Below are 125,976 nucleotides of genomic sequence, written 5' to 3' on the forward strand. Positions count from 1 at the left end.
ATGCAGCTAGCATTTTTACTGCAAACTCAGGATGCTGTTTGTCACGTTTGCAGACGTCCCATTAAATCCAGTTAACCAGCAGCACTACTGCATGTTCTGAAAAATATCGGCTTAACGTTGTTTGACAAACTGAAGAAATGTGATTTAACATTGAATTATATGATGGATAAATAGTAGGGGTGTGACGAGACAAGTATCCCAAAAGATGAGATTGGGTTCCCAACTGGGGCGTGCGGCAACGCCGAGGGATAGTGTACAGTCCGCAGATTACTTTGCAAAAGTAATCTCTGCATGTTGATAAAGGCTACACTGTGTAATTTTCATGCTTATCATGCGGCAGCTTGCCTGAAAAGTATTAATTGAATGCAAAATATTAATTTGAGATTTTAATTATCTCAAAATGCCTCTCAGTACCTGCTTTTAGTGCTTCATTATCAGTTGTAGTAGTTGTGGTTTTATCGATAACACACACCTAGATGGTGCAATTGAAGAATCATAGTTGTATTGCATCGAGCCATGTAGAAATCTAAATGAACGATGCATGGTTCTGCTCGAAACATGTAAGTTACAAGGTTGTGAAAGTACTGCCATTGCCATTACCAAAATGACTCGTCTCTTGCATATGCTGTTTTTGTATGCATACAGAAATGGTCAGAATTCGCACATGAGTACCACACTGAAATTTATCGTGCTGTCTCATGCTTGAATGGCTTAAAGCACTTTAATGTTTAAACTGACAAGGCTTAAAAAAATGTGAGAACGATAAATGTTCTTGTGGAAGCAGCACTTGCCTGATCATTCAGATAGGTTTTTAGTTAAACACTGGAGCATCCTGTTAACTACAGGTAACGTTTAAGCATATTGCAGGTGAACATAAAATATCTTGCATACCACTGCTGGTGAGCGAGCCAGTGTGATGCAAACATGTCTGAAAGGTCTTACATATGCCAATATGATATCGTCACATTCACGCGAGATCAGTTGGATCTCGTCACACCCCTACTGAATAGTAAAAATTCATAATTGCAAACTAACTTTTTTAAAAAAAAATCTGAAATCACAATCTCTTTGAAATGTAAAAGTGACCATTAACACATTTTAAAATGCAATATGTATCAAATTTAAGTAAAACCCCTCATGAATACAAACGTTGAGAAATTGGTTTTAGGAAACAAAATAACCATTCTTATTAAAACTAATTTGTGTTCCTAATGTAGACGTTGGTAGTTGCCCACATGGCTCAGAGGCTTTTTGTGTAAAAGTGCAAAACTCTTGGCCATAATTATAAGTTTGGGGCATCCGACGAATTTCTGCTTTAAAATCTCCCATGCAAATGAGGCTAGTAAATGTTTCCTGTAGCACTTATAACAGCAGCGCTATTGGAATGCATTGTAATGGGATTTGACTAATAAATACATTACCCTCTCTTCCTTTTCCTATGTCACCTCTGGCACCTGTGGATCTGCGTGTTGGAACTGTTTCACCGATTGTTTTCCTTGGATACCACTTTTATAATGCTTTGCTCAAAATACTCTGGGAACTCATGGAACTTGTTACCCATTTGTTGCTTTTTCTCCCCCACCCATGGATGTGAACTCCATAATTTCTACAAAACTAAATACACAACTGATAAATAACTGAAAATGGTCCATGTAGCGCAATGAGCGTTTCCCGCAAGGTGGCCAAGGGGGTCCAAGGGGCATGGGTGCTGGAAACCCAGGATTTGGCAGGGTCCGTGAGGAATATGAAGGAGCTGCCAAGAAGCCACGCTTCTGATCTGGCACTATAAAATCAAAGTTTGTGTGTGGAAATCCAGAGGCTCGGTTCTGGAATCACAATTGATGTATTTAAGTTTAAAGAAGTTTTAGCCTGAAAACTCATCCCATTTGTGGCAATATTTTTTTTTTTTCGTCCTGTTTTTATTTTGTATTCTTAATAGGTAATATAGTGAAACCATTGAAGCCAGCAGTGGCTCAGTGCTACCAACATGTAATCCTCTTTCTTACTAGTCTATCTTGTCATGTTACTTGTGTTATACTGGTGAATATTGTAAATTGTTCTGATCTCACTATGGCTGTGTTCTGTGCCATTCACATCTAAAATAATACATGTACATTTTCAATAAAGAGTGCAGTTGGTTCTCCAAAACCCCAATCAGGTGTTCTTGGCACAATGATTAAATTTGTGAAGTGTCAGACATCTGACATCTGATACATTTTATAGGCATTTAGGTTTATTTATTTTTTAGTTGTTGCATATGGATCCCTTTTATATTACAGTTTAAAGGTCAGATTTATTGGTAAATTTGAACAACTTGGCTATTGAGGTAAATATGGTTCGATGGTCTGTTATCAGTTTTCATTTTGATTATGAAATTGGCTATAGCTTAAACTGTTAGCTTGACTTATTTTCTTATTATTTTGACTATTTGACTTGGTTTCATTGGTTAACCAGTTGTGCCCATCTCACACATACACCGATTGCAGTGCGTATGCCGCCCATGTGTGGTTCTTACGCAATGCAGAAGAGGCACTGGCACATTCTGCTTTCACAAATGACGTGCTTGTCGTCTGCTACTGATCAGTAGCTGTATACCACAAACAAATTTAATCCATTGACTTAAGTTCAAAATCCAAACAGTTTTACTGATATGCTTTTTCAGTATTGTGATTTTCTATTGTACAGTAATACAATCTTTCATAGATGTAATCACAATATAAACAATGTATTAATTAAGTTGCTAGAGTGGCAAAACCTTTAAACATAGCCTACAAGCTTTAAGCATTTTAAATGAAAAGTTACCATTGACAGACGCAGTCAAATCTTATGATAGCTTTTGCATTTAAAACTTTATAAGTCATCTTGCTGGTTGTAAAGAATTTAGTTTCTGCTACGTCCATGAGTGCCATCCATTGTCACCTCGTTGGGCACGTTTTCTTGCTGTAAACCTAGCCAAAAAGCCATGTGTTGACTGAATCATGCAGTTGAATTATGCATTTGTGGTGTAATTTCAAAAGTATTGTAAAAATCCATGTACATTTTTACTGCAAATAATGCCCTGTCACTTTCATCCAGCGCATAGGAATGATTTGTATGAGAATGAGCGCTGCAGATGACCGCTCCAAAAACATTGTCGGACCACATCATTGTGCAGTGTGAATGCTCTCACCTGCTAGCATGAGTAAAAATACACACCGCAAACAAAGTGTGTGTAAAATAGGCTTTAACCCCAGTCGGCTCTAGAACTTTCCCTCTAACACACATAGTTATAACATATACATAATAGTAATACATTTTTATAAAAAGAAAAAAACAGGCTTTAAGCTGCAGAAGAAGAGATAACTGGATTGAAATTTTAGAAAACTCTTAGCTACCTGTTGGATTTTGGATACACTGAACAAAAAAACAGTACACTCCTTTCAGAAGCATATTTTGAGGTGTATGCAGCATTTTATTTCCACAGAATTGTGTGAAAATGTCTGTGCTCGGTTTAAATCTTATTCTTCTAATCCATTTTAGAATGTTGATTTTTATTTTGTACAGTTTATACTGGACAAAGCTGCAGTTTTAGTCTGTTTTGTGACTTTAAGTTTTCTTTTTGCTGCAAATCTATGAATTTGCTGATTTTTAAATTCATTTACATCAACTTTATGTAGTCTTGTGGGGTTTCTTTTGTAATTGCTACCAAAAACCATATTTAATATCACTGTCGTTTTTATAGTGGATGGCAGTACACATGCATTTGTTGCAGCCATAAAGCAGTCTGCCCTTATCACTGACTTTTGTACCAGCTCACCAAACTTGCATGCACCCAGAACAGACATTTGGACAAGACAAGCCATTTGCCTAATTAGAAGTCACAGGGTTCCCACAGGTCCATAAAGTCTTAAATTTACTTGTGCAGTTTAAGACATGTTATGACTTTAAATTTGAAATAAGAAAGTCTTAATTATGATTTCAAGAGGTCTTAAATTTGGGACCAGAATTGCGATTACAGCTAAATATGACAATTAAACTTCAAAAGACTTTTTGATTTCATTTAAAATAAGTGCTGTACATTCAAAGTCATTTGCTGCCTGCTTTGTGTAGTGCAGTTACCAGGGAAACATTTAAAGGTCTGCAGTTCCATAAGCGCCTCCTGCAGGCAGAGAATGAATGTGAATTTTCAATATGCCTGTTTCTCTGAAGTTCCTTCCTGCAATACCAGCGTGGTTTCAGGACTGCATTTCGAGGATCCCATAGGTTATTTTTTTAATTTTTTTTTTTTTTGTTTTTGTTTTTTTGTTTGTATCAGCAGCTCATACTATTTTATCGCACTTGCTATTTAATTCTTTATTATTATTTTTAAGGAATTGTGTAGTTTAATTGTATACAATTAATTATTTTCCTTAGCAACTCCTAACCCTAAACATACCCTCTTGAAACATTTTACCTAATTTATATCATTATGTTCTATATATGTTTTGGTTTTACATTGTTTTCTTGTAAGGAAATAATTGAATGTGAATCTACAGTTTATTAGCAACAGCGCAACTTCATGTCTGATGAGTGACCCACTTAAAGTGCAGTAAATGTTATAACAATTGCAATAAAAATAGTTTTTTTTTTGTTTGTTTTTTACTTTAATGTAAAATCATTTGAATACAAATACTAATTTACAACATCCAGCAGCACAGTGAAAGGTTTTGCACAGCTGCAAAAGTGGACATTGCTGACACACCCCCTCTATTCGAACACTCAAGTTCACGCCTGCTCTTACATTGAAAAGAAGTTGGACAGATGGAAAAAAATGAATCGTTTCCATGGACCTGGTCTTTGCATCTTTTGAATCCAGTATCCTCTGTCGGAATAGAATTGGCTAGATAAGAGCTGTCCCAAAAAGTAGGGTCCTAGAACGCAGGAACATAGGGTTGTTTTTTCTGGTTACAATAACCTGGGATTACTCAAAATGTGTATTTTAAAGTTAACCAGTTCACAGGAAGTATAATTTGCTTTTTGGTTTAAAAGAACTTCTTAATAGGAAATTTGAAATGGAATGGAAATTAGAGATTATACCGTACAGAAACTAAAATATACTCGCTAATACACACTATATACACAGTCACACAATACTGATGTTGTTAACATTTTAAGAACAAAGTATAACAATAATAATATGCTCTGTTTGAAGTGATTTATTGAACTGATTTTTACATTTAATCACCATTGTAGCACGATTTATTGTAATGCTTTTCCCCTCAGTTGGTCAGTACAAACATGGCTGACATTTTACTTGTTTAGATGACAATATCAGGTGAAAATTCTTATTTGGGTCTTGAATCAGTGTTTCCAAAGTACAGTATCCACACCGTGGATCACATGGTGACAGACGACCACATTCATAACTGCAGTTGCAGGTTTTCAAACCGAGATTGCAACAAAGAGGAAAAACATGCGGACTGCAGCTTTGATGAGGTTGAGGAAGCTCATTCAGATCCTGTTAACCCTGGAAAAAAATACACCATTTGCCTTTAACTCAGGTGTTAAAAAGCAAATCTGTGATTCACATGTTCACTGAATTGGCATACAGCACTTTGGCTCTTGAGAGACACATTGGAAACTTGAAACTTTAATAGTTATCCTGATTAATGTTTTAGAGATGATTTTGGTGCATATTGCCCTGCCTTAGTTCTTATGCAACAAGTGAAAGTTAATAACCTGTGTAGAATTCACAACACATACAGACACTTTTTTTATCAAGTAGCATGTTATTTAATTTAAAAAAAATTTATAAAAAAAATTAAGTGTTACGATTTTTGTTTGTTTTTCGTTTTTTATATATAAATAGTTAAGATGGTTGTCTCCAATTTAAAAAAAAAAAAAAAAAAATTATAATAATAATGTGTAGTATCCACAGTAATCCAATTTATGGATTGTTATTTGTATTGTCTTATGGATTCATTGTTCTGCAGTTGAAACAAAATGCTAAATACTTTGCTAATTTATTTTTCATTATGCCCAGACAGTGAAATTGAGTTCTTTGCTTTACTCTCTTGGTCTTTGTGATTGAGAGGTGCACCATAGATTAATATTTCTGTAAATAACTTAATCACAACCATAATTTTGCTACTATTATTATATAACTTTTATATAACACTATTGTTATTCTAATATAAAAACATTTTCAGATAATTAACTTAATGTAACATATTTTTGATTTATCTTTTTAATTACATTCTATGTCCGTTACCAATAACAGCCAATTATGGTTCTCCAACGTACCCTTTATACTTTTGGGTTAGTATAATTATAACACATTGCATTTTTATATTAAAGCTTGACTTCTGTATTATATTTGTATTTGACAATTATCCAATACTTGGATTAACAATGCATTTATACCTAGTCATTTATTATTATTATTATTATTAATAACTAAATTAATTTTTTCACCTTGCATGATGTGAAACCTACATTTTGGATTTTACACTTCACTTGTGTTTAAAAGAAATCTTACTACTCCTGCATTGGGTAATTTACAGGTAACTTTACTTTTAGTATTGCCTTGAAGACTACTAATAAAATTGTCTTCTGCATCGTTTTCTTACAACATTTTACGATTTTTGAAAACTTGGTAGCATGATTAAATCAAATTTGTCTTAATTTGAAAGCCATGTGTAATTTTTGAGTATCTTAATTCTTAGAGTACAGTGTTCTTTTTTTCTTATTTAAATCACATGGCTTATTTAAGATAATTTCAACATCAAGTATGGAGCTGGAAAAAAGGTAATTTCACATGCAGATTTTCTCAGATACATTGTGGAAGAAATGTTATTGTTTATTGTGTTGGTTTTCTATGCAATTTTTTTTTTTTCTTAACAGGTTTGGTCGTGACTTCCGAAGTATCGTCAAGTTTGGAACTTTTTTGATTTTAGCCATTTATCCACTGTTCTATTTAGCTTTATATGGCATGCACCAGCTGTCTGATGCATAATGGTCTCAAAATGGCAAAAAAAATTGCTTTTTCAGAATACAAGGCTTTAGTCTGATTGGCTGTCTTTCAATTACCTGGAGTCAGGGGGTTTAGGTTTTGAACAGTCCACCTGAGAAATATTTACAAGTTCTCAATCTTCCGTGAGAACTATAAAGGAAGAATAAGTCCCTGGATTTGCCATAATTTTTAAAGCTTTAATACACTTGGTAGCAAGTAGACGATGCATTAATGATCCTGCCAGTATTACCCCTTTTCCATCAGCATGAACCAGGTGCTAATTCAGAGCCAGTGCAATTGCCAGTTCGGAGTTGGTTTGAATGACAAGCCTTCTAAGAACCGATTTGCCTTTTCATCGGCTAGAGAGCCACCACAGAGCCAGGTCTTATGTCACTGAATCATCATCTGAATAGGTCTCATTTCCCTTAGTAATGCTATTGTGGCAGAGCCAAACACAATGTTTCTTCATTCTGGATGCAACGGCACCAGGCGGACTGATCCGTGTACCACACAGAGTTGCTGCCAGACCATTCCAAAAGCGTAAAGAGCTATCTGCTTTGATGCACCCCGAGCAAGCCTTAACACACTATCAACAGTGGTGGATGTTTTGTTGCTATTGATGTTAATGGTTTTGCGAACCTACATCTGCATTCAGACATCTGCATTCAGACATGGTGAATCTAACAAGCTTATGTATAACTGTTAATATAATAATGTTATAACTGTAAAATATACCATGGTGGGCCACTTCTTGTCACAAACACGTGTAAAGCAACACAGTTTCATCAAGGCACGGTGGCTCTTTCAGCACAGAAGCAAAAGAGAAAAACCATGTACTTTTGTACAATTATGAAACATTGCTGGGTCACAAATTCCCCTTGAATCTCGAACTTCAACAAAAAAAAAAGTGTTTCTCTCGGTGCTGCTACTACTTGCATGGATGCTGAGTATACTTTGGGTCAGTCTTGACAGTACCCGGAAAACTCTGCTGCTGTTTTTCCACCAACCCAAGAGATCCCACTCCTCTTCCATGTCGTGGTTGCGGCTGATGTATTTGTGAACTTCATCAACACTTACTGAGGGGCATGTTGACACCCTCCTCAAACTCTGCTACTACAGTCTTGCTTCTTTTAGTTGCCGGTTCAACAGCTGGCTCACCACCACTGGATAAAGCTAACTATCCGACCCCTGGCATCTTGGTGGATATCCTTTCATTCAGATTGAGACAGCATGCAAAGTTGACAAAAAAATTTTTTTGCAGCCTCTCAATTTAGATTTTGCGATTCAGCCATTCAAGGAGTCTGTCCCCTGGTGTGGAATGGTGTGGTGTGGAATGTCTGAAGTCACAGGCCTGCAGTGGCACTTAAGCAACATATGCCACAAAACTGTTCTTGCGGTGATCACCAGTCCAGATGACCGTGATCATCCCAATATTAATGTCTCCCATAACAACCAATATTTTTTTGACCACTGTCTGATGTTTTGATGGGTATAAATAGGTAGGTAATCCCCCATGTTTATTAGGTCTTGCTCTGGGTCGATAAAACCTTTTACCGCAACAGTATGAAATGGACTGATATTGCGCCAACAAAACTTCAAATTTTTCTGTGAAATTGGATTTTACTGAAGCTGACACAGACTTAGCTGGTGGAGCTGAAAACTGATGTCTTGTTTGTAGCTACTAGTGGACAGACCTGCTGTTGAGCGAGTGCATCCAAGGTCAGTGTATCACTGTAAAGATGAACCTGTCTTCTTACTGTCGTAAGCCAAATCACTTTTGCAAGCCCTACACTGCACTGCACAGAGCCGCTGAGCTCTTTATTGCTTGTAAGGACAAGTTTATATTTCCCCTATAGTGCAGCTTTTCCTGCATCGTTTGGCATCATCATAAGTTTCCCCTCAATAAATTTTTGTTTTATTGCACTCATCTTGTCTGCTGTGTTGTGAGAGGAAAAAGCATGTCAAAGCAGATCGGGAACATTTGTGCTAAAGGTATATAAAAGTAAAAAAAAAAAAAACATTATTATATATATATATATATATATATATATATATATATATATATATATATATATATATATATATATATATATATATATATAATAATCAGATGGCTATTTACTTCTGAACACAGAACTGTACTTAACTGAAAGATATGCGTGATAATCGCAGATTCTGCCTAATCGCAATTTATCGACTTTGAAATTTAATTTCGATTAATCGTGCAGCCTAACTATCAGTTAAACATTACCTTGAACACAACCCGAAGCCCGAGAGTTTTTCTGGACTCTTCAGGCTCATGTCAGGTAGCAGAGTTTTAAAGCCAAGCCGACGGACGGCCCGATTCAGAATGTTGATTGGCTGTTAATCTGCTGATCAGTTATTGAATGAGAGCATGAGGAGAAACACTAGGTGTTCACATTGACACTTTTTGCTTCCATTGGATTGAATACATTCTGCTGACGAATCAGAACGTAGTGTTTACATGAACGCTGAATAAAGTGATCGGGTTGATGTGCGCGTTTAAATGTTACAAGCTTCTGGTCGGATTTACTCTTGACATAAGCACACTGCATGAATACACAGAGTTTCCCGCTGCTGTTGAATACTGTTTTAAAAAGCACACGTGATATTTATCTACTTTAGGACCTAATAAGGCGATGACCAGCACATGAACTGTTGTGCTGCTTAACTTTACTTAAAATAAAATAAAAAAAGGTGTAAAAGTGCCCTTTCTTGCACACAAAACTAGTCGTCTGTTGATGAGTCTTAAACAAGGACTGGGGGGACGTGATCCTGTTCCACTTCACATACGTTGAGTGAAAGGGGAGTTTTATAATGACAGGACACTTCTTTATGACACTTTAGTCACCAGGAAGAACAACTTGTTGCGCACGTCATACGTCATTACGCTATGTCTACATCACTTTCCCGTGTCCGTTTTCAATCCGATCAAGTGTTTACATGTCCTCTCGCTCAGATTATAAAAGGGATTATCCACCCCTTACAATCTGATCAAAATTTTAGTCGGATCTGGCCAATTCAATCCGATTGACGTGTTTACATGTGACTTTTTTTATTCTGATTGTGCTTCTAGTCTTTGGATTGGATTACTAGTGTCCGTGTAAACGCACCTACTGAATTGCTGAAACCAAGCAAATGACGAAGTCAAGAGGGACCACAAAGAAATGGGATGTCATATTAAAAAATAAAAATGTTATTGTAATTAATCACTTACCTTTATGTCATTCCAAACCCTTAAATGCTTCATTCATCTTCGGAACACAATTTAAGATATTTTGGATGTAAACCGTTAGCTTTGTTACTGTCCCATTAACTGCCAAGTAAATTACACTGTCAAGGTCTCAAAGTATCATCAGAATAGTCCATCTGCCATCAGTGGTTCAACCATTGTTATGAAGCGACAAAAATGCTTTTTATACACAAAGAAAACAAAACTAACAACTTTATTCAACAATTTGTCTCTTCTGTCTCAGCCATGCCATGAGGATATGTCTTCGATGTGTATTTATGCTTTGATTTTAAAGAAAACTGCTAAATATCATATAATTTTGATGCTATATCGCCCACCCCTACTAGCTTTACGAAAGTATTGTAATTTCTCAACTGTGGTATAAAGCTAAAATAATACACCTTTAAATTATTCATTATCATTTATTTTACAGTGACATTTTTACAATGCCGTTGTAATTATAATTATATTCTAATTTGTTTAGCTTCCTGAAACACCAGTATCAATGTTATTTAGACTGAGACAGTATATCACAAATAAAAAGAGGGTTGAATCCCCTTTAACATGTTAACCAACACCAGGATGCCAGCGCACTGAAACAGATTGTTTGCACATCAACAGTTACGAATAGATTAAATGAAAAGGGCATTTTTGACAAACTATATATAATTCTCAAGGTCTAGGCCTCAAGCATCGATGATAGATCACTGTTTTTACAATGAAAAACGTATCTGCTAAATTTATGTAAGCCGTGCACATCAAAACATCCAAAATAAAAACGCAGTAGATACCAGTTTCATCGTATTAAGTCACAAACGTATCCACTGCTGTGTGCAGTTAAACAGGTTTAAGTTCCGGTACGTCTTTTTTCTTATGTTTTCTTGGTTAAGAAACATGGGTTGTAGTTCTTAATTGTGAACGCTCAAAATGCAGCACAATAATGCAAAATGTAATCACCAACTAGCCACCCCCAATTTTTTATTTATATAGATGTATATCACAATAATATTGTATCGTGAGATTTTGACATTGTTATATCTTTAGTGTTTAGACAAAGATAGGGGGCCTGTTTACAATTAACAGGAGGCTAGGAAGTAAATGGGAATTATAATCTGATTATTTGTATATTTTTCCTGTCTTAACACCTTTTTCAAGTTTTTCAAGCTTTGAATGAATGCATGGGATAAGTGTTCTCATTCCCACCTAAAGCTCTTGTAGCTAGTTGCCTGGATATTAGCAGGAAGGAAGAGAAAGATAAATTATCAGACTCAATTTTCAAGAACACCACACCAACTCCAGGCTTGGTAAGTGCACATCGCATGATTACTTTACAGTTTGCCAAGTCCTGCAAGAAAACCATTTTAATTGTGTCTGTTTGATAGTGTTGGGGGAATGGGGGTTTGTCTTTTTTCTTTTTTTTTCTCTACAGCTTACTGCCATAGTTATAAACATTTCAATCCAGATCCACATTTGGAAAAGAGGAATCATGAAAAAAAAAAAAGAAATATATATATAGGTCACTCAATGAAAATTGCTTGCTCTCATGTCATTCCAAACCTGCATATTTTTTAATCTATACAAAAATAAAGTTGTTGGCTTTTTTTTTTAAGCAAAGTAAAAAAGCTTCATACGAATCTGTGTGAAATAAAAATTTCAGTTCAAAACAAGTGGCCCATTGTCTATTGTGACTATAGCCAAGGCCAAAGGTTTTGAGAATGACAAATTTTAATTTTCACAAAGTCTGCTGCTTCAGTGTTTTTATATCAGTTTGTCAGATGTTACTATGTTATGCTTGAGTATAATTGCAAGAATTTTGTAAGTGTTTAAGGCTCTTATTGACAATCACGTTAAGTTTATGTAAAGACTCATTATTTGCAGTGTTGACCCTTCTTTTTCAAGACCTCTGCAGTTCATCCTGACATGCTGTCAATCAACTTGTGGGCCACATCCTGACTGATGGCAGCCCATTCTTAAATAATCAATTCTCTGAGTTTGTCTGAATTTGTGGGTTTTTGTTTGTCCACCCGTCTCTTGAGGATTGACCACAAGTTCACAATGGAATTAAGGTCTTGGGAGCTGCCTGTCCATGAACCCACAATTTTGAAGTTTTTTGTTTTGTTTGTCCCCGAGCCGCTTAGTTATCACTTAGTTATCACCTAATGGCAAGGTGATCCAACATGCTGGAAAAGGCATTAATAATCACCTAACTGTTCTTGGGTGGTTGGCAAAAGTTCCTCTCCAAGGATGTTTTTATACCATTCTTTATTCATGGCTGTGTTCTCATTTTGAGAGAGCCCCACTCCCTTGGCTAAGAACCATAGTTAACAGAGGAAAAACAATGATTTCAAGCACCATCCTCCTTTTAAAGCATCCAGTCTGTTAATCTAACTCAATCAGCATGACAGCCTTGCCCTCGTCAACACACTCACCTGTTAACGAGAGAATCACTGACATGATGTCAGCTGGTCCATTTGTGGCAGAGCAGTGGAAATGATTTGGGATTAAGTTGTAACAGTCTTCATCCTGCTACTAGTTGAGTTCAGCTGCAGTTTTTGCTTTTTTTTTTCAGAAATCATTGTAATATGTTGATTTGGTGCTCAGTACTAAATAATTAAATAAACCTTTTCCAAAGTAAAATAAATCACTTTTTGAAAACTTGCCTAATGGAGATCGTAATGTTTTTTTTCTTCTCAGGCTTCTTTGAAAAACCAAAAGTTAAAAATAACCTTTATTTGAAATACAAAACTTTGGTAACATTGTTTTTGTAACATCTTCAGTTTGATTAATTTATTGCATCCATTAATAAATGTTCATTTATTTATTTCTTTAAAAAAAAAACAATCTTTTGAATGGTAGTGTATCTAAAGTAGTCAAATTCAATGAGAGATGACGAAGTTGACATAGAAATGAAGTTTCGATAGTCCGTTCAGAGTTTCCTAAAAATGGTCACATTCAGGTGGCTCAAAAAAAAGTGTGAAATTTCAAATAGCAATGGGAAATGTGACTGCACCTTTAGTCACATGGGTTTGGAGCAACACAAGGGTTAGTAAATGTCATACATTTTTTGGTAAATATTTTTATTAATTCCCTGCTTAGAGCCATTGGAATAATTTTTATACAGTGAAAAATTTAAGTCACAAAGTTAATAAAGTAAAGGTGCTGTAGGAGATCTTGGAAAATGCTAACTTTAGTCTGATAGCACTGAAAGTCCCACCCTCCCTCCAATCGCCGTCCAAAGCCACGCCCCCTGAAGGCATATACACACACAGATTAGATGACCAGAGACAAAATTACTACAATGCATCATGTTATACACTGGTGAGAAAACTTCATTATACAGTTAGTAAGAGTACTACAATACCAGGTAGGAAGATCAGGTTGTTGATGCTTACCTGCCTTTTTCACTCTGTCTGCATAGCGTATGTGATTGTGCTGATGACGTATCCTGTCTGCGTGAACCGAGTATGCAAATACATGTTTACCGGCAGGTAGGAAAGTCAATTGAAAAACTTGGAATGAGAATTTTGATTGGACGAACATTTCTTGGTCTTACACCTTCCACCAAATATATAAATACTTTTAAACCACTTAACCACTTAGAAAGTCTTTTTTTTTTTTTTTTTTTACTGCACCTTTAATAAAGTTCAGTTAAATTAAGTTAAAAAAATAATAATAATAACATTCCTTTTAATTAGAACATCTTAATTCATTTCTGGAATTTGTATAGACTAGTATGAATTTATACAGAATATATCACATAACATTTGCCAAATTGTTGACATCACCCTGCATGTAGTTAGCACTGTATACACTGGGACCATACATTTCCATATGCTATTGACCGTGTGACCATATGGTAAAGAGTGTTTTTCCTCTTGGCAGAATACAGTGGAAACTTGCCTTTTCAGGCTCCTGAGATTTAGCAAGTGTGACAAGAGCTTGTCTCTGTCTGTACTGTGTATTGAGTGAATGGTGGTGCTATAGCTGAGCATTAGGGCCCAGTGTCCAGCTTACCCACAGACTCCAGCAGTTGATAACATTGAGGATTAGTTCTACAGATCAGTGGACAGTTGAGCCTGGACTTAATTGCATCAAGAGGTATGCTTGCATAACACCGGAAAAGGTAAGTGATCTTGTCTTTTGTTCCATGCAAATAAAGTACTACTTTCATCAGCCGTGTTGAAATACTACCAGGGTTCTGGCGTTACACTCCTGAAAATGGATTCACGGTGCAGAAATTGTTTTTGTAAGCAGTATTTCAAATGTATTTGGTACTTTGGCTCCCTCTGTGTATTTCAGCTGCTCTGTAATGTGTTCCACTCAGCAGCAGCATCACTTCTTCATGTATTTAAGCAGTGTGCAGTAATAGAATTTAAGGACCTCATTAAGTGGGGTGGTGGCGTTCTATTGACTTCATGTACTGCTTGGGCAGGAAAAAATTGGTTTGTTTATGGGGAAGGCTATGGTTCTAAGAACTTAAATCTGGATAGAAATATTCAGAAAATGCTTTTATTTTTAGTCCACTTTTGATTCAAGTTAAACAGCACTTGGATTTCATGGTTACAGTGTGGGGCTTGCTACATTTTTTTTTTGTTTCCAAAATATCCCTTTTGCCTAATTTAAGCTGAAGCAGCTACATTTTTGACAATTGCTGCTCCAGTTTCTTATACATACAAAAACTACAAAAAGTTTGGTGTGGTAAAGATGTGTTTTTGAAACGTCATGTGCTTACCGAAGAGAGTGATGATTCTATGAAAATGGTATTACTGTGAAATTAGTCCAATTACATTTTTTTCAGTTTTACTATACTTTAAAATGTATTTCACTGCTGAATTGTCAGCAGTCATTTCTCCAGGCTTCAGGGTCACGTGATCCTTCAGAAATCATTCTATGATGTTGATTTGATGCTCAATAAATATTTCTTAATCTTATACTTTTTTGTTTTTGAAAGTCCGCTCAAATAACGCTGAGGATATTTCTATGCAGTATACTTGCTCTTATTAGAGTAGCGCTACTGTGATGTAGCATGGTGTACAGCTGTACTGGGCAACACTGGTTAAATGATGCTACCTTCACTGATGCTCTGCTCATATGCTCTAATAATAATAGTTTTGTAGGACTATACATTTATTTGTATAATTGGTCCAAAAAAACTATTTATATCTGATTATTTTACATAGAACTGAATATATTTAATATTAATAGTATTATATTTAAAAGTTTGGATATTTAATATTAAGGTAACATTTTTCAGTAAGGCTCCATTAGTTCATGTAAGATAATGTTTTAATTAACATGAACCATGAACAATACATTAATTACAGTATTCTTAATGTTAATAAATTTAGAACAGAATACAGTAGTAGAATACAGTTGTTCACTGTTAGTTCATGTTTATTCAGACTGCATTAACTGTGAACAAGTTGAAATTAACATAAACTAAGATTAATAAATGCTGAAGTACTATTGTTCATTCTTAGTTTAAGAGTAGTTAACTTATTAACCTTATTGTAAAATTACCAATATTAATATATATTCTGTCCAGTTTTGTTACTTTCAGTAAAGTCATTTTTTTTTCAATATGATTTAAAATGTAGTTTTAATTTAAATGTAATTTAAAAAGTCTTACAAAATTACTTTATATTATTTAATAAATTATAATCATTGCAAAGCATTTTCGTTTTTAGCCAAGCAATCCAGAATTTTCATTTTTGTGCATCCCTGTAAGACTATATGTTATTATTTCATTTAATTTAAATTGAACAATAATTTGCTTTCAAATGTTCCAATTGCTGAAGGGCCTGCACAACTTTTAAGTACAAGTTCAAGTAGCATTGTTCAAAATACCTGGAGTAGCACAGCACTGAATACCTGTTTACATTTAAGGTGGACTACAATAGACTATAATACAAATAGTTGAGTTTTCCAGGAGCATACAACATATTGACAGGTTTTCATGAAAGTGTTGGTCAGTTTGTCTGCTGGACAATCACTTTTTTCACTGCAGCAATAAAACTGAAGTGAGATAAACTGAGAAATGTTTATTTTTAGTTGAAACAGTTGTTGCCAAAGTTTTCCTCCGGGGACATTAACTTGAAGTTGGAAAAGGGTAATAAATTGCAATATCGCAGAACATCGCAATATATTTAAAATCACAATAATATCGTATTGTGAGGCCTCTGGTGATTCCCACCTCTACTGTACTGTAAGGTTAGGTTTAGTGTTTGTTGCTTCTAATTATTCATAATTTACTGTAATATAGTTAAGTACATTGCAACCAGGTCACCTTTAAATAGTTCTCTTTTTTCTTTTTTTTTTCTGAGAATTAAGTTCAAAAGAACAGCATTTATTTAAATAATGTTTTTTATAGCAATCTAAAAATGTTATCTTTTTATCATATTTATTTGTCAGCATTTGCCAGTTACCCCAGTGGTGCTCTCTGAGTAGGGCTGCACAAACAATCGCATGTTGTTTGTCTGTGATAATGAATGATAGATAGCGTAGCTTGTCAGTAAACTACAGCTTTGTGTAGTAAATGCTGCTCCATCTGAAAGCACGTCATGGAGATTTACTACTAATCACATGTGAGAAGCACATGACAGTTGCATGTGATTTATCTTGCAGCCCTAATTTTGAGTTATGTTCATATTACACACAATTTCCATTCATTCCATTCAAAAAAGTGCTTTTTGCAAATGTCAAGCATATAAGACCCTCAAGACTCTTGAGTGCTTGTCTATCAACTGTTGTAGTCTTTTAGCAAACTCCTATATTGGATAGCCTTTACTTTTTGTTGTCTTGATGTTGAAAAATGTGTTTAAGGCAGTGTAAATAGTTCTTTCTCTCTCCTTTTCTCAATTCTCAACCCTGGCAGTCTTAAATAGTCTGTTTGCTTCATAACTACATGGATATCACAGTTATACTGCCTCCAGACTTTACAAACCTCCCTATGTGGACTGGGTGGAAAATACTCGGGGTAATGAAACGGTGCTTTTAAAGTTTTCTCCCCAATCTGCTTTGATCCTTTATTCTTCACAAATATTGCACTCATGACAGTGACCTGTTCTCTAGCACTGTATCGCAGCCATGTTACTGAACAGCCTGTAGTAAGGGTGCCCTAAATTCACTGTGTATTCCTGCTCCTCCTGTGGATGATCGGGGTGCTTCTGTAAAACATGTTTATAGTGCTGGATCAGCATTCTGTGGGGGTGTGTGTTTGTTTATCTGCACTGTGATCCATTCACCTTGGCCCCAGTCTGTCACTTTGATAATCCTAGTATGGGCCTTGAGTTTCTACCTCTATGGAGTGTGATGCCAGAACTAACTTTGTGACCTAGTGGCTGCCTCAGAGAGGCAGATCTTTAACACATCTGTAAGAAATTTGGGATTGTGTTTGAGGTGTTGTCTGTATGGAGTTCACATGTCATTGACTTTGTCAGTTAGTGAGCTGTACAGCAACTGTAAACATGTTCTTGCATGAGATGAAGAAATATTTGCTCTTCACCTGTATATTCAAAAACAAAGTGACTTAGTTTTAACTTCAATATGCCTAACCATTTATTTCACCATTATGTGCTTGAGTAGTTGCCATAATAGGGTTTTTATTTTTTGAAAGAACTTTATTTATTTTCAAAAAGTACTGCTGAAACTTTTACCCAATATTTTCAGATCTTATATGCAGTATTAAGTATTATTAATGATAACAGTCTGCTGTAAGTCAGTCATATAAAGCAGTTAACATAGGACTGTGTATAATGGATTATTTCTGTATCCTCATTGCCTTTCTCTTACTGCAGGGGCCTCGGGTGATTGATGGAGGTTAAGCAGCATCATCAACTTTGAAATATGGGTAAGCATGCACCAACCACTTTACAATGAAAAGCAAATGATGATACTGTATGTGTATGTGTGATGGAGTAGAACTTTTTGTTTTGTTTTGTTTTTTTTTAGATCAACCGAGAAACCTGTTCTCAGCAACTGAGCAATATGGGCACGGAATTTTCCTGTGCTCTGGACAATAATGTGGAGGTCTGTGTCATTCTTCTATAATAAATTATGACACTGAATTATTATTTCAGTGTGAGACTATGTATATTATAGTATAGTCTGAACTTGCATAAAACTCCAAAGAGAGAGAAAATGTTTTATCACATCATATGACCCCTTTAATAATGCATGCATGCTGATTAACTTTTATCATAGTTTATAGTTATATTAAAATGAAAGTGGTTAACTTTCAACCCATTCGTTTTCATCAGTAGTACTATTTGTGATCTGAACGGGAGATCCACTTTTACAATGTTATAAGCTGGGCTTCGGATGCTTTCACTTTAGAAGTCGCAATCTTTCACATTTTACAAGAAAAGATCATTGTCTGTTTTGCTTGCATATGTCTAGACACCTTTCACTTTTTAAGACTAAAACAAAATATGGTTCATTGTTAATTCTTAATTAAATAAGACAACAACAATAAAGCAATAGGATACAATAACAGACTAGCTTACAAAACGTTTATTAACAAAAATGAGTGAGATGAAGCATGGCAAACACCACATGCTATATTATATACCGACTAATAAATTACAGAAAGTTTAGCAAACACTGAGAAATCAAATCAAAAAATGAATAAAAGAGAGCCTCCATACCGTAACTTGAGGTAAACGGCAAACATACACTTTTCAAAATAAAAACAAAAAGAAAAGTAAAAACTAAACTTGCTGACATTGCTTGTATTTTTTTTATTTTTTTATAAGAAAAACAATATGTTCACCGTCTCTGGTTTAAGAAGCGTTCTTTTACTTTACTTTAGCTTGAAAACAATCCATCGTTTCCTCAGTATTCATGTCATTTTTACTTCATGCACCTCTGTGCTCCTGCTGACATGCCAAGTATAAACTAAGCTCTAAGGGCTGGCTAGTCAAATGAGTAGCGTTTCGTTATGTTATCAATTTTGTTTGCCATTTGATGTTTCTCATATGCAACAGAATAGGCAGAGCTTATGTAGCTTTGTTGAACAACGCGGTGGTTACACCAGTGCAACCGCACACAAAATGTAGTCGCACAGGCAGAAAAAATTATCATAGTCTGGATATGTATATTATTAGGGCTGGGCAAGTTAACGCGTTAACGCATTAATTAACGGCGACATTTATTGTATCGCGTATTGACATTATTATTAATATTATTTTGAAAGTCTGTTGCTCACTGGCTCTGAATTCATAAACAGACAAACCATGGTTCACAGGAAGGGTGGGATGTTGATCAGTACTGGAATGAGCGTCATCGCGCATCTCAACCAATGAGAGCATTTGGGGAGTTATGCAAGAAACGACATCAAAGATGCAAGATGAGAAACATCAGATGCAAGTTTTTCAAACCTATGAAAAGAATGAAAGGAAATAGTAAAGATAAAAGGAAGCAAGTACCAAATACATGTTTAAAATACAGCTGCTGCCGATGTTGTGAATTTAAAAGGTACCCAATAAATGAAATACCACAGGAACATAACAATAGAAAACCTTGTCTTTATCCAATCATGACACCAAATAAAATAATCCAAAAGTGTAATTTATCCAGATTAATAAAATAAATGAGCACTTATAAAATAAAGTAACAAACTGACTCCAATATTTTTTTTTCCACATCATGCTAAAGTTTTCAGACTATGAGCCATTCACACTTAAAGGACTGATTATAGAAATGGTAAGGTTCTTTTGAATTGCAAACTAGACTGAACTGCTTCTAATCATTATTCTTTTGTCTATAATCTGACCATCAGTACCTGTCTCACACCTAGAAACACCACCATTTCATCATTGTGTTTGGGGCAGGGGTGGAGAACGTTGATCCTGGAGGGCCTGTGTCCCTGCAGAGTTTAGCTCCAACCCTGAAAAAAAAGCCTACCTGTATCAGGTGTGTTTGATTAGGGTTGGAGCTAAACTCTGCAGGGACACAGTCCCGCCGGGATCAACGTTCCCCAACCCTGATTTAGGGGATACACCCAAGTGTTGTGAGTCATGTTTACATTCATCTACACCCCTCCTCTAGCAGCACAGGAGTGTTGGAAAGTTTATCAGTATACCATCACTCAGCCTTTTCACTTTTCACATTAACTTTGTTTGAAGTGTATCGGGGCCTTAAGACCGCAGCATCACTCATGAGCAGCAAGATGCATGAGTTCAGGGCGATTCTAGCCGAACATGCACGCCTGTGCTGGCATTTGTGTGAAACAGAAGCAGTTTAATGTTTAGAAAGCACCCGATAAGAGTTTGATGGAAAACAATGCATCGTTTTTTTTTTTTGTTGTTGTTGTTGTTTTTGCAGTTTTTCCAAGGCTTTTTATTTGAAGTACTTTTTTTTTTATATAAAAATATAATTCAAATTCTAGAATTCTATAGAATTATACACTATTTGCTTAAAGTTGTCTTGTGTTTGATGTGAAATAAATAGTTTAAGATTGTTTTAAGTTTGTACATAAAAAAATGATTGATTCATCAACTCGTTCATCACAAGACTTGGCACAGCAAGGGACTTCTCACCGGTAATTCCTAATGGTTTTAGAGGACAATTACTCCTCATCCCCCCCTTTCGTTTCAAAGAATAGTACAACGATGAATGCGATAAGTATAAAAACCTTGTCCGTTCCGGAAGGTGCGCGTGCAGTCACCGGAGGCTTGCTAATGTTAATTTCTACTAATTGAAAAGATTGTGTGATTTGTTATGCAACCAGATTACTCATTTTGACCTTTTTTTTTTTTCCTCCTTCCTTCTCTTCTTCCTTTCCACTCTCTCTGTTTGTCCCATATAGTCCTGTTGGAGTGTGCCGTGGCAGCTTGGGAAATCACGCTGGATGCAACATGTTTATATCCAGTTTTTAAATAAACTACATAAAGATCCCTATGTCTGGTTTTGGGGAAAAAAAATTAGATGAAACCATTGTATTTTACTTGGTACTGCAAAACCTTGACCATGTAGCTGACTTTGTTTTAGAGTTTCTAAATAATAATTTAATCACTTGGAATGGCACAGTATTTAATGTCTATTCATTAAACTTGCTGGAAAAACTTGATAGAGGTTTAAGAGTTTGTTCTGTAGGTTTACAAACGCAGACAGACCTCTGTAACCCAGTAGCACCCAGGCTGCTGTCCAGTATCAATTAAGGTCAAGGTGCTATGTTTCTCTTGTTTTATCACTGTTGTGTCCTATTGGCTGACAGCTACTTCTGGAAATCGTTCAAAAAGGAAAATAAACCTGCAGTCTGAGAAGTGTGGTGCAGTAAATGTGGGTTAGGGTTTTCTTGGCCAGTGTTTTTAATAAATGCACTTAAAGAGGATTTTCACAGGGATTGTTAAGTGTTATTGACAATGAAATATTACACTTGTGTAATTTACGACTGATAAATTTGATGATTTGCAAACATGTCTGTTTCCAGAAAAAGTTAGAAGTTTCATGTGATTTTCTCATTGAATTAAGAGATTCTGAAGAAGAAAAAATGTATCCTATAATCTTTATTAATAAATTTTAGTGTTTTATAGTTTATTTTAAATTGTTCTTTAGAAATTACATATTTCACACAACACACAATTTGTTTGCCAGCATTGGGATTTATTGAGTTGATGGTGATTTAATGATGACCCTGGCATCAGATAAACCCATGTTCCAAGACATCTCAGAAATGCTCAAGTCTTTCTGTTTGCTGTAAACTGACAACAGAATCAGGGAAAGGGAGACAGGGAGGGAGAATTTGGTGGTGTGCGACCAATGGGCTTGCCTGATGTATTTTTAATGCACATGAATGATTGATCAGTGTATATGGACACATGCTCTCCTGAGGGGCAGCTGCAGTCTGTCTGGGGCTGTCGGGCAGATATGAGTGCGACCAGGGGACCATCTGGACTGAGCATGAACACCGTGGAGTTAAAGCATCAGTGGGCAATGCAGAGAAATCGCACTCTGGTCCGGACGTACCTGCTCTCCAGTTCTGTGCTTCCACTGCCTTCCTCGTGGGGGAGAGATGATTTCAGACTTCCATCACTGTCCAGGTCAACACATTGTCGGACCACCACAGTGCCTCTCAAGTAAGCTCATATCTGGTGCCTTGAAACCTGGGGTTTAGCATCAGCTATAGCTACAGAACTGGCGACTGTACTTGGTATTAAAATAAAAAAATCTTTGTAATATTTATACTATTATACATTTATAATATTTAAATGTTTTAATAAACTATACTTTAAAAGAACTTTACATCTTATTTTAATTATTTTACATTTAAATTGGTTTTATATTTTAAAACAAGTGAAATACTTAGCAGGGCAATCCCTAAAATGTTTTAAATTTGTTGGGATTTGCATTCAACTTGAACCTGTACAAATGTGAGTTTAGTTACAGCTCCATGCACAACGGAGAATGCTTTAGAAACCTGAGAAACATTCCTCTTACATGGCAACACACCCAAACAGCTCATTGGAAAAAACAACAACAGCTACATTAGCAGCCAGTGCTTCTTAAGATGTACAATATGTGCTGTGCTGGCCATGAAATTAAATGAGCAGAGGTGGGAAAAATATATATATATATATTAAAAAAAGTGTATATATATATATATATATATATATATATATATAGAATCATTCCTGCATATTTAATGTTGGATTGGTATTGATTGACTGATATATAAGAATTTAATGTCCCATCTTGTGCCATCTAGACTGGCAGCTCAATTAATTTTTCAAAGTTGTCAAAAATTTATTACAGCCAGGATTTAACATATTAAAGTTTGGGAGGAAAAAAAGGCAGAAAAGTTCTTTTTGAAAGTCTCCTATGCTCATTAAAGCTACATTTATTTGATCAGAAATGCAGTGGAAACAGTAATACAACAAAATAGCCTACTATTCCAATTTTAAATTGCTGTTTTCTATTATTAATATATATATGTGTGTGTGTGTATTCCTGTGATGGCAATGCTGAATTTTCAGCAGTCATTACTCTAGTCTTCAGTGTCACAAGATCCTTCAGAAATCATTCTAAGCTGATTTGCTGCTCAAGAAACATTTATTTTTATTATCAATGTTGAAAACGTCTCAGGTTACGAATGTAACCATGGTTCCCTGAGAGGGAACGAGACACTGCGTCCTCTGAAGGGACACTATGGGGAACACCTCGTCGTGACCCGTGTCTGAAGCATACTTTGAAAAACGCCAATGTGTTGGCCGGCGACAGCCTCTGACGTCGCTACCGGCGCGACTATAAATACGCGCCCGTAGGACCCGTCACTTATCTTCTTCGTGAAGCTTGCGTCCGAAGCATGGCAGGGAGCTAGAGGACGCAGTGTCTCGTTCCCTCTCAGGGAACCATGGTTACATTCGTAACCTGAGACGTTCCCTGTCAAGGGAACTTCGAACTGCGTCCTCTGAAGGGACACTATGGGGAACAGTATACCCACGCCGCCATGCTGAGGGGAGTGCAGGCCAGAATCATGGCAAACACTAAGTACCAACTCTACCATTTCACCGGGAGTCGCCCCTGGGACGGTTCGACGGCTGTCCATGACATTATCCCTTATGGCCAAAGGCCTAAGCTACATACCCAACTTACCTGAAGGGCCTCGGCCCGGGGTAGAGCTGAAGGCTTGGAATCACGAAAGATTCCTTTAAAGGGATACGGCTAAGAACTTAGCACTGTTTATTACCAAGTCTTGCCTGTCACAAAGGAGGGGCTCTCGTGGCACTCTGATAGAGCAGCTCGTAGATGGAATGGCCCGGGAGCAGAGCAATTGGAGGACCGAATGTACAGATGAAGCCTCGGCCACGCCTGTACCATGGCGTCCAGCCCCAATGGAGCTGGATGAGTCAGAGGAAGCCAGAGGGGATAGTGCGACGCTCTCTTGAGCCGCAAAGCCGATCCACCCAGGTCTGGCCAACCTCTCTAACTCTACTTCAACACCTTGGTGCGAAGGCGCCATTCCCCGAGCCTCAGCCCCTGCCTCAGCAGGATGTCTGCTCTCACAGTGCGTCTCAAAACAGTATGTAGTACTGGAGCGCTCTGATGAAAAAACCGAGAATTCAGTCTCCCATGAGAGGAGGACTCCGAGCTCCGAGCAGCATGCTCATAGGCGACCCTTTTAGAAAAGGGGAGCGCTGCCAAACTACCGCGAGAATTGCCCACACAGCCCCCCATGTTAAGGGGCGGTGCTTGAGGTGTATAACAAATACACACTGGTTGGATGAAGCCCAAGGAACCCCGGGGCTAATCATCTTAAGAAAGGGAACGAAGCGGAGCGCGTAACCCTTACCGCACAGGATTTTAGAAAGTGCGCAGAGCCTTGCGTGCACACTTACCACTTACGTGGATTTGAGACAGTGCGCAAAGTGTTCACGTGCACACTGACCACCATGTGGTTTTGAGAAAGTACACAGGCTTAGCGTGTGTACAGGAAAGTTACCTGACAACCACTGTATGTGGGAGCTCACCTTCAGAGAGACCTGTGAAGCCTACTATCTGATAACCACACTATGTGGGAGTTCACCTACAGAGAGGCCTAGAGAGGCCTACTACCTTGTTACCAGATAACCACCTCAGTGGAAGGTAATATGGAACTCGACTCCAGGGAGGCCTGGTGAGGCCTACTACCTGACAACCACAAACCGTGGGAGCTTGTTTTTTTTTTGTTTTTTTTTTTGTGGAAACGCACAGCATGTGGGAGCTAAATCTCCAGGGAGGCCTGGTGAAGCCTACTACCTGACAACCACAGTATGTCGGAGCTCGCCTTCAGAGAGATCTGGTGAAGCCTACTATCTGAAAACCACAATATGCTATTTAGTGGAAACGCACAGTATGTGGGAGCTAAATCTCCAGGGAGGCCTGGTTAGGCCTACTACCTGGCAACCACAGTATGTGGGAGCTCACCATTAGAGAGGCCTGGTGAAGCCTACTATCTGAAAAAACCACAATATGCGGGAGTCCACACAGCCCCTCATGTTGAGGGAAGCGATGCTTGGGGTGTATAACAAATACACACTGGTTGAATGAAGCCCAAGAAACCTCGGGGCTAATCATCTTAAGAAAGGGAACGAAGCGGAGCGCGTAACCCTTACCGTACAGGATTTTAGAAAGTGCGCAGAGCCTTGCGTGCACACTTACCACTTACGTGGATTTGAGACAGTGCGCAAAGTGTTCACGTGCACACTGACCACCATGTGGTTTTGAGACAGTACACAGGCTTAGCGTGTGTACAGAAAGGTTCCTAAGCATCGCAGAGGCGCTGGATCGCACGGGAGAGGCGAGCTCCAACCCTCAAGCGAGGGGAGCATCACCTGAGGCAGTACATGCAGAAGGACTCCGTAACTACCACCTCCCCGGATGCGCCAAGCGGCCAGGCGGCCCCTCAGGGTGACCTGGCCGGATATCCATGAAATTCCCTGCAGTGCTGTGCCAGCTCTGACCATCAGCCAGGCTCCTCGGGAGGGGTGTGGGACGAGCAACCGCAGAGCGCTTGCTTCCCGCACGTGGAACTCGCTCCGCGGTGGGTGTCGCGCCCTGGGGGGCGAACCCACGCGGCACGGCCGCCTGCCGAAAGCGTGTGATCGTGGCCAGAGCACAAGGCTGGAACTGAGCACTGTAAAAGAAACTCACAGAGTCTGTTAGAAGACATAACCACCAGCAACATAACACCCATAAGCAGAAAGGGTTACATACTCACCCACCCTCCTGTACTGGAGTCCCGCTTTACGGGGCGCCCCCTTTTGGTCCGGACCGTCAGTAAGGTGGTCACTATGAAAATAGGACCAACCAAAAACATAACAGGTCCAGGATAGGAGACCGTTATGTGAGAAACTTTCCACCTAACCACGATCAGGTGGAGCGCTGGTGGCTACAGGGGAATTAGGCAGGGGAGAAATGAAACAGAATTTAAAAACATCCAAAAAGGAAGTGATGAACTCCTAGGTATCGCTCTGATCCGGACGAGAACGCTGCCCCGTCTGAATCACATCCCTCAGACCCTGCTTACCTCTTTGTGACACGCGATTCCTTTTGCCCCTGCCCTCAGGCGGGGGAGGAGCGCGAGCCGCGACACTAGCCTTCTGCGCCCGTCTTCGATCCTCAGATCGAGATGGGCCAGGACCCCTTTGTTGTTCGGGCTCTGCTACTGCGTATGATTTACCATTTAAGCGGGATGTATCCTGGAAGGGCTTAGATGGCAAAGAGGGAGATTTTAGAGAGGATGTTCCCCCCTGAGAGATAGCAAGCCAGCATCTCTTCTACAGGGGGCATCCTCTCATAGCCGTCCTCGTGCATGCCATCGATATCAGCATAACTCGTATGCTGAAACCGATGGATGCGAGAGAAAAACGGCCTCTTCCATTCCTTTTCGACTTCTGCATGTAAGTCAGGCAAGAATGGGAGGCTCACCTGGGCTGGCAGCTATGGTCAGAAAAATAACACTCTTCGAGGCTACCTCGCGACGTTACCTTTCTGGCACACGTCCATGGCAAGTTTATTTATTTTAATTTTAATTCAATTTAATTTAATTTAATTTAATTATTTATTTATTTATTTAATTATTTATTTTTATTTTGCCGCGGCGTGATCCATAACCTCTAACAGCTCCCCATACGCAGAGCAGGAGAAATGAGCGGCTCAGCCTCAGCTTCTTCACCACTCTCAAATATCTCCTGCTCTTTCTGGGTAGAACCCAGCAGAGCACTAACTTCAGTGTCAGAAAGGGTTAATGACAACGCATCTTCCTCTCGAAGTTCGCTCTCGTTTGCCGCCGGAGAGTGTGAGAGGAAAAGTCCCTCTCTAAACTCCTCAGCGAGATCCACCTGTGATCCCCACGAGCTCATTCTCCTCCGTGCCTCGGCAACGGCGGGTCCTGAGCCGCGAGATCCAGATGACAAACGAGAGCGGAGCTTTTCCACAGAAAAACGCTCGCAGTGCGCGCAGATTGCCCCCTCAAGGACATCGCGCGCGTGCTCTTCGCCCAAACAAGAGACGCAAAGACTGTGTGTGTCATCAGGTGTCAAATAACGCTGACATGGATGCACACACTGTTTAAACGCCTTGCTAGTGGATGCCATGATAACGATAATAGATCGCTCTTACCATTCTGGTCGTTTCTCAGATGCACGCTTCAAACAAAACAGTCAATGAAGACGAAGAAGATAAGTGACGGGTCCTACGGGCGCGTATTTATAGTCGCGCCGGTAGCGACGTCAGAGGCTGTCGCCGGCCAACACATTGGCGTTTTTCAAAGTATGCTTCAGACACGGGTCACGACGAGGTGTTCCCCATAGTGTCCCTTCAGAGGACGCAGTTCGAAGTTCCCTTGACAGGGAACCGCTAATTTCAAATAGAAGTCTTTTGCAATAATTTTTGTGTTTTATTGTCAGCTTAATTTGATCAGCTTGATTTAATGTGTCCTTATGTATTATGAATTCCTTTGACAAATAAATCTTACCGACTCCAAACTTTTGAATGGTAGTATTTTATTTTTTTTTTATTTTTTTTTTACATTATGCTTTCATTCCATCAGCTTTAGAATTGAATATATTATATTGAACCTCACGTGTCTGCTTTGGTCTCCTCTGATCTCACAGTATCAGTGAGCCCTGCTTGTTCACGCCAGGACAGGGAGCTGCTTTGGAGGGGTTTTCCAAAAAATGCAGACCCCTTCTACACAAACGTGGCCCATCTTCTCCCTCCTGCAAGACACTTGAGAACACAAAGACGCCTCAGCAGAGCTATCATCAAGTATACATGCATTTCTCTCAGCCTCTGAAGCCGGTTCCAAAGGTTCGACAGGCCTTTAATCACAGTCAGCTGCGGTCCACAGAGAGCAGAGGACTGCAGGCCTTAATAAGGCAGCCCATAAACCTAGAGACTTTATCTGTCAGAGGAAAGACTTGCTTTCCCACCCAGCATTTAGCTACCTCTTCATCTAGCGCCCCTCGAACACAGCTGCATGTGTTCCTGCCTGCAGAGGGCTCCAGACAGGAAGAAGACCGGGACAGTGAGTCTGTGGATGAGGGTTTCATGGATGAGCTAGATAACAAAGTCAACACTCTGAGACTTCAACAAGATCCAAAGATCCCCAAACAGATAGAAAAATCCCAGAGGGGTCAAATGGTGCAATTAACTTCCTAGTGATATGCCTTTATTGTAGCATTTCATAATTTGATGAGTGTCATATGATAAATGACAAGTTCTGTATTTACCAATTTGAACACTAGTTTAAATATTTGCTCTCAAGCAATGCATGTGAATCATAATTTATGTTGTTACAATAAATCTCAATGAAGACATAAGGTGTTGTGTGCTGATATATAAAAGGAAGGAAATGTTCCTGACATTACAGAGCATTCTAAAGTGTTCATATAAAGGTTATAAAACGAACAGAGTCTCAATAGAATCTCTCCAAGTCGCTTAAATGTCCCAGAAAAAAAGTCATTATGTCCTCTATGTTTGTACCAATCATTTCACGCCAGACTGCCTCACAAGTGCTACCAGAATGATCATAGGAATGCTGTGTTTAATTGCATATTAAATATAAGATTGAACACCACTACAGAGCAGAACCCCTCCCTCAGAAAATCTCAAGAATAACCCTCAAAAATGTTCACAAAAAAGTCACCAAATATGAAAACAAAGTAAATACAGGTAAATATGGTAAAGTGTATGTGTGTGTCCATCCATCCATCCATCCCTCCCTCCCTCCCTCCCTCCCTCTCTCTCTCTCTCTCTACATATATATATATATATATATATATATATATATATATATATATATATATATAATTTACAAATATTGACAGTTTAAAAATATAACAAAATGAAAAAGATGAAAAGACAAGTAATGTTGGGATTTTTTTTTTTTTAATGTGTCACCAAAATGCATCCCTATCCTGTTCATAAGAGATATCAATTACCAAAAACAAAAATTTTATTCATACAAACTTATTTCAGTCAACACACTCAAAATACTGCATCCCAGCACACAACACGATGATGCAGTCTCTCTCAGTATCTGGTTGACATGACTGTGCATTAATTTTGGTATGACTTTTGTGTGTTAAAACAGGATGTTCATGCACTGAGTAGTTTGGTAAAATTTGGTGACAAAATCCCCAAACAGCAACAGTGAGAGTTAAATGAGATGAGCTCTTGAAGCTCCGCCCTCTTCTGAAAAGGGAGCAGGGATAATCAGCGCATTTGCATTTAAAGGGACAAAAACTGTACATTTTAGCTTACACCCCTAAAAGTAGCATTTTTAGCAAGCTAACAATCTGTGGGGTATTTTGTGCAAAAAATTCACATACACTCTTTGGACATCATAGACTAATTTTGCATCTTGTAAAAAGGGACAGTTTTTAGTGGAAACTTGTTTATATTTTTACAGTTAGTATAGCCTACGACGTTTATTTTTACTGTTAGTATAGCCTACGACGTGATACAAAAGAAGTTAGAATGAAGGATAAATTAAAATTCATAGCATTTAAACAAGTTCTGCTCTCGTCTTTGAAGGTTTCTATTGGATGATTTAGGGTAAATGTCATATTATACGACTACGCATTATTTTACGGCGAGCTTACAAACTACTACCTATGTCATGCCTTAAGAAAAACTGGTGCAACCGAATAAAATATAGATTTAGTTACAAACTAGAAAGTAGTTACTAAGCCTCTAGAGTAGTTTCTAATTTGAATAAGAACTTACAAATGACCAGAGCCATATAGAGAGAGAGTTGCGACAACGGAAGGTCGAAATGTTTGGTTGTCACGTGATTCGTGTAGACTTCAAATAGTTCCAGGAAGTGCTTTGGCGGCCATTCAAACTGATAGAGTAGAGTGACAGAGCTGCGATTTCTGGTAATAACGAGTCAATAAATGCATTTATTTTATATGTTTATACAACACTGACATATGTACGTAGCACGAGTATGTAGTTACAGCGATGTTGTTTTTAAAATATCAAATCGGGTAATATTTGAGGATTAGTGTTCAATTACCGTTATTTTAAAAACGTATTTCAGGCTAACGTTAAGTTTTATAAACACGGGTTCCTGTTGCCTTTTTACGTTACATATTGTCCATTTTTTCACTGATCTAATGTTAACTCATGTCATATTGATGACTTTCAGGTAGTACAGAGACAGGCTGGTGACAGGTGATTTTCAGCTGGCACCGCACTATGGGTCAATTAACTGTTAGCAGCAGTAATTAGCATGTTAAATAAATGTAAAATGAAGCTTACTGTTTATAATTCTTACAATTACATATAGTAATATAAATATATATTATAAATAATATACCTATTATATCTAGTATAATTCTTATAACAATACTTATTCATGTACAAAATATATTCAGGTTTAAAACAACTTAAGCATACTCGTATATAAACATGTACACTGCCATTCAAAAGTAATGATGCTGAAAATTCAGGTTGGCATCACAGGAGTATATTCCATTTTAAAATAGAAAACAGTTATTTTAAATTGTAATTATACAATTAACTATTTACAGCAATTCATGAATACATTTCTAATAAATGTAATAGCATGACAAGCATTTTGTATGTGTCCTTTCTTTCATGTTGTCCTTGCATAGTCTCCACCGTGGTTTACTGTGCTGCATGGGGATGCTCCACTCAGTCAGAGAAAGGTGTGCGAATGTATGGCTTCCCCGCTGACATAGAGAGGAGAAAATAATGGTTGGCTCAAGTCAGCAGGAGCAATCTAAATACAAATAAAAATTACAACAACAAAAAATTGTTAGGCAATTTTACTTAAATTTATTTGCACTTTTTTACATTGACAATGTTTTACTAGAAATAAGGAACAAGCAAAGCTTTGCAAAACCCAGGGAGCTGAGACTCATGGTGAGACATTGCAGGGAGTCATCAGTGTTACCTATAACTGTGCATTTAACCACCATGTGATATGTACTGTAAGTGGGTAGACAAAAAAAAAGGTTTGTGTGGAAACTAAACTGAAGTCAGTATGCAGACAAATTGAGGCAAAGCAATTTGTCATGACCAAAAAATTCAAGAGTAGGCTGAGACCAGATGCTATTCCCACAATCTTTGTACATCGTCCTGTGGTCAAAAAGAGGAGGGCCCTGCTCCACGATGCACCCCTAGACCTGTGAACATACAAGAAATGGCTACTGATTACAGCTGTTATTTCAGGTGATTCATATATAATAAGTACAAACTCGTACTAGTAAAGTGATGTGATATTTTCAATATTTAAAATTAGCAAAACCATGTATTCTACCTCTATCAGTTTCAAAGGTTGAGGAAAAAAGAACAAGGACACTCAGAGAAGGGAAAGTGAGAGTGAAGAAAAAGGACATGGCTAGAGAGGAGAGACAGGGACAGGTGACACTGCCCAGTCAACCAGCAGCAAGTCAATCAGCAGTCAGTCAGCATTCCAGTGAACCATCAGCCAGTTACCTGGGTCTATTAAAAAAAATGTAAGAGACCAGAAAAAAAAAAAAATCAAACAATGCAAAGGCAGCACTAAGAAAAATAATGAAAATTCAGCTATCAAAAAAAAAAGGTCCCCTCAGCTCTCCTGACCTGCATCATCACTGATGCTCCATCACAGAACACTTCAATGGCACCACTAATCCTCCACCCACAGAATGTTACAGTATGTTACTTTTATACACTAACAAGTTTAAGTATATAATACAGTATTATTATATAATATAGACAGGTAATTCACTCTAAATGTATATCAATAGGGTGCATTTTATTATTAAGTAATTTAATACGTGTAATAAGGAACAAACTTTATATCCTCATTTTTACCACTTCCACTCACCGCTGTCACACGTTATATTGAACTAACGTAATAGGCTGTGTAACGTTAAGTAACTTTCCCCACCCTGCCAAAAAATATGTTTATACTACTTTTTTTCTAATTGCAAACACGATGGATGAAACTGAATTATGAGAACAGATTTTACAATTATTAGGGTGTTCGTTACTAACTTTATTCAGCTCCAATCCTAGCCTAATCTGTTAGTTATCTGATAACAAACCTTAAATCTACTCATTTAATGAGTGATAATCTACTAGAAGGTTTTAATTTGCAATTTATTGTTATTAAGATGTACTGATAATATTCAATCTTATTATTTAAACGTCTTACCTGTTAAAAGTGCGTCGCGAAAGGTTTGTTCTGCTGCATCTCTACGGCGCGGCATCAGTTTGCTGCTACTTCCGGGAACTATTTAGAGGCTCCACGAGCCGCCATTGCTGTAAAAAAAAGCGTTCCATTGGAGTCAATGGAGTTGTCGCAACTCTCACTCTATATGGCTCTGCAAATGACTAGAGCAAGCGTCGATGCAGCTGCCATTTTGGAACGGTCAACCTGATGTCATTCACCATACTGTAGGTTCTCACAGAGCCGTTGAGCCATTCTGTGCAGGCTCGTGGCATCTTTTGAATATTCATTGATTACTTTGGTGAATGACGACAAGTTGAACATTACATTGGCAAGCAACTTATGTATAGCGGCCCAACAGTCTTTAATGAGGCATCTACATATATAAATATATCTGTGAACAGCCCCATTGAAGAGGGGCGGGGTGAGCAGTAGCTTATTATCATTTAAAAAAACATGCATCGAAATGGTCACTGTGAACAGAGCTGTTTGATGAGGTAATAGGGTGTGGTTTTACATGACCATTGAGGAATTTTAATCAGTACTTTGCAGACATTTCATTAAGACCCTAAAGAATACCAACTTGTGGAAAAAGGACATCTGATGTCCCTTTTAATAATTAATGAGTTGAATACTTTTTATGAAAGTTACATTTATTTTAGAATTTGTTATTTTTCCTGATATTAACCCTTCACACAATATGTAAGTAGTGTTCTATTTTCGTCGTCTCTGAAGAATTTTGTTAACAATAATCCGTACGTAGCCCTTTGGTTACTTTTAACCTTGATCAACCTCAAATGCTTTTATTTTGTGCAGTTTGTTTTTGGAAAATTTCTTACTTTGCTTGTATGTTTTACATATTCTCACCAGACATTACTTATCGTTTTATAGTCGTAAAGACACAAGGATACAAACAGACCTGGAAAACCAGAAAACTGCGGACATGGTGCTATCGTTTGGAACTACAAAGTCATTTCAGAAGCAAAGGTTTTGACATTTTTCTTGTATATATGTATCTGTTGGTGATGTTACTGATGACATTGAAGTTTAGAGGCATGCATCTAGCATGCAGCACAAAGTAGTACATGAACCAATTAATTTTCTCCATGGGGGACTTGATTTTAAACATCAACTTGTAAACCTTATAAGAACTATTGTGAGCTCCTATGTTTGTATTCAGTGGCAAAAACTTACTCATGATGCAGTACACAAACTGCTTTTTTTTTATGTGTCATCTGTAGTAGTTTTTTTTTTTTAATGAAAATGTAATGGAATAATGGTTGAAATTTTTATTTTTAAACACTTAAATGTTTCTAATACAACTAATTGTGGTGCATTTCTAATTTGTGGAAGACTGAACAACTTATGACAACAAGAGCAAAAAATGGTTGTCAATCTGTTTTTCTCAAATGTTTTCCTTGAGATAAAACATCCTCTCAACCAATCTCGGCTCAAACAAACTGACTGATTAGAGGCACTCTGATGGCTTTCCTTTATGATGACTGTCTTCACTGTAACTTCAGAAGAAATAAAACCCTGCCTGAAACCTGTTTTCAGTGTAAGCAAGTGGTAGCTCTGATCAAATCACACAGGGAATCTGGTATCTTTTATCCAAAGTGACTTAAGGCTGAAATACACTGACTTTTAAAACACACTCACAGACTTTGTAATAGTCAAACAGTAAAAAAAAACAGACATTATACACTAAATGACAGAGGATAATACATAGATACCAGATTTTGAAGTTATTCTGATCACAAAAAACGGCTCAAAATATCAAACGTCTTTAATATCCTCTGACTGGATGGATGTATCATCCAGCATGTGTACCATCATACAAGATTTTCCATGAAATCTATCAACTCTTCAAAAAAAGAGAGACTTTCACCAGCATTAACTTTGTGTATTATGGGCTTTGCAGTGCATTCAATTTGTTTCAGGTTTAAATTTTTTCTTTCCCCATGACTTTGGTGTTTCCTGAAGTATTTGGAGGCACCCTGCACCGCAACTGCCCTGGAAGTGGCTTGCAGCAGCCCCTTAAAAAACAAACTGACACACCCCCCCACACACATGTTGGTACTGGTGGTTTATTGGGGACTCTCCATATAGACGTAGTGGTTTTCATACTGTACTTTTTTGCCCTTCATCAACCCTACACCTAAATCTACCATTTACAGAAAACATTTAGATTTTCAAAAAAAACAAAAAAAAAAACATTTAGTATGTTTAGAATTATAGGGAAGCTGTGTCCATAAACCACCTTCACACTGTAACACCTCTGTCATACCCATGTCATTATATAATGTGTGTCCCTGTAAACCACCCGAACCAACGCACTCACACAGACACTTATGAAATACAGTCAAAATTTAAAGTGGATCAGATCTACTAATTAGAACTACTAATTCTGAGTTCAGCAAAAGAGAGGCATTTCTACACGTTTAGGACAACTTGAGGGTAAGTAAATGGCGACTATTCTGGTGTAACCATCGTCTTAAAGAGCCTTTTTTTTTCAAAATTAATATATTACCTTGTATGAAAATATCATATGAAAAGTTAATGCAGGATTTTAATTTTTTTTACAAGACATGACTCATGTCAAACTTTGTAGAAAAAGTGACACTCTCTGACAGTAAAAAAATAAACACTTTGTGAACGTCAGAAAGGGGGGGGGGGGTTGTTTGCCGGGCTCTGTCTGTGTTGCCAACTTATCAACTTTGTCGCTAGATTAAGCGACTTAAAAAAAGCGACTAGCGACAAATCTATCAACTTTCTTGGATAAACCAATTATTTAGAGATCAAGTCTCCGGTTCTGCAGCACGAGCGCGAGGTCTCTCTTTCCCAGCGCGCCTCTCTCTATCCATCTGCAGTGTTCAATGAGCGCAGAGAGAAGCAGCACTTTAATTAAAATATATATGTATTTTCTGTTGCTTCTAACTCTCTTTTACATTTTCTTAATCGTATGTGCATTTGATTTCGTTACACAATGTTGTGAATAGGATTTTAGTGCAGATTATTATAATTGCAACAGAAACATTCAAATATATTAATAAAAACAGTTTTATTGAGAATTTGGCTGCATTAAAATGCAGTATGTGAGCGCAATACAATTCGACGCACTTACGTCATGAATATGCTAATTACCACGTGACGTCATTTAGAGACTTTTCAGGCGGGGTTTAGCTATTTTCAATTGAAAGAAGTTGGCAACACAACTGCTCAGTTCAGATTAGGTCGGTATACAGTAGGAGCGCTTGTGAGTCATCAGTGTGTTTTCGGTAGTTTTCTATTTCAGGTTATCATCGTCATGGTAAATTATTGTGTTTATGGAGGTTGCACAAACTGCAGTCAGTCAGGACATCGAGTCCACAGATTTCCAGACAAGAAAAAGCACGGTGATATCTTCAGTGCCTGGGTGCGTTTTGTGCAGGCGAAGAGACGGAACTTCACCAGTGCATCTGCTACGAAAAACGCAGTGGTGTGTAGCGTTCACTTCACACCGGAAGATTATCGTCCAGAAGACATAATGGAGGTCAACATGGGATGCAAAAGCAAAAACCAAGTGAGACTCAGAGTCGATGCGGTTCCCTCGGTGCACATAGCCTCTTCATCGGGTCACCCGTCCGCCGCACGGAGACATGTTGGTCATAAGTGGCCTAACTTCGTTTTAAAAAGTGGGTGGTACTGGGATTGTGTGAGAGTGAGTGTGTGTGTGTGTGTGTGTGTGTGTGTGGGGGGGGGGGGGGGGGGGGGGGGTTAATGTATGGACATAGAACTTTTAAAGTGATATTTTCATTCTTACATGTACCATACAAAATGTATTATAACTTATAACCCTTTAATACATTATTCATTTATAAGGGCACATTGATAATGGATAATGTACTGACGGGAACAAGATTGAGCCATTTGAGGCTCCCACAACCTGTTTGTATGTGAAACAATCTCTTGGAGAAATCAAAACAAAGGAGTGCATCTGCACACTCAAGAAACATACTCCGGTCAAAAGATAGCCTTTTATATTTATAACATGACATGACCAAGAGAGAGCAGTTTTCCCTGAAAACCAAAATTGCAAATTTGACATTGATTTTATATAAGTTGTTCTCAAACCTGTCCTTGACCTGGAGTACCGACAGCCCTGCACAATTTGTATGTCTCTCTCATCTATCATGCATGATTCCGCTCATTAGTGGAGACTGCAATACTTGGAAGTTGGTGTGTCTGAAACAGGGAGACATACAAACCTGTCCTGGAGTACCCCTAGCCCTGCACATTGTGTTCCAATTCATGTCTTGCAGTCTCTGCCAACGAGCTGATGAGTTGAATAAGGTTTTTTAGATAAGGGAGACACACACAGTATACAGGGCTAGGGTTCCTCCAGGACATGTTTGAGAACCACTGATTTAAAGGGGGGGTGAAATGCTAGTTTTCACTCAATATCCTGTTAATCTTGAGTACCTATAGAGTAGTACTGCATCCTTCATAACTCCAAAAAGTCTTTAGTTTTATTATATTCATATGAGAAAGATAGTCTGTACCGATTTTTGCCGGAAAAACACGACCGACTGGAGGCGTGACATGTGGGCGGAGCTAAAGAATCACGAGCGCGAATAGGCTTTTGCGTTGAGAGCATGTGGAAGCTGTGACATTACCGTGAGGGAAAACCCATCATCCAAAACAAACCATGGCTTACAGTCAGATTCAGCCGTTTATTTATGATCCAGAATCAGATCCAGAGGCTGAAACTGAACGAAAGCAGCAGCAGCAAAGACTCGCTCCGAGCGGGGCTCGTACCCGGGTCTCTGGCATGGGAGGTGGACGCACTAACAAGGAAGCAGAGATATTTGAAGCAGTTTTACTCACCGCCTCCGGTTCCAACACACGATCGTGACCCTTTTTCCTTGGGATTGCATCATCCTTAAGAAATAAACGATGTGCAAATCCGTCGTCAAACTGGGCCTTGTGAACAAGCATCTTCGAAATGCAGGGAACAAACAAAAACACTTGCACAACTCCGTTGATGCTCTGTAAAAATAAACTCCATCCACTGGTCCCTTAATGCTGTTTTTTCTTTGGTAATCTGTGCAGGGTTGTCTTGCCCTGGCAACCAAAAACACACTTCTTTTGTGACTTTTCGCGACGCTCTCGCTCTGATCAGTAAATCGCTCTGATCAGTGAAATGTCTGTGCTGCTCAGCCTCGCTATACGGGAGCGCGCGCTCTTCCGGCAGAAGTGCGTCAGGACCCATATAAGGAAATTCCACTCCATCTAACGTCACACAGAGCCATACTCGAAAAAAACTTTCCGAAACTTGTGACAAACCGGAAGGAGTATTTTTGGAACAGAAATACTCCTTCAAATGTACAACTTAATTTTTGAAACTTTGTCCATGTTTAGCATGGGAATCCAACTCTTTAACAGTGTAAAAATCTCAGTATGCATGAAATAGCATTTCACCCCCCCCTTTAAAGTGAATGTTCTGTCATTAATTACTCCCCCCCCCTCCTGTTGTCCAAACCCTGGAAGACCTTCGTTCATCTTTGGAACACAAATTAAGATATTTTTGGTGCATCCCGTGAGCTCTCAAGGCGGGAAGGCATCAGGGCACGACTGAATCCAAATTCTGCTTTACTTCTAGGCAACTGTCTTGCTGCCTCACTGTCTTATGAGGCAATGACTTTGTTGGCAGCATTTTTGCACGAAGGCACCTCATGAAAGTTATTTTGGACAGGCTTCTGGGGCAGTAAAATGGTTTTATGATCTACAACAAAAATACAACAAGTTTTGGTGATCTAACTAATATTTAATTACTATAATACAAATTTCTCACTCGAAATAACATCAAAAGTGCAAAACGATTATTCATAAATATAGATTTAAGCAAAAACTGACCACCAAACACAACTTTTTAAAGCTCTCTTTATTTTTAACTCAAGCGTCATTGAATGGAAGGCACAGGATTGTGGGATATCATTACATGTGGGATTACTTCCTTTCTCCCGAGGTACCACCTTCTGAAGAAATTTTGAAGGCAGCATTGATGTATCCTTCACTGCTTTTGATATCCCACAATCCTCCTGTGCGTTTCATTCCGTGATGGTTGAGCTAATAAAATAAAGATGGCATCTGAAAGTTGCATTTGGTGGTCAGTTTACGTATAAATTTATATTTCAGACTAGCTTTTTTATGTTATTTCTAGGAGGAAACCAGTATAATAGTAATTAATATAGTAATTTAATATATTTAAAATATTTGTTTAGTTATCACCAAAACTTGTTCTATTTTGTTGTAGATCATTAAACCATTACGCTACGTCAAGAGGCCTGTACAAAATCAGTTTCAAGACTTATTGTTCATCACATATCTGTGAAATCTGTTCAGATGTGATTCATTTTGTGTTCATGCAAATATTGAAACATGTTGAGAAATATGATGGATGGCAAATAAATCAGTTTTGAAACTGAGAGGACTTTTTTGCTATATAATATACAGTGATAATAATCTCTGCGAAAAAGGCAGGTTTTAGCTGTTTTTTTGCGTCGGTTTGTTTTTCTCGGACATGTTTAATAAACCAATAAACCGTATCGACTCGATACGAAAAATCAGTAGAGTTGCTGTATTGTAACTGATTCATTGAAACGAACTGCTCGAAGGAGCCGATTCGCGGCAATGAATCGATAGCCTACGTCCCTCCCAAGTGCGCCTCACCCACAATGCACTGCAGCACGCAGAGGGGAAGAGCTTTCGCGGGAGAGCCAGCGAGCCCATCCAGCTAGTTTATTCTGTTCCAGCAACTTTTGCAGTATTTCGATGTTTTAATGCAGAAGTAATCAACCGTGCATCTCGCAGGGGTTGCTTATCGACTGTCTTTTGAGAGGGACTGTTGAAAGAATACGCCAATCGTTTTAAGGTGAGTGTTTGAACTGTTGAAAAGGTTGGCCCGCGTGTTGTTTATCATCTCTGCAGAGATTCGCTGCAAAATATGCATGCCCTGCAGCGTGGTTCACCTTTATACGCTTGGTCTGGCTACAGCTAACTATGATTTCATAGTTTAAAGCCTTTTATGTTGGACAGTATTCTGTTGTTGTTTTTCATTTACATTGAGTAATTTATCGAGCTAACGACAATAGAACGATGTGTTTATAACACAAAACAGACAATTTAGGCAGTTTTGAGATTTGGGAGTATTCTTTGGTATGGTATGTATTAGCCTGTGACGATATTAGCCAAAGATGCATGTTTGTAGTCCTGAGACTTGATGCCTTGTGTAGCAGTTGCAAAAGTACAAACGCGTTTGCTGCAGACAGTAGACTGAAGTCCATCGTAGAGGTTTATATGGTTTGTAATGGGAGTGTTACGTTAGCATTTGAAAAATAACTAATTTATCGCAGTTAACGTATATAAAATGTTGCAGCAATTGGCAATGGTTTCGTTATGAATATTGAGGAAGATAATTTAATTGAATTCCTGTCGTAAATATGATTAAAAGTTAATTGCAACATTTTATATATATATATATATATATATATATATATATATATAACTTATGACATTTTTTGTTAGTTTTATATTATTTTCCGTGAATAAACAATGGTAACGTTATATGTCGCAAAACATTCAATAGTTTCATATTCTGCCTATGCTTCAAGAAAGTAATTCATTTCATATTTGAACTTGCAGAATTTCTCAAATATTGAGTACACAATGATAAGGCATTTTTATGGAAGAAAGAAATTGTATGTTCAGGTTACATTTGCAAAATCCGAAAAACTGAATGAAAGCTTTAAAACATTCATAATGACTTGAAAACTTTCTTCTCTTGTATCAGAGTCAATCTTAAAGTCTCTGTCCCCATTTTAGACGGTATCAGTGATATCCTGCACATGATGAGACAGTCTTTCGTGGCTGGTGACATTCTAAAAGGGGAGGGGGACCTGATTAGTTTTCAGTCTTTAATCCCAATCATACACGTTTTAAAGGATTCACCCATTCACACATCCCAGAATTCACACAAATACTGTGTGATACCTCATTGTGTCCTTTACTTATCATGCTAACAGCACTGATACCCACAGAACATTATCACTTTTCCCTCATGCATCAAGCAGATAATTGTGCAAACAAGCAAAACCTAGAAAAATAATAGGACATTTTATAAATAACATGCAGATAGTATTAAATATATCTGCACAAATGGTTTAAAATTGTCAAAGAAAAAAAATATTCTTCAACTTTAACTCATTTAGTAATCATAAAATCTTGCTTGAATCTCAAAATGGTAACAAAACAGACTTTTAAAGCTTGTAAATGATCAAAAACAGTACATTTCTATTAGTTTTTCTCACATTGAACAAGTGAGAAGCACAATTCATCAATGTAATGTGAAAGGTGCACAAGCAAATTTAGCTAAACCTTTTACCCAATGTTGTAAAATTACAATACTGACATGACAAGCTTAAAATCTAAAATAATCAATGCATTCAATGATGCCTCAATATCTGATTGATCTAGACATTACTAATCACAGAAAAACAATATTTTAGGCATTTTGCTTTCTTGAATTAAAATTGATCCAATCCAGTAAAACAAAATGTGCTTCATGTGAAGTTCGCAGGATGTATGAGTTTATGGCCAGGTAAACAGGACCGTTTAAAAACTAGCATCCAATAGCATTTCAAGGCTAGACAATATGACATATTAGTTGTGAAAATGAGGTCTTGGAGAACAAAAAACATGAGCGGCTTTATTTTAGTCAAGTTAAACCTTATGTTGTAATATTGCAACAGTGGGCCTTACAGGGTTAAGCAAGTTCGGCTGTATAATGCACTGATAATACTGTACAGACTTGATAGAGAGCCCCAGGTCATTCTTATCACTGAACTCTACTCTGAACAAATGTCTTCATTTCTCACTTTCAGGAGTGACGTCAGGCCCTTCACAGTCTACAGAGACAGTTTCACCGCTGGGCTCTACGTCTGTCGCAGTGGCTAGGCTAGTTATTATGGCTAGTGAAGATTCAATAGAACAACTTCCAGGAGTTGCAGCTGGTTCAGATGTGAAGCCAGATGCAGTGGAGTCATGCCTGCTGGCTGCCACTGAAGCTGGTGAAAATGAACCAAGCCTTCAAAACAGCATAATGGAAACCCAAAAGGTGGAGCAGGAGGAAGTAGAGAAGCTTCCAGAGGAGATGAAGGAAGATCCTGATGTAATACAACAGTCAGGGGTGGACCAACAAAAAGGACCAGAAAAGAACAGTGTAACTGAAAAAAAGGTGGTAGAAGAAAATTGTGCACAGGACCACTCTGAGCAGAAGAATGCTGGAGAAGTAAAGAAAAAGGAAGTGAGGAACAACGCAGAAGATGCAGCACATTGTTCAGAAGAGCTTGTGATCGCTAAAGTCGAAGACTTTACCAGTGAAATGGCTATAGATGTGGACCAGGCTGAGGATTGCGATGGAAAGATGGAGGTAGATGCATCAGATGATGCAGGTTAGTGTGAACATTTTGCTTGTTACTTACAAGATATGTCCTGCTGAGATGACTTGTAAACACATTTTGGTAGTTACTGATATTGATTTATGACTCTGCGTATTGTGTTCACAGCAATGGAAAAGCATTCCATGAAATTCAAAATGTAGTTGAATTCCTATATATTTGTTTTAAGAATGTTTTAGTATATTGAAAATGAAATGCATATATTAGATGTACAATGTTGCTTTATCGTTAATATTTGTAAAAAAAAATACTTATTAATTTGACTAAATAGAACTGAGGAAAACATTTGACTTTTTTCCTACATCATTTTTACATATAACAGGAAAATCTCTCCCTGAACCCATAAAAAGAGAAAAAACGGAACCACCTGTCGTGGTAAGCACAATCACTATTTTATGTTTAACACAGAAGTTGCTTGTTAATCCATGGAGGAAACTCCTAAAACTAAAATTCTCTCCATCTGATTCCAGCAAACCCTGTCAGTGTTAAAAACTGAGGTGAATCCTCAAGTGGCCCGGCTCTCTGATGCCCTGTCAGTGAAGGTGAAGGATGAGCCAATGGATGAGGAATATGAGAAAGCATCGGTGTCACTGCGCCCAGTGGGAAACATTAAAGATGAGCCTGACCCAGCAGCTGTGAGTTTCTCCACTGATTTATTAAATAAGTGTTAAGCTACCAAAGGATTTGAGGATTGTATTTAGGGCTGAGCGAAAAAGAAAAAAAATGATTTCAATTGTTTTTTTTTTTTCCTACTTAAAATAAATATTCAAGTGACAAAGAAATTGTTCAAAAGTTTTACTATCAATCTTTATTATTTACTAGTCAAAATTATGACAAAGACAAGATGATTAAAAAAAAAACTATTACCATAATGCTGGAAAGACCTTAAGTTTTTTTTGTTTTTGTTTATTTGTTTTGTCTTATACTAGCCCATCTACATCTAACCATCCGATTTCACACTCTGTGTTAAGAGCTGTTAAGATTAAAACTGGCAACTCCCCAGTGAGCCAGTGTCATGGATGCAGGCATGGCCATAGCCAGGCTTTGAAAATTGGCGGGGTCCAGGGGGTTTCTATGATAACCCCCTTATTATAGAATTGTGCTATAATAACCCCTTTAATGACAACTAATTATATACACTAACACTTGTAAAGAGACATATGTAGATGTTTTTGGAGGGATGCTCATTCTTAAATCACCCTGTTTATTGCATCAAAGTTGGTTGGTACTATATTTATGGGGTGGATAATTTTATCAGTTGTTTATTATTCATGCAAACATATATATTGCCCACCAAACGTGATATTTTCGGTTCGTCAAGATTACATAAGACAACACTTGACAGTCAGCTCCAGTGCTGCGGAATGCAAAACGTGTGCCATACATATTTTGACGGATCGACCCGGGATCGAATCCGCCTTTTGCCGAAATTTTTTTCTCCCTTTTCAAATTTCAAATCATATCAGAAAAGCATTTCTTTTCAATGAAAATTTTGTAAATCACCTGTGTGTGTAAATTTTCTAATATTTTGGAAATTAGATAGTTAACGCATTTCGCGATCTCGCTGACAACACTCTGAAGACTCGTTCACTTCGGAAGCGTCTCGCAGCAATCATTTTCATACCACGGACACTAAATATTCTAAATTATACATGCATACATTCATATGAGGAGTTTAGCAGCAAATAAGTAAATCAGAGAACACATTTTATTTTACAGTGGGCCCTGTTTGAATGGGTTTAATTTGCGTTTGTTCAATTTATTTGTCTATTATTTTTCAAATATCGGTATAGGTCAATACGTTTTTCTGCTTGACTTTTTTGATGGTGCTGAGAGCGTAAGCACCTAAGCGCTCACAGTGCTCGTACTCTCTCTTGTTCGTCATCATCATTAACAGTTCTGTCTAACACGGATAGAAGTCTGTCTAATAATCGGATAGAAAGGTTAAACAAAGAAACTAATGTATACAGAAAGTATTACAACGGTTGCTTTTATATTAGGCCTGTTAGTAATAGAAACCCAAATATTATAAAACTTTCTTGTTTGCTGTCTGCATTAAGCAAATATGCATTCATATAATTGAAACAAATCTTTGACTAATTTAATAAAAAAAAAAACTTGCAAACATAGTCATAGCTAACATGATCACATGTGCTCTGTGTGACAGTCAGTATGTGTGAATTGAATGCTTAAAACCATAAAAGCAAATTATACTCCACTTTATGCATTTGCCTAATGTCATGACAAATGACAAATATTCATGTAATTTTCACTGTGCTGTATGTAAAATGCGGGTTACCCCGGCTTTAGGGGGGTAACAATCTCAAACCGAACCGAAAGATGGCGTTACACCACCCATGATATGAATCACTGAACTCACGCCTCCTGCTGCCCATTGTTTAGGTTAAGGTCACTTATCTCTAACTAACTAATCTATTAATTTAAACAAAGTTCTTTGCATACATTTGATTAAATTGTATTTGTAATGAATAACAATGGCTTTTTTAATGCTGTTCTAAATATTATATTCCAAACTTACCGTTTCCCAAGTGCACGTCATATCACGTGACTTGGGAGTGAGCAACACACTCGGTTACTACTGTATATGCAGGATGGCAGATTCACGCATTTGCTAAGTGTGTTGGAGCCCAGATACCAATTACCGAGCTGACCGCATGTGTCAGAATGTGCTGCCTCACCTTTACAGCGAAGATAAAGCCAAACTAGTGTAGGACCTGAGCAATGCTAAATTCATTGCTTTAACTACGGATGGGTGGACCTCCCGTGCAACTTTCATTGTCTTTCATTATGAACACGGCGCACTACATTACGTTTTACATTTTTAAAATTTTTTATTTAAAAATATGATTCCCTGTGCACACAAACTTTCCAAGATATTGGCATCGGCTGTCAAAAAACACGTATCGGTTGACCACTAATCAAATTTAAAATAGCACCGCATAGTCTTCAATGTAAAATAAAATACACAGTCAAACTAAAATTTATTCAGACACCTTCAACATGTCTTCAGCATTATCATAGTTTATTTGCTATAGTTTAGAAAATGTTAATAAAATATTATTTTTCAGACTATGTCGCACCTGAGTACAAGTCGCATCATTCCAAAAATACGTCATGACGAGGAAAAAAAAAAAAAGTCGCACTGGACTATGTCACATTTATTTAGAACCAAGAGAAAACATTACCGTCTACAGCCGCAAGAGGGCGCTCTATGCTGCACAGTTGTAGACTACAGGAGCACTGAGCAGCATAGAGCGCCCTCTCGTGGCTGTAAACGGTAATGTTTTCTCTTGGTTCATTTCTCTTAGTTCATTTCTATTGGTTCATGTCAAATTAATTTTGATAAATAAGTTGCACCTGACTAAGTCGCAGGACCAGCCAAACTATGAAAAAAAGTGACTTATAGTCCGGAAAATACGGTACTAACAAGTGCCCAATGACATGGGCCCCGTCTGCCAAGAAGAAGTGTGTGTGGCCTGCAGTGGAGGAGCTTTCGGACGAGGATGATGACAATGAAGAGGACGACGAAGACAAGCCAGCACCACAAGCCAAGGGCCCCACAAAGAAGAGGAGGCAAACCACCTGGAAGAATGTTGATCTGGACAACCAAGACCTGCCTGAGTACCAGCACATTCCCCCCGACTTCTTTGAGACTCCATATAATTACTTCAGTAACTACTTCAGCCCCCATGTCATCAAGCATATAACATACCAAACCAACTTGTATGCAACCCAGAAGGACGTCAACACCTCTTTCACCACTGCTGAAGGTGAGGTGAGGAGCTTTGCGGCCATCCTGTTCTACATGGGGATTTCTGAGCTGCCCTCCATTGATGATTTCTGGGCAATGGAGACCAAGATCCCTCAAGTTGCAAACCTCATGTCATCTAAGAGGTTCAGGCTAATGAGAAGGCTTGTCCACTTTAATGACAACACCCAGATTCCTGGCACCAGCGACAGATTCTTCAAAGTCACTGTTCAACCTCCTGGTTACTGCTTTCAGGAGTGAGCCACAGAACCCCAAGCAGTCAGGGACACCAGAAAATGCAAGCCTCCACTGAAGTCCATTATGGATATGGAGAAAAAGGCTGTCCCTTGTGGTGTGCATGACTACGTCACTAGTGATGATTGGATCCTGGCCTTCAGGTAGAAGGACAACAGGGTCGTCACTCTGCTGTCAACCGCTGGGAGTGAAGCCCATATCCTCAGTCTACCGGTACTGCAGTGACACCAAAAAAAAAAAAAACTGATAAGCTGTCCTGCTGTCATCAAAAGCTACAATTCCAACATATGAGGGGCATGGACAAAAGTGACATGCTGGTCCTCCTCTACCGTACCCCCATAAAATCCAAGAGGTGGTACATGCGGATGTCTGCATATGCAATAGATGTCAGCCTCACAAATGCCTGGATCATGTACAGGCAGGAAATCAAAACTCTTGCTGTGTATGGCCTGTCGTTAAAGAATTTCCGGATCCAGGTGTTTAGGAGTTGCAGCAGCTAGAGGCCAGTTATGTCTTGCCCACGAAGGAGCTCATCATTTCCATGTGCCCCTAGCACCCCTGTTGATGTCCCCATGCCTGTCCGGGCACACCGCAGCCACACCCCAGATTTATTTTTGCAGTTTGACATGTCCCTCTTCCATGCCCCTTTCTACACCAACCGCCAGACCAGAAAATACTGCAGCAGGAAGGGAAACATTTTGAGGTCCAATGTTGTCTGCAGGGTTTGCAAGATCCACCTGTGCCTCAATGCTGTGCTGAACGCAACTGCTTTGTCAAGTACCACAAAGCTGTTGCCTGGACTAGACTGGACTAGAGTTATGACATATGAACAAAAGTTCCTTAAGTCAAATTTATGTTTCATGTATTTATATTTAATGTTTCATATATTTTAAATGTATATGCTTCATGGGAGAATAAACAGTGTTGCTGTCTGTGATTTGCGGCTCTCTGCATGTACTCCGAACACTGCGTGCGAGTAGCTTACTCGGTTTAGGTTTCCTGCGTCTTGTGTTTGAATGCTTTAAACTCTGTTAAATGTTTAAATTGGCAAGATTTAAAAACACGTCAAATTAAGCGATAAGCGAAAATAAACGAGTCGCGCAACGCGTAACCCTTCTTCAGGTTGCTTTTTTGGTGGGTATGCTTGTGCTGCTGCAGTCTTGTGCATTTCGTAGTGTGAAACATCTCACTCACTGAGCAGCATGTCTCTATGGCAAACGCGCAGGGAGAGGGTTGAGCCCAAAAGGAACTATGGGAGCCCTAAGTGGAGTGTCGGCGTATGGTAAAAAGCAAACCAATTTTCATTCAAAGAAATCGATGTAAACTACACATTCAAGTTAATCGATAAAATCTATTTATTGCCCAGCCCAAATTGTTAATTTTTTTTAGACATACTTCTCGTTCACAGTGTCTTTTTTGAATATGTGCATGTTTGTAATTCTACCAGTTCTCTGAAAAATCAGCACAGGAGAATGGATATTTTTTGCAGTTTCTAACAACAGAATGCTTGTAATGATGGTTTAGCTACTTCAAAACTATCAAATGTTACTTATATATATATATATATATATGTATATATGTATGTGTATGTATATATATATATATGTGTATGTATATATGAATATATACATATACACATATATATATATATATATATATATATATATATATATATATATATATATATATAAAAAAATATAGACGTCTCTTATGCTCTCTAGTACTGCATGTATTTTCAGCAACTATTACTCCAGTCTTCAACGTCACATGCTGATATACTGCTTATGTGACATTTCTTATCAGTATTGAATTATCTGTATTGAATTAACCATCAAACATTTTTTACAGGGTTCTTTGAGTATGATGGTCAAATGAATTTAATTAATTTTAAACAATGTTTTGTTATGCCTATACCGTCACTTTTGGTCAATAATGCAATCTTGCAAAATAGTTTTTCTTTCCTCTACTACTGAATTGGAAAATAAATGCAAAAAGTCAATTAGATGAATGGAACTTTTTTTTTATTTTTTTTATTGTGTTCATGTTTTCAGGAGGTCAACCAGACACCTGATTCGATCAAGATCAGCGCAGTTTTTTCTGTAGGAGGAAATGCCACATCCATTGGTACGAACCCTGCATATATTATGTTCTTTTACCATTTACTATATGAGTGAATAGATGTGGTGATAAATGGTTCAATTTAATTTTAAATTCTTTTTTATTTCTTCCAAATTTTTCTTCATGTGACTGCAGTTCCACCAGCTGCTCCAGCAAAGGTCCCTACACTAGTCCCTACACTATCCCTTCCTTCTCTGACCCCTGCCAATCCAATTGGTGTGGTCTGCACAGGATGTAACAAAGTCCTCTTAAAGGGACAGACGGCTTTCCAGCGCAAAGGCTGTCCTAAACTCTACTGTTCACCTCAGTGTCTCTGCACCACCTCTAATGTTGTGGTCAAGTTACCTCAGAAGAAACAATGTCACCACTGCCACAAGTATGCCTACAAGTCTTGCTTTCTGAAATTTGACTTTTAAAATGATCATACTAGGTGCATTACATTGTATTTAACTAACTTTTTGTAAATATGAACTTAACTTACCTCCCTTATACCTAACCCTATCATAATAACATACTCATTTATTTAAAAAATGCAAAGAATAATGTATAATACAAATTTAAATACAGAAATGATTTTTAACATACCATTTATAGATGCAAATGCCTCTTTCCCTGCAGAGATATTCTTGACCTGAAGGATGTGATCAATGCTCCGGTGGATATGTCAGGGACTGTGAAGGAGTTCTGCAGTCAGAAATGCCTCAGCGCTTTAAGCTTCAAGTGCAGTGTTTGTCATAAGACAGGAATGGTAAGTAGTCATCTCTATCTGTGCAGTTGTGTCCTGTACTGGATCACAGCTACTGAGAATGTGGCCTGTAAAATTAAATCGTTTTGCCGTTAAAGGCCTGTTAACAAGGCACATGTAAACATTTTAATTTGGATGAACGGGCCTTTTTCATAAAACAAGTTTACCAAATAAGCATGGTTTAATTCATTTAGTCCAACTTACTGACAATTGATTTGGTTCAAAATAAGTCAGACTAATTGAAATAAGCCTGGCTTGTTTGTTAAACTTGTTTTATGAAACCGCACCCAGGTGTTTTGTTCAAAGTGATCCAGATATTTTCATGCCCTTTTAATATATCTTCCTTTTTCATTAGCTTTTCTGGATTTACTCAAAAACAAACATATAACTCAAATAAGTATTTTACGTTCCCATAATTGCACAAAAACCATTTGATCCAGTCAAGATTTCTGTTATAGTGGTTACACATCCGGTAACCTCTTTCTCCGCAGGTCTTAAATTAGTTACTTTTGACTTGAAATGAAGCAAGCACCGTTTAGTATTTAACCACCTTGAGGCTTCGGCATGGTAACTACCTTTTTAAATTTAGTTATTCGGTAGACACTTTTATCCAAAGCAACTTACAAGTGAGTACAACAGAAGCAATAAAATCCAACTAAAAAGCAATATCTAGGTTGCAACAAGCCTTTTTTTTATTTTTTTTACTTAAGGTACACTTTGTATTTATGGTTATTTATAATAAGTCTGCTTTTCATTTGTTCCCACTCAAAATAACAATTAGGCAGAACACAGTCTATATACAAAATAATATATATATATACACATACACACACACACACACACACACACACACGTGCACACATACATACATACATGCATACAGGTGCATATTAAAAATGTGAATATCATCAAAAAGTTGTAGATGTAAAAAATGTCTTTCTTTTTTTTTATGATTAGAGCTTACAGCTCATTAAAGTAAAAAATCCAGTATCTCAAAATATTTGCATTGAGTTTAATTTAATGACAATCCCTACAGTATAAATTCTGGGAATATCTTGTTCTTTGAAACCACAATCATGGGGAAGACTGCTGACTTGGCAGTGGTCCAGAAGACAATCATTGACACTCCACAAAGAGGGTAATTCACGGAAGGCCATTACTTAAACAGAGTGCTGAATCAAAGCATATTAAATGCAAAGTTGACTGGAATGAAGAAATTGGATAGGAAAATGTGCATAAGCAAAGCAACAGGGATGACCACAAGCTTGAGAGTAGTCAAGCAAAGTCGATTCAAACACTTTGGAGAGCTTCACCAGGAGTGGACTGATGCTGGAGTCTGTGCATCAAGAGTCGCCATGCTCCGACATCTTCAAGAAAAGGGCACCAATTCACTTCTGAAACGGATAGAAACAACGTCAGAAGCATCTTATCTGGGTTAAGGAGTAAAAGAACTGGACAACTGCTCGGTGGTCTAAAGTCCTCTTTCCAGATAAAAGTACATTTTGCATTTAATTTTGGAAATCAAGGTCTGGGGGAAGACTGGAGAGGCACAGAATCCAAAGTCCAAAGTCAATGCAGCCTTCTACCAGGAGATTTTGGAGCACTTTATGCTTTCATCTGCTGACAAGCTTTATGGATATGCTGATTTCCTTTTCCGGCAGGACTTAGCACCTGCCCACAGTGCCAAAACCACTTCCAAGTGGTTTGCTGACAATGATATTTCTGTGGTTGATTGGCCAGCCAACATGTCTGACCTGAACCTCATATGCAATCTATGGGATATTTTCAAGAGAAAGATGAGACCGTCGATCCAACAACAGACTAGCTGAAGGCTCAATAGTGCCTCAGCAGTGGCACAGGCTGATCGCTTCCATGCCACACATCACTGATGTTGGAGTTTGTGATAGAGGAGACCCAACCAAGTATAGAGTGCATAAATGAACATAAAGAACTTGAGCTTTTCTGTCTTGCAAATTCCTTTTTTTTTATCTTAGGAAATATTCTAATATTTTGAGATACTGAGTTTTTTTTTTTTTTTTGTTTACTTTTATGAACTGTAAGCTCTAACAATCAAAACTAAAAACATTAAAAGTAAAAAACATTTTAATGTTTACTTTGCATTTAATGAATCTAGAATATATGAGTTGAAATGCTATAAATACTTTTTCTAGATATTCTATTTTTTAGAGGCACCTGTGTGTGTATTAATAACTTTTGCATCGTGAAGAATACATTTTGTTGTTACTTATCCAAACCAAGCTTTGAACGCATTTTTTATTTTCATGTGTTTAACCAATTTACTTGCACAAAACGACTTTTGCTCGCATCTTTCCTCAGGTGGGTTGTGTGTTGTAGCTCATTGTCTATCGCTCTGAGGTCTGGCTCATGATTATTAATCACATTGTCTACGTTCGCCAGAGCTGGTTGGCAAGAGCCGGAGAGGTGAGCGCTAGCTAATGGTGTTACCGCTTGCTGCTTCTCCATCTGCTGACGGATGTAAACTACCGAAATAATAAAAAATTAAAAGATCTCCATTATTTTTATAGGGGGAAAAAATTAAGAGTACCATTAACATCTAGAGCGGCAGTACTACATGGTTTATAAGACTCTCTCTCTCTCTCTCTGCGTGTGAGGAGAGCGCTGCCGCTGTCAGTCAAACGACGATGAATTGGGCGCCTACACAATAGATTAGGCTGCGAATCTGTATTGATATCTAACAATAAGAACAGCGCGCTGTAGAGACATGACGATAACGAAACTCTCAATTCGCAGTTTTCCCCTTTATTTATAAATGCGAATGATTTGCTCGAACGATTAATGTTTGGTTAGGTAATGTTTTTGTGCCTCAACCGAACCCGCAGAGCGCGCTATTCATACGGTTGCATACAAGCATGGTTAAAGCTTCCCTGTCAGTGTATTAAAATTAGCTTCAAGCTTCATCCGATTCATTCACTTTTCATCGCTTTTGGAAGATGGCACACTGCACGTGTAAGGAAACTCTTGGGACGGTCCTGGACAGTGAGGAAGAATTCACCTTTTCCTCAGAAGAGGAGCAGGATGAAGATGAAGAATGGTCGCATTTTGAAGAGCGCCTCGATCCAGTAGAGGACGCCCTCTCTGAGTAAGTCAGACATACTTTCTTAGACATGGTGTTATTTTTAAATAGATGTGTACATATTTTAATAGTTTAAATTGAGTAAAATGTGTCCTGGATATAGAATAGGTCCTAACACATTGTCATTGCATCTAAATGTTTATTTTATTATGCTGTATAATATACTACTTTTCAAAGGTTTGGGATCCATTTAGATTTATATATTTGATGATATTTTTTTTTAGCTGGATACTTTTATAAATGATGCATTAAATTGATCCAAATCAACAGTGAGGAAATGTCACAAAACATGTACCTTTCAAATAAATGCTGTTCTTTTGAACTTTGCATTTATCAATCATAATTTTTTCACTTTTTGAAGCGACAATCTGCAGATCTGATCATAAATGTTTTCTGAGTACTAAAGTATTATAATGATTTCTGAAGGATCAAGTGACATTGAAAACTTGAGTTTAGTTTGAATAAAATGCAGCACTGTGGAGCATAATAAACCCCAACTTTTTGAAATGTAGTGTATATTGATATAATTGTGATATTTACATTAGTTGGCTTATAACTTTAGCTTGTTTGCAAATATCTGCTCCGGCGTAAGTGATTGTAGTGTGCTATAAACGTGCATGTCTTTTTGCTATGAGTGTGCAGGATTAGCAATTAGTAACATAAAAAAAAAATAATAACTTTGATCCTGTTGTCATCATGCTCAGGTTTTTTTTTTTTTTCCTCTCTCTCATCATAACAGAAATGAGGAGAATGACCAGATGCCTGTTGCAAAGAGGTCCAGGAAAAGCAAACAGCCTACTCAGGCGTGGAAAAAAGAGACTGAAGTTGACGTGGCTCCACAGACGCTGAGATTCTTGCCCGCACGAGAACCCGGACCGCAGCTGTGGCCATCTGACTCGTACACTCCCCTCAGTCTCTTCAAGCTCTTTTTCACTGAAAATGCTGTCTCAACTCTATGCTACAACACAAATGCCCAGGCAGCCAGGTCACTTGCAAGGGGTCGCAAATACAAGTGGACAGATGTCAGCGTCAGTGAAATGTACCGCTACTTTGGACTCATATTCTACATGGGCATGGTAAAGTTGATCTCCATCAAAGACTACTGGCGGCAAGGCAGTCTTTTCTCTGTGCCTTTTCCCGCCACAATCATGTCAAGGGACAGATACCGCACCATTTCATGGAATATGCACATGAGTCACCCAGCTGAGGACAAGGAGAATGACAAAAAGAAGGGCACCAATGAATATGACCGGCTTATCAGGGTCAAACCCCTCATGGACACGATCCGTCTTGCGTGCAAAACCATTTATCATCCTAGACGAAATTTATCTGTAAATGAAAGAATGGTGGCATGCAAAGCCAGCACCGGCATGACACAGTACATGAAAACTAAGCCAACCAAGTGGGGCTTCAAGCTGTTTGTCCTCGCAGACTCTTCGAACGGATACACCGTTGACTTTTCTGTGTACACGGGAAAGAACAAAGATGCCTCAGGCAACGGACTGCCATATGATACTGTGATGTCTCTCTTGGACAAAAAAGTTTTGGGAACTGGGTACCACGTGTACATGGACAATTTCTACACAAGTCCAAAGCTCCTATCAGACTTGTTAGAGATGAAGTTTGGCGCTTGTGGGACTTACAGAGACTACAGGAAGAACATCCCACAAAAAGCAACTAATTCACTGACAAAAAATTCCCCCAGGGGATCCATTAGATGGATTCGAAATGGTCCGCTTTTGTTCGTGAAGTGGATGGACACGCGAGAGATGTCGGTGTGTTCCACTATCCATGCTGCCTACACAGGAGACACCGTGCAGAGGAGAGTGAAAACGTGGGACACATGGAGCTTCAAGACATACCCCTGTCCCTCACCTGTTACTGCATACAACCAATACATGGGGGGTGTTGACCTGTCCGATCAGCTGCTGCAGTACTACACCGCACAGCACAAAACCTTGAAGTGGTACAGAAAGATCTTCTTGCACTTCTTGGACATTGCTGCCACCAACTCTTACATGATTCACAAGGAGTTATACGGCAACATGACCCACAAGGAGTTTATGGAGCAGCTCATTGCAGAACTCTGTGGCGTGTCAACGAAAATCCCACAGAAACGGGCCTGCAGTGACCATGTGCCCGTTCCAGGAGCTCCGCTGAGCACCAATACCAGGAAAATTGCCTCAAGTGGTCGTCGAATCTGTGTGCACTGCAAGGCAGCTCATGGAATGAAGAAGCAAACTCCTTGGAAATGCCAGGCGTGCGACGTACACTTGTGTCTTCAGCTGACGAGAAACTGTTTCCAGGAATGGCACAAATCTCTGTGACTGTGTGCTCAGAAATGTGGTTTTGACCTTCTGTCTTTTATTTGATCTGTCCTTACATCTGTATTATATTGTACACTGTTGTAAATAAACTGCAAACAAAAACATTCTTATATAATCTCTTTTGGTTCCCTCACATTCGCATCCCACATTGATAGGTCTTTACCCACCTGATGTGAAATACTTCGAAACAGTGTGGGGGGGGGGGGGGACATGTTGCAAATAAGTTTACTTTTTTTTTTTTTTTTTTGATTGAACGGACAAAATGTTTTCCACAACATGTTTTAACAAAGACTCTGGTCTATGAAATCCAGTCATCGAAACTTGTGAACAAGGTTTGCTGTGTTTTATTACTCCATGTCTTGTTTCATTATATATATTATTAAAAGAGCTGATTTGGTGCTCAAGAAACAAATCTGATCAACGCTGCTTAAGTTCTTACAAATCTCTTGTGTAGTGTATATTTGGAAAAAATATCCAGTTTCATAACTGAATGGATGTTCTTGTGACTCCTTTACATTTTTCCTTTTATATTTCTGTAGAAAACACTATTGTTCTGAACATTTATATCTTTTTTTTTTTTTTTTTTAGATGCTTTATTTGTCTGTGAAAGTTCTTCCTGCCTGTAAGGTCTATATAGAAATAAAATCTTCAAAAGATCTAAAATGTTGCATGTTGCAATTGTCTTTCTCATAGACTTACACTCACGAAGTGAACTTAATGGGCTCCGTCCATAAGCTGTGCAGCAATAGCTGCTTCAACCAGTTCCGCTCCTCCAATAAGCTGAACATGAACAGCTGTATAAACTGTGGAGGATATTGCTCTGGCACAGACAGTCAGTGTCCGTCTCTGCTGATAGAGAGCAGTGTTATGAAGTTCTGCAAACAGAACTGCCTCGTAGCCTTCAAAAAGGTAAATGCAAAGGAACAACTAAATAAGTCCAATCATTTGTTGAAAGCCATTATCAAATAAATGAATCTTTCTTTGTAGAAAAGTTTGAAACCTGTCAGCTGCAAAATTTGTCATACCATGCGACCAGTTGCAGAAATGGTGGAGAGTCCAAACATGCAGGGTGTCAAGGAACTTTTCTGTTCAAGTTCCTGTGTCACAGCGAATAAAGTTCAGACTGTCAGTTCTTCAGGTAACATAACCAGCTGTTTACTAAGATTCTGCATTCTTAATGATATTCTCTTTTTGAAGTATACTCAAATGTTCTTTTCATTCGCATGCAAACAAGGTGTTCCAGTGGAATGCAACAGCTGCAAGCTTAAACTAACGCCTCAGTACCATCTAGCCATGTCTGACGGAACCATCCAAAACTTCTGCTCCTTTTCATGTGTAGTATCATATCAGGTAGAGTTTATTGTCAAGTTTACTGACCTCTATATTTTGAAGGGGACATCGGATGCAAAATTCACTTTTACGTAATGTTGTCATAAATGTATTAGCAGTGTGTGGACACAACCACAGTATAAATGATGATAATTATATTTTTTTGAATCACCAAAAACCTTAAATAGTCTTAATGAACAAGCTGTTTTGAATTTCTGAGCATTGCAAAAAAAACAAAAACTCCTGTATATCGCAAAACAAGTTTTATGACTTTCCCTGCCATAATGCTTAGACAATTTACACTGCACACATCTGTGGCTCTGGCCACTGGAGTTGACCACGATCACTTTCTAATCAGCGATTGTGTTTATATGAGCTGTGCACATTTCTGTATAGATACACTCATATGCCTCCCTCGATTAAAGCTGCAGTCCGTAACTTTTTTTTTTGGTTAAAAATGATCAGAGATCAATATTTGAGCAAGTACATAACCAGCCAGTTTTCCAAACTTACTTTAGCACAATTTCACTGTTATCTTATAACAGTGTTTTCTAATTTGAGAGGTATGAATACTAGGCTATCGCATGTGAGGATCCTGCACAGGTGGCGGATAGATAATAGCCTTTTCTCACAGCAGCTAGAATAATTAAATGTAGCATTTTGATTGTGGATTGTAAACTAGAAAGCATTATGTGCTCATGAAACACATGTGAATACAATTAAATTATATTGCCATTTTAAATGCGCTTCTGATTACAGATAGCCTGGGATTGCACAATATTTGTATTTTAAAGACAACCAGTTTGAAGGGAGCATAATTAGCTTTTTAGGTTAAAATAATTTTTTAATATGACGTTTGAATGGTATGACGATTAGAGATTAGACTGTGCAGAAATTGAAATCTACATGCGAATACACACTATATAGACAGTCACACATTTTTCGAACTATAAGTCGCACCTGAGTATGTCGCATCAGTTCAAAAATACGTCCTGAGGAAAAAACATAAGTCGCACTGGAGTATAAGTCGCATTTATTTAAAACAAAGAGAAAACATTACCGTCTACAGCTGTGAGAGGGCGCTCTGGGGTAGGCTACAGGAGCACTGAGCAGCATAGAGCGCCCTCTCACGGCTGGAGATGGTAATGTTTTCTATTGATTCATTTTTAGTTAATTTCTCTTGGTTCATGTCAGATTAATTTTGATAAGTCGCACCTGACTATAAGTCGCAGGACCCGCCAAACTATGAAAAAAAATGTGACTTATAGTCCTGAAAATAAAGTATAATAATAATAATATGCTCAGTTAATGGAAATGCTAACTGATCTTTAGATTAAATCACCATATAGTGCGATTTATTGCAATGCTTTTCCCCTCAGTTGGTCAGAACAAACATAGCAGACTTGTTACTTGTTTAGATGAAAAAATCCGGTGAAAATTCATATTTGTGTCATGAATTCCAATACGTAGGCTAGAATCTGTGAGTGTGAAGTACAGTGAATATCCACACTGGTGTGGTGACTGACTGCCTCATATTCCTCAAAACATTAGATTCATCCGCGATGTAGCCGTGCTGCACACAACCCGATAATTCCAAGAACAGCTGCAATTAGAGGTTTCCAAACAGACATGGCAACAAAGGGAAAACTTGTGGACTGCAGCTTTAAATATAGGCAAAATCTGTCAAAATCCGTTGCCATGACTTATTGCAAAAGAAAAAAACTGACAAATTAACTATGGTCGCAGGTTCTGTCTTTAAAAGAACAATCCATTATTCATGTAAATAGCCTAATTTTCCAACTCCCTTGAGTTTTACCATTTTTGAATCCTTTCAGTCTGGTGGTAGAACTTTAGCTGTAGCTTAGCATAAATCATTGAATCTAATTAGACTGTTAGCATCTCGCTCAAAAATGACCAAATAGTTTCTATATTTTTTATATTTAAAACTTGATTCTTCTGTATTCATATCGTGTACTAAGACCGACGGACAATGAAAAGTTACGATTTAGGTCGATATGGATAGGAACTACACTCTTATTCCGGCGTAATAATCAAGGAACTTTGCTGCTGTACAATGGGTGCAGCAGGTGCAATTATATTACTATGCACCTGAAAATAGTCCACAGCTAACTTCCAACAGTAGCCTATTTTTAGGCACTGCGTAATATTGTTGTGCCTGCTGCACCCATGGTACAGCAGCAAAGTTCATTGATTATAAGTTGCTACATTTCATGAAGACCCTAAAGAATCATACCAACTTGTGAAAAATGGGCATCCGATGTCCCCTTTCAAGATATGCCATTCACAGAACTAGAGCTATTTGAATATTTGTTTTTTTTCAATTTTTACTTCAGGAGTCTTTCAGTAAGATAAAGCCTGTCATGGCAATAAATACTGCTACTTCTACAAGCAACAACACACCTACCACAAAACCTCATGCCCCCAAACGTCCTGCAGAGTCCAGCTCACCAGCAAAGACCAGTACTTCCAGTGGTCCACCGCAAACAGCCACCAAGATCCCCTGCTCTCAGTGTTTGAAGTCATTCTACCACAGACCAGAGCTCCTGGAGTTCAAGGTACTCTGATCAATAATCAGATACCGACAATCATTATTTTAAAGCCAGTATACTGATATATCGTCTGTTTATTAGATAGCACTCTACATTTTGTGAACCTGGTTACCAAATTAAAAGGATAATTCTGTAACGTTTAAAAAAATAATAATAATCCGTATTTATTTTCGCTTAACCACTAGAAATAAAGTGAGATGTCATTTATTAATTATGAGCATTAAATATATACTATATTTGACTAATTAGACCAGTATCAACAACTTTAAACGGATAGGACTTCTGATATATAACACAATTTATATTTGTATTGTAAATTTCATAACTAACATTCTTAGTTTACTAATCTAAACTGTAGTTTGTATTTGTCAGCGATGAGTAGTTGATGTTGACCATGTCGCATGTTTTCTTGACCTTTCAGAGGAAAATGTACGCTTTCTGTGATAATAGTTGTGTTGAGGAGTTTAAACAGATCAACAATATCATGGCTCGCTGTGAGTACTGTAAGATTGATAAAGTTGTCAAGGAGGTGAAAAGGATAAACAAGATTGACCGCTCTTTCTGCAGTGAGGGTAAGTACTGCGAGCAAATTGAAGATACTGTTAGTTGGTAGTTTTTCCTTTTGCTTCAGACATGTCTTGATCAAGTTATGGGTTGTGACATCGCAATTACTTTTGTTCATCCCTGTACAGGATGCAAGTTACTGTATAAGCATGACCTGGTCAAGCGCTGGGGGAAGAAGCACTGTCGCAACTGCTATTACTGTAGCGGATCCGCTCAGGCTCTAGTGACTGAAGTTATTGATATGGTAGAGCAGGAGTTCTGTGGAAACATATGCTTATCACAACACCGCTTACTGATGCGTAAGGTAATATTTGATCTCTTGGTTCATTCTGAGAAACCATTATGAGTCTGTTTTTTGCTGCATTGTTACTTTTAAGACATGCCATGGATTTGGTTTTCAACTCACAGCAAGTATGTTTTTGGCAGGAAATAAAGTGCTCCATGTGCAGACAGGCCAAGAAGATGACGGAGACTGTGAAATGGCTGGGTGAGATCAAGCATTTCTGCAGCTTGCAATGCTTGATGTTCTTCTGCAGTCTGCAGGGAACCACTGGGCCAGTCAGACCCGCAAACAAGACTTTGTCCACACAAGGTATTTCTTCCTGTAGATTTGAGGATATTTATCCCTTTTTTCTCTGTATCTTATGTCTTTTAATCTTTCGGTGATTGTTTTCCTCAGGGACAAGCCCAGAACCATCTCCAGGCCCTCAAACTACAGTTAATCACACACAACTGGTAACTAAAGAGGCCGCACCGGTCATCGCCAGTGTTCTATCACTCTCAAGTGCATCCAATGGACAGCCAGGTGTTTTGGGGAGCAGAGTTCTGCAAGGTGACTAACCTCTTTTTACTTCTTAATCATCTCTGTATATTGAGGGATGCACAGTGTATAATGCTGCGTTTCCACCGAAATTACCCGGAACATTTGTACTAGGAACTTTTCTCCAGGAACTTTTCCCCCCAGACCTGTTGCTTTCTGCATTTCCACCGCGGTGTAAAGTACCGGGAAGATTAGGCAAATAGACTGGTGACGTAGGTCTGCGCGCATTTCTTAATGCAAAGTGCACAGATTTTGGACGTGCATCCTCGGTAGTTCAGACTTCGTGCTTTCGACTCGGGAGTGTGATCTCCGCAATGATGCAAGTCCGGTAAATCTGCAAACCGCAGCGTACTTGATGACATCAGTCAGCTGACCATGGCTACTGCAATTTTACTCTCTGAACATTTACAATAAATCGAAATAGGATATCAAATACCACTGCCTCCTTTCATTTTCATTTAAACATAAAAACAGCTGCAGAAATGTACTGAGTTCAGGGATATGTGTATATATACAGCCATTACAATGAAACGAAATAAATATAAATTTGTCTTTTTGATTTTCATTTTAACATATGGATAAATTGAATACGGACCAAAGATTTACCCCAAATGAGTTATTTTATGTTTAACCACTAAAGAGACATCAGAGCCAGGGGCACATATCAGAAGGTGGTGGTGAGGCTGCTTCTCTGCGGATACATGAGGACTGAGCTCTCGCTGATCGAGTGGAGCTCACTGTCTCCGAGATCGGCAAAAAACATTTTTAAATAGGCGTTGTATTTATAAATAAACCACAGATTTGAATTTTAACTACATTCTTGCCTGAAATACTTTTAAAATTACATTTCATGACACAATAACAGTAATATTTTGAAAATGATCCGAATAAATTGTGGTTGAACTCAACCAATGCTGCGTGAACTCAACCAATCAGGATGTTTTGCCCCCAAGCCCCCCGAAAGTTCTGAATCTTTGAAAAAGTACTACATCACCAGCAGGGACTTTCTGAGGGGCATTTTTTTACCCGGAACTTTTAGTTCCTGGCACCTGTGGTGGAAACACACCAAGTACCAGGCCAAAGTCCCTAGTTCCTGAGTAAAGTTCCTGCGGTGGAAACGCAGCATAAGTGTTGGCCGATGCTCAGTTGTCATGTCGTCTTATCGTCAACCTGTCAGGTCGCTGATACACAGTATTTTCATGCATTTATTTAATTTGTTGGTTTAATTACAGGTAGTGAACCAACACCAGCATAAGGGTAAAAGAGCCAGTTTACTTCCCTCAGTCATTCAAAAAGCAGCTACAGAAAGCGAGCAAAGAACATTTATATTACTAAAGAGCATCATCTAGCGCAGAATGCTTCTTTAAAAACGCTCCCTTATAATCAGTGATCACTGTCTACACAGTATGATGAATAAATCTCTTGCACTGAACACATCTGTGGCTTGTTATGGCTCTGACATGGCCACCGGAGCTGATCGGGGCCTAACAGCGCTGCATCACTAAAGATAGGTGCTTAGTCCATTTTTGATGGATAATAATAACGATGATAATAGTAATCATCTTATCGTCAAGGGCATAAGAAACAGGCTCATCATAACACAAAACCATCGTCTATCATCACAACCCTACAGTATATACCATATTTTATAAGATTATTATATTATTAAAGTATGAATGTATATTATTTGTATAAATTTTTTGTAATTATTTTAGAAATTGATTTTATTGGATATATCTACTATCATGTTATAATGGATTTTTCTCATGCTCATTTCTCTTTTTACATTGCATTACTTTTGCCATTTTTTAGCAGTCATTACATAATTTGAAATAAACTAGAACCTATAAATAAATGGAATCTTTGGCAAATCTCAAAATTAGTATTTTGTTCATACTATAATATTGTGATTACTTCAATTTTGTGTGTGTATTTGGATAACATCTTGTTGAATTTTACCAGCAATAAAATAATTATAGGCTAATCAGATCTGTCAGATTTTTTTTATATCAATGCCTAAACATGTTGCTAGTTATATAATTATGACTGTAATTGTCTGTTGTCAACGTTTTTTTCATGAAATGTTTTTGTGCAACCTGAGGAATGAATCAGCAGTTTTCTGTGGCACATCTCTCACATTTACCTTTTTGTTTCCTCAGCCTCTGTTCCAGCTGCTACAGCAAAAGGTTCAGGAAATGTGAGTTTTTCACAATATCAGTAATCCAGCTGAAGTTCCTTTTGAAATGTGAATGAAAATCAACCACTTATCAATCGTTCTGTGTTGTCAGACTGCCAGCACACAGACAGATGGTGCGAAGTTTTTTGCGCCAGCACCTCGAATCCTAAAGAACAAAGCCCTGCTGTGTAAACCATTAAGTCAGAACAAAGGCACATCTTGCAAACCCAATGTCTGCGACATGAATACACAAACAGGTACTAGCAAGCAATGTTGCAGACCTGTTTCTTTTGTGCATTGTTTGCTGACACTCCCATGTATTTTACTGTTTTCCAAAAAGTGAGTGTTATATAGTGGACCGTAAAAATGAGAGGAGGCACTTGTTATGAATGTAATGGTTGCTTTTTGTCCTCTAGATGGACCTTCCGTGATAGTGCTGCCTGTGCCAGTTCCAATCTATGTTCCGCTTCCCATGAATCTCTACACCCAATACACGCCGAAGTCTGTGGGGCTTCCGCTTCCGGTGTGTATCTCTACCTCTTTTGTCCTTATAAAACAATTAAAGCTCTATACTCTATAAAAAAAAGTTAATTTATTTCAGTAATTCAACTCAAATTGTGAAACTTTTGTATTAAATTCAATGCACACAGACTTAAGTAGTTTAAGTCTTTGGTTCTTTTAATTGTGATGATTTTGGCTCACATTAAACAAAAATTCAAAAATTCACTATCTCAACCTATTAGAATATGGTGACATGCCAATCCAGCTTTTCAACTCAAAACACCTGCAAAGGTTTCCTGGTTCACTAGACTACACAATCATGGGGAAGACTTCTGATCTGACAGTTGTCCAGAAGAAAATCAATCAAGCCACAAACATTCATTGCCAAAGAAGCTGGCTGTTCACAGAGTGCTGTATCCAAGTAGGGCTGTGCGATTTTATCAATTCTGCGATATAAATCGATATTTTTTTCCAAAGAAAGTATTGAGTTGTTTTTTTTTAGCCGCGAGTGTCGATACATACGTCCCATTCAAATCCCCTGTGTTTACCCCTGTTCACGTTGCAGGAAGAAGGATTTGGTCAGCCAGCCGCTAGTGTTGCTGTAGAGCAAGTTACCCGTACTAACTTTACACAGACGCAGACATCTACCTCTTCCTGTATACCAAGTCAGAGCGAGGATATTCAGAGAATGGCGGCGGATATAAATCCTGCACCCATCTGATTAAAAGCAGATGTGTGGGAGCACTTTGGTTAAAAAAAAAAAAGAAAAGGAAAGCAACGACTTGGATAAAAGCGTCGCAGTTTGTTAGCTATGTGGCACTAACATTAAATATTCCATCAATACCACAAATTTTTTCGAGCGCACCTAAAACGTCATCACCTGGACAAGTTTATGCTTACAGAGGGCACAAAGCAGAAGTGGCCGCGTGACCCAAAACAAACTACGCTGGACATCGATGGCGGTTTTTCCCACACGTTTCCATCTGCTTCACCAAGGGCGCAGAAAATTACAGAGTCCATTGCCTTTATTTGTCAGGATTTGAGAATGTATTCAGTGGTGGAAAACCTCGGCTTTAGGCGCATGGTGAACGCGATGGAGCCCTGCTATCCTATTCCTATTATTTTTTTCTGCTGGGTTGACTGGCTACCTCACATAGGTTTAGGCTTACAGGTTACAAGTTTTAAGTTAAATATTCTTAGTGACTTGAATTATTTGATGCTTTGGAGAAGCCATGGTACTACTATGTTTACTTACCTGGCGGCTAGACTGGCTACCTCATGTTCAGTGTCAAGCTAAAAAGCTGTCAAAGAAACTGTTCAGAACAGGCCAATTGCACTTTAACTCTCCATTGTTAATTGCAAATTGCAATGTTGCATTTTAATTTTCAAAGGCTTTCAATAAATGGAAATAATTTTCTCAACTAATTGTGTTTTCATTACAATTAATTCAATCTTAGTAAATGAAACACTCACAAGATGTCACCAAAATCACTCTGTCCCCTTTAAATCTATCAGAAAATGATGTAAGTGCATCGAATTCTATCAGATCGTATCGTTGGCTGAATATCGTGATATATCGTATTGTGAGCAGAATATCGTGTATCGTGAGATAAGTGTATCGCTGCAGCCCTATATCCAAGCTATGTTAATAGAAAGTTGAGAAGGAAAAAGTGTGGAAGAAAAAGATGCACAACCAACCGAGAGAACCACAGCCTTTTGAGGATTGTCAAGCAAAATTGATTCAAGAATTTGAGTGAACTGGGGTCAAGGCATCAAGAACCACCATACACAGACGTGTCAAGGAATTTGCTGAACCACAGAAAGAGGCCTCAGAGGCTAAGGAGAAGAACTGGACTGTTGCCCAGTGGTCCTCTTTTCAGATAAGAGGAAGTTTCGTATTTAATTTGGAAACCAAGGACCTAGTGACTGGCGGAAGGGTGGAGAAGCTAATAGCCCAAGTTGCTTGAAGTCCAGTGTTAAGTTTCCATAGTCTGTGATGATTTGGGGTGCAGTGTCATCTGCTGGTGTTGGTCCATTGTGGTTTTTGGAAAGTCACCGCACCCGTTTACCAAGAAATTTAGGAGCACACCATGCTTCATTCTGCTGACCAGCTTTTTGAAGATGCTGATTTCATTTTCCAGCAGGATTTGGCACCTGTCCACACTGCCAAAAGTACCAAAAGTTGTTTGAATGACCATGGTGTTGGTGTGCTTGACTGGCCAGCAAACCTATTGGGTATTGTCAAGAGGAAAATGAGAAACAAAAGACCAAAAAATGCAAAAGAGCTGAAGGCCACTATCAAAAATCGCTGGGCTGCCATACCACCTCAGCAGTGCCACAAACTGATCACCTCCATGCCAGGCCAAATTGAGACAGTAATTAAAGCAAAAGGAGCCTTTACCATGTATTGAGTACATGTACAGTAAATGAACATTCTTTGCAGAAGGCCAACAAATTTTTTTTTTTTTTTTAAACGGTCTCATGAAGTATCCTAAGTTGTGAATTGGTGGAGTTTTTTTTTTAAATGTGAGCCAAAATCATTACAATTAAAAGAGCCAAAGACATACATTACATTAGTCTGTGTGCATTAAATTTATTTAATACACGAGTTTTGCAATTTGAGTTGAATTACTGAAATTAACTTTTCAACAACATTCTAATTTGAGATGCACCTGTACATATTTGCTACCAGAATGTTAATGAGTGTTACAATATTTTTATTGTTAATGGAAACTAAATAAAAAATTTGTTAACTGATAAATAAAAAGCTAACATGGAACTATATAGATTGAGAAATGTAACTTTTTTTAATTTAAAATTTTACATTATTAAATGAAGGCTCATTAAAACGAAAACTGAAATCTCAAACTAGAAAAGTTAAGGAAATGGTAGAGAAATGTAAAGAAAACAAAAGACAAAATTAATAAATTAAAAAAACACTACATGTACAAGGATAAAGTATTATAATCATTTCAAATGAATTGCAGATTATAAATTAGATTCATAGGCATCCCAAACTTTTTATTTATTACACCATTAGTATGTACTTGTCAACATGTGTCTCTTGGCTGTTTATGCAGGTTCCAGTGCCCTTGTTCTTCCCTACAACTCTGGACAGTGCTGAGCGCATTGTGAAGACCATTCAGGAAATCAAAGAGAAGATCCCTGATGACCCACTGGAGGCCGACCTCATCATGATGGCAGAGATGGTGGCTGAGGATGCAGAGAAGGAGAAAAGCATCATTATTACTGGTAAATTAGGGACAGTTGGAAGGTTTTTAATGTTCCTGCAACTTTGGATATATTTAGTTAACACACTGATCGACCTGATTAGTTGATTAACTGGTTCTTGCCATGAATATATAGGCATAGATGCTGGACTGCCGTTAAGAAAAAAAACGAACTATTTGAACAAATCTTGGGTTGTTTGGACACTGCACAGTGTTTAAACTTTGAGAAATGTAATAAGATATTGCAGGTGCACACATGCACACACATTTATTTTTGTTCACTAGCCTCCTGTTTTGTTATTCAGATCAGACAAGTAACATAATGGACGACCTTGATCTGGAAGCCTTATCAAGCAATCTGAGTTGGGAGGAGGACTCTGTGTCTTCTGCCCAGACATGGGATCAAACCCCTGAACCTGAGAGGCCTCCTCCACCCGGATCTGCCACACTGACCCCCGTCTCCACCGCCGCGGAAGAGCCACAGATGGACCTGGAGGCCGATTTCCCAATCGGTAAGAGCTTGTGCGGTGATTAAGGTCAAAACACAACAAGAAGTTTTTTTATATATAATCTTAAATGCATCTTTATCCTTTCACATTTCAGAGCGCATTGAACTTTTCAGAGAGCCAACACAAACAGAGACAACAGATTCTGTCAAACGGAGATCTCGCAAGAGAAAACATGATGGCTTCCCTCAGAAGAAAAGGGTAAGAACAGCTAAAGCTGAATTGACTTGAGTTGCCACCATACTTTCCACTATACAACACTTTCAGTTTTGGAAACAGGATATATCATACAAGGGTTTTGTGATGTTTACCCCTTTTTTTTTTTTTTCTATGCCTTTATTTTGAAAGAGTTTCAATCATTATGCAAAATGTCATAAATGTTTGCATTTAGCCATAATTATAATTTTCCTAAGCCAAGTGGAGAATGAAGGTGGAGCAGCAATAAGTGTCTGCCAATTATCACGAAGGAGAAAATAAGATGAGGCACTTGTCACAAATAAGTTGTGTAGAACTGACACTCTTCTAAGCCCCAACCCCTCAATAAAGCCTACATTATGGCACTTGTACAGCTGCTGTCAAAAGATGCATGGAAAGGGAAGCAAACTGAGCAAATTATCTCCGATGTTAATAATGAATCCATGGATGACCCACAGTCACTGATGAGATTTTGGAGTGGTGAGGAAGGTTACATCAAAGTCTCTTTAAGACAAGTCATGTCACTCGGCAGCCATCTTTGATATGCCTCTCATGGATGCAAGTGCAGGTCCTATCTCTTTGAATGGGGAAATATCAAATTCTCCAAACCTGTTCACTAAGCTTAAATTAAATTTCACATTTGATAACACCAAAGAAGTCTGTTAACAACTGTCATAAATGTTGTTTCTTTTGCTCAAACAGTGTTATTAAAAGCTTATTTTTCAGGCTAAGATCAGCCAGTGAACATGCGCAGTCCTAAGCGCACATCTCAGAGTGCGAACCGTTAATATAGCAACTGGGATGCTTCTAATGGCAGCTGCAGTGATGCGCTGACTTTACAGATTAATGCTTGGCTCTTTCATTCAGAAGGTGGGGCTTTCTGTGATTGAGCAGCCATATTGAGCGTTGCATTTTTCCCCATTCAAACCTATACAAGCGACACATCCTAGGTATTCTGTAGTCTTTGGTTACATTCAAAATTATACCTGGTGAGGTTGTTCTACACTGACGTGCAAAGGCAAAAGACTGTAACTTCGATTTTGGTTAAAAATTAGTTATTGATATTTTTGGGACAATCAAGACATCCTTTATCATGTCAATCTTGAGTCAAATTCGTTGTTTTTCCGAGAAAATAATGGGTCCTTTGAACTGTAACTTCTAAAAGCCAAGGTAGAATGCCGTTTAACACCAGTTACCACTCTTTCGCTTTGTTAGGAATGCCCAAATTGAGTTACGGTGTTCTCCCTTTAAGCCGCATGTCAATATGAAGTTACGGTGCCAGTTTGGAGTTATAAAGTGTTCTTTGTTTTACTGTCCATTAAAGTCAGCCACATTTTAATTATGGTGTAGACAAAGTAGATCGCGATCTTCCAAACAGCTCCATATAACAAAGCACTGTAAAGACTAGATATCCTGGCAGCAATGCCTAATTGTGAATAACCTTTAAAGATTTTTTTTTCTTCTTTTTATAATGCAGATTATTCATCAGGCTGTCACTTCTAGTTGGACTCGAATGCCATAGCTAGCATGATCAATCATAAAATCAGTAGCCTTTTGAAAGTTCGCAATTAAATCCATATCCTATCTTTTCTTGTAACCCAATAAAATCAATCCATGGCAATGAACGTCATCTGAGATGTTTAATCCACAAGCATTCTGAGCATTATTCCTGCTTGCTGGCATTTACATCAATCCACAAATCGTTCTTTTAGGTTAGACTATTTCATAAAAGTCAATATAAAAGCAATTATGCTATGTCTAGCATTCTTTTACGTTACCAAGCATTGCAAATAAATTGGTATCCATGGTATCCACTCATGTTTAACTATAAGTCTGCTGCTACGAGCAAAAAAAAAAAATATCTAAAAATCTTTGAAAGCTTTGCATTTTTGTTGGTGTTTGTTCACGCAGCTGCAATAAAATAACTAATTTATTTTTTTAATGCAGTTAAATTGACTTCTACTTTAAATGTCGTTAAGTCCATAAAGAGGTGCATTATTTATCGCAGAGAATTTTGTCATTCCTTTAAAACTGAACGGATTACCTAATTGTGTTCAACACACAAAAAAGTTAATTAATCGCGATTGACAGCCCTATTTTTCCTGCCCCACCAAGGCTGTTTCGCCCACATGCACATTCTTATCTGTGGAGTTGTCAAGTCTTCAAGTTTCAAGCTCCGGACAACAGGGACAAAATGTGGTGGAGGACTTAAATCCTGAGCTGGCGAAAAGGGATGCCATGATTGAAGGGCTAAAGATGGAGCTGCGACACTGCAAGGAAGTTTATGACATCACCAAGTCTGCTCTAGGAGATTTGAAAGGGAGTCACAAGGGGCTTGTCGAGGCCCACAGGGCTGTCGTGTTGCAGCTGAGAGAGTCACAGGTGACAACCGAGACGTTGAGGAGCAAGCTTGACTCTGCACAAAGCCCAATGGTGGACTCTAAGAGCGAGGATGCTGTTGCCCAGTGTAGCGATGCAGACAGTCAGCAAATAGAGCCATGTTGCCATCCTGATCTGGAGATTCGTCTTCCCTCGGAGAAGCAGCTGGAGCTTCTGTTCACGCAGAGTCGGAGGCGGCCGGATCGCTTTGGTTGCTTGTTGTTCCGTGCTGTTTTACCCCAGAGGAAGTATAAGGAATGGGCGTCTAATACCAACTGGGATGGTGCAAGGGGCAAATTTGCATTGCCTGTGAACCTACGGCGCTTTATCATTAAGAGTGTTTCCCAGAGGTTCCCCTGCTTAACCAGCAGTGATCGAAAATGCATCAAAGACAGAGTCAATGAGTTCTTGCGCTCGCCAAGAAACAATGTTGGCCACAAGCTTTTACATAAGACTGCTGGAGACAACATCTAAATATTTTGATTTAATAGATTGTGGTTATTTCGGAAACCTGATTTTGTCTTTCGTTAGAAACCCTTTAGACACTAAATTTTTCAAACTGTTAATATCATGATACATAGCTTAACCAATAGTGTATTATATTTTCACTGAAAATTGAATGTAACTGTGATTAAATCAGCCTAAATCAGTACTGTCACGTGATTTGCTTTTAAAACCATTTTCATCTTGTCATGATAGTAGCATGTGCAAACCAGACCACTTTACTTTGGTTTATAAGCTGTGGCTTCCATGTCTAATGTTGTTCTGATGATTTGTACTTGATTCTTCAACATGTTGCACATGAAAAGGGATTATTTGTAAGTGCATTATACAGATTACATGTACAATACTGTTCAAAAGTAAGATATTTTTGGAAAGTCTCATCCACCAAGGCTTTGATTGATCAAAAATATAGTAATATTATAAAATTACATTTTGAAATAACTATTTTGGGTTTGAATATATTCTTAAAATTTCATTCTGTGATGGCATTGTCATGTTCTATGAGAAGTTATTGTAATATGCTGATTTGTTGCTGCTTAAACAGCTTTATTATCATGATGTTGAAAACAGTTGTGCTGCTTTATATTTTTGATTTTTTTTGTTGTTGTTGGTGTGTAGGGCCGCAAGAGTGCAACTGTTGTTCCAGTCAAATCAGCACTAGACAACCTCTCTAACCTCTCAAAACTGCAACACGAGTATGCTGTAAATGCTTGGAAGGAATGGGTACGCTGGAGGAATGCCCAACCCAACATGGAGACCCCCAAATTTGGCTGTAGGTCTTTTTTTATCCAGCATTTTGTCACAAAAGAAAGTTCCTCAATTTCAAATGAAAAACTGTTAAAAATTATCATTTTCTCATTGAAACAAATTTGGAAAAATGTACTATTACACTCGCCCACCAGTGGATGCTCTGCAGTGAATGGGTGCCGTCAGAATTAGTCCAAACATCTGATTAAAAACATCACAATAATCCAATAATAAAAGTCCATAATCCATAATAATAGTTCGTCTACTGAAAAAGTCCTTTCCGTTTTCCTTCACAAATATATTCAAGACCATTTTCACTTGTAAACGGTGCATATATTTCTCTCCTGATTCAGACAAAGACTTTTTTTACTACAAAAAGAAATATTATGAATAATTACAAACAAATAGCTTGTGAATTACTGTAATGTTTATTATCAGCTGTTCTCATTCTCCCTACAGAGGATCCATTAATGATCAAGTGAAACAATACAAAATTTTTCCAAATATGTTCTGATGAAGAAACAAACTAATCTACATAATGAATGACCAAGGTTGAGTAAATTCTTAGCAAATTTTCAGTTTGGGGTAAACTATTCCTTTAATGTGTATTTCAAGGTGTATATTTTTTGAGTATATGTATTCAGAGGGAATGGAGCCTCCGCATCATGCTGTACTAATTAAACTACAGAATCTTCAACCTGGCAGTAAAGCACTAAACACTATCTTCATCCGTAGCACGCAGTATGACACTAAAAGAGGATTTGTTGAAGTGCTGCACTGCTGAAATAAGCTATGGCCTCTGCAAGTTCATTTCTGAAGTTCGTCGACCCAACGGAGAGAAATACAGCCCTGACAGCATCTTTTATCTCTGTTTGGGAATCCAGCAGGTAAATCATGAGAAAAAAAACACATTCAGTCATGTTATATATAATTGATTAGATTTAAGCTTTTTTCATTCATGTTTGCAGTACCTGTTTGACAACAATCGGATGGAAAACATCTTTGCAGACGTTTTCTACACCAAATTCTGCCAAGAACTGACAAACATACTCAGAGGGTGGAAGCCAACTATTTTGCCCAGTGGTGAGTAATTTAAGACTACTATTTTAATGACTAGCTTGTTTTGCTGCTGCTCTACTTGTGTGTGTGTGTGTGTGTGTGTGTGTTCAGGTTATGTTCATTCTCGTGTGGAGGAGGAGTATCTATGGGACTGTAAGCAGCTCGGGGCGTTTTCACCCGGTGTGCTGCTTAACACCCTGCTTTACTTCTTCACCAAGTACTTCAACTACAAGACCGTGGAGCAGCACCGCCGCCTCTCTTTTGGCCACATTGTACGCTGCTCTCGGACCAAGGGCAACACAAAAGTGGCCTGTTTGCGTTTCTATCCCCCCAAAGAGGAAGCAAGCACAGGTCAGTGGTCAGTTATACAGTCCTAGCTTGACTGTCTGTTTGAGTTCTTGTTGTATCACTTATTTGTTTTAATTCAGATGGCGTCCCTGCAAAGAAAAGAAAGGAAGAGGAGGATGAAAATGATACTGTATATGAGATCAAAGAGAATGCAGACAATCCTCTCCGCTGTCCTGTCAGGCTGTATGAGTTCTATCTTTCAAAATGGTACGTTGTTTGAACTTCCATTTGAACAGCATTTATTTGAAACTAAAATGTAAACTTTATTAATACTGTCACTATTAGTGTATTTTTATGCATTCTTACTGATTTCTATTCTTCTATTTGATCAAGTTTGTCATAATTATGCAGCCCTAATAAATACCGTCTTACATTCCATCCAGCTCACCCAGCGTGAGGCAACGCACAACCGAATTTTATCTGAGCCCCGAGCGCTCCTGTGTACCCAACAGTCCCATGTGGTTCTCGACCACCTCCTTGAGCGACGATGTTCTGGACAGCATGCTCACACGTATCCTTACTGTCAGAGAGCTGCACCTAGAGAGAGAAACATCACCCAACGAGTCTGATTCAGAAAGTGACTCAGACATCAGGCCCTGATTTTGAAATCAGACACATGGCATAAGCGGAAACCAAATTTTTATTGCTACAAAGCTGACAAAATCTGGATGCCATTAAATGGGCCTTTAGGATATGGATAGATTCCAATGGATGGAAAGCAAGTGTTTTGTCATTGTATTTTCCACGTATAATTGGATAGTAGTTATGAGGCTGTACAGTGTTTTTGTGATCAAGTGTATGAAAAACTATATTTGACAAAAGCAGTTGATGTAAAAAAAAAAAAAAATTCAAAAGGTGCATATGGTGTTATGGATTTCATTTAGAGGGCAATGCTGAGTTTTTTTGCAATACCACATTACACATAAGTAGTATTTAATGGGGTTTCTGCCCATTCTTTGTATCATATTGAAACACTAAAGACACTGACAGCATCTTTGTACAACAGGCATTAATAAAAACAGTTGCTGGTATATCTAGCCCTAAAATGAATACTTAGGGTTTTCTTTTTGCAACCTAACCAATCCCGGATTTCTTAATTCTTGTATGGACAAGGCTGCATTTCTTTGCATAAAAAAAGAAAATGAATCTTTTGGAGTCTTTTTTTTTTCTCTCTCCAACATATACTGCGAAGTCATAGATTTAAAGTTGGCATCAAATAAACAATCATGCATTAAATTACATGCATTTTGCACAAAATTATTTACAATGCTTTACAATGGCAGTGAATGGTGGTTGATATTCAGTAGCCCAAGAGAAGTGCTATTAAGTACGGAAGTTCTAAGCGGCCATGCATTATATTTTTTTTCCTTTTTGTTTTCTCGTTATCTCGACATAACGAAGTTCGTTTTCTCGTTATAACGACTTATTTTTCTCGTTATCTCGACATAACGAAAGTTTGTTTTCTCGTTATAAAGACATGACAGTTTTAATGTTGCTATAGTAACGAACTCAACTTTGACAGGCATCTGATGGACAACCATGCAGACGCTCTTACTGTAGCCTATATTTCAGCAAATTTAACTTCGCCTAGGTAATAACGTCTACAATACTGTATATAAATAAAGGCTGATCAATCACTGTTGATTTTTCCAGAGACCGTACAACGAACGTTTTGTTTTTGTAATTAACTTTAAATGGCAACACCGCGAAATTAGAGTTGCTTGGATTAAACTCACTTTTCATTTTCCCTATATTTGAAATAAAATTATATATAATTTGTAATTTGTAGTAGTCATTATATGATGTGGCAGATATCATGTGTGTTACAAGCTTCTATTTGAAAAGAGCGTCCATGTGTAGGACTACGTGTAGTGTGTGCGTGTGTGTGTGTGTGTGTAGAAAAAAAACGATTACAACATTATAGAACAAAACTGAATTAAATTAGCCTATGGATTTTACATATACATCACATTTCTCATCAATATGGTTAACAATAAAGAGTAGTAATAAGGAAAAGAAGCACATCAGCCTACATCGTTAAATCCCGTCCTACGTAGATAAACAGAATACAGTGATGTCAACCTTGGTTTTGATAAGCAGTTATTTTATGACACAGAACGCGTTGGTGAAACTCATGCATCTAGCAGGAACTTAATACACAAAATATTCATATTGATTCAAGCATTTAACATTTATGAATTAATTAAATGTCAGTAATGAAGACTGCACAAATTATAGCGATCATGAGGAAGGTCCGCGTACAGTAAAGTGGATAGTGTACAACGCCCCATTAGTTATATTCAGGTCTATAGTGCCACCTGCTGGCGCAGTTTTGTAACTTCTTAGAGAAAATTAATTCGTTATAACGAGAAAACGAACTTCGTTATGTCGAGATGACGAGAAAATTAAGTCGTTATAACGAGATAACAAGAAGAAAAAATATTATAATGCATGGCCGCTTAGAACTTCCGTAATTAAGTCCATCCATCCATCATAAAAATGTACTCTGTGAGGGAATAATAAAGGCCTTCTGAAGCTAGAGATTATGGTTTATAAAATTTTAAATGTATATTTTTCTTACAAAAATGCACAGATTCACTTCAGGAGGCCTTTATTAAGCCCCCGGAGCCATGTGGAGCACTTTTTATGGATGAACATTATAAAATTAATTTTAAAATAACAAAAAAAATATGTATGAATAAGTATACACAAGTTGCTTCAGTCAGTATGTTAATATTACATTAACTTTATAAAAATAAGAATAAAGAAAAAATAATTTACTTGATGGAAAAAAAAAAAGTATAAAATTTGGCTTTGTAAAATTGCGGTTGAACCACTCTCTTGAACCAGACTGAAGGTCTGGAATTCATGGCAGCTTTCATTGGCCAAGACCCGCCCATGAGGCAGTTTAACCGACATGTCCAACAACCAATTAGTTTGTTTCGTTCATCGAAACTCTGACATTTTACAGATAATATGGTGCAAACTTTAAATATTTCACATACTTTTGAAAATCCAGTGTATAGTTAATCCTGATAAGCACTCGTTGTCACACTTGTAAGCACGATGGATTTCTTCTTTCGTGAGGGAGTTCGGCGCCATGCAATCTTTGTTTCCAGGCGGAATGTTAAAGAACGTGACACACACGTCTTGCGGGAATCCTGTAGAATTCAACCAATCTGATGACGACTTAGACACTCCTGAAGTGTTTTCACTTTTGTGTCCCATATGCATCAGACGTTTAGCCAATGGCCTGTGGGCGTGACATCTGAGGCTGAGACTACGGTTGAACCCCTGATGTCACATGGACTATTAATATTAATACCCTTACTATGTTTCTGGACCTGGGAACATTGCAGTTGTGTTGCTGTCTATGGGGGTTCTGAGAGCTCTCAGATTTAATCAAAAGTATCTCAATTTGTTTTCCAAAGATGAACCATGGACTTACGGGTTTGGAACGACGTGAGGGTGAGTAATTAATAGAGTTTTCATTTTTGGGTGAACTATTCCTTTAAGAGGATACCGTATGAGCAATAGGCCTGTATGGTAACCTAAACAGTGGTTTCCTCTGTAATGGCTTAACACAAAGCAGCACTGTATGCTCATAAATGCTACCTTATCAGGCATTGTACATAGGCAAGACTACTGTGCTAGGTACCCCAACAGAAGGTTCCCCCAAAAAAGTGGTATGTTACAGTCAGTTTGCTGTTTGGTAACATTCACAACTTCTGACCCACCCAATGAGAAGTTGGTAATTTTCCAAATGGATGCAATTTATTAAACAGCAATAATACAACTATAGAATTATATATTTATTTTAAAATATATTGACGTTTTTTTTTCATGGTCAATTACGGGCAGTTTCTTAATTTTCCCTCTATTTTGTGGGGAAGTCGTGGCCTAGTGGTTAGAGAGTTTGAGGGTAAAATTGATGATTAGTCTATTTCTGTTATTCCCACCCCAATGTTATATGTCTGACCAGGGCATGAGTATTTAAAAATAGTGTTGAATTTTTAAATAGTGAAACAAACATCAGTCAGTCTTTAAAAAGCACATTATAAACTAACTAAAGCTGGGAAAGCATAAGCATATAACCTTTTTTAAGATATCGTTGAACAAAATCCTAGAACTCTCTCATCCTCCATAGACCGTAAACGTTTTATCTACCACGTTCAATGCCCAGAAAGGTACCAAAAGCATCGATAAGTTTCAATATGAATTTTATTTAGCTACTAGAGTAATTTTTGTGTAAAAAAAAAAAAAAAAAAAAAAAGGCGCGTTCACGAATCACGAGAGCACCACAGCGCGTGCGTGTGGTACTGCTGACCATAGACATATAAATAGCTAGACGCCTCATTGGCCGCTCGACCGCACGTCAACGTCGCCGCCATATTGGAGCGGGCAACTCTCATAACTCTCACATCAGGACAGAAGAAAACATACCTGACTCATCGACAGATTGGACACCTACAAACCGTCACACGATAATAAAAACAGATCTCGGGGTGTTATCTTTCACAGGTAAGACTCAGCTGTTCTTCCTCCGATGTTTTTTGGTCATTTTTAACTTTATGTTGACAGCTTAATTAACCACCAGTGTCAGACGATTAATAATATCGCTAGCGTAGTTAGCAGTGAAAGCTGAGACTTTAAGAATTCAAAGTTTAAATGAATTCTTATTACGTTTTAACTTATATTGCCGTTTATATAATAAACTAAATGGTGTTATGAGCACAATATACAGAGTGAGCCCTTTGACTGTCTAGATTAATGATGGAGCTAAAGCTTCTCTCTTTAATTTCACTACTGTTACTTATTTACAAAGATTAAGTGGTTACACTTTAGAATACTAGTCCTTTAGTTAATGTTAGTTAATTCATTAATTAACATGAACAATACATTTATTACTGTATTTATTCATCTTTGTTCATGTTAGTTAATGAAAATACAGTTTTTCATCGTTAGTTCATGCTAATTCAGAGTGCATTAACTAATGTTAACAAGCACAACTTTTGTTTTAAATAATGCATTAGTAAATGTTGAAATGAACATCAACTAAGATGAATAAATGCTGTAGAAGGACTGTTCTTGCTTAGATCATGTTAACTAAAGTAGTTAACTAATATTAACTAATGGACCATTATTCAAAAGTGTTGCAGATTAAGTTTATCATCACTTGATTATAAGGATTTCATTGCTTTTCATAAAACTGTGAACTGATTCTATGTATTCTTTTTTTTCTTCCCTTTTAGTCATTTGCAAACAGGACAAGGACAGCCTTAAGGAAAGCTGAGGAAAGCTGTTCTCAGAGACGAGACTATACCTCCTCAGACTAGTGTTGTGTTTGTACTAAACCCAGAGCAGCCCTGAATGAATCGACAGAATGACCAGCTCATATTATAATACTATAGACTGCATTTAAAAAGCTTTGCACAGGCTGTTTAATGCTGATCATGTACTGCGTGTGTCTTTACACAAAAACTACATGATTTAAATAGCCTAGAAATGAAAAACACAGGAACTCATAGTGAGTCCAGCTGCAATATCATGATAAACTCATTGTGATGTTGTTATAATTATTATTAATTTTGATTAATATCAAGTTTTTGAGGGGAGCATCTCATATTCTGGTCTGTGATAAAAATAACTATACTTTGAGATTTTGTGTGACATTTATATGTGTTAACATACATGGAAAAATAAATCACTGTTTCAAAATGTGTGTTTTTTCTGCATGAGTGTGTGTAATGTGCATTATAGAACATATATATATATGTGTGTGTGTGTGTGTTGTACATGTATATATTATACATGTATATATTATACTTAAGGAGCTCATTAATTAAACACAATTTGGAACTCATGTCCACAATTTTTTTGTATTGTGTCTGAATTTGATTAATAATTATTACACAAATAGTATTTTAAAATTACATTTATTTTTATTTTTATTTTACTCTTTAATTTACTATTAATTTATTCTTCATTTTTGTCTATTCTGTATTATTCCACCATTGATATTACATATTCTTCTTTTGTTAACCTATTGTTGTTCAGTTATTTATTATGGTATTATTCATATTATACAAATAATTTTATACTATTATAAATCTATATCGAATATGTTATTGTAGCGTTGTACTCGCTTTTCATATTATTTACTTTACTTTAAGTTGAACTACATGTACTTTTTAATATAACATATCACTTTTCTACTGTGCACTGTATCAGTTCATATTTTCATTTTCACTGGATCCATAGCCTCATCAGTTACATGTGTTATTATTTGTTGTGGAGTTCATCTGTAGGCTATAGTGTCACTTTTTGATTTGTATTCACTTGTTTTATTAAATTTTCTCAACAATAGTAAATTATTAGTGATTAAAGATGTATTACTTAGATTTTATCACAGAATTTCAAAGGGAATGAGCTGTGTTCTGATCTGAGACATGAAAGAGAGAAAAAAAGAAATAAAAATGTTGGGATTGAACACAGAGAAAGCAATAAAACAACTACATTTAATTTAATGTATATTCAAATTAAATTACATGCATATGTCACAGTTATACTAAATTAACATTAGAATTGTAAAACGAAAATAATCAACGAAATCAAGAAGTGAGACAAATGTGAGCTTTCACAATTCCTTAAGAAAATTAATAATTTTCCAAACCTAACTAAATAACTGGAGGCAAAGTTTTTAACTGCACGTAGATCACAAACCTGAAATCGATTGATAAATGTGAACGTTATCGTGTTTTTATTCAGAAAAAAACCACAGCTCCCCGTTTACGTCCATGTATTTTTAAGGCAGGCCTGCCCTCACTAACATGGCGGCGGCGTTGACGTATCGCAGCAACGGCTCAGAGCGGCCAATGAGGCGTCTAGTTCCCTATCATAGGTCACTTCGATGCTGCGGTGACGTCACCACGTATGGGAACACCTCCGGTGTGACGAATGTCTGAAGCCCTATACCATCCCGCCAATCCTATTGGCCAAATGGCGCAAGCACCACCCTACGCATGCGCACGCATGATATACCTGGGTGCAGCGCGCCATTTCGCTCAGATTTCATTCCTTCAGGAATAGCGAATCATCTGTGCCCTATCATCTCGCGTTCTCCAGCGATCTCTTCGAGCAGTGTTAACTACTCTTCACGGACGCGATGAGTTTTCGCAAATGCAAGGAGCCATGTACCAGGTACATTACGGCGGGGGACTCTCATGACAGGTGCGTAGTATGTCTTGGTCTACATCACGCACAGGCGGCGCTTAGCGGCCTTTCTTCCTGTCCCCATTGTGATGGCCTGCGGCTCAGAGTACTGCGCTCTAGGGTGGAAGTATTCTCAAATGTCGCCCTCGTGTCTAACCCCCGTCAGGTCACCTCTGCGACTGCCGAGGCACCGCACGAGGCGAGGGCCTGGGGTGACACGTGCGACATGGATTTCGTGGACAGCGCAGCGCTGGAATATTCTCCACATCGCTCGCTCTCCCCTACCCTGCTGCAGAATAAAAATTATACTGAGCCTGTCGTCTTCTCTAATGAGGATTTACTTCCCACACCGGAGGCATGCGCCGCCATCTCCTTCGGTTGTGGACGCTATGACGACGACGTTTTATCCACCGCGGCCTCGGGGTCTGAGGACTTCGCGACCGACACTAGCCCTCTTCCTCCTAGCGGACAGGAGAGGCGTGTTTCCCCCTCCTACAGTGAGCTGTTGGACGTGGTTTCTCGTGCGGTGGGTAAATTGGGGCTGGACTGGGAGGTTGACAAGGCCGAGGCCCAACCTTCTTCTAAGCTGGACGACCGTTTTCTAACTAGTCGGACACCTACACAGCCCCGGAGGCCTTTACCTTTTTTCCCGGACCTCCACCAGGAGGTTTCGAGGTCCTGGAAACAGCCGTTTCTGGCGCGGATCACTAATGCTGCGGCCGCGGATTTCGCCACCGTTTCTGATATGGCGAACCATGGCTACACAATGATGCCCCCGGTGGAAGAGACTCTCGCCGAACACCTTGCGCCTAGTTCGGCCGCGGCATGGAAGTCTCGCCCCCTTCTTCCTTCGAAGGCGTGTCGAGTCACGTCTAGTTTGGTGGGTAAATCCTACATGGCGGCTGGTCAAGCGGCTGCTTCACTCCACTCTATGGCGGTCCTTCAGGCCTACCAAGCGGAGTTATTAAAGGAATTGGATGAAGGTGAGGGCATCACACCGGAGGCAGTGAAAGAACTGCGTAGAGCAACGGATTTGGCGCTACGTGCTACCAAACATACCGCTCGTGCAGTGGGCCGTACTATGGCCGGTTTGATTTCGGTTGAGCGCCACCTCTGGCTTAATCTCACCGATATTAAGGAGAAGGATAAATCTTTCCTTATGGATGCCCCTGTCTCCAGGGATGGGTTGTTCGGTGAGGCTGTCACGTCGGTAGTGGAGAAGTTCAGGGCAGCGAAACAGCAATCAGCCGCTTTCCGCCAGCTGATTCCCCGCAGACCCAGGGAGGTTGAAAGCCGGCAAGCGCCCGCGCGTTCTCGCTCAACCTCCTCTCACCGTCAGCGAGCAGCCTCTCGAGAGGAGCCCACACCTATGGCGCCTCCTCGTAAGGATTGGGGCCCTAGGGTTTTTCCTCCGGCTCACCAGCGTCAACGGAAAAGATTGAACCTGACCTCGACGGCAAAGGCCTCTCGTTCTCAGGTACCGAATAGCAGCTCCTGGTCATTTTGCTGCTTGTCAGGGACTGTGCCCTCCGCTAGAGAGCGCTGTCGGACCGCTTTCGCGCATCCTACACTCTCATTGCAGTCCCCATGCTCAAACATTGACTGTCTCGCCGCAAACAGCGCCTCGAGCAGCATTGGATCGAGCTGTAATGTCAGACGCTTTCTCGCTAGCGGCAGAGCCCGATGTTCCATCTGTTGGCCTAATTCCTGCCGTGGACACGTTTCAGGATTATACTCAACGGGACGCAACGACTCTTGCGCATACGCTTCCCCGGTGCACGAACACCACAGGTTTTTCGTGTCCGGCCGTTTTAACGCGTATGACAGCGTTGCAGGGAGCGGAAGTTTTGAAACCGCTAATACTGTTTCGGGCCGCGTGGGAACGCTTGCCCGGCATTTCTCAATGGGTGTTACGCACGATTTGTCACGGATACACCATTCAGTTTCGAAAAGGCCCGCCTCCTTTCCGCGGAATTCTTTCCACTACGGTGAAATCTACGGAAATGGCGGTGCTGCGACAGGAAATGTCAGCTCTGCTGAGCAAAGGGGCTATAGAAGAAGTACACCCCTCTCAGATGGAGACAGGTTTTTACAGCCGTTATTTCGTGGTACCGAAAAAAGACGGCGGATTACAGCCCATTCTGGATTTACGCCATCTGAATCTTGCACTCAGGCCGAGCAAATTCAAGATGTTGACGGTGAAATCTATTCTGTCTCAGATCCGACCAAACGATTGGTTTATTACGATCGATCTGAAGGATGCGTATTTCCATATTCAGATCGTCAAGAGACACAGGAAGTTCCTCAGATTCGCTTTAGAGGGCAAAGCGTATCAGTACCGCGTTCTTCCCTTTGGCTTGGCTTTAGCGCCCCGTACTTTCTCCAAATGCATGGACGCAGCTCTGGCCCCGTTGCGGCTCCAGGGCGTTCGTGTGTTGAATTATTTGGACGATTGGCTGGTGCTAGTGCAATCGCAGACTCAGGCACACTCTCACCGAGATCTTGTGCTGAATCATTTAAACAACCTGGGCTTACGCACAAATTACAAGAAAAGTGTTTTAACTCCCTCTCAACGGATAACTTTTCTGGGAATAGATCTGGACTCTCGCGCGATGACAGCGAAGCTTTCTCTCCCGCGCGCTCAGTCGATTGCGTCATGCGTGCGGCACTTCAAAGCGGGTCGCACGGTGACAGTGAGATTGTGCCTCAGGCTCTTAGGTCTAATGGCAGCAGCATCCCCCGTGATTCGTCTGGGATTGCTTCAAATGCGCCCTTTTCAGTGGTGGACGAAAAGGCGGAATATTTCACCCCGTTGTCTTCCGCATCGAACGATTTCGGTGACACAGCGGTGTGTGATGTCGCTAAAATTATGGATGTCAACCGAATTTCTCCTGTCAGGAGTTCGACTGGGAATTTATGCTTTCCGAGAGACTGTCACGACGGACGCGTCTTTGACTGGTTGGGGAGCTGTGTGTCGAGGGCGTCCAGCCCACGGAGTATGGACAGCGGCTCAGCGCGGCTGGCACATAAACAGACTGGAATTACTGGCTCTCCAGTATTTCACGGATCTGCTGATCGGCCGTCATGTGCTGCTCAGATCAGACAACACAGCGGTTGTGTCTTATCTGAACCATCAAGGAGGATTGCACTCTCGCCCCCTGTGCAGGCTGGCGAGGTATGTTCTTCTGTGGTCTCGGGACAAATTTCTGTCGATCCGGGCCGTTCATGTCCCCGGACGATTGAATTTCGGAGCGGACTTGCTATCCAGACAGGCTCTGGAACAGGGAGAATGGCGATTACACCCCCAGACGGTGAATCTTTTATGGCGGATATTCGGCAAAGCGAAAGTGGATTTATTCGCGTCGAACATGACTACGCATTGCCCGCTATGGTTCTCCCTACGCTCCCCATCGCCCCTGGGCGTGAATGCGTTAGCTCACAGCTGGCCCAGGACCAGTCTGTATGCTTTTCCTCCGATTCGTTTGATCCCAGCGGTATTATGCAGAATACGGCGGGACAGAGTGGAACAGCTGCTGCTGGTGGCTCCGCGATGGCACACGCAGCTGTGGTTTGCGGATCTGATCAGTCTGCTAGCGGGCTCTCCGTGGGAGATTCCCCTCAGACAGGATTTGTTATCACAAGCAAAGGGGCTGATTTGGCACCCGAGGCCAGATCTGTGGAAACTGTGGGCGTGGCCACTGAGCGGAGTGCATTAGTATGTCCCGGTCTTTCTGTTGAAACCACTGAGACTATATTGAATTCTAGAGCAGCTTCTACGAGACGCTTATATGCTTTCAAGTGGAGACTGTTTACAGCCTGGTGTGGCAATCATAATGTGGATCCAGTTTACTGCCCAGTGGCTTCAGTGCTGGAGTTCCTCCAGGAGCGTTTTTCGGATGGCGTTACACCAGCCACTTTAAAGGTTTACGTGGCGGCCATTTCAGCTTACCACGAATACATAGGCGGTGCCTCTGTGGGGCGTCATCCACTAGTTTCTCGTTTCATACAGGGTGCGCAATGGCTGAGGCCTTTCCGCCCTGTGCGAGTTCCTTCATGGGATTTATCCATTGTGTTGCTAGGTTTATCAGGGCATCCGTTTGAGCCCTTGGAGACCGTATCGGATAAATTCTTGACACTGAAGACACTTCTTCTCATGGCTTTATCCTCCCTCAAGAGAGTTGGGGATTTACAGGCTCTTTCTGTTTCACCCTCATGCATGGAATTTGCACCGGGCTCTGTGAAGGTGCTGCTGCGGCCCAGGCCTAATTATGTTCCTAAGGTCGCATCTAACCCCTTTCGCTTTCAGCAAGTGGTCCTGGAAGCTTTTTCACCTGCTGAGGCTGGGTCAGGAGATCTAAGTCTTTGCCCTGTGAGAGCTTTAAAGACTTATGTGGATCGTACAGCCCCTTGGCGTGAATCTGACCAGCTGTTTGTCTGTTTTGGACATAAAAGTAAGGGCCATGCGGTTACAAAGCAGCGCATGTCCCATTGGCTGGTGGAGGCAATTTCTTTGGCCTATGAGGCGCGCGGACTCGCTTCGCCCTTAGGAGTTAAGGCTCATTCCACTCGAGCTGTGGCTTCTTCTCAAGCTTTTCTCAGTGGATCTTCTATGGATGATATCTGTGCGGCGGCAGGATGGTCCTCACCGAGCACTTTTATCAAGTCCTACAGTCTGGATGTGAGGATGGCTCCTGGCTCCCGGGTTCTCTCCGCTTGAGCAGATGCTTCCTCGGATCTCAGTTATCAGGTACGTCAGGCGTTTTGGTATATCGTTCCCATACGTGGTGACGTCACCGCAGCATCGAAGTGACCTATGATAGGGAACATCTCGGTTACGTATGTAACCTTGGTTCCCTGAATAGGGAACGAGATGCTGCGGTTCTGGCCGTTCCGTACCTTGATAATTTCTTCTTCTTCAGTCATGAAATCTGAGCGAAATGGCGTGCTGCACCCAGGTATATCATGCGTGCGCATGCGTAGGGTGGTGCTTGCGCCATTTGGCCAATAGGATTGGCGGGATGGTATAGGGCTTCAGACATTCGTCACACCGGAGGTGTTCCCATACGTGGTGACGTCACCGCAGCATCTAGTTCCCTATTCAGGGAACCAAGGTTACATACGTAACCGAGATGTTATTTATATGTCTATGCTGCTGACGTATAACCCAGTGCGCCGCACTTTGTTTATATTCTGAGGGAGACGCACGCTGTATGCAAGCTAGTGAATTCTACAGTGACTGTTTACTGGTCTTTGTGTAATCTTTAAAATGGTGCTGAAGTGTGCGTGTCCTGGATGCCCGAATCGTCAGAAACCAGTGAGATTACGTAAAAGTTTATTACCAACTCCGTCAGATGATAGACTTACCTTTCACGGTTTCCCAGTAAACGATCCACAGCGACTGAGGTGATGGCTGCTGGCTGTTCAGCGGGATGTTGATTTTCCGCTTCGATACGTGAATCAGATGAGGTTGTGCAGTGAACACTTTTCACCAGACGACTTCAAACCTGGTCAAGGCAAGATGCGACGATTTCTGAAATCAACAGCTGTGCCCAGCCTGTTTTTACAAAACAAAGAGGTATGAGTGCAAGTGGCCTGGGGAGATCTTTGAGGGTGTTACAGTTAACGTTACGATGCTGTAATTTATTCATATGACTTGACTTTATTCCTTTCAAATAAATTGGCAAAACTTTTATGTAATGCTTTGCATGAAACTGTAAATTACATCCAAGTCACATCAGTAAGATGAAATGTTTTAAGAGACTCTCAATTACCCAGCTCAGTCAGGACCCCCAGTCAGCTCCCAGTATTACCTGAGAAAGGTGGGAATACAGGGGAATTATTTTCGACTTCATATTTAGCTGGTGTTCCCCAGTCAACCCCAGAGAAGCCCAATCACATCCAGTGATATGCCAGAACCTCAATGTTGGGGATAATGCATATTCAGTTTTACCTATGTATTTTTCAACTACCAGGTCACAACCAGAATGCATTTGGCAATGTTACAAACACATTGAGTCCAAACACGATAGAAAAAGATTGAACTGTCATGCATGCTGTCAATGAGAATGCTAATTTCTTAGAATATGTATAAGATGGGTGTTTATGGTTTGTATCAGTTTTAAGGAAAACATAAAACATAGTTCTGGATGGATCTCTCTTTGTTTCACCCACTGCTGCTGCATCTGGAGAGCCTTAGGAATTTTTATGGCAGTCTCAGGCCAAACCTTAGGAATCAGTCTCAAGGTGGGTGAAGGCCACAAACTGCATTTTCACCGCTGAGAAGTCCTTTCCTTCCAGGACTTGGTACCGAAGGTCTTCTTGCCCTAGAGGTGTCTGGCTGTTGTCCTAGCATCTTTATCTGATGGTGTTAAATAGTTATGTTAACTTCTAAAAATGTGTCCACCAAGATCTAATCAAAATTGAGCAACCTTTGTCCTCAGTTGGAGTCAGAAGAGGGGCCCCGCAATAAACTGGGCCAGGGAATGTGCTGTCCACTACAAAACAAATACAGTTATATATATATATATAAATAATACAGACATATATATATATATAAATATAAAAGCAAGTCATTCAAATAATGAAAGTAAGGTTAAAGACACATTTCTCATTTCGTTTAATGTATCTACAGCAAAGTTTATTTTTTGTGGATAAAGAATTCAGAATGTTTTCATTTCTCTCTTTGCAGAAAATACGTTTCAAAATATTAGTTTCACAAAAGTCTGGAGCTCTGCTTTTCTGTCGCATGATGACGTATGTGCGTGTAGCCAAATCTCGCGTGAAATGACGCCATTGTTGTTTACAGAGAGGGAGGAGGACGCTTGTGCAGAAGGTGGATTGTTTTTAGCATTATATTTATACTTTACTCGTATTGTTAAGCAGAATGGTGCTTACATGTGCTTATCCTGGATGCCGTAACCTATTTAAAAGCGTGAGATTGCGTGCGTCAACTCAAACGGGAAAGTTGACTTTTCACCGATTCCCAACGTATGATCCGGATCGGCTGCATTTATGGTTACTTGCTCTGCAGATGGATATTACTACACCTATGAGGTTACTCAAAGTATGGAGGGTCTGCAGTGATCATTTTTCCCCGGATGACTTCAAAGCCATCAGTGGGAATCAAGTCTTGCTCAAATCATCAGCGGTGCCTATGTTTGTTTCACAACGAACCGAGGTATGTAAAACTGACAGATCACGAACAGCTGGATTAGAAGCGAACAATGGCGTCAGTTCACGCGTGATTTTGCTACCGCGCATACGTCATCATGCGACAGAGCTTGGGTCTCAGACTTGTGAAAGTGAAAATAACAGAAAACTTTAATTTGGGTGAACCATTCCTTCAACTATTAATAAGGTGATCAAGAGTATTGAATTCTTAAATTATTTGCAACACCTGGGTTTGACAGAGATGGTTCACCTGAAAATGAAATTACATCATGTGCATGTTCTCATGCCATCCAAGATGCACGAATGTCTTTAGTTGAAGACAACTAAGATTTTAGAAAAAAAAAAAAATGGTATATTCATAATATGGGTTTTTATGAATGCATTACATTTTCAGATCTAGAAATCACACTCATTTTTCCCCCCAGGGCAGTAGAAACACTTGGGTTTCAAAGATTAAAAGAAGAGATGATTGTAGGGATTAATAATAAAAAAAGGAAAAACTGTCTCTTTTTAGTTGTTTTGGCTTATTTTAAAATTGTATTTTGTTTCATTTTAAATTATTTCCAAGGGATAGCTCATCCGTAAATGAGTTCATCCTGATGTCATTCCAAACCCATTCGATCTTTGTTCATCTTTGAAACACGAAGATGTTTTAGTGAAATCTGAGAGCTATCTAACCCTCCACAGACAGCAAATGGAAACTGGTAGGTTTAGGATAAGGTGGGAGGAGTTGGATCTGGCGCCAACCTCGCCCCATGGATCTGGTGTTCTGCAGTGAGGACTATCTCGTCAAAGCACTCACACAATTCATAGATTCATGGTAGGTCCACAAATAAAAGCCTGGAGTATTTGTGTGTGTGTGTGTTGAATTTCTCTCTCTGATAAGTTCATTTACCTATTAAACAGTGGCATTAAAAGCCAATGTGAATATTAATAATATGCAATAAAATAATATTGTACAGAATTCTGTTTGAATTGCATATGGCAAATATTTAGTTTTCATAAAATACACACAAAGTGATTGGACAAAGTTCTGGATTGTTTGTCATCTGTCTAGTGATTTTTACATTAAAGGTTTAGATCACCCCAAAATGAAAATGATGTCATTAATTACTCACCCTCGTGTTTTAAACCCATTAAGACCTCGGTGCATCATCAGAAGACAAATTAAACTTGCTGACCCACCCATAGAAACCAACACAACTGAAATGTTTCTAGACTCAGACAAGTAGCAAGGACATCTGTAAAACTGTACCTATGACATCAGTGTATAGGCGGAGCATGTAAGGCTTGGGAAGGCTTCTTGCCCTGGCCATGGGAATCTGGGGCAAAAATGCCCCACACAAACAAATTAAATCAATAACAAATGAATAGACATTGTCGACGTGGAATTAAATTAAGATCTGCTCATGTTGCACCATATTTAATTTTAGGCGTTTTTACATTTGGACCAATCAAACACGATTCTGTTGAGATTAGGAATGCAATGGCTAATCAGATGAGTCATCGCTGAAACTCAACACTTTTGTTGAGTGTGCGCGCGTTCTCTTTAAATTCCGAACTGTTGCGAATTCTCTCATGATAAACAACAAAGTCCCTATGTACGTACAATGTAAGAGATTCATTTCACAGTGTATACAGCTTAAGTGATTATAACTGTTGGGGTTTTTTTTTTCTGAGGTGCTTAAACTTGCAATAGATCAAATTTAGTGATAATCTCATTTTATATATATAATTTATTCGCTGTTTGAATAACTCTGGAAAGGAAACGTTATGTAATTATCAATTTGTAGTGTTTTTATTAGCCATGTATTACCTAAAACCTCTGGTTCTTGCCTATAAATAAATACGGCTTCATGTTAGCCTTAGCCTGCAGTTGGACCCTCCGCTTATGCATCAGTGTAACTTCAATTTTGTGAAGCTATGAGAATACTTTTTATTGTGAACAAAAATAACTTTATTCAACAATTCTTCTCCCCAAGTTACTGTCTTCCTAAAGTAAACACCATTGTTTATGTTCAGGAGAAAACTAAACAAAAAATGTCGGAAGAAAGTAATTTGGGGGAGAATAATTGTTGAATAAAGTAGTTAGTTTTGTTTTTGCTCACAAAAAGTATTCTCGCAGTTTCGTAAAATTGAAGGTGAGCTACTGATGTCACATGAACTGTTTCATCGATGTCAATGATATTTCTTGGTCTGTGAACATTTCAGTTGTGATGCTGTCTATGCAGGGTCAGAAAGTCTCAGATGTGTGTTCCTTAATATAAGTCTTACGGGTTTGGTATGACATGAGGTTAAGTAATTAATGACAGAATTTTCATTTTTTGGGGTGAACTATCCCTTTAACAACACAATCCTGGAATCAAGGCTTCCTTTGGCACGACCTTTATTCTAGACACAAGCTCAGATGCCTTGGTTCAAATTTCACATGACATCACAAATATCAGCTCGTTCACTGTGAAGCGACCTCAACATTGTGATATTTATATCCTGTAATGCAATTTATTTCCAGGGGAAAATTGTAAAAAACTAAAAATACATTTGTAGTTTACCCCCAGAACGCGATTTTACCGGGAACCCCCCTCGAAACACCATAAGGGCTAGTTTTGAAAAACAATTGGGCGGGTTTTGTAGTGAAAACCTGGCAACCCTGCTGCCTTGCAAAGGAAGACACTCGAATGCAAACTAATGTGTAACGTTAGTCGTTGAAATGGTGCTGAAGTGTGCGTGTCCTGGGTGCCCGAATCGTGAGAAACAAGCGAAAATCCGTAAAAGTTTATTACCTACTCCGACAGATGATAGACTTACCTTTCACGGTTTCCCAGTAAACGATCCACAGCGACTGAGGCGATGGCTGCTGGCTGTTCAGCGGGATGTTGATTTTCCGCTTCGATACGTGAATCAAATGAGGTTGTGCAGTGAACACTTTTCACCAGACGACTTCAAACCTGGTCAAGGCAAGATGCGACGATTTCTGAAATCAACAGCTGTGCCCAGCCTGTTTTTACAAAACAAAGAGGTATGAGTGCAAGTGGCCTTGGGAGATCTTTGAGGGGGATAAAGATACGGTGCAGTTATTGATTTATATGGCTTGACTTTGTAACTTTAAAAATACTCTTAGAACTATATTTTATAATGCTTTAAACTGTAAATTACACCCAAGTCACAACAAGGGGCTGCAGCAAATTGATGGGTAAATACAGAAGACGATGAATAAAGTCATTATTTTAGTTTTCTTTGTGCACTAAACAAATGTGCTTGTGGCTTCATAAAATTGCGGTTGAACCTCTGATTACACATGCACTATTTAAAGATGCCCTTACTACGTTTCTGGGCCTTGGACGTGTTAGTTGCGTTAATGTCTATATAGGGTCAGAAAACTCTCAGATTTCATCGAAAGTATATCTTAACTTGTGTTCCCAAGATGAACCAAGATTTTACGGGTTTGGGACCATATGAGGGTGAACTGAGTTTTCATTTTGGGGTGAAAAAATCCTTTAAATGATGACGGTTTAAAGCCAATACGCTAACGACGCGGCACCAGTCCAGTAGGTGGCGGAAATGCACCACATATACAACAACCACAAGAAGCACTCGATTCGGTTCCTCCCGTTTCCATTTGTTAGTGGATGGAGTGAGCAGCTGTCAAGCTGCAGAAAGTACAGTAACAATAGCCCACATGACTCCTGCATCCTGAAGCCTCCGTCAAGGCAGCTCTATGGAATAGAGCGATTTTTAGATGGATATCTTGTGTTATACCATAGCTATCAACGGTCGTTCCGCTTCTGCACGTTCAAACATGGCTCCTTTACGTCTTGCTTAACAGTGAGTCCCTGCAAATCTGGATTTGATTTGTTTTCGCAATGGTACGCGTGTGTGCGTTTCCTGGATGTTTCAACCGAGAGAAAGCGACACGACTCCGTCCAGTGGCATCATCTCAGGAGCAAAGTTTGATTTTCCACACATTACCGTTGCATGATCCCGAGAGGTTGAAGCTGTGGCTGCTCGCTCTCAAACGGGATATAAACTCACCCATTGAAAACATCCGGGCATTGAGAGTGTGCAGTGAGCATTTTTCGCCGGACGATCTCACAGGGCCAAATCAACGATATCTGAATTCATCTGCGGTGCCTAGGAAACGAACTGAGGTGTGTGTTGCTGATAGACATGCCAATGTTAAAACACGGCAATCGGGTTAGCGGAGAAAAAATATTAGATTCATTTTTGGATTAATCTTCACTTTAACATTGATTAAACAAAAGTCTCCCTTTAATTTTCGCAATTAAAAAAAATCTGACAATGACTGTTATGAATACCACGCACTCTGTGATCATGAACTGTCACTGTATGAAAAATAAATTATTTTCTGTTATGTCTTTAAGAAATGCATACAGTTTTGAAACGGCATAAATGTGTAAATAATGAACAATTTATTTTTGTATTTAGATTAACTTTTTTATTTTTTGAAGAAATATTTCACCCAAAATTTTAACTTTAGAATTTTAATTTACTCACCCCCGGGGTATCCAAGATGTCTGCAGTGAATGGGTGCCATCAGAATGAGAGGCCAAACCGCTGATAAAAACCTCATAATCACACAAGTAATAGATCAGCGTCTTGTGAATCCATCATTAAGCAACATTAAAACTAGGGCGGTCAAAAGATTAATCGCATACAATTTTTTTTGGTTTGCATAATATGTGCATGCTCTTTGTATATTTATTATACATATATATATAGCATATATTTTGTCTGTATATTTATATAAACATTTTTTTTTTCTGAAATATATACATGCATGTTTGTGTATTTATATATACATAATAAATATACACAGAACACATAAGTACACACAAGTACATATGCAAATAAACACATTTGTTTTGGATGCGATTAATCATGATAAATCGTTTAACCGCACTAATTAAGACATGCTTCTGGCCAAAATAACGATAATAATCCATGATAATGTTTCTTCCAATGAAAACACACATTTTAATCAAGATATTAGTTTAGAACTATTTTTGGCTGTTTTCACTTGTTGACAGGTGCTTCATCTGTGTGTATTTCTCTCCTGTTTTAAGGTGAGATTATTTTTCCAGTGTAGACAACAATGTTATTGTAATAGCAAATGAAAAAAAACAAATCTTAATCCTAATGTTGAATTTGTTTATTACAAACACAGCTATTTACTTCACAAATGTTAAGTGACTGGTTGTATTATTTTTATCAGCTGTTTGAACTCTCATTCTGACGGCACCCATTCACTGCAAAGGATCCACTGGTGAGCAAGTGATGAAATACTTAATTTCTCGTAATCTGTTCTGACGATGAAACGCGTCTACCTCTTAGATGGCCCGGGGGCCTATACCTTTAACACTATCTGCTGCCGTTCTAGGAGACCGTGATTGAACCAGACGCCCTGTCAGCAGACAACAGTTGGGATACAGAAGAAGAAGATGATGAGGAGGTGTATTATGCAGATGATTTTGAGTCAACTTCAGGAAAGCAAAAGAACCCCAGAACCTGCCCTGAACAACGTGGTAAACTCATTTTGAATGTTACAAATCCTCCTTCAGAGCCATCTACATCTCTATCTACTTTTGGGTCCTACTATGCTCTTCCACCCACATGGCACTACCAAATGGCAAGTCCTCAAATATTTTATCACACAGTTTGAAAATGAACCGGTCGTGCTGTTTTACTTCCAAGCTGTAACTGTTACGTTGATCCACTAACTGTTTTCTGACAGGATGATCCTGCTGAGGCTGGGCTACAGATGGAAGAAAGTTATGATTTAAACACCAGCATGGATCCTGTTGCTTATTCAGAAGGCAAGAACGGTCTTAGTTTTGTTCCTGTGAGTTTATCTGTATCTGGTAACCTAAATTTCATGTTTAAAATGGACAAATGTCATTATTTCCCACTTTCAGATGAGAACTCTGGGCTGGGCTCTCCATCTGCTGCTGGTGTCTTTATGGCCAGTGAGGATTTTAAAGGACATCCAGACATGTTCCAGGGGGAGGACATGGCCCAGTGTTCAGAAGAGCTCGTGATCACTAAAGTTGAGGACACTAATGAAATGGCACTGGACCAGAATGATGATTACAATGGGATGACGGAAGTAGATGGATCAGAAGATTTAGGTTATTGAACCAATGTTAACGTTTTAGGAAAACAGTGTTCTGCAGTAAATTTACAGTGAGTGTGATCATGTTTGCTTTTGTTGTATTACTACTTTTCCTGTTGAACAGAATCACAGAGAGCCAAAGACATAAAAAGCAGGACTATGGGATCATCTGCTGAAATGGTGAGCTCAGCACCACTACAGACAAACCGGTTTGAGTTTGTTTGCTAACTCCTGGAGCAATACACTTCTAAAAATAATATCTCTTTCTTCTATTCAGGCTGTCGACAAAGAAGTTAAAGCAACCCAGCCCTCTGTCATAATGCTTTTGAAGATCAAGGATGAACCGATGGATGAGGAATGGAAGAGAGCAGCACATTCCCCGATGGGAAACATTAAGGATGATGAGGTGCCCTTTTCTCGAGACGATACTGAATTATACTGAAATCTGAATCATCCAAATGATAAGTTAAAGTGCATTGTTTCTGGTCAATAATACTGTGCAACATAAACTACTGTTCAGACGGTTTGAGTCAGTATTTTTGGCTTTTTTATTCATCAGAACATTATTCTCCAACGTCTTCCCCTGTTGTCTATTACTGATGATTTAAATATTTTTTTAAATGAATAATTATGTATATGTTAATGCTTTCAGGATTTTGACCAAACACTGGATGATATCAAGATACAAGGTGCGTTTTCTTTTTGCATAAATATGAGCATTAGGTAGCATTATATTTGTTCCATACCTATAGGACTTTCTGTCATTTAGTGCATAGTAACCATCCTTCAAACTGGATTAAAACCCCTTTTTAGGTGAGCTGTTCCTTTAAGGGTCTGAAATCAGTTTTTGCATTTTTACATTGCCTTCTTCATGTCACAGCTCCAGTTGGCATTCCAGAAAACGCACCATCAGTCCCAGCAAAATCCATTCAACCTTTAAAAAGACATGGGGTTTCGTGCACAGCCTGTAATAAGGTCATGCTGAAGGGACACACAGCATTTCAGCGTAGTGGCTCCTCTAAACTCTACTGCTCGTCTCAATGTCTCTGCAACTCTAAGAAGAAAACATGTCACTGCTGCTTTAAGTACGCTTACGACATTTTATTCAGCTAGAGTTGTGTGTGATTGCAATGATTCGACTTGACGCATGTTCTGTCCTTTCAGAGAAATTCATGATGAGAATATGAAAGTGACCCTGGTAGACACGTCAGGGACTGTAAAGGAGTTCTGCAGTCAGAAATGTCGCAGCGCTTTAACCTTCAAGTGCAGTGTGTGTGAGAAGACAGGAGTGGTGAGTAGACATCTTCCTCTGTGCTGAAGATTATTCTTGTGTGCTCAGTCTGGTATTGAGTTTTCTAAGCTCCAGAATTGGTGTTTCTCTTAGACTCATAGTCATGAGGTGAATTATATGGGCTCCATCCATAAGCTGTGTAGCGACAGTTGCTTCAACCAGTTCCGCTCCTCCAATAAGCTGAACATGAACAGCTGTGTGAACTGTGGAGGATATTGCTATGGCACAGACAGTCAGTGTCCGTCTCTGCGGATGGAGGACAGAGTTCTGAAGTTCTGCAGCCAAAACTGCCTCACAGCCTACAAAAAGGTGAAAGCACAATAGTAGTGATACTCATTTTGTTGAAATACAATTTTTCGGGGTGAGTTAAACATTGGATAAACTCATTTTTATTTATAGAGGAGTCTGAAACTTGTCACCTGCAAAATATGTCATGCGCTGCGCCCAGCTGCAGATGCGGTGGACAGTCCGAACTCAGAGGGCGTCAGGGAGCTTTTCTGCTCCACTTCCTGTGTCATGGCAAGTAAAGTCCAGACTGGCAGTTCGTCAGGTACAGTGATCACATTTGCAACACAACCCAGTGTATTTAACTGAAGTGAAGCACAGGTGCAAGTTTTAGAATCAGAGTATGAGTGCCAATACCTAAACTACCATCCAGAAGTTAATTAAATTAAATTAAATGTTAACTTTAAAAGAAAATGTATCACTCCTCAATCTCATATTGTTCCAAACCATTTTTTTTTCCTGTGGAATACAACAGAAGACATTTGACCCCATTAACTTTACCATTAATTGTATAAACAAACAACACTCAAAATACTTTCTTTTGTGTTCCACAGAAAAAAGAAAGTCATACAGGTTTGGAACGACTTGAGGGTGAGTAAATGTGTAAATTGTGATAACAATTATATTTTTTTTAGGAACCATATTTTTTTTAAAAAAATGCTACATTTTTTAACTAAATATAAAAAATATATATTGTTATTTATTAGTTTCATAAATTAAAATTATATGCATTATTCATTGATACATTTGGTCACACTTTAGTTTGGATACCAATTCTATTATTGGATACTATTGGATACCAACTATTACCAATGAAATTCTGCCTCAGTGAACTCCTAATTTGCTGCTTATTAACAATTAGTAAGGTAGTTAAGTTTAGGTATGGGGTAGAATTAAGGGATGTAGAATATGTCATGTAGAATAAGGCTTTAAATGTGGTTTAAAAAAAAAACAGGCAATATGCTAGTAAGTAACTAGTAAATAGTGAGAATTGGTCCCTGAAGTTACCATGCATTTATTCAATTTGACATTTCCAACTGTTCAATTTTATTCTGTGTTTAAAAAATGATATTTGAATGTCTTTATTGTCTGCATCCACACAAGGTGTTGCAGTGGAATGCAGCAACTGCAAGCTGAAACTAGTACCTCAGTACCACATATCCACGTTAGATGGATCCGTACAGAACTTCTGCTCTTATTCCTGTGTACTAGCATATCAGGTACAGTTCTGTCATGTCTGGCACTGATCTTCTTTACAATATTCTAGTACTCATACATACGGATTGATGTGAATGATGTCAGTTTGTGTTGGTTTTTGTTTTGCTTGGTTCAGGAGTCCTTTAAAAAGACGAAACCTAACATGCCGGTAAATACAGTAACCTCTACAAGCACATCTACCCCAAAACCTGCTGCCCCCAAACCAGCTCCCGCAGAGTCCAGCTCATCAGCAAAGACCAGTACTTCCAGTGGTCCAGCGCAGACAGCCACCAAGATCCCCTGCTTTCAATGTCTGAACAACTTCTTCCACAGACCTGAGCTGCTGGAGTTTAGGGTACTTCTGTTCACGAGACATACTTGTTTTTATTAAGACATTTACTTTGTTTTGTTGTTGTTCCTCTTTTTTTTTAATTACTATTAACCAACTGTGGCGAGTGGGGCGGGGCCGAGAGGCGTGGGAATGAGAAATGAGGCCTCCCGCCTCCTTCTTCCGGGGACAGGACTGCGCCCAGCCCCCTGTCCGACGCGTCAGTCTGCAAAAAAAAGGGGAGAGAAAAGTTAGGAGAGTGCAGGAGCGGTCCGCCACACAGGGCAGCCTTAACCCGGGTGAAAGCCTGTTGGCACTGCTCCGTCCACTGGACCGTATCTGGTACCCCCTTTTTAGTGAGGTCAGTCAGCGGGCTGGTGAGGTCCGAATAGTCAGGGATAAACCTCCTGTAATATCCCGCCAGCCCCAGGACTGTAATAAACAAATCTCCATATTCATCGGGAAGAAGGAGGCGGGAACCGGCGCACAATCAAAAAGCACTTTAATATCCAAAATAAATACAAAACGGCGCACCAGCCCCTCACGGCCGACTGGTGCGCAAAAATAAAAAGCACACACATTAAAATAATGTCCCAGGCCTGGTCCTCTCTCGTCCTTCACGGTCGTCGCTCCAGTTTTATATCCTTCCATCTCCTACGTGGGACTCGATACTGGCGGTGGGGCTCAGGTGTAGCTCATCTCCAATCACTACACCTGGCCTCACTCCTCGTTCCCACGCCTCTCGGCCCCGCCCCACTCGCCACATACCCCCATCGCCCCTCGCAGGCCGGGGGGTACTCCCGAGACTGCGCTCTACTCCCCCAAATCCCCCCTTCCCTCCGGGGGAGACCGCTCACGGGGACCTGCGGGAACCTGGGGGTAGGACAGACGAGGCGAGAGAAAAGGAGATGGAAGGAGGAGCGACAAGGACGAGAGAGGGGAGAGAGAAAAAAAAAAAAAAAATTCCGGTTCCCAGACGCACTGCTGCTCGGCCCTCCACCGGCTGGGTGATCTCCTCCGCGGTGCCTGGCGGTGGCACTGGACGGCCCTCGGCGGACGGCGCGACACTCCTCCGCCGCCCGATGGACAGCGACGGCTCCTCCGGTTTTGGGCAGCCGGCAGGAGTCCCCCGTTCCCTGCCCCTCCGGATTCCTTCGCGGAGGCAGCAGGCTCCGGCCCCCTGGCGAACGGCGCCGACTCCTCCGCTCCCTCACGGACGGCAGCCGCCCCTCCATATCGTGGGCGGCCGGTAGCGAGCTCGCGCGTCCCCGGCAACTCGCTCCAGCCCACCGCCTCGAGCGTCCATGGCGGCACATACCTCGCCAGCTCGAGGGCACCGCGGATTCACCACAGTGGCGAGGGATCTTCAGCAGCGCGTCCCTCCTTCTCCCGGGCTTCGGCACCACTGTAATAAACAAATCTCCATATTCATCGGGAAGAAGGAGGCGGGAACCGGCGCACAATCAAAAAGCATTTTAATAATTCATAAATAAATACAAAACGGCGCACCAGCCCCTCACGGACGACTGGTGCGCACAAATAAAAGCCAAAACATAAAATAATGTCCCAGGCCTGGTCCTCTCTCGTCCTTCACGGTCGTCGCTCCAGTTTTATATCCTTCCATCTCCTACGTGGGACTCGATACTAGCGGTGGGGCTCAGGTGTAGCTCATCTCCAATCACTACACCTGGCCTCACTCCTCGTTCCCACGCCTCTCGGCCCCGCCCCACTCGCCACACCAACCTACAGAATTATTTTCAAAAGCAATTACACAGCTGTGTTAAAACTTGCTCATTTAAATGTAATTCGTATGTTACCGTATTTTTCGGAAAATAAGTCACACTTTTTTTCATAGTTTGGCTGGTCCTGCGACTTATAGTCAGGTGCGACTTATTTATCTAAATTAATTTTACATGAACCGAGAGAAATGAATCCACAGAAAACATTACCATGTGGAAAAGCCTACTTGTCTGTTTATTAATTATTTTATTGATTTACTTCTTAATATAACAAAAATAAACAACCAAGATATGTTAATAGTTGCCTGAGGCCCTGGTTGAGTACATGCTTGTAACATTTATACATGTTTTTTGTCTGATTTTGCAGAGGAAAATGTACGCTTTCTGCAGTAACGCTTGTATTGATGAGTTCAGAAGGATTTACCGCATGGAGGCTCGCTGTGAACACTGCAAGCTCGATAAAATTGTAAAAGTAGTGAGAAGGATAAACAAGGTTGACCGTTCTTTCTGCAGTGAGAGTAAGGATAAGAAAAATTCAGACATTGTTATTATTTTATTGTTTGGCATTATTTTAATATTAGATTATTAACCTTATCAATTTGTAAATGTGACCTTGTTTTTGTGGTTTTCCTTTCTGTACAGGATGCAAGACAATCTTTGAGCATAGCCTGTTCAAACGCTGGGGAAAGAAACACTGTAGCAACTGCCTTTACTGTAACAGCACTTCTAAGACTCTAGTGACTGATGTCTTTGATGGAAAGCAAGAGGAGTTCTGTGGGAACGATTGCTTGTTAAAACATAATTCACTGATGCGTCAGGTAATATTTCATTTTGTTTACTCATGCAGTTGAGTTGTTTAACGGTTTCATTATTAAGTTATTTATTTCTGCAGTTAATTATGTACTTTATGTGCTTATTTATTCTGCTTAGTTCTGTAGTTATTTGGTTATCTAATTGATTACATATTTAATAGTAGGGATGAAATTCGAATCCTGATTTAGATTAAATTTTTCTTTTTTTTTTACAAAATTAGTTTTAAGACAAATAATAAACTAAATGTGTCCTTTTATTATTGCTTGGACAAAATGCTGATTTTTTTTTTTTTTTTTTTTTTTTAAATATAATAATTTAGCACTTGCATATTAGTGGTCTTTTGTTGATTTTGATTGCTTCTGTTGTCCTTATTTGTCGCTTTGGAGGAAAGCATCTGCTAAATGACAATTAAATATAATGTTAATGTAAATAACAAAACTAAATTGAAAATTTAAAACAAGCCCCAAATCAAATAACACAAAAAAAATATATCTTCATATAAACAAAATCAGGCTTTGTCTGTGCTCTTCCCATTTAAAACAAAAACAAAGAGGCTGCATACATGCAACATGAGCAGTATTTAATCTAAATGAGATTGTATAATTTAGAAGAAATATCAGAATGGTTTGACTTCAGTTTTGTGCATGAAACAAAGGACGAACTGAATGAGATGCAGATTCACTATCTGCCAAAAGGTGGCGCTTAAAGCATTTCCTTGGTTTCCACCGTAAACAAAGCAGAATTTTAATATGCATTTTACAAAGGCAAGATAAGAAAAAATACCATAAACTTTTCTAGAGACAGTAACCTTCAGACATGCATTCATATAAACTCCTACCCCTAAATGAATCGCTTTGATTCTTCACATAATTTAATCGATTTTCAACAGCTCATGTTTATTTTGATACATCCCTATTTACTAGCTAAACAGACTAAGTAGTTTTATTTACTTAGTTATTTACTGCTTGTTAAGTTAGTTATGTAGTTATATAGTTACTTGGATAGTTATTCAATCTTATTTAGTGATGCATTTAATAAGAAAAAGACAATAAAGAGGTTACATTAGTGGCTTTTGTGCCAGAGGAAGTGGTAGGCCTAGATTGGCGGCCCAATGTTTTTTCAATTGACACTGGGCTGCTGGCCCAAAACACTTTAGTCAAAAATATCACATAGGCTAGTTTTTTTTCCTTCTGACAGACGCGGCCCATGAAATATGTAGCTCAGCGGCCCATTGGTTGTTTTCTTGATTGACACTGGACTGGCCCAATCATATCTTTGAACAGCACCATCAATGGGATTTCTGCCTGCACGCAGTTTCAGCGTGATCATGGAGAAGAAATGCAAAGGAGGTGCAGAGAAGCTGTGTGAGAGAATAAAAAAAACAGGCTCTTCAGGCAGATGCTCCCAAATGTGTCAAATTGACACAAATGTTTTCTGCAGTAGCATGACCTTCACCAGCTCCTGTGGCTGATGAAAGTGCTGGTGGTGTCAGCAGCAGTGGCGTTAACAGTGTTAGTGAGGAGGAGACTCAAGATGAGGGAGTGAGGGTAGAACCTGCGGTAAGCCGTGATAAGACACCACTTTGTTGAAGTAAGGTATTTAATGTGTCAACTCTCACTGATTCTTGCTTACACATTACATGGCATTAGTAGTTTTAAAGAGTAGGAGTTGGTATACATATACAGGGCAGGGGAGCACAAGGTCGGGTGTTATTTGTGGTCTCATGTCATGTGGTGGTGGGCCTGTCTGGGCCAAAATGCCAGGGCCGATTTTTAGTCCCAGTCCATCCGTGGGTGGAAGGACCCATTTTTTGGTGCGTTCACATCACAGGAACTAGGAACATATTTAGTTCTATTAACTCTGCTTCGGGGAACTAAATTAGCTCCCACTTCAGAGTAAGGTCTAAAACCCTTCCATAGAAACTACCAGTGGCTAAGGTGTTTGGTCAAATGCATACAAAACACCAAAACATTCCATTTCCATTATCATGAAACCCATGACACCACAAAAACAGCTCAGATCACGGCTTCTTAAATTCACTGTTTGTTAATGTCTGTAAATGCCGTGCATTAAAATGTAGCTGTCGGCCACATTAGAGTTGCTAATGCAACCAGGAAAAACAATGATGGCTGGTTCTTACAACCAGAGTTCCTGGAGCTACGTGGTGCAAAATTACCTTTATTGTTTCAAAGTACCTTTGTGCTGCATCATTAGACTTAGGATATTGATCGAAGATGTTGCTTCTGAAAGTAACAGTAAATGTTGCTGCTGCACAATTTTGACAGGAAATAAAGTGCTCAATGTGCAAGCAGGCCAAGAAGGTAACGGAGTCGGTGAAATGGCTGGGTGAAATGAAGCATTTCTGCAGCCTGCGGTGCCTGATGTTCTTCTGCAGTCTGCAGGGCATCACTGGAGTTGTTGCAAATAAATCTCTGGCCACACAAGGTATGTCCTCTTAAAGATATTTGGGTGTATTATTGGTATGCTTTTATCCCATCCAGTGTTTGTTCATTACATCTGTAGATTCTGGAATTGGCTAGCTAGAATTATTACATCCTAAATGTTTCTTTTTCTGCGCTGTCACTGTCTCCACAGGTGTGACCCCAGTATCCTCTGCAGTTCCTCAAAGCACTAAAGAGGGCACACCGGTCATTGCCAATGTTGTCTCACTTTCAACTGCATCCAACAACCAGCCAGGTGTTTTGGGAAACCCAGGTCCAAAAGGTGATTAACCTAAGATGCATTTACTGTCTAAACACTCATGTCAGCCCGGATGGAGCGCTTTTACTTAATGCATATGATTAAAGTCTGAGAGGCGTTGTATGCTTAAGTCATTCATATATAACCCTTTGTTTCCTCAGGCTCTGTTCCTGTAAAAGTCACAGGAAATGTGAGTTCAGGAAAGACCTGCAATTATACTCATAGTCTAAAAACTGACTTTACTTATTGAGAGCAAAATTGGCATTCAGATTGTCTAATTTGTCCATTTATTTTTAGCCTTAGTAGTGCTTGTTTGGATCAGTCTGGTTTGCTGTACACAAATCTCTTTTTTTTTTTTTTGCACTGCTTACAGAAGTGTACTGTGAAAGCTGCTGTCTCTTCATCCCAAACCCAGAAAGACAAGGACTTGCCATATAAATCCATCAGCAAAAACAAAGCCACGTCCTGTAAACCTCACACCTGTGATGCTGAAGCACAAATAGGTACTAATCAGTTCCAGCGCGACAATGACAATCACTTTTAGCATGCTTATTCTGGATATTCTTGCCCATTTGTTTTTCTCTTTAATAAACAACTTCCAGAGCATATGCTGACACTTTTTATCCTGCAGATGGAACTCCTAAGGTGATAGTGCTGCCAGTGCCAGTGCCAGTGTATGTGCCAGTTCCCATGCATCTCTACACTCAATACATTCCACAGTCTTTGGGGCTTCCACTTCCGGTACATCTACTCTACCCTTCCTCATCCTCAGCTTCTGAGTCAGAAATATATTCTGTATTAACAACATATCACAGAAGTATATTAGTCCTTGAATATTCCTTTAAATATGTAGATATGTAGACAGTTGCCGCTCTTGTGTAATGTAGTTTTGTTGTCTATGAGATAAATATGGATTCAATGCAGGTTCCGGTGCCCTTGTTCTTCCCTACAACTCTGGACAATGCCGAGCACATTGTGAAGACCATTCAGGAAATCAAAGAGAAGATCCCTGATGACCCACTGGAGGCCGACCTCATCATGATGGCAGAGATGGTGGCTGAGGATGCAGAGAAAGAGAAACACATCATCTCTAGTGGTAAACGATTGAAAACATTATTGATGGTTTTGGTGTTTAGGCTGTATAATATATCCGCGAATGCATATTTAATTGTTTTGGTCACATACATACCTTTGAAGACGACTGTTTTGTTGCTCAGATCAGACTGGTAACATAATGGAGGATCTTGATTTGGAAGATCTATCAAGCAATCTGAGTTGGGAGGAGGACTCTGTGTCTTTTGCCCAGACATGGGATCAAACCCCTGAACCTGAGAGGCCTCCTCCACCCGGACCTGCCACACTGACCCCCGTCTCCACCGCCGCAGAAGAGCCACAGATGGACCTGGAGGCCGATTTCCCAATCGGTGAGCGCTTCTCCTGTGATTAAGGTCAAAACACACCAAACAAGTTTTTTTTGAATCATCTTAAATGCATCTTTATACTTTCGCATTTCAGAGAGCATTGAACATTTTAGAAAGCAAATGCAAAAGGAGATCAATTCTGGAAAACAGAGATCACGCAAGAGAGGACACGATGGCTTCCCTGAGAAGAAACAGGTAAGAAAAACTAAAGCAGAATTATTCCTGACCACCAACCAAACTCCAACATATCACATTATGGAAAAGAGAGTTTCAGATTATTATGTGTTTTGTTGGAATGTAGGGCAGTAAGTGTGCATCAGCACCTCCAAACAGCCTCTCCAAACTGCAACACGAGTACGGAGTCAAAGCCTGGAAGAAGTGGGTGCGCTGGAGGAGCACCCAACCCGACATGGAGACTCTCAAATTTGGCTGTAAGCCTGTTTTTATACAGCATTTCATCCCCAAAATAAGTTTATTCATATTTTATTCAGAAGCAATACTGGACCAAATTAACTTGGGAATAATTAAATAAATCAACTAAAGAACACACTAATTAATCCAAATGAAAACTGGGATTAATTAGTCATTTTTACATATGGGAGACTTGTTGAGAGATGTTATGGCACTAAACACTATCTTTATCTGTAGCACGCAGTATGACACTAAAGGAGGATTTGTTGAAGTGCTGCACTGCTGAACTAAGCTATGGCCTCTGCAAGTTCATTTCTGAAGTTCGTCGACCCAACGGAGAGAAATACAGCCCTGACAGCATCTTTTATCTCTGTTTGGGAATCCAGCAGGTAAATCATGAGAAAAAAAAACACATTCAGTCATGTTATATATAATTGATTAGATTTAAGCTCTTGTCGTTCATGTTTGCAGTACCTCTTTGATAACAATCGGATGGAGAACATCTTCGCTGATGTCTTCTATGCCAAATTCTGCCATGAAATGAGCAACATACTCCGAGGGTGGAAGCCAACTATTTTACCCAGTGGTGTGTAATTTAAAACACAAATGTGTGACTAGTTTGTTTTGGTGCTGCTCTATTAATACATCTCTGTGTATGTTCAGGTTATGTTCATTCTCGTGTGGAGGAGTATCATCTGTGGGACTGTAAGCAGCTCGGGGCGTTTTCACCCGGTGTGCTGCTCAACACGCTGCTTTACTTCTTCACCAAGTACTTCAACTATAAGACCGTGGAGCAGCACCGCCGCCTCTCTTTTGGCCACATCAAACGCTACACTCGAGGACAAGCTAACAACAAAGTGTCCTTCCTGCGTTTCTATCCCCCCAAAGAGGATGGAAGCACGGGTCAGTGGTCTGTCGTACTATTTAATAGTGCATTTTTTGGTAATTCTGTTTCTACTTAATCATTTTGTTCATTTCAGATGGTGTCCCTGTAAAGAAGAAGAAGAAGGAAGGTGAACGGCAAAGGGTGCTAAAAATACGGCAGAATTCAGACAATCCTCTTCGTTGTCCTGTCAGGCTTTACGAGTTCTATCTCTCAAAATGGTACGTTGGCATTTTGTGTTAAAAAACAAGTCATGATGTATTTGCTTGTCATACAATGTTGTTTCTTCCAGCTCGCCCGGAATAAGACAAGACACAACCCAGTTTTATCTGAGCCCCGAGCGCTCCTGTGTACCCAGCAGTCCCATGTGGTTCTCGATCACCTCATTGAGTGATGAGGTTCTGGACAGCATGCTCACACGTATCCTTACTGTCAGAGAACTGCACCTAGAGAGAGAAACATCACCCAACGAGACTGATTCAGACAGTGATTCGGACTTCACACTGATTTAGTACCACAGCACTGAGAAAACCTGAATCCTGAAGCGGATTTTGACTGTTGTTCTGAATTTTGGAAAGCAAGTGGTTGATCATTTCGTTTCCTTATTCAATCTTCTTTTAGTTATAAGGACGTACACAGCTACAGTGGGATTATTGTAAGTCGCCACCTTTATATTTAAACACTAAAGACATTGAAAGCATCATTCCAAAACCAAATTTTGAAATTGTTTTTCATTGCAAGCCATGTTGGTTTAAATAGATGCAGTGTTCCTGAAACTGACTCCTGATGCCTTTTTTTATGGATAAATGAAGACTGATTGAAACTGATTCTGCACATCTTTTATCTTTATTATCTGAAAAGAGGTACAAAAATAACCTTTTTCCTTACACAGAAACACTTGATGCCTAAGCCCACACTCTTTTACAAAAACTCTTTATTTATTTTTACAAAAACACTACATAATTTTAAAAGTTGCTTTACTTTTTTTAGTTAAGAGGAAAATGGTTTGAAGCATTACAGATATTTTCAAGCTTTTGACAGACATCTGATTGAAAAGAAGTGGTTTGCTGTATTTTAAATAGAATAACTTTTGCATGGTTTAGCCACAGGATCTTTTTCAGACCACTTTGGTGAAGAGTGGACAAATATAAATTGAATAAAAGCAATGAAATATCTTTTTTTGGATCATAATCAATGAAAAAATCTTGACCGGCAAAATCTTCAGGCAAAACTGTGGGTGCTCCAGAGAGGGAACAAAATGTCAAAAATGATAAGTGGATCCTGTTGCAAAATGCAAAAACAAAAATGTAAATAAAAATGATTCCACATGCAGGCACTCGCATAGTAAGTAAAAAGCCTAATACATGGCTAAATATGAAAAAGACACTGAAGACCTGAATGATTCTTTTATTTTGCAACCGGATCAGATTATTTGTGGCCAATTTAGAGCAGAGATTCAAATCAGTTACTTCGCTGAACTCAAGGCCTCTAGCTTATTAGCAGGAGCGAGATAGATTAGGAAACAGCAAAACTGTCCAATCACATCTTACTACCAAAGTTCTTTGAGGTTCCACAGACCCCCCGCCAGATGGAAAAGATGTTAAAACAAAAGCAATGGGGCTTATGCGGGCTTATTAACTTATGAGACACTGATGCTAGGCAATAAAGTAAATATACAGGACTGATGTTCCCTTGTCATGAGCCGCATTTCTGTTTCCAAATAATCTTCTTCTGACGACACACATTACTTAACATTGTCACTGTTTGTCTGGAGGATCTGGTCTCACATATTCTTCTAAATGCTTTATTGCAGACCGCATCAAACCAGCCCTTAAGGTCTTGGATGGAGTTTTTATATATTTGAGCACAGTCCTCTCCGCTGGGGTACTCGCCCCTGTTTCCTTTCCAGTTATCTGGTTCCGCTCTAGTCCAGTAACTGAAAGAAATGATTTGTTTCATTGAGAGCATTATCTCAAAACTGTCAAAAGGGTATAATATTTAGGGTTTAGAAGTGAACGAACTGTAAATGAACCAATACCTTTTATATTTACAAAGATATGTGTGGTCTACCCAAAGCCATTATCCTCGATCTCCTCATCTGTGAGGCCAATCAAGAATGACTCTTAGTTTTGTATGATTCCTATCAGGAACTCCCAACAGGACAAAGTGTAGACTTGTTATTTATACCGCAATATTTCATATTCATTTCAGACAGTCGTTATTTGTAAAAACATGGACAAACCTGTTAGTCTCTGCTGTTTATAATCACCAGATGACCGCCATCTGAGATACAGGCATCTCGACTATCAGATCATTTGTGGAGAAAAGGTAACATTTTCCTGCATGATACTCCCAGATACAATAATACAAAACTAATGGTAATCCATTACACAGTGAGGACAGTAACTGACCCATACTCAGAATTTGTGCTCTGCATTTAACCCATCCAAAGTGCATTTATGCTGCAGTGCCTGGAGAGCAGTTGGGGGTTCGGTGCCTTGCTCAAGGGCAAATCAGTCATGGTATTGCTGGCCCGAGACTCGAACCCACAACCTTAGGGATAGGAGTCAATCTCTCTGACCACTAGGCCACGAGAAGAGAAGAGTAATTAAATGTTGTGTAATGCAGTTCAATACAGTTATGCCAGATAAACATCTCTCACTGAAAACTTACCTAAATGACATTCATCTTGATTATCCTTGTCGACTTTGTTTCTTTCCACAAATATGACATCTTTGTATGCAACGTCCTTAGATATTTTTCTCAGTTTTTGATTTGGAAAGGATGCTTCTTAATGCTTGTATCATCAAATTATGAGAAGTTAATGAAAAGATGAACTTCATGTGGTCTTTGACAAATTCATTATTAACAGTATAAATGTAATGCTTCAGAACATTACGTAAGAGGACAGTGTGCGTGGCAGGGGGCTGAGGTGTGGTTGGTTGGTGGTTAAAGTAATAAACAAGCACCCAAAGTAATGCAATCCTAAAATATATAAAACTCAAAATGTAATTTCCTTACCTAAAATACATAATTTACAGTCACTGTCAATGCATATCGATCAAAACAGAATAATCAAATGTAAAATAGTATTGCATAGTCTTCACTGTGTAAATTAAATATAGATTATGGTAGTTCTTGTTAAACCTAAAAAATGTATTCAGTCAAGAGCAGTGAGTTATTTTCTTTCTTTAATGATCTTGGATTGACATTAAGGACACCGACACAGCCGTGCGCCAACTATAATCAGATTCATCACAACCTTTCTACTAGCGATGGCCCTGGGTAGAATGCAAAATGTTTCAATACAAGCATTTCAGTCAAATGTAATCTATGCAATATTTCAAACCCATAGCTGACAGCTCATGCTGGAGGATTTGCTGCTCAACAGATATTGAGCTCATTGACAAATATCTGATCTAGCTTTACACAGCATGCATGATGGTAAAATGCAAAGTGAAAGTGAACAACGAGCGCTCATTATAACGAGTTTTAAATACTCTGCAAATTGATAGCGGCTCCCTGATGCCCGAAAATTATATGCAATATTAGAATATTTGCTGGAGCACTGGGCACAAAAAATAACGGGAGGGGGCGATAATGGTCAGAAATTCACTGGGAGCAACATTTGGGTATTGTTCATTTTAAGAATTGCTCTTTGTATTTCCCAAACATTTCCAATGAGCGCAAACAACACAAGTGTGACTTGAACAATGACCAATACCAGAGGGTTAAAAATTACTCTATAAAGTACACGCGAGTGAATACATTTTAAATTACATTTAAATGTGAAATTGTAATGACCTATATTAAATGCTAATTTAATTGGTGCATACAATTAAATGTTTAACAAGGAATTAATGTCAAATTAACTATGCAATTGCAAATCACTATGAAAGCATAGATTAAATGATCGTTTAAAAACCGAGACTTTTATTTTGAAACGTGATGAGTCGTTTGCTTTGGTCGCTGACTTCACTACATAAAATGGACAGGTCGGTCGCTAATCCTGCTGTGTGGGACACACAACAACTGTATAAACACCACGAGCAACGAACTGTTGCCCAAACACGCCCAAAATACAGAGAGGGAAGGCGCCTCAAAGCTGTTAAGGTGGGTTTATTTTATAAATAGTTTTTTTTAGTTAATGTGAGCACCGTATTTTAGCTTCTCGTAGCACCTAATGCACAAAGATGGTGTAACGTTAGGCACCTAACGTTAAAAAGATTTTGAGCCACAGCCAGTGCGAATGTTATTTTTGACTGTATCACTGATTTCAGGTGTATACCATCAACTTGGAGTCTCGGTTTCTGTTAGTTCAAGGAGTGCCCGCTATTGGAGTGATGACCGAGCTGGTGCAGCTGTTCGCTCTGTATGGAGTGATCGAGGAGTACAGGGCTCTGGATGAATACCCAGCAGAGCAGTTCACTGAGGTCTACTTATTTCAGTTCAAGAAACTGACGAGTGCAAGGTAAAGACAGACTAAAACATGTTTAAAGTGAACGTGCCACACTAGATATTTTGTAACGTTTGTCTCTTATGCTCATCAAGAAAAAATGTTTTTGACATTATTATACTTTAAAACTATTTTCTGTTTTAATATATTTTAAAATGTACTTTACTCCTGTGATGAATACAGCTGAATTTCCAGCAGCCATTACTACAGTCTTTATTTTATGATATACAAGAGGTTGATTTGCAGTTACGATTCTTTATAAATATGTTGTAAGCACTTGTTCTGCATAATATTTTTGTGGAAGTCTTTAGATTAACAGAAAGAAGAAATACAATAGTTTGTAATATTACAAATGCTAAGTGTCCTTTCTCAATTTTTACATGTGCACTTTTAGCAGACTTTGTATTCAAAGCAACTTGTAATAGCTATTCCAGAACAATTTGTCAAGGAGCCAACAATATTCATAATATACAATGTCATGCTTTTTTCATTTTTATGTGTATTATGTGTAATTTAATATTTTATTCAATCTGAATATTCTAAAGAATGTAATTCTAAAACGTATCTAAATCTGATTAACTTAATATCTAAAAAGTATATAAAAATGTGATGATTTATTGAACTTTTTAATGTCTAAAATAGTTTTATTTTTATTTTCATTATACCTATATGCTCAAAACTCTTTTCTCATTAAATGACATGCATATGTTACAATGTGGAAATTTTCAGGGTAGCTAAACGGCACACTGATGAAAAGAGCTTCTTTGGGGGTCAGCTGCACGTCTGCTATGCCCCCGAATATGAAACTGTGGAAGAGACGAGGCAAAAGTTACAGGACAGGAGAAGATATGTTAACAGAGCAAGCCAAAATAAAGGTGTTGTATAATACTGGTATTGTATAAAACAGGTATTGTATCTGTAGATAATCTATGTAACCTATGTGGAATTATTTTTTTTTAATTTTTTTTAGCAAAACAACACAATCTGCAATTAGAAGAAAACACAGTGTCTTCATGCACCAACACGCAAACATCTGCAGCACCTGAGATCCAGAAAGGCTCTGAAAAGGCCAGAATGGAGAATGTCAACTCTGATGACACGGGCTTTTCTTTGCTGCCATTAGCACCAGAGGACGATGTTTCTTATAGACTTCACGGTTTTGAACAGCCGTTACAGTTGCAGTGGACCACTGATACAACATTACCTACAGAGGATAAGATGGGCTCTCTACATAATGCCATCCCTCCTGTCACAGAAAAAGAAACCAAGCAGTGTGCATCTTCTGCATCTTGTAAAAAAGAGAGAGATTTGATTAAAAGACAGAAGAATCTATCACCATCTATCAGATTTATGCCAAGGACAACACATTTAGAAAGTAGAAAAAGAAAGTTGGAGGGACAAGCATTATTTTTGAATGAAGCAGCTGAAACGGAAACTCTGATTGGTCCTAAATTACCAGAGCTGCCCAAAGTAGACATGGAGGATCATTCATTAAATGTAACCGCCAGTTTGATCCGTCAAACAATGAGTAAGGTTAGTTTGTCTCTCATCTCTGCTGTAAATATTATGTAATTTCCGTAAGTACATTGTGTACCGGTAACTCTAGTAAACAAAAACTGAAACTTAAAAAAAATAAAAAAATCAGTTACTTGAAATTAAATAAATATTAACTTCTTATTAAATAAAACATTTAATAATAAAAACTTATTTTTGCTTAATTAGTTATTTATTGTACTAATTTTCTAATTCTTTTCGCCAAACTAAAACTTAAATATAAAAGTGTGTGTGTATGGGTGGGTGGGTAGGTGGGTTGGATGGTTCAGATGCAAAAGCCTCTAAGAGTCATCTGAAATTTTCATCTAAAATTAGGATTTTTATCAGTTTTCTATTTTATGTTCAGTTATTTCACTTTTATAGCAAGAGGACCTGCACATTGCCATTTAAGTACAATGACTCAACCTATGCATAGGAGCTTAATAAAAATCCTAATTTTAGATGAAAATTTCAGATGGCACATGGAGGCTTTTGCATCTGAACTCTTCTCATATATATATATATATATATGTATGAAAAAACTGACAATAACATTACACAATTTTTTGAATTTTGAATAAAACTACATTGGAAACATAAAAATTAAAACGGATTCAAAATAGTAATAAAAGCTATAATATTCCGATACTAAAATGAAATGTTATGCACATTATGTAATTTCTCATGATGGTATTTGCATTGTTGTTACAATATTTGTTTTCTTTTCTTAGGTTACATCTGTTCCAGAGATCAAACCTGTACAAGTGAAGACCCCTACAGCAAAGCCACGCAGAAGAATTTAATAAGACAATCATGGTCTCCGATTGGGCAATATTTTAGATATTTATTTCCATTTCAGAAACAAGGATTGTGTAACTATCTTTTCTCTTATTTCTAAATTTTTTTTCCCCATAAAAAGCTGTGGTTCTTTTCAGTGTCCATGTTGTTCCTGGAATGCATGTTGCTCAAAAGCCAGTATGCTCTGCCAAACAAATAAAATAAGATTTTAAGAGCCTGTCCTTCAAAATGACAAAACACGTTTCATGCACCAATAGTTGCTTGTGATTTCTACCTTTGCATCTGGGAGGCAGTTGCCAAAAGCTTCAAGTAAAAGGTTTTCATCTTTGACTGTCTTCTCAAAATCAGAATAAGACACTTTCCCATCATGGTCATAATCCTGAAAATAAGATTGATGTATTTGGTGAACAATGGTAAGATGTTACATGTAAGCTTTAGGACACATAGTAGTACCATTTTCTTCAGCGCAATCTCCACAATGTCCTTGATCCCCTCATCAGGGTCCTCTTCGGTGGGTTGTCTGATGAGGCTGTCTTTCAGCATTTGTAACATCTCCTCCCGTGAGATGTATCCGTCCCCGTGCAGGTTGTATACGTCAAAACAGACTAATACAAATATAAAAGAAACATTGTATACATGATATTTCATTATCGCCACTTTAAAGTGAAGTCTTGAAGAACTTACATTTGATTTTCTCATCCAGTGTGCCTCGCAAAAAGACAGACAGTCCTTCCACCCATTCTCTGACACTTATGTAGGTATCATTGTCCTTATCAAAGGCCCGAAATACTGTTAAAAATGGAATCAGCTTGTATTATTATTTCATCATTAAGAAACATTGCAAATATTAATTATTGTCATTTACCAATTTCCTTATAACTTCAAACTTAAGATATATTTGTACTTAAGATTATAAGTATGTGTATTTGCTTGTGTTTATGTATTTAAACACTTAACTATATTTATATTTTAATTTAGTCATTTAGCAGATGCTTTTATCCAAAGCGACTTACAAATGAGGACAATGGAAGCAATCAAAATCAACAAAAGAGCAATGATATACAAGTGCTATAACAAGTTTCAGTTAGCTTAAACGCGGTACATGTAGAAAAGGCTTTTAAATAATATAATAAATAAAAAGAAAGAAAACAATAGAAAAAGAATAGAGCAAGCTAATGTTAGAGGTCTTTTTTACTAATTGAATAATCAATGAAAAGAAAATAGAATACAAAAAGATTAGAAAGGTCGTTATGTTTTTTAGGAATAGAAATAGAATAGTGAGTGCTAAAGTTAGAGGGTCAAATAAAAGTTGGGCAGGTCATCCACCAGGAGGGAACATTTAATTTAAAAGTCCGTAAAAGTGCCTTTTTTGGGATGGCACAATCAAGCGACATTCACTTGCAGAACACAAGCTTTTAGAGGACACATAAGTCTGAAGTAATGAATTTAGGTAAAGGGGTGCAGAGCCAGTGGTGGTTTTGTAGGCAAACCTCAATGTCTTGAATTTTATGCGAGCAGCTATTGGTAACCAGTAGAGCTGTAGTCAAGTCCGGCTTTGTCGAGTCCAAGTCAAGTCCAAGTCCAGGACTACTCGAGACCGAGTCAAGACCGAGTCCAAAGAGGTTCGAGTCCAAGTCAAGTCCAAGTCCAAAAGTTTCGAGTCCAAGTCCAAGACCGAGTCCAAATGAAAGAAAAAAGGGTCCTCTTCAAGACCACATACTTAACTACTGATAATGTTTGTGATGCGAGAGAAAGCATATCTCCTATTCTAAGAAAATCATTTTACATTATTATTTGTAATGATCAAAAAGCATGTGCAAAGTAACAACTCTGTAGGACAGGGGTCTCCAAACTACATCCTGGATGGCCAATGTCCTGAAAAGTTTAGCTCCAACTGGCCTTAAAACACCTGGAAGATTAGTGTGTCTAGTAAGAGCTTGATTAGGTTCAAGTGTGTATAATTAGGGTTAAAGCTAACAGAGGCGTTAAACAAGATCCTGGGCCCTATGCATATGCAGTCCTGATGTGCCCCCATGCCCCCACCCATGAAAATATCCAGTTAAAAAAATATATATTTCAGATTCATACTTTTCAAGGGCCCTCTCTTCCTTTGGGGCCTTGCTAATGAGTACTGGTTTTACCCCCAGTCCGACCCTGGGAGCTAAACTTGGATAAACAAACAAAATTTGGAACTGTAAGGTCAAATAATTTTTATGTACTTTATTTTTTGTTGACATTATATCTGTGGTCAAAAATGTATATGACTATGCCTAATTGGCACAGTGCACAGACACACGCAAAGCTCGTGATATGACAAATGCGCGCAGCAAGGCTAGAATGGATACGTTTGGCTCTACTGGACATGCGCACATAAATACAGCGAAATTTTTGTCATACTGTGCTTGTGCTTGCATAGACTAGTCGAGCTCTGTCGGAAACAATCGACTACTCCAGCATGCATTAACCATAATGCATACAAAGTGTTTGCAAGTACGACGTGAATTTTAGAATTACAATATTGCGTGGAGCTGTTACTATATGACCTTATCTATGTTGCATGTAAAAATAAAATAGGCCTATGTAATGTAATATTTAGGGTTGTGCCTGAAGCCGAATACCTTATTCGGAATGGCACGGATAATGGCTTAAAAAACGAATAACGGACAAGGAATAATTCTGCCTGAATACTCGGCTGAAGCTGACACAGTCTGGTGTTTGCTAGATAACAGGTGAGCCAGGGAATCAGCGCCAGAAGTGAATGAATGTAAACTTTGAGTGAAAAAATCGCAAATCAAACACCGCATTGTTGTCGCCTCTCTGTGCATCTCTCAGAAATCAGAGCGTTGCAAGAGTAATTTTACCTATAATAATACATCATAGCTACACGTTATATTATTTGTATATATTTAAAAGGCAAATATTGAAAGCTTATGCTACCATGATACGAATGAATGGAATAAGCACAGCGCGCTCACTAATCAAACAGCCGCGCTGCGCGTCTTAGTCTCTCAAAAACCAAATCAGTTCTCTCTCAAGAGTAGGCTAATAATCAGCTTCGATACGGATACATTGTCTACTTGTCCTACATGTTTGCATATTTACCCTTTGCTGGTTTGCGCGGAACACACACATCTGTTGAGTGAAGTTCATTAACATTAAGACTCGCTTAAAGTGTTCTGCGTAATGAGAATGTGTGCATTGAATGGATTCAGTCGTGTTCAAACGATCACTAAACGTTTGTCATGACATCTCTCTGCTTGCATGATAAATATTATTTTAGAAATTAATAATTATTTCAGTTTAACACGACATACTTGTTCAGTGATAACTACGAAAAAATATATAAAAAGTCATAACAGTCTTATCAAGTAACTGTACGATGTTGTATCCGAATGCAGATAGGAAAAATTTTGTGATTGTTACAGATACAAATACTGGCTGTTACATGAAAATGTAAATATGTAATGTCATATATAAAGTTTTTAAAATTTACATATGTAATTGTTGCATAAGGCTATACATTAATACGCGTTTATTGATAAAAAAAAAAAGGCTATCTAGGTGTAGACGTAAATAAAACACAATCTAACAGGAAGAAAATTAAATTAGAAACATCTAAACTTTTCATGTCAGTAAGTGCACCGGTCATGCACATCCTTTCCCGGAATAATACTGAAAGCTAAGGCAAGATGGAGAAACAGATGATCATAGTTGTACAAGGATAGCCATTTTTTAAATGAATCTATTAGCAGAGCTACTCCATTTATTCTTTGCTGAAACTTCTGCGTCATCATGGAGAGCGGGTCATGGTTGCCCAGTAACACCAGACGCCACTGGAGCGCAAGCGCAGGCTACAGAGTGCTTTGGAAATAAGGAGAGCAGCGCACCTAGCGTTTTCCACACGTTTTCAGTCGCGACATCATGCAAATGTGGTTTTGTTTTGAAGGAGAATTTTTTTATTTTTATTTTTTTGCTGGACTCGGTCGAGACCAACTAGAAGACTTGGCGAGTCCAATGGCCAAGTCCGAGACAAGTCCGAGTGCAAATGCAACGAGTCCGAGACAAGTCCGAGACGACAGAAAAATGTCTCGAGTCCGGACTCGAGTCCAAGACCGGACTCGAGTACTACAGCCCTAGTAACCAGTGCAAATTGATTAACACAGGTGTGACGTGCATTCTTATTGGCGCATTAAAAATGTATCTTGCTGCAAGGGTTCTGGATTAACTGTAAAGGTTTATACAATTAATATGAACTATTATATATTAATATTATACAATTTATAACTATATACTACTGTCCACTTTGGTATAGCGTCGTCGGTGTTGCATAGCCAACTTAGTGTTGCCAATTATCCATGATCCATTGTAACCCGAAAATACTATATATATATATATATATATATATATATATATATATATATATATATATATATATATATATATATATATATATAATGTATTTTATTTTACAGACAAATCTAAACTAACATTAAATATATGTTTTGCTGATATTTGATGTTGGACTTGTGACAATTTTGCGTCGTGATTACGCAATGGGGTCATCGCGCAACTTATCAGTTTATCAACTTTTAGCAATAAATCGACCTTCCTTTAGCAACTTTCTCTGTCAATGACCTGGCATTATTATTATTCTCGTCCTCATCCAAATCGGAGACGTACCGTTGTCCATCATCATGTCGTCGGTCATGCCGAATGTGTTGTGCAGTATGTGTCTAAACCTGACTCGGTCCAGTCCATGAGCCGCTCTTCTCTCTGCCTGCTCTCCCAGCAGACCGCTGAACAGCCGTATTAGACACTCCGTCTCTCTCTTATCAACTACAGCACGAGCACAATGTTGTCAGATGACTAAACAGACAGTAACAAGGCATTTTCTTCTTACTTTTCTATTACATGCCATGGTGATGAACTAGGCTGATAGCAAACGTTTTACAAGAATAATATTATAAATAATATCAATTGACATAGAAAAAAATAATTATAGATACCTACAATGTTTGACTTGCTTGCATAACGTCTCGGCGAGGTTTTGAATTAATTTTCTGTTCATCGCCGACATTTTCAGCATTTTTTACACGAGTATTTTGTTAGTTGTTGCTATAGAAACGAATCATGGAGGCGGAGCAATCTTGTGTCTTGTCCGAAAGAAAAAGTAATTGCGTCATCCATTTTATTTGTCAGTAAACGGTCGTTTTATTTTGTCCTGACAACACTTTTAACCATATCTGGTTATTGTGGGTCTTACTGAGGAAGCTGTCCCCTGAGTATCTAGTCTACAGTACTTTTTGCTGTGCATGGGTTGTAACTGTGGGTTTTGATTCATCCCAGTGACTCGAATCTTTTGAATCACATTTATATTTGTTCAATGATATTTTGTATTTGTTTGTTTATTTATTTATTTACTGCAGATTATTATGCCAATAAATTCCAACCAGCATTGAAAGAGTCATTAAATCAAAATAATGAATGTTTAAGCATTGTCCTCAAACACACAGTAAAACAAGAAAGATAACAAGTTATTTTAAAAGATTCATTTATAAAGATCGATTGATTCATAAACAATACGATGGAGGATTAAACATAGTAAGACATTGTCAAAAACAAAGTATTGAATAAATGTGCAATTTACTTTAATTCAACTATAATTCTTCCAATTTTTATTTCTTATTAATTCAACTTGGATGTGGGATTATTCCTGACATTTGAAAGCCTCAAGCTTGCACTTTGGCAGTTTTTGATGAGAGGTTCATTCAGGTCATGGTTGTTGTTTGTTTACAACACCAAACCTATAAAAGACAGAAATACATGGCATGAGTTTTGTTATATGTTATCTTAAATCTATTATTAACTAAAGCTTCGTGATTAGGCATGATTAACACATCAACAGAAAGTTAGTTTTACCGCTGCAGCATCCCCACTGGCCAGCTGATGTCTTGCAGCAGAACTGCTCAGTTGGGCAGTAGACATTTCCATCACAATGAACCTGCTCAGCCTCACTCTTCTGATTGAGAGCCTGGTCAAAGGACAAAGACTACAAAGGAGATGAAGAAATAAACGTTTGTATTACAGAATATAATATAATATAACTGAGATTTCAGTGAGATTTGCCACTCGTAGTGGGAGGCACTCATAGTGAGAGAATAGTGCTTCTCATTGCTCTCACTCTATTTTGGTGGCATATATCAAGATAAAGTGTCACCTGCCCCATCTCAAGTCACACAGAATTTCTAATTGGCTTTCTTCAAATCAGTCGCTGATTAGTCTGCAAGGTCACATCAAGTAATAAATACCTGTAGACAGAGTTTTGACGCACCTGAGTCTCTTGGATAGCATTTAAAGCCAGTCTGGAAGAAGATGGCAATCTTAGCCACCCGGCCTGACAATGGGTGGATGTCGAATCACACAAATAACCATTAGGACAGCAGTGGAGTCCATCTCTGCAGCACTGGCCCTGCAGGAGAGGGGAGAATGAAGTCTAATGTATAACTAGAAAAGATTTTACTGTGATTCACTTACCCTTGGGTATGGACAGCAGCCCCAGGACCCAGAAGGATTCAGACAACACGTTGTTCCATCAGGACAATAAGTAGCGGTATCACAGTGAACCACAGAAACAGAGGCACTATCAGATTCTGCAGCTACAAGAGCCACCACGAGTAACATCAGCACTGGAACCATCTGAAAACATGAAATTAACAAATAATATAAATACTACTTTTTTAATTATTGAAAATTTTTTAGGAACTTTTAACATCTGCTATAACATTTGATATTATCGACAATGTGACAAAGTCAATAATAGTTTCATTGACAGTGATAAATCAAATCATTTACCTTGCTTGTTGGATTGTTTTGCTGCTGGCTGTGCTGTGATGTTCATACTGTCCCTCTTATATTTATACATATCGCTCCTCCCACTGTAAAAAAAGGAAATCTGTCTTGTCAAATTTTAATCATGAGATTTAGACACCACATCACAAGTTTCTGAACATGTGAAAGTCAACATGATTTATTAAAATATGAAAGAATGGGAATAAGAGGTGATCCTGACGTATTTAGTAAGATGACTTCCTCACACCCAAACATAAGTATTTAAAAATATATTTGTAATTAGGCCTAATCAATTAAGTTTTACATAGATAAATGTTTAATCAATAATTTTTTATAACATATTCGGGTCTTTAGTGACCCAGAATGTACATTTAACACAGATGGATCTCCAAGCTGCACTAATATAAAACTATCCTGATATTTTAATAATAATTACTAAATTATAAAGTAAAGCATATTTTGTTAGCTATCTGCTGGAACTCATAAAGGTTTGCTTCATTTCTTAAATTCAGCATCTATCTTATTTCCAAAACTATTGTTTTCACCATCTTCAGAATCCATATTCTGTTCGCTGACAGCTTCTTCATCAAATCCACCATTAACTGATGTTGATATTTGATTATGTAGGGCTATTTGCATAAAAAAATGACCTACTAATTCACTATCTCAACAAATTAGAATATGTGACCAATCACGGAAAGTAGGGACACAAGTCGGTTCTGGGTCATTTTGAGTTATTCACAGATTCTGAAAGTGTAGTCTCCAAGCTTTCCAACGATGTGTAACACATGGAAATCTGATAATATTTGGAGAAGTTGTGGCCATTTGAAGGTAGGCACTCAAAAAACCTCAAACAGCAGAAATAGCCTCTGAAGATTTGTAGTTCTCACTGCTGCGAGTGACAATGGGGTCATTTACATCTCATTTAGATAAGCCATACCCCCTGCATAGCAACGACAGACACAACGGGAAAAATCGGACCGCATACTATTAATAATAAAAGAGAATGTGCATTATAAATGTCAGTAATTTATCTTTTTTGACTTGTGATATGTGAGTTTTATCTTTTTATAAAAAATCTTTAATCTTTCAAATGTGGCCATCATTTTTAATGTTATTATTTTAATGTTTATGTAAACAAAAAGTACATATTGATGCTAATTTTATTAGTTATTTGCTGTTTTTCTACATAAAACTTGGTGAACTGATTTCATTGTGTAGCATTAGGACTTTTTAACAGGATTCTGTGATAACCGATGAGCTAGCTAATAACAATAGGTAGATATTGAAAGGTCCAAACATGGAGTAAACATGAGATAATGTGTGTTCTTAGAATGAACACAAAACAACAAACTTTGATGTTTATGGAAACTCACCCCATAAGATTAGCCAATCAGCTAATCAACTCAAAACACCTGCAAAGGTTTCCTGAGCCTTCAAAATGGTCTCTCGGTTTAGTTCACTAGACTACACAATCATGGGGAAGACTACTGATCTGACAGTTGTCCAGAAGACAGTCATTGACACCCTTCACAAGGAGGGTAAGCAACAGACATTCATTGCCAAAGAAGCTGGCTGTTCACAGAGTGCTGTATCCAAGCATGTTAACAGAAAGTTGAGTGAAAGGAAAAAAGTGTGGAAGAAAAAGATGCACAACCAACCGAGAGAACCGCAGCCTTATGAGGATTGTTAAGAAAAATTGATTCAAGAATTTGAGTGAACTTCACAAGAAATGGACTGAGGCTGGGGTCAAGTTGCTTGAAGTCCAGTGTTAAGTTTCCACAGTCTTTGATGATTTGGGGTGCAATGTCATCTGCTGGTGTTGGTCCATTGTGTTTTTTGAAAACCAAAGTCACTGCACCCGTTTACAAATACATTTTGGAGCACTTCATGCTTCCTTCTGCTGACCAGCTTTTTGAAGATGCTGATTTCATTTTCCAGCAGGATTTGGCACCTGTCCACACTGCCAAAAGCACCAAAAGTTGGTTATATGACCATGGTGAAGGTGTGCTTGATTGGCCAGCAAACTCACCAGATCTGAACCCCAGAGAATCTATGGGCTATTGTCAAGAGGAAAATGAGAAACAAGAGACCAAAAAATGCAAATGAGCTGAAGGCCACTGTCAAAGAATCCTGGGCTTCCAGACCACCTCAGCAGTGCCACAAACTGATCACCTCAATGCCAAGCCGAATTGAGGCAGTAATTAAAGCAGATGGAGCCTTTACCAAGTATTGAGTACATGTGCAGTAAATGAACATGCTTTACAGAAGACCCACAATTCACTAAAAATGTTTCTTATGAAGTATTCTAATTTGTTGAGATTGAATTGGTGGGTTTTTGTTAAATGTAAGCCAAAATCATCACAATGAAAAGAACCAAAGACTTAAACTTCAGTCTGTGTGCACTGAATTTAGTTAATACACAAATTTCACAATTTGAGTTGAATTACTGAAATAAATAAACTTTTCTATGAAATTAAAAATTTTTGAGATGCACCTGTGGGTTCAATGAGAATCTTTATCCACACAGATGAAAAGTTCTTTCTGTCAGATTGTAGACGTATTTAAGGGTATAGGGGCGATTTCGGACACAACCCACATGTTGTTTTTTACAAAAAAGCGTTTTAAATTTGATTTGATAAATTTGATGGTTCTGCTGATCGATGCTGATCTTTGTGAAGATTTATTTCGACAACCAGGAAGACAAGTTTAACTCGAAAAATAAATGAAAATAAATGTGCCATCATGATGTCCTTGTTGTCTGGAAAGGCGATTGACTGGGCTGCAGCTGTTTGGGATACGGACAAGCGATTCAGACGATCCTTTGACTATTTCCTGCAACAACTTCTAGAAGTGTTTGAATATCCCTCAGGGGGCAAGGATATATCAACTCAACGTCTGCAAATGTCGCAAGGAAACAGAACAGCTGGAGAGTTTGCCATCTTGTTTTGCACCCTCGCTGCTCAGAGTGGGTGGAATGATGTTTCTCTAAAAGCTGTGTTCCAGAGAAGCCTCAACACTGATCTTCAGGCAGAACTGGTATGTAAAGGAGAAAATTCCTCGTTTACCAACTTCATCATGCTTGCAATCAAGATGGATCATTGAGTGATCCCAATGGTGATTCCAGCTATTGAGAGTGAGGAGTTGTCGTCAAAGCACAGAGCCCCTCCCCTCGATATCACAGTCTCCGCCATGCTGGCAGGACAACGGCGGTGAAACAGGATTGTTTACAAGTGTTGTTAACTCGGTAGTAGTTAGTCGCAATTCTGCACTGTTTTACCATGCCTGGAAGTTACTGTTGCGTTAAAAACTGCTCCAGTACCTCACACAATACATATGGAACACATAGGAACAATGGAATACAGTTTTTTTAGGTTACACCAAGCGCAAAACAGCTGTATTTGGAGAAGCTCTCAGGCATCCAAAATATCGACCCATATGAACTCCCTGTAGCGGAATGGCACAGAAACCTCGACGATACCTACTGTCACGGGAGGAGCACAAGACAGACACAGTGGGCGTGGCGTCAGGCCTCGGAGAGGCTTTTATTAACAGAAATCATAAAATAACAGGGAATAAAAGTGGCCAAAGGGGGAAAGTGTCCAAAATAACAGGGAATCTGGTGTCCTCGTCGTGCTGCGGGGTTTGTGTAGGTCGGGCAGTGTTCATTGAGGAAGGGTCCAGGCAAGGGGCGGAGTCCGGCGGCCGCACGCGCTCCCCTCCTCGGTCCGGGGCGCGAGGGGCGACGGCTTCTCCTAGCGGCCGCGTCTCTCTCGTTGCCCGCGGCGCTGGTAGGGGATGGACGGCCCGGCATCCTGGCCCGTCGGCCGTGTATACGGGTGCGGTTCCCATCCGGATCGCGGGTCCGGCAGCTCACGTCTTGGTGGCGCGGGAGTCCCTCAACGCACCCTTCCTGGACCCACGAGGACACCAGTGTGCATGCACGGGGAAGAGACCGGTCTCCTGAGGAGAGGCGCGTTGGGCTTTTAAACAGCGGCGGTAATGAGGCTCCACTTCCTTCAGGTGTGCCCCATCACACGCCGCCAGCCCTGACTCGTCCAGCGCCCCTCCTCTCACACACCCACTCCAGTCGGGAGCCTGGTGAAGGGCGGCGATTTAGGACGGGGTGCCGGTGATAATCAGGGAGGAGGCAGCTGACTCGTCACATTCCCCCTCCCAAGCGACATCCCCGTCATCAGGGCGCCGCCCACACGGGAGTGCTACCATCCTCAACCAGGCTCCAAACGGTCGGAGTGGGCGGGGCTTCCTCTCCGGGCGGTCCTCCCTCTCGCAGCGCACCAGAACAGGGACAGAGAAACCGGGTTTTAGTGACAGCCTCAACCAACCACAGGGTAAAATGACAATAACAGAAGTCACTTACCCCTTTTGTGGCTGGGAGGCTGTCCCCAGTTTTCCTCCGTCCCAGTCTGGGTTCTCACGAACGTTTGCAAGCGAGAGGGAGTGACGTCACCAGACGTTTCCCAACTGCGCTGTCTAGACTCCGCCTTGCCCGCATTCTCCACCAGTGTCACGGGAGGAGCACAAGACAGACACAGTGGGCGTGGCGTCAGGCCTCGGAGAGGCTTTTATTAACAGAAATCATAAAATAACAGGGAATAAAAGTGGCCAAAGGGGGAAAGTGTCCAAAATAACAGGGAATCTGGTGTCCTCGTCGTGCTGCGGGGTTTGTGTAGGTCGGGCAGTGTTCATTGAGGAAGGGTCCAGGCAAGGGGCGGAGTCCGGCGGCCGCACGCGCTCCCCTCCTCGGTCCGGGGCGCGAGGGACGGCGGCTTCTCCTAGCGGCCGCGTCTCTCTCGTTGGCCGCGGCGCTGGTAGGGGATGGACGGCCCGGCATCCTGGCCCGTCGGCCGTGTATACGGGTGCGGTTCCCATCCGGATCGCGGGTCCGGCAGCTCACGTCTTGGTGGCGCGGGAGTCCCTCAACGCACCCTTCCTGGACCCACGAGGACACCAGTGTGCATGCACGGGGAAGAGACCGGTCTCCTGAGGAGAGGCGCGTTGGGCTTTTAAACAGCGGCGGTAATGAGGCTCCACTTCCTTCAGGTGTGCCCCATCACACGCTGCCAGCCCTGACTCGTCCAGCGCCCCTCCTCTCACACACCCACTCCAGTCGGGAGCCTGGTGAAGGGCGGCGATTTAGGACGGGGTGCCGGTGATAATCAGGGAGGAGGCAGCTGACTCGTCACACTACACATACATATATGGACATTGTGAATTATCTAGTTTTTGGTGTAAGTTACTACACAATGCAGGAGTTTGAAAGCCACAAGTCTTTGGAAAGTTACAAGGCTTTCTGCTGTGGCTGGGTCCATCTAAGCCCCCAGATGAGGAAAACAGCATTGTACTGGCCAAAGTAAGTTTATTCACATGCGTTTTAGCGTGTTGTAATTACACATTGCATTTAACAGACACTTCTTGACCAAAATGACAAAGTAACTTAAATAACTGCGACTGTTTCGTAAACAGTAGATTGTAACGAGATGTCCTGGTTAGATTAAAGCCATTAACTTAAATCGTAAACAAGATCATTCACAATGTCCATATGTGTGCATGGGGGTAAATGGTCCAGGTCTCGGTGCCGCTGAAGGGAGATCGTATGGGTCGATATTTTGGATGCATGAGGGCTTCTCCAGATACCGCTGTTTTGCGCTTGGTGTGAGCTTGTTCCTGTAAAGTCCCCTTTCTTTCACCTTATGTTTTTGCATTGCTTTAATTTCTTCCTTTTCTTTCTTGTATTCGTAGATCCGTCTCTGTTCCGCCGACATAATAAATGCACAAAAATTAAAGAGCTCTGGAATGTTTAGTCGCGCCTCTGTGCAGTTCTGAAGGCATTGCCCCTGGCAACCTATAGCGTGTCCTCCCAAATCAACCCAAATCGGCACGTGACTCCTAAGTCTCAATACCTACCGATACTGCCAAGTTCAGGGTAGAACCCATGCAATTAAACTTTACCAAACTCTCTGAAAGTAAACGAGCAAGGAGACGCCATCTCCAAGGCCCAGAACCCCATTATGGTAAATCTGGAACACTTGTCATTACCTAATAATCAATCCTTCAAACTTACCCTTACCTTGAAAACTGAAGAACTGTCCATCTCATTAACAGCAATGATCGACTCCGGAGCTGCATTAAATCTCATTCATGAAGATATCAATAGGTTTCAGTAGGTTTCATAAGGATATCAATAGGTTTCAAAAAATTACAAATGACCTGCTCCTTGCATCAGATCAAGGCTGCATCTTATTTCTAGTCTTACTTGATCTTAGTGCCGCGTTCGACACCATAGATCATGACATACTCATAGATAGTTTACAAAACTATACAGGTATTCAAGGGCAGGCTCTAAGATGGTTTAGATCATACCTGTCTGATTGCTACAATTTTGTTTACTTAAATGGGGTGTCATCTCATCTATCATTAGTAAAATATGGAGTGCCACAAGGATCCGTCCTAGGTCCCCTTCTATTTTCAATATACATGTTGCCCCTTGGTAATATTATTAGAAAATACGGAATTAGCTTCCACTGTAATGCTGATGATACTCAGCTATATATCTCAATGAGACCAGATGAAACTTCTCAATTATCTAAGCTAACAGAGTGTGTTAAAAATGTAAAAGATTGGATGACAAAAAAATTTCTCCAATTAAATTAGGATAAGACAGAGATATTAATTCTTGGACCAAAAAACACTACACAGAATCTTGTAGATTACAATCTGCAACTAGACGGATGTACTGTTACTTCCTCTACAGTCAGAAATCTGGGTGTTATATTAGACAGCAATTTGTCTTTTGAAAATCATATTTCCAATGTTACAAAAACTGCATTCTTCCATCTTAGAAACATTACCAAGCTACTAAACATGTTATCTGTTTCTGATGCAGAAAGCTAGTTCATGCATTTATGACCTCTAGACTGGACTTTTGTAATGCACTTCTAGGTGGTTGTCCTGCTTCGTCAATAAACAAGCTACAGGTAGTCCAAAATGAAGCGGCTAAAGTCCTTACGAGGTCAAGAAAATATGATCATATTACCCCAATTTTACAGTCTCTGCACTGGCTACCTATTCATTTCTGTATCAGTTACAAATTATTATTACTTACCTATAAGGCCCTAAATGGTTTAGCTCCTGCAAACCTAACTAGCCTTCTACCACGCTACAATCCATCACTCACCCTAAGGTCACAAAACGCTGGACTTGTGGTAGTTCCTAGGATAGCAAAGTCTACTAAAGGAGGTAGAGCTTTCTCACATTTGGCTCCCAAACTCTGGAATAGCCTTCCTGATAATGTTTGGTGTTCAGACAAACTCTCTCTGTTTAAATCTAGATTAAAAACACCAAGCAATCTCTTTTGCCAAGCATTCAAATAATGTATCTCTTAAGTTGTGAGTGTAGTTGCATCTGATCAAATGTGCATTTTATTCATAAGCTTGGGTTAAACTAATTTTACTTTGTTGGATCAGCAGCTATGCTAATGATGTCTCATTTGTTTCTGTTTTGCAACTAGGATTTACACAAGCTCCAGTCTGGATCCAGAACACCTGAGAAGAGATGATGCTGACCCTCAGAGGACCTCAGATGATGCTAACCCTGAATCAACTAACAAATATTGTTACAAGTGTGACTGCATCATATAATAATTATTAATTAATAATATTAATAATGTTCATCGTCTAGCTGACTACGTCTTGTACAATTTTTTTCTAAAAATACTTTCAAACGTGCACAAACTGACAGTCACCACCATAAGCTACTACAAAAATACTGAAAAAACATTTTTTTTAAAGTTGCTTTGTAACGATTTGTATTGTAAAAAGCGCTATACAAATAAACTTGAATTTAATTGAAATTTAATTGAATCGTGTTTACCCATTGTCTCGAACCGAATCCCAAGCCATGGAAGATTATGTTGAGGAAGCCCTGAGTTCCGGACTCATCCGACCTTCCACTTCTCCAACGGACTCAGGCCCTGTATTGATTATCAAGGATTAAACAATGTCACAATAAAATTCCACTACCCTTTGCCATCGGTTCCTTCAGCTCTGAAACAGCTCTGTGAAACAAGGATATACACCAAACTAGACCTAAGAAGTGCATACAACCTCATTTGAATCAAAGAGGGTGACGAGTGGAAGACTGCCTTCCTTACCACTAGAGGGCATTATGAGTATCAGGTCATGCCGTATGGACTTGCCAACGCACCCGCTGTTTTCCAGTCCTACATAAATGAAATCTTCCGTGACTTACTGAACCAGTACGTAATTGCCTACATTGATGACATTCTCATCTACTCCAAATCGGAATCAGAACACGTTAACCATGTCAAGACCGTCCTCACTCGGCTCCTGAACAATCACCTGTATGTCAAGGCAGAGAAATGTGAGTTTCACGTCAAGCAGACATCATTCCTGGGTTATCACATTAGTCATCAGGGTGTCAAGATGGACGAAGCCAAGGTCAAGGCAGTAACGGAATGGCCCCAACCTTCCACCGTCAAGGAACTTCAGAGATTCCTGGGATTTGCTAACTTTTACAGAAAGTTCATTAGAAACTACAGCATGGTTGCATCGCCGCTGACATCACTCCTCAAGGGAAAACCTTCCAAACTCAGGTGGAGTGAGGAGGCCACTCAAGCGTTCAACATCTTAAAAGTTAAGTTTACCACGGCTCCTATCCTCAAGCACCCTAACCCCAACTTACCCTTCATCATGAAGGTAGATGCCTCGGACTCAGGAATTGGAGCCGTGCTCTCCCAGCGCCATGGTCAACAAGGTAAACTGTACCCTTGTGAATTCTTTTCAAGGAAGTTAACGGCAGCTGAGCAAAACTATGATGCAGGGAATAAGGAACTCCTGTCAATGAAAGCAGCAATAGAGCAATGGAGGCACTGGCTCGAGGGAGCAGTCCACCCGTTCCTGGTGATTACCGATCACAAAAACATTGAGTACATTAAAAGTGCAAAATGACTCAACCCACGCCAAGATTGATGGTCCCTCTTCTTCACACGCTTCCAATTCACAGTGACTTATCGCCCAGGAAGTAAGAATAGTAAGGCAGGTGCTCTGTCCAGGCAGTATGATCTTCTCATGGACAATAATACCCCAGAATACATTCTTCCTCCATCTGTAATCATTGCCCCAATTACTTGGGATATCATGGAGGAGATCCAGTGGGAACAGATCCAAGATCCAGCTCCTACCAACTGCCCCCACTGACCTCCATTACGTTCCACAAGGTCTGCATCCCAGGGTCATTCATTGGGTCCACACCTCAGTCAGCTCTGGCCACCCAGGTATCTCCCGCACTCTACACCTCTTACGTAACTCGTTCTGGTGGCCTTCATTGTCCAAGGACATCACTAATTACGTCAAAGCCTGTCAGGTTTGTGCTCAATCCCTCAATCTCAATTACCCTCCGGACTCCTGCAACCTCTGCTCATTCCACAACATCCCTGGTCTCACCTCTCAATAGACTTTGTTACAGACTTACCGCTGTCCCATGGTTTCACGGCAATCCTCGTTATCATAGACTGGTTCTCCAAGTCCTGCCGGTTAATCCCCTTGAAAGGACTCCCCACAGCCATGCTAACAA

The 125,976-nt window shown here is 39.2% G+C and overlaps 6 protein-coding genes and 3 long non-coding RNA genes across 16 annotated transcripts in view; 6 read left to right on the forward strand and 3 right to left on the reverse strand.

Annotated features, from left to right (window-relative positions):
- LOC127979366 (splicing factor, proline- and glutamine-rich) overlaps positions 1-2,154 on the forward strand; it is a 10,470-nt gene extending 8,316 nt beyond the window's left edge. The window contains exon 10 of the mRNA XM_052584776.1: positions 1,657-2,154. Coding sequence (XP_052440736.1) covers positions 1,657-1,776 — 120 coding nt within the window. The 3' untranslated portion in view covers positions 1,777-2,154. The remainder of the gene's footprint in view (positions 1-1,656) is intronic.
- A 6,933-nt stretch (positions 2,155-9,087) lies between these two features.
- LOC127979390 (uncharacterized) lies at positions 9,088-21,761 on the forward strand. Its single transcript, XR_008158779.1, has 3 exons — positions 9,088-18,072; positions 18,174-18,251; positions 21,031-21,761. It is a non-coding gene; the product is annotated as an uncharacterized LOC127979390 (long non-coding RNA).
- Positions 21,762-31,020: 9,259 nt separating this feature from the next.
- LOC127979397 (uncharacterized) lies at positions 31,021-32,544 on the reverse strand. Its single transcript, XR_008158787.1, has 3 exons — positions 32,377-32,544; positions 31,495-31,679; positions 31,021-31,360 (listed from the first exon to the last, which is right to left on the reverse strand). It is a non-coding gene; the product is annotated as an uncharacterized LOC127979397 (long non-coding RNA).
- A 2,985-nt stretch (positions 32,545-35,529) lies between these two features.
- LOC127979354 (zinc finger MYM-type protein 4) lies at positions 35,530-72,291 on the forward strand. Of its 3 annotated transcripts, XM_052584738.1 has the most exons (28): positions 35,618-36,065; positions 41,313-41,882; positions 42,211-42,263; positions 42,359-42,523; positions 47,964-48,036; positions 48,166-48,406; positions 48,649-48,778; positions 54,911-55,126; positions 55,205-55,355; positions 55,452-55,567; positions 57,901-58,122; positions 58,538-58,688; positions 58,809-58,984; positions 59,107-59,272; positions 59,360-59,512; positions 61,660-61,697; positions 61,789-61,933; positions 62,093-62,199; positions 65,258-65,429; positions 65,713-65,919; positions 66,011-66,114; positions 68,224-68,916; positions 69,610-69,763; positions 70,474-70,625; positions 70,707-70,821; positions 70,909-71,148; positions 71,226-71,352; positions 71,529-72,291. In XM_052584738.1, the coding sequence occupies exons 1-28, from the start codon at positions 35,699-35,701 to the stop codon at positions 71,743-71,745; spliced, it is 5,421 nt and encodes a 1,806-aa protein (XP_052440698.1). In that variant the 5' UTR covers positions 35,618-35,698; the 3' UTR covers positions 71,746-72,291. The 3 variants fall into 3 exon arrangements, with proteins under 3 accessions (XP_052440696.1, XP_052440698.1, XP_052440697.1); XM_052584736.1 differs by lacking the exon at positions 68,224-68,916 and having other exon boundaries at positions 35,530-36,065; XM_052584737.1 differs by lacking the exons at positions 35,618-36,065; positions 68,224-68,916 and adding an exon at positions 39,105-39,304.
- Positions 72,292-75,468: 3,177 nt separating this feature from the next.
- LOC127979391 (uncharacterized) lies at positions 75,469-76,863 on the forward strand. Its single transcript, XR_008158780.1, has 2 exons — positions 75,469-75,666; positions 76,398-76,863. It is a non-coding gene; the product is annotated as an uncharacterized LOC127979391 (long non-coding RNA).
- Positions 76,864-83,523: 6,660 nt separating this feature from the next.
- LOC127979357 (zinc finger MYM-type protein 4) lies at positions 83,524-103,548 on the forward strand. 5 transcript variants are annotated; one of them, XM_052584746.1, is made up of 30 exons: positions 83,524-83,760; positions 88,375-88,546; positions 90,926-91,174; positions 91,280-91,361; positions 91,461-91,673; positions 91,782-91,837; positions 91,935-92,063; positions 92,310-92,347; positions 92,536-92,742; positions 92,822-92,948; positions 93,042-93,257; positions 93,348-93,498; positions 94,338-94,453; positions 94,567-94,785; positions 96,865-97,015; positions 97,140-97,315; positions 99,596-99,755; positions 99,906-100,034; positions 100,172-100,200; positions 100,384-100,513; positions 100,642-100,751; positions 100,935-101,106; positions 101,228-101,434; positions 101,526-101,626; positions 101,733-101,862; positions 102,080-102,231; positions 102,314-102,428; positions 102,506-102,745; positions 102,823-102,946; positions 103,018-103,548. In XM_052584746.1, exons 1-30 carry the CDS (start codon positions 83,624-83,626, stop codon positions 103,235-103,237), a joined length of 4,458 nt encoding a protein of 1,485 aa, XP_052440706.1. In that variant the 5' UTR covers positions 83,524-83,623; the 3' UTR covers positions 103,238-103,548. The 5 variants fall into 5 exon arrangements, with proteins under 5 accessions (XP_052440706.1, XP_052440710.1, XP_052440709.1 ...); XM_052584750.1 differs by lacking the exons at positions 83,524-83,760; positions 88,375-88,546 and adding an exon at positions 83,791-83,932; XM_052584749.1 differs by lacking the exons at positions 83,524-83,760; positions 88,375-88,546 and adding an exon at positions 85,023-85,534 and having other exon boundaries at positions 92,310-92,346; positions 92,538-92,742.
- Positions 103,549-106,448: 2,900 nt separating this feature from the next.
- Positions 106,449-109,726, forward strand: LOC127979375 (RNA-binding protein 48). The gene is made up of 5 exons (XM_052584796.1): positions 106,449-106,838; positions 107,006-107,196; positions 107,911-108,056; positions 108,152-108,714; positions 109,446-109,726. Exons 1-5 carry the CDS (start codon positions 106,674-106,676, stop codon positions 109,515-109,517), a joined length of 1,137 nt encoding a protein of 378 aa, XP_052440756.1. The 5' UTR covers positions 106,449-106,673; the 3' UTR covers positions 109,518-109,726.
- LOC127979381 (calaxin) lies at positions 109,544-114,906 on the reverse strand. The gene is made up of 6 exons (XM_052584801.1): positions 114,523-114,906; positions 114,193-114,348; positions 110,197-110,301; positions 109,966-110,117; positions 109,787-109,891; positions 109,544-109,696 (listed from the first exon to the last, which is right to left on the reverse strand). Exons 1-6 carry the CDS (start codon positions 114,596-114,598, stop codon positions 109,646-109,648), a joined length of 645 nt encoding a protein of 214 aa, XP_052440761.1. The 5' UTR covers positions 114,599-114,906; the 3' UTR covers positions 109,544-109,645.
- Positions 114,907-115,046: 140 nt separating this feature from the next.
- On the reverse strand, positions 115,047-116,511 carry LOC127979384 (progranulin). Of its 2 annotated transcripts, none has more exons than XM_052584806.1 (5): positions 116,365-116,511; positions 116,047-116,208; positions 115,844-115,981; positions 115,432-115,543; positions 115,047-115,316 (listed from the first exon to the last, which is right to left on the reverse strand). In XM_052584806.1, exons 2-5 carry the CDS (start codon positions 116,206-116,208, stop codon positions 115,303-115,305), a joined length of 426 nt encoding a protein of 141 aa, XP_052440766.1. In that variant the 5' UTR covers positions 116,365-116,511; the 3' UTR covers positions 115,047-115,302. The 2 variants fall into 2 exon arrangements, with proteins under 2 accessions (XP_052440766.1, XP_052440765.1); XM_052584805.1 differs by having other exon boundaries at positions 115,432-115,561.
- Between the last annotated feature and the right edge of the window lie 9,465 nt (positions 116,512-125,976).

Source organism: Carassius gibelio, chromosome B19 (genome assembly GCF_023724105.1).
Source record: "Carassius gibelio isolate Cgi1373 ecotype wild population from Czech Republic chromosome B19, carGib1.2-hapl.c, whole genome shotgun sequence".
Lineage (NCBI taxonomy): Eukaryota > Metazoa > Chordata > Actinopteri > Cypriniformes > Cyprinidae > Carassius > Carassius gibelio.

Bases quoted from the DNA above. Each gene is read 5' to 3' on its own strand.
- LOC127979384 (XM_052584805.1), bottom strand. From the start codon at position 116,208: ATGGTTCCAGTGCTGATGTTACTCGTGGTGGCTCTTGTAGCTGCAGAA. The intron at 115,982-116,046 runs GTAAGTGAATCA...CCTCTCCTGCAG, and splicing joins GCTGCTGTCCATACCCAAGG to GGCCAGTGCTGCAGAGATGG. The intron at 115,562-115,843 runs GTGCGTCAAAAC...TCTCCTTTGTAG, and splicing joins ATGCTATCCAAGAGACTCAG to TCTTTGTCCTTTGACCAGGC.
- LOC127979381 (XM_052584801.1), bottom strand. From the start codon at position 114,598: ATGCTGAAAATGTCGGCGATGAACAGAAAATTAATTCAAAACCTCGCC. The intron at 109,892-109,965 runs GTACTACTATGT...TCTTATTTTCAG, and splicing joins AGATTGCGCTGAAGAAAATG to GATTATGACCATGATGGGAA. The intron at 109,697-109,786 runs GTAGAAATCACA...TTTGTTTGGCAG, and splicing joins ACTGCCTCCCAGATGCAAAG to AGCATACTGGCTTTTGAGCA.
- LOC127979357 (XM_052584746.1), top strand. From the start codon at position 83,624: ATGGTGCTGAAGTGTGCGTGTCCTGGATGCCCGAATCGTCAGAAACCA. The intron at 92,743-92,821 runs GTACGCTTACGA...CTGTCCTTTCAG, and splicing joins ACATGTCACTGCTGCTTTAA to AGAAATTCATGATGAGAATA. The intron at 94,454-94,566 runs GTACAGTTCTGT...TGCTTGGTTCAG, and splicing joins CCTGTGTACTAGCATATCAG to GAGTCCTTTAAAAAGACGAA.
- LOC127979354 (XM_052584738.1), top strand. From the start codon at position 35,699: ATGGTAAATTATTGTGTTTATGGAGGTTGCACAAACTGCAGTCAGTCA. The intron at 61,698-61,788 runs GTGAGTTTTTCA...CTGTGTTGTCAG, and splicing joins CAGCAAAAGGTTCAGGAAAT to ACTGCCAGCACACAGACAGA. The intron at 66,115-68,223 runs GTAAGAACAGCT...TGCCCCACCAAG, and splicing joins GCTTCCCTCAGAAGAAAAGG to GCTGTTTCGCCCACATGCAC.
- LOC127979375 (XM_052584796.1), top strand. From the start codon at position 106,674: ATGAGTCGTTTGCTTTGGTCGCTGACTTCACTACATAAAATGGACAGG. The intron at 108,057-108,151 runs GTGTTGTATAAT...AATTTTTTTTAG, and splicing joins CAGAGCAAGCCAAAATAAAG to CAAAACAACACAATCTGCAA. The intron at 108,715-109,445 runs GTTAGTTTGTCT...TTCTTTTCTTAG, and splicing joins TCCGTCAAACAATGAGTAAG to GTTACATCTGTTCCAGAGAT.